Source organism: Thunnus maccoyii, chromosome 12 (assembly GCF_910596095.1).
Source record: "Thunnus maccoyii chromosome 12, fThuMac1.1, whole genome shotgun sequence".
Classification (NCBI taxonomy): Eukaryota; Metazoa; Chordata; class Actinopteri; order Scombriformes; family Scombridae; genus Thunnus; species Thunnus maccoyii.
In genome coordinates this window covers 16,622,348-16,766,526 of record NC_056544.1, presented here as the reverse complement: position 1 = coordinate 16,766,526, position 144,179 = coordinate 16,622,348, and the positions used below count along the sequence as shown (strand labels likewise).

The 144,179-nt window shown below is 39.3% G+C and overlaps 1 protein-coding gene across 1 annotated transcript; it reads left to right on the top strand.

Moving 5' to 3' along the window:
• The first annotated feature begins 40,863 nt into the window (after positions 1–40,863).
• Positions 40,864–101,448, top strand: cdh2 (cadherin 2, type 1, N-cadherin (neuronal)). Its single transcript, XM_042428706.1, has 16 exons — positions 40,864–41,238; positions 42,982–43,090; positions 78,680–78,900; positions 82,961–83,128; positions 84,353–84,508; positions 85,666–85,810; positions 86,194–86,366; positions 87,831–87,968; positions 88,433–88,618; positions 89,339–89,592; positions 90,402–90,544; positions 91,622–91,855; positions 92,813–93,046; positions 93,279–93,418; positions 97,678–97,842; positions 100,552–101,448. Exons 1-16 carry the CDS (start codon positions 41,179–41,181, stop codon positions 100,756–100,758), a joined length of 2,733 nt encoding a protein of 910 aa, XP_042284640.1. The 5' UTR covers positions 40,864–41,178; the 3' UTR covers positions 100,759–101,448.
• The last annotated feature ends 42,731 nt before the right edge of the window (positions 101,449–144,179 follow it).

The window sequence follows — 144,179 nt, the reverse complement described above, 5'->3', positions numbered from 1 at the left end:
ATTGCAATTGGCCAGGTGTGCCAAGGCGAGAAAGAAGCCAGAGTTTGAACTTCTGTCTCAAGCACTTCATTCTTTACATAACACCATGAATGCATTCCAGGAGTGACAGTTTGAGAACGTGTGCCGTCATCCCCGTATTTTAGCGATATCACGTCTTTCTCCATCTCTATGCCATTGAGTGCAGCTGTTTGGAACAACTACAAACACATTTGATTTCTAACGAGGTTGGACGACACATCATACGAACTACCCCTTTTCAAGCATAACCCAGCCCTTAGAGACAGATTGAAATTGGTGTAAGTATGTACAGTGGCTGTAAGTGAGTGGGAACCTGTGAAAGCGAACAAAATGTTTGTCTCACTCATAGTTCATACACATGTTTGTGTTACTTTATGAATATTCATAGACAGCAGGAGGCTTCCTAGCTAAACTGTTATTGATAACAAAACTAATAAAGTACACAAGTTGCTTCAGGTACATTACCGCCACTCTCTGGACTGGTAGGATTTGCATGTGGCCCAGGAAAACCAAGATGGATGCAGTCAGATTTGTAAACTGTCTAAATGAAAGGAGAAGCATGTGGCTAAGTGTAAACAAAAATGTATTAAAACCACACCTGTATAAATCAATTAATATTTCAATATTGGGGCCTAAATTCGCAGTGGTGAGTTATTTCAGGTATTTCTGGATTACATTAGACTATATTAGTGATGCTAATACAGACCAGTGACATGTTAGTATTGCTTTATAAAGCTTTAAAAATTTACCTTTTTACATTAATTCAATGACACAATGTTACAGACACCATCATAACCACGTTCGACCGTTTAATAGCATGTTACTGGTAAAACCTGCCATGACAGACTACGCCTTCTCAACTAATGTTAAACTGTTATCACTGATCTGTCTCAGAGCAGTATTAACTTTTCATCGAAAGAGACAAATAGCACTTCATGAATAAGTTTAATTAATGATGATGTCGCTTTTAATGACACAGTGACGACAGTGTTGTGGCAGCCTTATGCACGCCTCTTTAAGTCGAGTGTTACCCAACGGTTCACTGTTAAAAACCAGCTCAAGACTCCCACTTGAGTCAGAATTTTTACTGCCATTCTATGAAATCTGTCTTCATGCCGAGAGAGCTGGGTGCACTTCCTGCTGATATATTTGCATTTTCATACATCTTCTGACAAATTTTGGGGGATACAGGCCATTAGGAACCTGGGCTAAAGGTACTATACATGAATGCTAAATGAGCTGTTAAATAAAATCACCCTCCTCATATTTCCTATCTGGGGAGCTTGGCAAGCTCCGTCCTTCTGCTAGTAGTGACATATTGCTACAAATGTGAGTGAGTGGAACATATGTCTCACTTTTTGCAAAGTAGGGAAGGCATTGGTTGCTGTCTACATTGCTCATGCAGTATCTCTTAATGGTATATGTGTGTATATACCATATGTTTGTGGTAATAAAAACTATTTTATATCTAACCATATTTCTATTACAGACTACATTTTGTTCTCAAAATATGGCTGAAGTACTAGAGAATATCTCGCACTGCCTACTGTCCAATTTACTTTTACTATTTATGTTTTTAAGTAGATGCATGGAAGATATATTCATTTGCTCATGACTTTTTTAAAATAAAGATTTCTACTACTGCTTTTTGATGTCTTCCACAACATGAAACTCTATCAATATACTGTCACAAACATCCCAACAAAACACTGACAAGAACCTCCTTGTGTGATTTACATTTGCAATAACCATGAGACTGGCATTGTTTTCATTGTGTTCAGTGTTACTTACTAAACATCAATAATTGAAGGTTTATAAAAACGACCTTTGGCGTGATTGGACCTTCTCAATACAGATGTAATATTCAATGCCTTTTCTTCAGTGTTGTTCTTTGAAATGTTGCTCTCGAGTGGAAATTCAAACTAACTTGGCCTTGAACCTAATACTCATTCTCTCTGTCTTTTTCTCTCCGTCTCTTTCTCCCCTCTGTCTATGTCTACCCGTCTAACCACACATCAAAGCACAGGCTGTTAAAGCCCTGTGGTGAGTGCTCTAGAGGCCCAGCACATTCCGCATCCACAGAGGTGTCTGCATGTGAGGAAAGTTTATAGAATCACTAGGACTTTCAACAACTTAAACTCTTGTAAGAGTGGGATTATGATTTCTGATTCTCTTTTATATCTTTGAGCCTGACAGCGCTGTTGGACTAATACCAATCAAAACAACCAATTGTCGAGTTGACGTATAACCTCAGTCTCTAGGCGTTGTTGTGGCCTACTAAGGAGACTGAATTTGACTGAAATTCCACAGAATAAAGGTATTCAGACAAGGCTGCCAAGGAGTTCAGGTTAATGGTAGCCAGGTTTATGTCATTACATTTGTCAAGGAGGTTAATAAAATGTTTTCCTATCACTTCACAGCAGTGGCTTTTGTTGATGAACAACACACATTCACACATTCTGCACAGGTTGGTGCAGGGCTGTGTATCAAGAGGTCTGTAATGCACTAACATACAGATAAACTATTAAAATATTATTTTATATTTCCTGCCTCTCAACTTGCTGAGGGAAATGTCAAACCCATCTCTGCTCAAGGCAATGCAGAGAGAGCGGTTTGGGGGAAAGACCCTCAAGACAGCTGCATATCAAAATTGCATACAGATACAAGTAACTGGAAGGCTTCAGAACATGTACAATATTCAGGCAACTCTGACATGAATAAGCATCTAAGCATGTAAAAATTCTACCTCCATATACACTAGTGCAGGATATGTTATACTCTTCATTACAAGGATGTTGACCATTATTATACAGCGCATATTGCACAAATAACAGTGTAATACGTTAATGTTTCATGTACTTATTGTAATTATCTTGACACGTTGGGTATGAAAACATATATGGGTGAAACAAGAGAAACAAGAGAGGTATTAAAGCCCTTGTGTGTGTGCCTTGAGGCTTGCATAATTCCCATCTCTTTTAAAATATTCTATTAATTGTGTTTCATAACAATTATTCTGCCCACTACACACTTGCAAGAGAAAAGACAAGATATAATGTATTCTCCATTACATGCTTTTCTGTTTATTACACATTTGATACATTTAAAAACCTGACTGTATGGGAACATCATAGCACCTAGAGCCACATTTATGTGCCTGACGCTTCTACAGTGACTCTGTGGCAGTTTGGTGGCCACTCACTAAAATGTGATTTCTCATGCTGCTGACGTGTGCTCTGGATTTAAGCATTTATCAGATACTATAGTGAGTTATGCTGTGATACAACAGAGAGAACGTTCTATATCAAAATTGTACAAATTTTAGGAGTTTTGGTTATTGACATAATAAATAAGTAAACATGAGTATAAAATATAAATATTACAGCTGTGTTCTGAAAAGCTTGTTTTTGCTGACCTTCACATTTCAAGTGTTTTTTCTTAATGTGTGGAGAAAAACATCCGTCAGTTGACTGCATTTGCTTGTATTTTTAGACAAGCAAAAATATCCAAAAACGCTCTTAAAATCTTCAGAGTGCGTTTCAGACCTTGAAAAGCCTCTGGGAGTGGATTATATTTTTAGTAACATTAGATATGTTGTGTTTTTTCTTGGGGGAACTGACACAAGTTCAACGATCAATTATCTCTTGGATACCCAGATACGCTGTGGTTGGCTCATATATTTTTCATCTGGTTATCTTGGGCTCTTAATGCTGGGGTTGCTGCTCCTGTAGTGACCAGCAACAGGTTATGCAGTGTGTCTTTTGTGTTATGGAAGTGCAGTTTTGTTGCTTAATGGTGTAAGATAAGTTTCCTATTAAGGGACAATTAAAGTGAAACAAACTACTTAACAATATCTTGTTATCTTAATAAATCAATCTTTATGAATTATATTATTATTGTTTAATTAGGAATGATTATCTTTACAACTAAAATAAAAACACATTTATTCTTTTAGACTTCAAAATCCAGCTGTGTATCTTCTTAATATATCTGACTACTTTAGTTTCAACAGAGAAAAGTATCTTTTGTAAATTATTTGCAATTAGAGTGTGTTACAATTTAATTTCCCTTAATCACAATATAAGTAATTGTGTGTGTTTGTGTGTGTGTATATCAAAGTGAGAAAAACACTTACACCATCAACAGTTTCTTTATTCATCCTACAAATTAGTATTTAGGTCACATTATGCAACATACTCTCAATTTCCCTGCAGGGATTGTTAAAGTTGAATCTAATTCAGTCTAAGACCGCCAGGAGAAATGTTTATATAACGGCAACACTCTAATTCACCTTCCTTCATCAACATGTATAAACCTGATCTAGTAGTGTGTGGCAGTAAAACACACAGTACAGTATGTGGACTGTTAAAAGTCATCCATCACAAAACTGCATTCAAAATGTTCTGTTCCATTAATATCATTGGATGCAGCAAATAACTTAGTCAAACAAACAACAATGCAGAGAGAAAAAACAAGCAAGATGTTGTGCAGGGTTGCATAAAATACAGCACTGGGCAGATTGTTGAAAAAGACAGAATAGCATATAATCCCTGCTTTAATTAATGAATTTATTCATTAGTGCATTAATTTATTCACGACAATAAGACTTTCCATAAGCCAAAAGTATCACCTCTTAAGCTTTTTAGCTGAAAATCAGATCTTTTTTCTTTCTGATGTTCTCATGTCATGTCTCTAGATGAAGACAGGCGGATTCATTTATTTGCATAATTTATTTCCTGTATTAATTTGTTATTCATAAGATACAGCAAATTGGCAGGAGTGCTTCCTCTTCTGTCTTCTTCAGATATCAGCATTTACAACTCAAGTGCTGCAGATGTATTTCAGTTCTTGATTGAATGACAGCTTTTATTTTAATTTCTCGGAAACTGCCATGTCTGTCGCCACATTTGTCCACTCCTAACTGTGTTTTTACTGGTAGAAAATGATGTAAAATGTGTGTGTGTGTGTTTTTTAAGGAGCTCCCCTCAAGACCAATGACCGAGGGGCTACAGCACTGTAACCTCATTGTCATTAGATATGGGTTAACTAAGGTTGCTTACATGTTTATCTCTGATATTTTTCTCTCTTTGATTCCAAGGATTGGACTGTGGGAAATGATCCTTTTCACCAAAGTTAGATTTGACTGAAGATGGCTTAGTAGCAACAGAATTCACTCATTTAGAGTGTTCAGCCTCCATGACTAACTTATTGTGACACAGAGGGAAATGTGTTCAGCGGTGTTTACGTGACACAAATGATCTTTTCTCATTTACCTTTAAGAAAAGAAATCTTAATCTTTAGAGGAGAATTAATAGTAGCCTGATGGTCTGATTGAAGTAACCCATGATGAACAACCTTTTCACAGCACAATTAGAATGTAAGAAAATGTGCTTAAGAATGTATTGTAATTTACACACAAAATACAGTAAGTAAAATGGATGCTGTATGCTACATATTTGCATTCAAGTTTCAAATGTGTTATAACTAATAAAGGAGAACAAGTGTGAAACCATATCATCTAAGCTTAACCAGAATAATCTAAGCCTTCATGTGAGCTGTTGTGTGTCTGTTGGATTGGTGCTAAGTTTGTGTCAACCTCTTTATCCATTTCTTACAAGGCTATGAGAGCTCGGTTCAAGTGAGAAAAAAAATCTTCTATTTCTAACTGTTCTTTTTTTGCTCTTTTAATGCAGATAAACTACCAGAATAAAAAAAAAAGAAATGCAATGAAATCCAGGTACAGTAGGCAGGTGCCCATCTCTTCCCACAGTGATAATTCTTCACTTCATCCACATCAGAGCGCTGCCTCAGGGGACGTGGATGGGAAACACAGATAGAGCCTGTGTAGTTCTTTTAGAGATGGGTAGAAAGCTGGCACATCAATCATGGCTTGTTTTTTTTGTGCACCAATATAAAGCAGTAAATCACATTTGTTACCTTCCCATGAGAGACAGATTCCATGCTTGTATACTAACAATATTAAGGAAAAGATCACCAGTGTCTAAGTGGTGATTTTTCACAGTAAGTATTTGGAAATGTAATATTTTTCTCTAATTGCAGAGAGCAATTAGCAGTATTATAACAGTACAATGTAAATTCAATAACTCGTTAAATTATCTTGAAAGAGTGCAATTGTTATTCAGGGCTGTGGAGTAGTCTGTCTTGTCAGTCTGTGAAGCAAACGTTATCTTAAGCAGCTGCAGAGCAGAGCTGCCAGCAGTGTGATTAGGGGTCATCAGTCTGATATAAAGATATTATTAGATGTGACTTAACCCAACAACAGTTTTTCATTACTACCATAACTGTCCAACTTAGTTGTAATCAATAAACAGTACTTTTTAATTTGATACGTATATTACCATAATTATATTATTACAAACTACTGTAGCCTACTTGTCATGTGCAAACAATGTGTTGTTAGCAGTGGCATTAAAGAGTAAGGACCACACATGCATCTTTACATGCTGTTTAATATGCTCCAGCTGAGGAGCTAATTAGCTACCTAACCTGCAAACTTGACTTTAGCAGTACACTTCTTGCTGGTTTATTTGGTGGCTTGTTCAATGAGCTAAGGTGCAGGACAAGACGTGTGTTCATATTTGTGTTATGTAGCAGGCTGCTGTCTGGATGCTGGTCTGCTCTGCATATGATTGACAGATGACATTACTGCTTTATGCAAAGATTTGATTGGCTGTATGGAAACCAGTTCTCCATCTACGTAGAAGGAGAACTAATAGTATTCTGTTGAATTAATGCAAAAGTAGGGGGTGCCTTCATGAAACCAAATATATATATATATATATATATATATATATATATATATATATATATATATATATATATATATATATATATATATATATATGTATATGTATATATATATATATATTTCTCCTTTTGGTTTCTGTCTTGTGTTTTTTCAAAGGAAAACTTGCTTGCTAGTTTTCTCAATTTCTGCATTGGTGTTGAGAACCACAAGCCTTGTTTAACGATCAGGCAAGAGGCAGGCAATGGCTCAAAAGTACAGTGCATTTTACAAATGCCCCCTGCTAGAGTACAAGAAATAATGTGTTGTGCTTATAAACTGTGTATTGTGAATTCAAATTGATCATTACAGACAGCCCTAGCAACTGATGTTCTTGTTTCTGTATTATTGCTATCATGTAGAAACAAGATGACCTTGTGGTAGTGCTTGGTGCAATAGTATCTTGTTGATCACCATGTAGACACAAATAAAGAAAATAATTGCACTTTAACTTGCAAGTATTGTTCAGATAAATCACAATTACATATTCTTTCTTGTTCAGCCTTTATTATAACTTAGAACTTCACCCGTAACAGCTTGCAGTGTCTTTTATTTTCTCAAGTGAAACCTCCGTATTAAGGTTTAGAAGATAGATATCTATATTATATATTATATTACATACTATATAAAAGAACACTTGCACACTCATTTAGTAGGTAAAAGGTGAATCAGACAATAATGCACTAATTATGTGCTGCAAACACACACACTGCCAGTCAGACAATAAGTCATCCACTACACTGATCACAAAGAAAGAAAAATCTGTGCCACTGTGGTCGAAGAGTGAATAATGAATAAGAGTTGAGGATTCAACAAGCTCCTGTTCTTAGATTTCCATCCATGTCTCAATCAGAGCACTGGGCATTATCAGCACTGAATCAGGAATGATTGTTCCATATAGTCATCTCTAACTATTGGTAATCCAGACCCTGGTTTAATAACTAATCAGTCTAAATGAATTATGACCTCCTGTCAGCTCTATTAGAAATATAGACTTGACCATTACATTTTTAATTAACCTCAAGTACAGCATATTGGAGAGCTGTCCCATGTCACCATGTATAACTCTGGGTAATAGGAAGAAATGTCCCCACATATTTTACATACTGAACTTGAGACCAAATGGGAAAGTGAATGTTTTCAGCCAGATGAGAGCAGAGTTTGTACTACTTATCATGTGATTAAGGCAATCTCTTTATTCAACTCTAGTTTCCATGGAGACGTGGCTTGATTTGACGAGCACAATGTGTGCATGTGAGAACGTGTTTGTGTGTGTGCGTGTGTGTGTGTGTGTGTGAGCACACTTTGATTTGCACAGAAGTCTGTATTACAAAAGATATACAGCTGAAAGTAAAACCCAAGACCTTTTCTTAAATTAAAATGCACATCCTCAATGAAGACGTTAGGACATGGCAACCAGATGCATAAGAGACAAATCCATATATTTTTCATGTTGAAGGCAACGTGAAGCTTGTCTTGTTAAAGTATTTACCAAAACCATTGATTGAAATTAAACACAATTTAAATCAGATTGTATTGCCCAGGGCGATATATAGTGTCTGGAAAGTCAGATGTGATTTTAAGTAATAGAGGTTTTCAGTGCTTTTTTTTTTTTTTACAAACAAAAATAACAACTTGAAAAGCTGCAGGGTGTAGAATTTTACCTGAGGCAAGTCTTGTTTGTTGAATAATTCAGTCATCTATGATCAACAAGCAAAAGATTCTGTTGACAGATGTTTCTCATGCGTGATGTTAATATGATAGGGCTATATGTGCTAGTTCAAAAGTGTTTCTGAAATGTTGTCCACCACCATTTTCAAAAATGGGGAAACGAAATGTAAGAAAAATATTAATCCAATACAAAAACATAATAACCTCAAACAATTACCACAGAGTTGAATCAATCAATCAATACTGATAAAAAGCTGGTATAAATGTTGGTAGTGGCAAATTTGTTTTTTTCAAGTTGTTAAGTTATAGAGTTGGGAAAAAGAATCAATTCTCCTAAGAATTGCGATTCTTATGTCCTACAACTCTGAATCGATTCCGGTTCCCAATATGGATTTTTGTATGTTTGTCATTAAGAGAGTTATTTGTACTTCATCTTCAAAGAAGACGTGAAGTTGGGCACATTTTTTTAATTTAATAACTTAATTAATTTATTAGAGACAAAAGTGAAGCACTTTGTTAAAACTACAGAACTTTAGGATGAAGCAAAAACTCAGTTGACAGTTTGTTTCATCTCATGGGCTTGAACAGAGATGTGGATAACGATGGGTTTCATGCAGCAGTGAAGATACTCTCTACTGGCTGAGACAGAAAATTAGATACAACACAGCAAAGCCTGTTTTTTTCCCCTTTCTCCAAAACACATACCAGCTTCTGTTTTTCCAAAACATATTTAGTTGTGTTGGACAGGAAATTACACTTATAAATCACACTTGCATTTCATTATTCTCATAGAGAAAAGAGATGAAGACTGCACAACAATTCTCTGTGCTCTTTTCTGTTTGTCAGACAGTGACTTTAATAAAGACCAGTTCATTTAGTTACCAGTTACAGTATGTCTCATATTGTAACTTAACATTGTAACTGAATCCAGTGCCCTAAACAAAAATTAGTCTTGAATCAAGAATCTATTCTGAATCGCACACCAAGAATCTGATTTGAAACAAAACACAAGATTCCCCAAGATACCCTTCCATGTTAAGCTAGCATGTTATGTCTGACACATTGTGATAAAGACTCTCTCTCACACACATACACATACATGCGCCCACGTGCACTGGCTTGACCAAATAGACTGTGAGAGAAAGAGGGTTTGGGGACTGCCTGAGGAGATACTGAATTCGCTTGATCCTAATTGCACTGTCCTGCTGGGGAGAAAATGTACATCATTATAGCCATTAGTTATAATCATAGCCGATTAAGGCCGGAGCTTGCACGCACGTGGACAGCCCATATCAAGTAATGTGGGCTCAAACACTGGAGCTGGCTATGCAACCATCATCACATGTGACGAGCAGCAGTTCTTTGGCCCTTTTCACAGGGCAATGTGACCGCCTGCTTTAGTTTCTTTGCTCCCGGGTGGGATTGCATTGTAAGGTGTAGAAATGGTATTGTTTCATGGGACGACGTGATTTATGACGAGAGATGATTGGTAGATGGTTGCCATGTGTCACAGGTTAATGACCATGTATGATGGATAGTGACAAAGCTGGGTCAAATTTCCAGAGCTTAGAATGACTTTGAAGAGTAAGGCTTAACTTCTGTCCATACTGACAAATGTAGCTTCGGAATATGTTTTTGGTAGCTTTTCTTTATTTTGGTCAGGTGTTCTCGTCAAAATCACATGCCAGCTCTAGTTGCCACAAGAGATCCTCGACTAATTCTCTGAGCGCATCCCCACATGCACTTATTACACTCAGGGTATAAACACTGCAGCAGCAGAGCAGTAGAGGTCATCTGCAGTTCATTCTGCAATTAAGTCTATGCAATTAATTGCTGATTTCAGAAGAATATACTGTTCTGAAAAATGAGGCACACTGTGGAATTTGGAGGGCTATGGTTTGATTGGCTTTCATGGTAGCTTAGGCTGAAACGGTTCGTGCATAATGGCTAACACTGTCCATTAGTATGCCATTAGGTCCCCTTTTGCATATGGGGATGAGTATGCATTTGGAGGGAATATATAATCAAATAGGCCTTGTGTGTTTGAATTACTGTGGAATAAGAGGGATCTTATTGTATTATTTGTCCAGACTGTCCATTAGTTATCCTTGACTTTCATACAAATTAATTTAGCCTTCAGCACCCAGACAGAGACATAGCCACTCAGTATGCATTGCCTGATATAGTATGATTGTACAGTTTGTGTTCAAGCACATGTCAAAGGTGTAGATCAATTATAGCCTCCGGTGGTCAAGTGTTATAAGACTTTGGTGAACCTAGGTTTGATCTCTAGTGGCGCAAGGAAGACTGGAAAAGAGGAACTGACTGTCAGAGACAGGCAAGTGCTCCAAAAAAAGGACTTAGGCCTCTTTGTCTATTGGTAGGAAAGACTTTGAGACAGAGCCATCCCTTTACAAATTAGCTCAAGGTCTGGCCTTTTTTACCAGTGGAAGAAAGGACACTGTTGATTAATTTAGACAGAAAAGAGTTTGCGGCCTATGAGCCATTTTAGAAATGACATAGAACAAACTATCACAGAAAATACAGCAGCCTCAAAGACAAGAGAAATGAGATGACAGGCTAATTAGTTTGGTTCAAGCCTGGTTCAGGATAGAAAGTACTGATGCAGTGCTATGAACCAGACTATAATGATGAGAGAGCTGGAGTGTGATTGCCAGTGTGGCCCTGAGACCCAGAAGTTTTCGGAAAGGGTGGGCGGAAAGGCGGCCGAGCTCTCCCCCATGACTTGACAAGGTTTGTTTCACCATCTGATATTTGACATAATGAGCAGAAGTATGTGTGTGTGTGTGTGTGTTTCCATTTGTGCATGTGTGTGCAGGCTGGTACTTTCTTTCTAGTACAGGCAGAGATAGGGCAGGTGGTAATAAATGGGAAAAAGAAACTGAGCGCTCCGTCTGGTGCTAGGCACTACAACTTCCCCTGTCAACAATCCCTAATCACTAGAGACAGGCCCCATTAAAGGACACGGACTGAGATGTCCGGCCCTCACCAGAACCCCCTCTGAGTGCAAATCATTACTCTCCGTGTGTTAAATAAAGAGATGCCACCTCTCTCTTGTCAGTACAGGTCATTAGCCAGTATAAATATGTAATGCTGTGACATTAAGGATAAGAAATAAGGGGCAATGAAAAAGAAAACCTAAACTCGGGTAATGAGGACAAAAGAGAAATGTGGGGAGATTAAATGAAAATGATCAAATAACTTTATATGTTCCTGTTCAATAGAGAGAGAAGAGTCAAACCAAATTCAGTAATAACCTTTAGAAATAACCATCTTTCTAATAAATCTGTATTAAGGATCTGCAATGCATAATCAAATTCACAGAGGGTCAATCAGGATTCACAGTATGTAGTTAATTATTTAGATAATGGACCATGGTCAGTAATCAGTTATAACATTTATTGTATACTTTGTGGTTTTTCACTGGACATTTGTATGTAGTTGCTATTCATACATTGGTATACACCCCTATAGCTACTTTAAGTATGCATTATTCATTTAAATATTTTAGAAACTAAAATGGGGAGGACACTTTTTTAAAAAGATAAATATTTTAATGCCAGCAGGATCACCACAGTTGTCCTGGCATTCAGATGTAAGTATAAGTGACAGCTGACTGCCTCGATCATGTACTGGATGTCATGGTTAAAAAAACATGGATCGCAAAAAATTCATAAAGAAAAAAATGATGAAGTGTTTTCACCCTGTCTCCTCAAAATCTGCAGCAGCAAATGAGTTTTAAAAGAAATACAATGCTGCCTGGATCATGTTTTCTAATAACATGAGGAAACGTTGTTGATTAAAAAGTATATTTGGTTAAAGTAAGGAAATGGCTGTGGTCTTGGTTAAATATTAAAAAAGACAAAAGTGACATTAAGTTAGTGACATAACATGCTTACTTTATTAACATTTAAGAGAAACCACAACCTTTTCTTAACCTTTACCGAAATGCTTTAGTTGGCTAAACATAACCACATGCAGGAGTCAGAATGTGAACCACACAAGTCTCTGGTTTTAAAGTCACGTCCCTGCGACTCTCATGTGGTACATAAATGTAGCGGTTCCTTCGGTACTAAAAACATTGCCAGGGAACATAATCCATGGCGGCAATTACATTTCCGCGTACTGGGAAAAACAAATTAGTAGTACATAAACGTAATTTCTAGAGGACAGGGCTGTATATCTGAGTAAAGATAGAGCTTTAATATTTCCTGCACATCATATGTACATACAATAAACCATTCTGTCCTTTTTACATCAGAGAAAATTGCATTTTTTGTTATAGACATGTTGTTGCATGGTTCATATGCAGTCTAAAGAATAAACTTTCACTCAGCTCCACAGAAAAAATTACAGAACAATGGGAGGGAGATAGAAAGAAATGAAAACTTTAAAAAATGTTGTGATTGCTTTTACAAACTTCTGTTTAAACTGAGACTAAAAAGATCTAGTAATCATCCATTCAGGCTGTATCACACATACCCCTTACTGCTTCACAGCATACTGCTGATAGCATGCAATTGTAAAAAAGAAAGGCTGAGAGCAAAACAGAAATAACGTTTCTCTGGATTCTATGATATAATAATCAAGGAAAAATACAGTTCTGGCAAATGCTTCTCAGTGACATACTGTGTTGTACAATGTAAAATCATTCTTCCACTTCTGCAGAAAAAGAAAATGTAATCAATATAAGTTAGAAGTAAACATCATCACTGCTTTAAATTAAACAAGGTTATCCCAAACCCAAACATAAACAGTTCTTGCACGGTGCCTCACTATTAGAAACAATGTAACCACATTATCTCGAACATTCTCACAATGTAACGCCAAAGAGAAATGTAAAACTTATACATTTGACTGATTAAATCTGTATGAACAATGAAGTTTTGTATTTCAAAAAGGATCAAGATGGGTCTGATGTCTGTTGATGGCAGATGGAGTCAGTTTTTCCTCTCTCAGTCAAGTCTTCCATTTGATCTAGAGAGCTTTTATTTCAGGTTAATGCGCACTGTTGAATGTGAGAGCTTATTGGGTTGTGTGTAAGTGGATTCGGCTGCGACGATGACGAAACTTCAGCACCGGAGACCACTCAAACAACGCATTTTAGGCCCCTGAGAAAGCCAGCTCTGACCAACTGTCAACTTAAAAGCCATTAAAACAAACAGCGCGGTGAGAGATGCAGGGAGAATATTGACTTGTACTATCCGCAGGGGATGGCAGAGATGAAGGAAATAGAGCAATGTCAAAGAAATCTGAAGACGGGAGACACCGGTTGTTCCCACCAAATGAATTACTTTGGTGAGTTGTAAGACAAGACTTTTGGAGAAAAATAGTAATGATCGTTTCTACTCTGAGAGAAAAGTGCCAGCAACCTGGAAACCTTATATAGCTTGTGGTAAAAGAAACTCTTGTGCATTGTAGTCCAGAGGATTTAGTCTATTGTATTCGAGATGCCTTACTGTCCCACACCATATCTGCTCTAGTCACTCGGTCAATCCATCATATCCTTTAATGTTAGCTTTGAAGGATAAGCAATTTAGAAGGACAAAAAGGGCAGGCTGTGTTAATTCTGCGAAGCTCCAAACTTTTAATTAGGACAAGCCACGAAACAACAACAACATTAACAACAGAATACCAAACAATAAAAGGGTAATTATCGTGAAGCCATACTCTGGCTGCCAAGAACACCATAAAACCAATTACCAATGTCTGACAGCAGATGGTTTGGGGGTGGCAAGTAAAACCGGGAAGGTATATGTACGTCAGAGGCTGTGCTTGTGCATGTGTGCAAAAAGATTCCAAACAGAGTCTTACTTGTTCTTCTCTTGTGTCTTTATTGCAACAACAATGCATGGAAGTGACAGGAAAGTAGAATGACTGACAGCTTCTCGGAACTGGGCTGGCAGGATGTTCATCCAGCTCAAACACGAAACCCTATTCTATTATTCAGATAGGAGATGAGAGAAGAGACATTACAGAATCACAGACTGCCAACAGGATGGGATACTCATGAACTTTAGAGTAAACTTCGCAAACTGGTCTTGTCCACCGTATCTCTAATTGCTGTCAGATGCTGTGGAAAGTGACCGTCGCTGCCTGCAGCACAAGTTCAAGTGGAGGTAAAAAGTTCCTTAAAGGTCACTTAATCTGTCAATTAAAGAGAAGAACAAGCAAACATGGCTTAGTCAAACCAAACATCCTGGGAGTGATTTCCAGTTTACATAGAGCTGTTTAGTCTGATGTACACTATGTCAAACTTTTACACCCTGTTCTGTTGAGCCATGGATCTCAAATTCTTTTCTGACAGAGAAACATATTTGTGTATGTGAGAGTAGACAAATAGCACATTGGCAGGTCAGCAGCCATTTTAACTAAGCCGGTGTTTCACTTAGTGTAATGCTGTTGAGACTATATCAATCTTGCTTTTAAACATCTGTCTTTGTTGCTTATATGACCACGTGTGGCCTGCCTGTAGATTGGAATAGGGCTCTATTTATTGAATTTCAAGACTGATCACTCAGAGGCTGAACCTGGAACATGTTGAGGACACCACTTTATATTCCTGAAAGCATCGTGGCGGCATTCCAAAAGCACTGGAATAAATGTAATTAACAATTATGGTCTGCCCTGCTTGACATCTCATTATTTGAGCTTTCCTGATGTCCTTCGCCTTTCCTGCATGCATCTCTTTCTCCCTGCCACGGAAATGTTTTAGTCAGTCAAAACACACAATGACAGCTGGGGGGGAGGGGGGAGGGGGTTGAGACAGACAGGAGTCTAACGGAATGCTTGTGTTTAAGTACATTTTTGGCTTGGGCTTCAAAACCGGGGGTTGAAAGAACTTCTAGCAAACAAGTGGATTAGAAAATCCATTTGTGAGCCCCGACACTGTGCTGCCTGCTGATATTCTGACATAAAAAGAGTAGGTGGGTATGTTGTATGCACACATCAAACACACAGTCAAACATGCCTGTCTGCGGCAAACCATTAGGCCCAGGTGAAGTGGCTGATGGATGATATCTCTGTCTGCCTCGAATCGTTCACATCCAGCTTAGTCCAGAGCGTGACTGGATGAGGTCTTGTAGAACTTCACAAAGTCATAGAGTGAGCTGACTGTCTCAACTAGCTCACCTCTGAGCGTGGTGACAGCAACATATCTTTTCTTCCCATGGTACTGAAAATGCTTGAAGTTCTTGCTTAACATAATGATATGCTTGAATTTAACATATCAAACGCATTCAGGGAGCAAAAAAACAGATTCAAGCAATGTGCCATCTACATGTAAAGACGTATCTTTGCTCCTATTTTATTTATTTATCTTACTCATGTCTCTTCTCATTTAACAGTCAAAATATGATAAGATAAACTGGAGGACATGGTACAAAAAAAATAAAAAATAAAAAAATAATAATAAGGCAATTCAAAAGCTAGAAGGCTGTCTACCTGAGGTGTCTGCAGGCTAAGAAAAACCTTGCGACCCACTCAGTGATCCGACATTAAATTCAGGCTAACACTACTCACCGTTGTCAGCCATGTGCATCAAAGAAAAGTTATGCATGACTGATGAAACGCTTGCAAAATGACTTTTAAGCACACTACACCATACTTGACAGAAAGCTGTTGTAACATGGTCATACAGAAGTCACTTCAACACCGCAGACAAGCTCGCTCTTTGATTTTAGGGCAGTCCCACTTAAGAACTAAATTATTCATTCTGTTTTGGAAAAATGTGCGCCTGAAAGTGTGAGAAAGAAATAGGTATTCAAAAGAGGACACAAAACACTGTGTACATAATGATTAGAGGCCGTGAAGGACTGAGAAATTGCTCATTGCTCATAGCCCACCATGCTGCCAAGAGAGTGTGACTCCAAAAAATGGTAGCCAGTGGGAGCAATTGATCACTGATATAGCCAGCATCCCTGGTCTCTTTGGTCCTTTTGGTAAAACAGTTATGTGCTGCACAGCCAACATCCATAGTTGCTGCCAATAGTAGCGATTGTAAACAATACCCAAGTAATAATATCTATGGTCTTGACAACATAAGATACATTCATTGTCATTTTATTCATATTTTTATGTAAATATGCAATTCCACTACTACTACTACTACTACTACTACTACTACTAGTAGTTATAAATAATAATAGTATTCTTTAAGATCTCATAACTCCACAGTGACTGCAAGAGCAAGAAATGTATGGCTTTTGAAAAGACAGTAATTTTTAGCAATTCACCTTTGAATTATGAAATACAGGCGATGTTATTTCACTGTGGTACCATGCTGCAAAAACATTTACTTGCAATGCATCAGCTTTTCACCCTTCTGCTGTAACATATCAATGTTTACAGCTTGTCTGCTTGTAAGATGTGTGGCAAGTGTGGCCCAGATACGTAAGGAGAGTAGTATTTTCCCCTCACTGCTACAGAAATCCCTGCTAAGAGAGAAAAAGAAGCTACACTTAGGAGAGATCAATACCAGCACTGACCAAAGTAAAATGGATGACACGTCTGACCTGCTGAACTTGTTGGAACAAAAAGTCATCAGACCATTATCGGGGCATTCGTGCGAGATGCCCACAACAGCAGAGAGAACAAGGACAGACCTTCAAAAGTTGCTAGTTGAGGACACAGACTACACTTGGAACTAAAGAAATGTTGCTGGCAGCCAGCTAAGAACACTGACCTCTTAATATCGTTATATATTGTAATGTGATAGCAAGGATAATACATGTAATTTAATTAGAAGGCAATTGTATTGAAAAAGTGACAACAATTACGCTCATGTCAGAGGAGAATCACTGCAAGTTTTAAAAAATTCAGCTCTGGATTGAATAGTTTTATCAGTCGACTGTGTTTTATCGGTACTTTCATATTAAGCTAATGTATAGCACTGCTGCCTGTCTGAATAATTGTGTCTTAATTGATTTGATAGAGCCTGTTCATGTACCTTTTATTAAACATCCTCATTGTATTGATCAGTTGAAAATGCACAATTGCCTCGCTCCGACATAAGAGAGGGATCACTCAGGGGAAAAGTGTCCTATAATTAAGAACCTGCCCAAAACCATTAAACTGCTCAGTAGCTCAAGCCTCTGTAGTTTTGAGTGCATAGCCTCCAATAGTCCATTACTTTGATCTACAGGTCACAGAGGAACAAAACTCAATACGCAGGCTTAGATGGTGTTATGAGCTATATCAAGTTCGGTGTCGGTTGGAAATCCATGACTTTTCTACAGTATATCAGCTGTAATTTCTCAACACGATGGAGAAAGCAGATAAAAATAGCTTAAGACTGTCGCACTGCATCAATCCAGTAATACAGCTGAATGGCTCGATGGTGACAGAATAAATGAATAGGAAGCCCCAACTCCAAACAGCTCCATCCAAATCCCCATAAAAAGATAACTGCATTTCACCACATTTGAATTTCAGTGAGGTATTTGCTGATGGTGCGCCATACTTCAAACGATAAACCAAGGTTCTTGAACAGCAAGGACATATTGGCTGAACTCTCCGAGCCATATAAAAAATTTATCATCAATTTTTACCATGAGTGTACAGTGCGGAGCAAAAAATCTACAATCCTACAGTAAAAAAGAATAAAAATATCAACACACTGCTACAACAATAAGGTAACATTTTGTAATGTAAGATGCTGCTGTTTCTTCTACTTACCAAGATTTACTCCTTTTTCAATTCATGTAAATGTCAATTTAGCAGTAGGAGGTAAAGTATGTAATTTAGTAAATTGTAGTAATTTTAGTCCACCTTATATAGCTGCTTTCAATTGACAAATGTCATGACCTCTAATTCTTGTATTTGATCTATAATGTACAAGCCTTCTGTTCATTGTAAAGGTAATTTCATAGGAAATCAAGCCCAAAAATGCATAAACTGAAACACGTCTCAGCACTATGCATTTAATAGGGGTCCTGGAAATGTCTATCCTCCTTATTTAAAATATCTGGTGAAATTCTCTTGACATTAGAACTGCACGCCTCCTTGGACAGAACTGCTTACTGCCTGTCAATCACACATGCACAGTTCAGTTAACCTCCTATGCATTATGTCAGGGTAAGATGAAGTTTCCCTTTATATTTCACTGTAGTGAGTGATTTGCTTGATAGGTTTCCACTAGCATAACAAATGGAACCAGTGCCACCAGTGCTGCAATAAATAGCTTCTTTCCAAACACAGAGAATTACCTTGCAAAGAGCAGAACTCATGTGTCCATGATGTTCATTTGCCCTAGGTAACATATTTTGAGATGCTATAAAGTCATATTTGGGGCTCTTTGTACTTTGGGAGTCTGCATCTCCCAGACAAGACTACTCTCAGCTGATTGTGAAGGATTTGAGAGGAGCTGGTTTTAATGGCTATTACTGAAACACAGTCCAGCTCTAACTCTTGATGTATTCTGTCTAATAAGCAGTGGCGTGGTGTGTTTTTTCCATTAGGTGGGGCTTTGGCCCTAGTTAGCTCTGTGTATTTTGGTTGTGAGCATGTGTCATACGATGTAGCAGAGTGCCAGTTGCTAGCAGCTAGCAGCTAGGTTAACAGTTTCTAAAGTTTAAAAAAGTATCTTTTGGTGGCCAATTAGCAACTGCTTTCACTTTACATTTATCACCACAGTACCACAATGATCCGTGCATGTTTTGCCTGCCTTCAGGGGGGTAAATGTTATCTAATAAGGAAGCAGCAATTGGGCAGAAAATCGCCCAATCTGGTAACATTTCTTTGGCATAAGATTTTCTGCCCCAGATCTAGTTATTTTGAGCATGCAATGTCAACCAATCAGGGGCCACCAAGAAAAGCTGAATATATTAGACACATACCAACGTCAGGTGGAGAAAAGTACACCCTTCGGCACACAGACAAAGATTGTAGGCAATGCTTTTTCATTAGTCATTGCACGTTTCTGTATGATTATATGATGATTATGTATGATTTATGTGAGAGTAACAACTGAAATTTATACACACACACAACACAACAATAACAAAAACGCTTTTTCATTAAAATACTGTATTTATTTCATAATTGGAATTGCAGGAGTGGTGGTGCCCCAGCGTCCTTAATGAACCACCTGTCCCTGCTTATAAGCATCATCCGGCTACAGCCCCCTTTTCACTATTGCCGTGCTGTGTCAGGATTGTGCCTCTGGACACCAAAACTGCAAAAATTATTCGGCCCCAGCCAAATCTGTTTTCTGTCCAAACTGGGTTTCCGTTATCCAGTAATAACCATTTTTAACGGGAAAATCTATTGAAGTCCGACACATTTAAATCTCTTTGGTCATAATGTCCAGTGACAGCGCTCCGCAGTTATGGAGGCTTGAATTTCCCAACAGCCTGTGAAGTCCTCATCAGGGATTCCAGTGAATTTCAAGTTGGTAGCGGCACAGCGTGATTAAAATCTTATGAGCCAGATAGACCAACATTTATTTTTTTGTTTGTTTGCAAACAGTTTTTATTCTATTTTATTTTATCTGAGAATAAATAGGCCTAAGGCTGAAGGGAATTCTTTGTATTTGCTTGTTGCCCCAACAAATGTAGGCTAGCATAATATTTATTTATTTATTTTTAAAATAGCGTTATACGTGTGAGTCTATTGCCGGGCTTATTTTATTTAGAATATAATGTATAAACAAAAGTAGCCTACTTTTCAATAAAAAATTATTATAAATCTACATGCCTTGATGGTGTGATTCTTTATATAGCCTGCCTATCAATTGTTTTTAAGCTCAATAAACACAGATAATTTCTCCCATTTGTCTGGGACATTCAAATCTTCCAGGACACATCGACTGGCAACAATGGAAACCCTCTGCCCAAGGATGAACCAAGGATTGACTTTGTGGTTGTGCCCAGTTTCATAAACATATAGTCCAAGTGAGGTATTTTTTAATGAAATTCTCCTAAACCTCATATTTTGACATAATTTTGGTCAGTTTTTGTAAAGTATCTTATGGCCTGTCATGTCTCATATAATGGCTCGATGCTATGAGAACGATGAGAGTGAACTAAAACAGCTAAAACTTGTTATAAAGCTCTGTAAAGCCGAGGGGAGGTGCAGACACAGGTAATAATTTTCTGTAGGTTCATCTCTAAGACCGACACCTCTGACATTACACATTGTCATTTGATACATTATTACAAAAACGTTGATTATAGCTGCTTTATGTCTTCACTGTATAATTCCGTGTTTTAGCTTCAAATGTCAGTTGAGTTACACAAAAAGGATGATGAATATCCAAGACATGAAAAAGAAGGAGAAACCACAAAGCTTTACAAAAATATTTTGAGTGAAGGATTTTACCAACCTATTATTCAGGTTATCTCATATTTTGGTGAGAGGTACAGGCTTACCATAAAACATGGAAAGCCTTAGTCAAAATTTAACCTTGCTTCAAAAAAAGTGTTGCACATTTTCTTTCATAAGTAGTGGCATTGGTTGCAAGTGTTGCAGAAATGTCCTGAAAATCCTGAAATAATAACAATAATAACCAAAAAGCACTCAAAGAGCACAAATTTTCTCAAGGCTGCATAATCCTGTACAAAATGTATTTTAATAATAGAAAATTCACAAAATGTCATTGAAATCTGTTGACAAGTTTTTAAAATATCTCTCTCACAAACAAACAAATAGGACTGATAAAATGGCGTCCTTGGTGGGGGTAATAAGAAGAAAATAAGGAAAAAGTATTGGCGGAGTGCAGGGTCTCCACAGACCCACAAACTGAAACAAAGTGCCAGGGGGTCCATAGGTAATGATTGAGTAGGATAATTTAGGCTAATGCTATTTCAAGCGGGGGAATCCTGCACTGTCTTTAAAGCAGCTTTGAGTACTGTGGTTTACACTGGCCTGCTGTCTGATTAACCCCTTGATTTTAGTGTTTTTACAGCCAATTTACCGTGAAATTGCTCGATTTAACCAAACATTGTAAAATACAGTATTCAAAAGCTATTGCTGGCTGTGTTGTTGCATACCAAAGAGAATGCACATCATTCTTTTCAACCTCTTGGCTCTTTCTCTCTGTTCAAGAACGAAGTGACGCTCACAGCTGTACTTGTGTTTGAATATGAGAAAAGTGTCCAAGTTGATTATGCTCTAATGAATGTGATGCATATATTAGTTGAAGGACAGTACAGAGTAAAAAAATGTCCTACATGACAGTTGTCCACATATTTTACTGCACCATACAAATAAATCATTAAGCTACCAGAGACATACAGAATTGATTAATTAAATAAACATCTATAATATCTTATAATACCATAGCATATTCTCCAACAGCACTTTATCTAGCTGAGATATTTACATGCAACATTTCTACTGAAACTCTGAATCCTTTAATGTGTTCAAACTGGTTTTCCAACTTCCCACAGTAAGGATAAGCTCAAGTGATTTGTCTATGCAATTACTGTACTTAATTCTGCAACAGCAGTCTAAAAAACCTCCCTGGCCTCCTGCACAGTACCATTATAATATCTGATTTCAGTGGTCTTAACACACAGATACAATAAGTGGTAAATGATGCACAGTTAGTGTCCCTACAGAGAGAAACACCCTGACTGCAATGAATTTGCAAAAACCCTTGTGGGCTAATTATGTTATATTTCAGGGTAAATTCATCTAAATCTATCAGCAGAAAAACAATAGCATCTAAAGCACAATTTTCACTCTTGTGCCCCATTTTATCCCCGGGTGAAAAAAAGTAAAATGCCTACCATCCTTTTAGTGTTATAACAATTTTTTTTTTTTTTTTTTTTGCACAAAAACAAAGCAGTCCAGATTAATCCGCCTTTATCTGCCATCTGCTAAATGTTAAATACCTGCAAAATGCAGCTCCACCTTTTTGATGAGACAGAAACTTATTGTTCATTGTTTTGGAGAGGTTAGTGGGAACCTTTATTTCCTAGAAATGCATTTCTTGATTGAATGCATCTTCTTTTAGTAAATTTAATCACATCGTTTATTAGGTGAGTACACTTCCCATGTCAGTTGAACAACAATATCCTTTTCATGAAAGCTCCCTCTAGATTCCAACTGTCATTGCATATGACAACACCACCGGTATCCACATTTTAGTTTGAGGACATCGTTTTTTTTTTGTAACACCTTAATCAGGGCTGTTCAGTGACAGTTTGACACCAAAAGACGCTTTGTTTTTCTTATCAAAAAGTCCTTATCTACAATCACTCTATTGTTTTTTGTTTCCAATATCAGAATGGCTTTGATGATAATCATGCTCAACTAAATTTAGGCATCAAAATGTTTTGCTGCTCCCATTAACTGCAATAAGCTGGAGGTGTCTTGTATATATCTTGTATCCAAGGGTGGCCAGCATTCATTTTAGGTCTAATCCATTACGAGTACTGTGACATTTTATTAACCCCAGTCAACTCTTTGTGAAAACTGTATTTAAACATAATCTTTACCCTGAGAAATGAGAGGTCATGATCCCCATTGCAGCATAAAAATTAATACAAGGGATCAAATGCAAAACTCTACGGATTTGTTAATTAGTTTCTTCTAGTTGTTTTGTTGTCATTTGAGGGTAATGAGGATAATGTTCAGCGTGAGAACAGAAGTAAGGCATTTTCATGTAATCCTTAAATGGAAAATTCTTCAGAAAACACGACTGCCTGTATATTGGATTTTATGTTGTTTTTTTAAACCATTGCTGCTTTGATTATATAAATACAGTATTTTACATAGGGTTTTTGATGTTTACTATTTCATCTATTCTGAGGTGTAACGTTGGTTACATCATTTGAATAGTCCAATGTTGGTACTACATTATCTATCAGATTACTATAATCTGTAGCATGATTCTTATTCTGATTATTTTTATTATTGATTAATCTGTTGACTATTTTCTTATTTAATTAATCAGTTGTTTGGTCTATAAAATGTCATAAATTTGTGAAAAATGTCAATCACTGGTTCCCAAAGTGCAGAGTGAGTCCTCAAATGTCCTCTTTTGTCCAGACCAACAGTCCACAACCCAAAGATATTCAGTTTACTATCATAGAAAACCGAAGAAACCAGAAAAGCATTTTTTGAGAAGCTGGAATCAGAGAATTTGGAAATTTTCTCCTTTAAAAAAATGACTCAAAACGATTAATTGATTATCAAAATAGTTGGTGATTAATTGAATAGTTGGCAACAAATCAATAAATCGACTAATTGCTGCAGCAGAGTTCCAGGTGAGGTTCCAGTTTCTCATGATTATGTAAAATATTGTCTATAGATATTCCAGCGGTGGTTAATAAATACATTTGAATTGACATTAATCTTTTGTTAAGGTTATGGGTTATGGTCTGTAGAAATACACCACACAGGTACAGTATCAGGTGTAACGCATAAAACAACTGCATGAGCTGCAAGAAGACTGTTAAACAAGCAGAAATTATAACAGCGGTGCGTTCAAAGTCAATAAGACCAAACCAGCACTAACATTAGTGAATACACAATGAAATCGAGCAAGAGTACACAACAGAGAAGAGGACACTGTGCATACCTGACACACCTGTCACCACCATGGAGAAGCAACAATGTTGAGAAAACATACCAAATGCACAATAATTGAAGTGGAAAAACAAACTTTTACTCACCATTAGCATAAAATGAAGAGTGCGCTGGTCGGTGTTGAAATGTTCAGGATAAATATCCATCCAGTCATTAGTGCACTTGGCAGTTAAAGTCTCTCTTCAAGGCCAGCAAGGCTCTCCATAAGGCCACTATATCTGCTCCTTCTTGAGTGTGCATCAGTGTTTGGTGAAAATGTTCTTTAATGTAGAAAATATAGTGAGGGCAAAGAAAACAATATGTAGTATCTCCCTTAAACTGTTATAAAGTGTCTCTATCCTTATGCTTTCACAAATCTCTCAACGCTATCTGCCTTTGCATAAAGGTGTTGGTTAACGCTATGAATAAACTTAGTTTGGGTTTATTGGTCCCCAAATCATCCAATACCTGTGATGGCAGGCAGCAGTCCCAGTAAAGCAGCTGAGGTAGCCCGCAGGGATTGAGGATGCTAGGTTGGATCAACCGGAGGAACGAACTCTTGCAAGGTTAGGGTTAAAATCTTGTGAGAGTTTCACAAATTGTCCCTCCATTTGATTCAATCTAGCACCAAATATTGAGGAAGCTTGGTGCTAGATTGGAGCAGCCAGAGGGACAATTTGTAAAACTCTCGTGAGATTTGTACACTAACCTTAACTTTAACCTTAACCCTAACTACACTTGCGTCCCTCCGTCTGATCCAATCTAGCATTTATTGCAGAGGGGGCTAACGGGCTGCACTTAACCGACGCCACCTTGTGAGGTTTTAGCTTTGCGGGGAGAGGTGTCTGTCTCTGACCCTGGCTGAATGTCCTCACTTGTTGCACTTGCTTCAGCCTGAATTTACTCCTGCTGCCTGGTTTCTGTACACTGGGTGTACTCACTTTTGTTCGCAAGAAACCATTTTCTAATGTCAATTTTGATATTTGCTCGCTAGTTAATTTTGGCACATATTTCATGTGTTCCACTTCCTGTCACATTAATTACATGTATCATCCCAGCTGACAAATCTGCCAATCTGGAGTTCCGCCCCAAATAATTAATTGATAATTTTATGCATTGAAAATGTGCATTAAGTGTTTTTTTTTTTTGTTGTTTTTTTTTTTTTAATACATGATGCTTAGGTACCAATTTTTCACTCTAGTGATTAATTATTTTTGGGAGGCACAGACTTCATTTGGATGAGTCTTGGCACGTACACCTTGTTAAACATCTGCTTTTTGTCCTAATGGTTTGAACATTAGCTATCTAAAAAGAATGTAATTTCTGAATATTTTTCCAAAGAACATCACTTGTGTTAATCCATCATTTAAAGATAAACGAGTCTCCTTTACTCTTTTAATGCATTCTGAGCTGTATTACTGTACTTTGACTGCTTATTTATCTTGTTTGCACTCCCCTACTGTCATCACGCTGAGCTAAAACACATGTGACTGTTAGCAGGGGTTGTGCCAGGTCAGGGAGGATGCGTCACTGCTGGTCCAAGGCATTTTCAGTAAAGGCACTCAGGTCAAGGCCTGTAGAGATACTGTATCTCTGGGTGAAACTGAAGCACTGCCAACTCCACAGAGAAGTCTCACAGTCACTGAAGTAGTTTCGGGCGGAACTTGAGAGAAATCTCAACAAAGTTAGGCCAGTAAGGTGTTGAATGTGTCAAGTATTTATTCAACCTATCTGACTACTCAGTGTACTTACTGAGATGTTTGTTTTATTACATATACCCGAAAGCGCCACCATTTCAGGGAAACAAAGGGCAATGTGAGACTTTTATCAGCTATTGACATCTGGAACTTGTGAATGCAACTGCAGAACAGTAATGCGACAAAGGAATGTGCTTACGGTATCTCTATTTATATGCTTATCTTCCACTTCTAGTCTATTATAGCGTAAGCGGTCTTTTCAACTTTCCATTTGAACAAAAGAATGGAAAATATTGCTATGCAGTGTTTAATTTGTTTGATTGCTAATAGCCTGTGAAGTCTGAGCCTGGCTATTATTATTCCCAACTAGGAAATAATCACCTGGAAGTTTGCTGCGCAGTTAACAGTAATGCTCCATCTTAGGGCAGTCGTGTGGGCTAAAAGAGGCTGGGCATTGGGCAACCTACTTTCTCTGTTTGCAGCATGCAGAAAAAATTCTGCTGGTGAGTCATATCCAGCAGAGGTTAAAGTCATTCATAAACAAACATTTGTATTATTTCTCACTTTCAGTTTAAAAAAACAAACATATTGTAGGCGTCATGACTGTGTGAATTTTCATCAAATAAATAGATTAAGCAAATTGATTGTGTGCCTGTCAATTATGCTTTCATAATGTCTCAATCCAATGACCACAAATAATTGCGAAAATATGAAGAGATGCTATAATAGAGGTCCATTCGCAAATCATGGGTGATTATTGGAAGCAGTGATGTTAGCTGCAACTACAGTATGCAAATTGACCGGGTAATGTGTTATTGTGCCAGCATTAGAGATATCCCATTTAACAAAGCGGTAGGGAGGCGCAAAATAAAATTAAAAAAAAAAAAAACAACCACAAACTGTGAGTGTGCTCCCACTGGACAGGATCATCAACAGATCAACAGGATGTTGATAGCATGTGAGTCACATTTCTACTAACAAGGACACATTAATTTGCCTATAAAATGTATGTTCTTGCTGCAACCTGCAACCCTGAAAAACAATAATTGCATAAGTTAAGAGGAAGTGCATGGACTAGGCTGTGGGTCGATTCCAGAGATGTCGACAAATCAATACTGCTGACAACAAATTTTTCAGTTTGCCTCATACGTTCTGTCACTCTGTGCTCAGACTTTTGGCAGTGATGGCTATGGAAGATTTATCTTATGATGAAATGCTGGTTAATGGAGATTAGAGGCAGGATTCCTACAAAAATCTGTACGTTTAAAGACAGACTTTAAAGAAGTGCAACAGTGAGATCCTGCAGTTTACTAACATTTATATTATTGTACAGTTCTTAAATAAATAATTAACCCTCCATGACAATGGGAAACTGTTAATTAATGGTGCTGTATATGGACAATATTTAATACCAATAGACATTTACTAATAGTTTCTAGTTTAACAAACAGCTCTGTCTGCTACTGGAAGAAAGAAAATCAGTCTTCACTGGTAAATAACTTCCACCCAAATGCTCAACATCAATAGATCTGTCAACACAACAAATTACTTTTGATATCATTTTGGAGCTCTATGGCAATATGAAGACAGCGAGATGTTTCCATTCTGTTAGCAGGATTAATGATAATCATAAACATGAGTATGCCCCATGAAGGACACTGGTAGGAGAAGCCTGTTTAACATGTCAGTATACACATAGGAAATCTAATTAGCTGTTATAAGATAACACATTTTTTTCCTACTTTGCATGCAGGGAGATGTCACATTGTCCTTTCAAATCCTAAAGTGGGAATACAAATTAAATTAACATCATAATATTGCAAGGACAATTTTCAGCATCCTATTCATAGCATTTGTTGTTTTTACCCGGAGGCAGAGTTGAAGTCAATGCTTACAGCTGAACACATCTCTGATGATGCGTTTGAGAAGTTGAAGAGGCACAGTATTACATATTGAATAAAGTGGATTTTCACAATAGATTCAGCAAATTGACAGCCACATTTTTTGGACTACTTTGTCCAAACTCCCAATAAAGATGTCCAGCTTTTCAGATCAAAGCTTTGGCAGTAGCCAGATGAGGACTGGGAGGCACATAGTTGCTGCTCTGCCTGTCTGAGTGAGAGGCGTCATCTCATAATTGTAGTGCAACAGTAAACCATAGAAATAGCTTTCAGTGGATTAGGCATCAGAAATAACATGCCTTTGAAAAATATCATTTTAATCCTGTAAATAATAATACAGGTCGTAACAAGGTAATTAAGAGTATATAGAACAGCATTTCAGTGGAATAAAACTGAATAGCATAAAATGAACTAAAAATAAAATGTAATCAAATGCAATTTACTCAGCTCAGAAGATAAATTGCAGTATACTTAAGAAGTATTTCTAAATAATGCAATTTTAGATGTACGTTGGCTGTCAATTCCATAAAAGCTGGCACAAAATGGAATAGACCATATGGAGATTCCACAATTTAGGTGCAAAAAGTGTGAAAACATAGTCACCTTGCTTTCCTGGATCCAGAATTGATCAAAGAAATTGCTAAAAATAAAATGCAGGTAATGGGAAGTAGTAAATCTCAGCTGGGTCCCTTTCTCTATTCTACCACTACATTTTGTGATTCTAACATGATGCCTGGGGGAGACTGGATATTAGACCTGTTCCAAGTTTATACTGTGGATAGGGAGGTTCGGTAAGCCCAGGAGCAGTTCACTTTCATCTGATTGTTTCTGTGTGACATAAAGGCACTCTGAGTTAGTTTAAGAACATGTTTTTGGATTTTAAAAGCATTTGACAGTTTGTATCTATAAAAAACTAAAAAAAAAGGCACTTGCGAAATGGGAAATCATATATTTCATACTGAGCAGTGCAAAAAAAACCCCTGAGACTTTAAAATCACTCCGCTACACCAGGTTCTTCCTCTCTGTGCTTGAATAGTGTAAGCCATGTCAGGAGTGAACAGTCTCATCTGCTGATTGCCTCTCTCCACCTCACTGCCACCTTGTTTAGCCTGATCCGCCAATCTTCGGCAAGCTAATGCAAGATGACACTTTGTCACCAGAATCCTAAACTCTACCCACAATACAATTTGTCATCACATTCAGGAGCCCGTGACATTCATAAGAGCTTTTCTGTCAGTATCAATTTCAGTCTGATTGTAAAAGGGTCTGAGCCCTGGCATTCTCACCAACAGATGCTCAAGGAATGTCCCCGAGGTTCATTGCCATTGAGTAAGCCAAGAGTGCCCCTGGTCCAGACTAACAGCTGGTCATATCCATAACATAACATCTACATTTCCTATGTATGTTTAGGGTTTGTCCCTGATGTAAGACGTCATTTTGAAACAAATACCGTCAGTGTTTCTTTTGCATATGTTGAGAGTGGTGCTTATAGAATTAGGATCATTTATATACATCAGCACATGCAATATAATAGCACATTTATTCCTGCTACAAGTATTAATGGCCTATGGAGCTGAAACAGCAACCTCTAATCAAGGTGACGTCTGTCTAATTTGGCCCTAAAGGCAGAACAGAAATAAAGGTGTAATGATGCATTTATAAGACGTAATTTCTGGCCCTCAAGGAAACAAAGTAAATTAAGCACAAGGGCATTAACATTTCAGCTCTTGACCTTGCCACCATTATACTAACATTTACATTACTGTTCTCCTCATAGTATGAGAAATGTGAAGCGGGTTTTTAATTGAAGGTTGATGTAACCTTTTCACGTGTAAGGTTGGGCAATCAGCATTAATGCAAGGGGTGCAATGCTCAGTTAACCTACTCAGGTTACATCACATCTAATACATCTGCCATTTGCAATCTGCCTGCATTAGAAAAGCAAAGTAATGAACTGAGCATGGAACCTAAATAAAAGTTGACTACGAATCTGTATGTCGAAAGGTCAGCAGTCCGTCTTACTATACACCGGGCCTCACAAAATTAACCTTGTCAAGTTAGATTAGGTTAAAATACTTGTGGCAAATACAGCAACACAAATATAACCAACTCCTCAATGAAATTGATGGGACTTTAAAAGGTGAAGCCATAACCCTCTGTAACTTACTGCTTCCCACAGTCAGGCCTGGCAAAGTGGTTAATCTTTCTAATTTTAGATCAGTTTCCTACTTATTTATTACTTTTTTTATGTAGAAGGCAGACGGCAGCTCTGCCAACAGAAATACTTTGTCAGCAACTTGATTGCATTTACATGGTAGAGTGAAGCCAGAGCTGGAGCAAATTAGAGAGCTCAGCCGTGGGCTCTGCAGAAATAACAGGCACTTCAAGAAATGCCAAGTGAGGAGACTTCTCAAAATCAACACCTCAGGAAAGTAATTTTTTTTCATAACATGCCCTGAAATAATGTTTGTTTTATGCCACATCTTTTCACCATCTTCACTCTCAGTAGACCAAAAATGTCCAGATATCTACGCTTTCTCATTTGGAAGGTCTGACAGCAAAATGTTTCCCAGTGATGTTTTTAATGAGGAATTTCTGCTATGATGCATTTCCACTACCAAAAAATGTGCCCATTCTGAATTCTCAAGGTCAGCTCACTCACTTCATTGTTTATAGTTGGGCAGTTGTCCACAATAACACAAATACAACACCAAGTGATAGTCCCAGAAACTGCATTTTTGGGTGGATTTTCCTTTGACCATAAATAGTTCAGCTTAAAGCATTATTATTATTATTATTATTATTATTATTATTATTATTATTATTATTATTATTATTATTATTATTATTATTATTATTATTATTATTAGGACACATCCAGAAAAGACAAAGGAATATTAGCATTCCTTTAGAGTCATGTCTCTTGCCACCTGATGAACATATTGTCAAATATTCACTCTGCTTTTACCTCTGGTTTGGTCTCCACCAACTCAAGAGGGAAATATGTGGCACTTAGATACTAAATGCTCCACTATGTTCACCAACTAGTTGCTAACTTTGTCTGGAAGCCATTTGGTGCTGGACAGATAGTGTATGAGAGGTTTTTCATTGTAAATAGTTAGGAGATGAAAGTAACACTTTTCAGAATGTCATTTTAAAAGATAACATTACAGACAGAAACTAATTTTCATTGTGATCAGCAACTCATGTGTGTGATCTATCAATACCAGATGCTATTTTCTACAAATGTGGAACAACTTCAGTATAATTTGACTTTGTGTGGAGGTTTGTGCATTGTTACTTTCGACCCCATCAGTCAGGACGTGAGTAATACACAGGCGGGTCAAAAGTAACACAACAGTATGAACTTGAATTGTTTACATTATTCTTGTTTTTATCAAAAATGTCTGGCATGTCCTTGTTAATATGTAATTGCAAACATATTATGTCCTTTATCTTAATAAAAAATTATTAAATTTTATTTTTCAATTTCAAATTTTAATTTCATCAATCAATCAATGTTTTATGACGACAATAAGAACAGTATAACTTTTAAAGAAAATTTAACAGTATAACAGTGTAAAAATAACACATTTCGTTTGCTGTATTACCAACATAAATTCTCTTTTTTTATTCCTTGTCACAGTTGTGACAGATATAGTGCTCTGCACTCTCAGTACATGCCTCGTGGGACCAGTACAGACAAAAGAGACACTGCACTCACACTTCCCCAGGCAAGGATGAGCTGAATGTCTCCCCACACACATGACATTCCTCATCCTTGTCCTGGGAAACTGTAGGTACAGTGGTTTGATTAGAGTGGAGCCTGCTGTAACACATACAGAGTGACAGCATTAGTGATGGGACGAAAGAAACAACTGTTAAAGTCATCCCAACAATGACTCCTGACAGTTAAACCTGACTTGCTTCTGTATTGAAAAACTGACGAGGCAAACTTCAGGGTGTGTTGAAGTACTGAATAATATGTCAAATGATCATGACTATGATGAATGAAACAATAAACACAACTTGTCATTCAAAAAAATTTACCACTTGAGTGAAATTTACTTACAGCGGTTGAAAACAGCTTTTTGGGTCAAACTCCACGATATCATGATGTATCCACGTGATTTTTCGAGGTTCTGGTAAGTGTTGTGTGCTGTATGTGCTGATACAGTTAGATATATCAGACTTGTATGTTGTTTGTTTCATGTTTCATCCCATGTTACTTTCATACCGGCTTTCCCCAACTTGTTCAGGCTGGACACAAGGTTGATGAATGCAGTGAGAGTGAACCAAAATAGTTAAGTTGCAGGCCCAAACAATAAGCTGAAAGATGTTAAAACATTCCATAGAGCTGAGGGGAAACTACACAGCCGGGTTCATCACTACAAAAGACCTCTTTCACATTACACATAGGCATTTGATCCATACAAAAATACTCATTGGTGCAGCTTTAGTCAAATGATACCTTGCATGTGATGTATGCAAGATGTTATACTGAGTGCATATTCACAAATTTTCTTAAAAGCGGAATATGATGGTATGAGGAAATTTTGCCATTTAAATCATCCTGGAGTGAATTAAGTCACTTGACTTGCCTTGTGGTGCCTTGGTGCTCTTATGGATGAAAAGGTTATTGCTATAAACTCTTTGGTATTTGGCTATTTTTGTAATGTGCTCCAGAAATGAAAATCTGCCCATTTTGTCCACTAAAATGTAATAATATATCTCAAATCAAACAAATCCACGTCCAAAACACCAGTGGGCCATGAAAATATAAATCAAACAATAAAAGCCCAATTTAAATTTTGAGTTTGGATCATAGCACTGTGAACACAACAGTTGTGTGAGGCTGATTCATGTAATATCCCCCTCTCTCTGGCTCCAGAGTCCCGCTGACACAGCAGCTGTGAGCAATACGTACGTGCGTGGGTGTGTGTGTGTGTGTGTGTGTGTGTCTGTGTGTGTGTGTGTGTGGCTGCGTGTTTGTGTGCCTGTGCAGGTGGTAAGAGGGAGGGACAGCAATGCCTGTGAGCTGAATAACAAATCTAGCATACTGCACACCTGAGGAGCTGTCACTGTCATAATCAGCCGTTTATAATGCATGGCAGAAGGGGGACAAGAGTCGAGAGGAGGAAATGAGGACACAGTTGGTATCAAAGCTCCGTCTGTATTATATCCTTTTCTTCTTATCCTCTCTATTGCTGTACAGAGAATTGAAAAGGTGAGGGTTTTTTTTTTTTTTTAATTTTCACTCTCCGCTCGGATTTCCTTCAAGTTATTGCTTAGCTCATCCACTGAGTCACAGTTGTCACATATGGAAAGCTGGATAGCCAGCTCTACTTCCTGTCTCCCTTCATCCTGCCTCCTTCTTCACACCCCGTCTGGCCCAGCAGGTTTGTGTCCGGACACCTCCTCCAGAGAGCTCAAGGTGACACATGGTTGCTCAGGCACAGATGAGTGGCTGTGTCCCCGGGCTTTTTGATGACCGCCAGTTGGCCCCCTCACTTTTTCCCCTAAGAGTCCCTGAGCAGTGGGTACACACACACCCCCCCAGAACCTTTTGTTGTTTCAGTGAGACGCTAATCTATGGTTCTGCTGTGAGAGCCACAGGAGCGGCAGGTTGACTCACTTCCAGCTCACTGACACAATCATTCACTGCTTGTATTGGGAGTGCTGGATGCGTGTGTGTGTGTGTGCGTGTGTGTGTGTGTGTGTGTGTGTGTAGCAGGAACAGTGCCTGTTAGACGGCCCGGCTGATATTTTTCTGCAGGGTCAGCAGAGACTTGGCCAAGCCAGCATCATGAAGGAGTAAATCAATGAAACCCAATTAGACACCAAGAAAGGTGAGAGAGGAACTGAGCAGCTAAAAAAGCGCAGACTGAGACAAAAAAAAGTGATCCTCAAGACTGTTTTGTGAAAATACCTGAGAGTAAATTAAACATCTTTGCCAAACTGACATATGTGAGTGCTTTTTTATGTTTGACTGTGCTGAACCTGATATCAAAAAAGACAAATCAGATGACTCATGATATGTGGGTGTTTCTAAGGTATTGAACGGGGCATGCTTTGGAGAAGTGTGGACAGTGTGAGTCACATTTATGCATCATTCTGTTCAACTTTAACCAAATAAAGCTCTGCATCATATGAGGAACTTTTCAGTTTTCATTAAAATCAAAAAAACCTAAATGGGAAATACCTAAAATGTTGTAACTAGAAACTATTCTCTTCAGATTTTTTTTGCCTGTGTCAACTGACCCTTTGATATTCCAGTCTTGCTGAATTCCGCAGCGGGTGGAGGGTGTGTGGAGGGCGAGAGTAAAAGCAATATGTCTCATGATCACCTCCTGAGCGAGCCAAATGAGGCACCCTTCGCTCTGAGCAACCTGCCACTAACATCTGCTGCTTTGGCCGCAAATGCCCTTCTAAGTTGTATAAATCCTGTCTGCTCATTGGTTCAAACCATTGTTTGTGGAACAAGGATAAAAAAACTTCAAATAAAACATGCTTATTACAAATAATCCATCTTTTTTTTTTAATTCTACTGGATGGCAGGACCTTGCTTTACTACTAATTACCGAACGTGAAGACAAGTCAGCAGTGGAAAGTCTAACTCCGAGTGCAATGCAGACAGGATCACTACAAAAGGCAACAATGCACTGTAAATTACTGTGGTGTTTTATTTTTCAGCAGCTATCTGATTCAGATGAAAAATGATGAAATTATTTTCTGAATTAATGAAAGAAAAAAATGCATCTTAAGCACTTGATAACCTGCTGACTGCTAATGAGCTGTGGAGATAGCATTATGCACCAGATAATAATCCTGTTCACATTGACAGGAAAAAAATAGATACTAATACCCACAGGCTAAGTGTGTTGGAATAGGTACCATGGCAATAAAGATGAATTAGGATCATGTTTTAATCTCATTAAAACACAATATATTGTGTCAAATCAGTGATACTGTCTACTGTAAAAAGCATAATGTTCTTAATTTATGTGTTGTCTATTAGGAGCTTTTCATCTACAGTATTTAAATGTTGTATTGTAATTTCATATATTTCACATAAACTGGCTATATGCCACCACGACGAAGGGAACTTACAATAATAAGGCGTCTTAATACTCCCTGTTATGTTTATTATGGTGGCATATTAACTAGTTTGCTTTTTATCATATGTTTCATCATGATTTTAATCCTTTTAATGAACACACTGTAGCTCTTTATGCAATCTGACGAACTTAGAGAGCAAGCCAGCCCTTTGCCACCTTCTTAAGCCCACAGTAATTATTAACTCATTTTTGTAATCAGGCTTCTTTGCCATTTGCATGAAAGCAATCTAAAAAATGTGAAAACTAAACTCTCCCAGCTGAAAACATTAAGATAACAAAAAAAAAAAAAAAATCACGCACACATTTATTGAAGTAACGTCTAATCTCATTACCTCTGTGATTACAAAAAACAGTGTCTCACTCCCCCGACTGCCTCTAAAATTAAGGTCTTGATAAGAAAGCCCAGTGTGAGACAGAGGCAAGCACAGAGGTGGATCAGCTGCAGCAAAAGTCATCATATAAATCCATCCAGGCTCCTGTGCTCAGACAGGCTGTTGGTCCACTCCTAAATCAGGCAGACCAGGCTGTCACGACCAGAGACCTTGTCTCCTTGCAGATCAATAGTGATAAGGGGAAATAAATTTCAAGCTGGAAAAACCAAAGACACCAAAGACGCACTCTAAAGCTAGGCATGTTTACTGAATTTTTGAATGCTATAGTTGGGATATTTACACACAGGAAGCTGTGATGATGATTTGGTCAATTTTGTTCATGCTGAGGATAACAGCAAGGGGAGACTGAAACAAACTGTAATGCGTCACTTTGAAAATGATTGTCTCCCTGCATGAGATGAGCTTGTCATTAAGGCGAGGCTGTCTTCTTATGCACATTATTTTGTTGTTCTTGTTTTATGTAATATGGAATATGGTTTTGACTCAAAGCAAGTGATAAAAAACTAATTCTTAAATGTTTACTTGTGTCCTAGTAAGTGCAACTGACGTATGTGTGTGTTTGTGCAAGCAATTGACTCACTGACCTGTCATGTATAGAAGATAAAACTATCTATTAAACCAAAACCTTAGATAACAACATCACAGCCATTTATTATTTTCTCATTCTGTGCTGAAGAGTGGAAAAAAATATGCTCAGATGCTTTTCTCTCATGTCTTTCGTATCTTTAAAGTCATAGTAACTGATATGGTAAACCTTTTTAGTCATGCTAAAGGCGTGGCTTCATGGATGGCAATGTATGTCTGTTGGTCAGTTCACCACATTGGGCCAGACAGAAATATCTCAACAACTCTTGGATGGATTTTTATTATATTTTGTACACACACAATGCATCCTATGACTTTAGTGATTCCCTGACTTTTCCTCCAGAGCCACCATGAGGTTGACATTTTTGGTTTTAAGTAAAAGGTCTTGAAATATCAGGTGGATTGCTAAAAATATTGGTGTGGACATTCATACCTTCCTCGGGATGAATTGCAATCACTTTAGTGTCTCAAATTTTACATTTACCTTGGTTTTTGACCAAATACCTGCAAAACTAATGACATTCCCATCACCAACATTGTGCTTAGTGCTATTTAGCAAATGTTAGCATGCTAACACTCTAAACTAAAATGGTGGTGAACATTATACCGGCTAAACATCAGCGTAATAGCATTTTCATTGTGAGCATGTTAGCATGCTGACATTAGCATTTAGCTTAAAGCACAGCTGTGCCAAAATACAGCCTCACAGAACCACAGGAAGGGATAGACTCTCAGTCTTGTTAAGACAAAACAGCTTCAGTTCTTTTAGCGCACACTGCCATATAATTTCTCTTTTTTAGTATGTCGGTACATACTTTGTCCAGCTGAATAAACTGTAACATGCTGTTTTTGTTCTAACAAATTCAGAGATTTTTTAACAAAAAATAATTAATTGATAATAATAATCAATATTATTTATACACTCTGCCATTGAAATTATAAACAAATGAACAAGAAATAATTAACATGCAATATAACATAGTTTGATTGAAAGAAAATAAAGTGAGTAATAAATAATTGAGACAACTGCCTTTTTGCACATTGTGCCAATATAAATCAATAGCTGCACTTTTTGAATCACTAACTAAAGATGCTTTCTTCTCTCTTTCGGTTGCTCTGGAGTTCAACACAATTTGCCTTAATCAGGCAATCAATCATTATTAGATCTGTGTGCCACACTAGCACACAACAGGCAGATGTGGCCCCTAGCAAAATCTACAATCCCTAAATTGGGGCAGACACACACTTGTATGAGCGCTGTGACTCAGAGCTGCCAGAGCTCGCAAAGCAGCATTTTGCCTTTATTTGTCGACAAGGGGGTGGCACCAAGCTGCTTTACTGACATGTCTTTTCACAAAAAATTACAGAGAAAACACTCAGTGGAAATGTGTGTGCATGTCCCTGACGCTGTTTGTCACTTTGCATACAATACAATAAAAGCAGATCTTTTTTAAGAGTACAAATAGTGAAGAAATTGCGCTATATTTTTTCTCTTAAACACATGTCATGAATTATATTCGTGGAGCTTGACATGCTGTGACCTTGCTATAAAATACTTTTGAAAGCCAGAAACAGCTTCAAAAAGCCAAGACACACACACACACACAAAGTGCAGAATGCCACAATAATTTTACACGTACGTGCGAATGTTCCCCCTAATACATGCACAGCTCTATTTGGCTCCATTGTTCAAATGGCATAAAAGATTGAATGAGACGATTTGGCACGACAGGAGAATAATCAGAGCATTACTGTGGTCCTTAGAGATCCTTTATTGAATGCATAACAATGAAGCTTGATTGGAATTGATAATGGCTTTGAGGACTAGGTTGCTCCTTTCCACTCACTAATTTGTTCCAAAGCAACCTTTGACATGCATGGGATTGCCAATAGGTAATTAGCCAACTGCAGAGAGGGGTCAAAATATGTGTGTTTATACCAAAAGAGAATACATTCTCCCTTACTGACTGAAAGCTTAAGCATAGTGTCATCTCAAAACACTGCATCTGTGTCTCTGTCAATTTACATAAGCAGCCAGTACATTTAAAAAAAAGAGGATGTGTGTATGCGTGTTACAGAAGTTTATCTATATTTGGCTTCCAGTAGAAATGACTGAGCTCTGCATTACACCATGTGGGAGTGGAGGGTGAACCGTGTGATATTCCTGTATCAACACAAAGTCAGCATGAAGAAGTGCCGCGGACGTGAAAGTGCTGCTGACCTCGTCCATTTTTCTTCCAGTGCCATCAAGGCCACTGTGCTGCAATGCTCCACGCTGCATCCAATTGTGCAGAGTAAAAAGTGTGGAATCAGGGGCCCCTCCAGGCCACCAGCCCTCGGACACCTACACTTATGAGAGTCAACCGCAGTGTCAGCACCACGACCAACATGCATCATACAGCTGCCTCAAAGATGCCTGGGAAACAACGTTATCTGTCTACACACAGACAGCACAGGCCTGAGAATATATTAAACATAGACTGCACAGCGACCTTGATGGTATATTTCTCCTTTGATTGCACATTTTATACCATGCCAAATTCAGGTATTTGCTGCACACAGAGTTCCCGGGGTCCCAAATCAGTTTTATGAAACATGCAACATGATATTGTTTGATTGAATGCACCAAGACCAAATTGGATTCCCACTAACGCCTCCTCCCCTCCCTGCCTAGACAAGTACTGATGAAAGATAACCGCCTCTGCATTAATCAAAGAGATGGAGCATTTTGATCCCACTCTCAATTAGATTAGATTACATAAATTTAACAATTTGTACAAAACGTGATATCAATTATCAACAGGTCATTCAGTTTGATCTCTTGCCCAAATCTGCCACAGCAAAAAAAAAGAGGAACTGCACACTGAATATGACTGCCTTTGGAAAAAAATGTGACTTTGTCATGTTTATTAATAGTGTGAGTAAAACTGGCTGTGGGAACTACGGCCACAATAGTCTTCCTCTAATATGCTAAGTGAATTATCTTACTTTTGTTGCACTTTATTTCTGCTTTCAAATGCATTCATTCCCACCAAAGAAACACTAACTTCCTTAAAACATACATGATCAGGCATGTCAATCACTGACAAGAGTGTGAAGTGTCATGTGTCATTTATTACAAGAAGTGAACACTTTGAAAAACTATCCAGCTCTCAGTTCCTGTGCCTGTGAGTGTGTGTGCTGACTGTAAGTAGGACGTGATAGTGCTTACTGTTTGTTTAGGATTACAACACACTCTCAGGAGCGGATGGTTTGATTTGTGGGAGGAGAAGAGCAGGAATTACTCCCATCACATACTCCCATGTACCTCAAAATGCCAATAACTTGGAAAACAACAGATTACCCTAGAGTAGGTGAACCAAAAGTCAGACTTTGTTTATTATTTGGAGATGGAATAAGTATTTACTCCTCTACCAAACTGAAACATCTCTGTGTCACAGATGCAATCTATTCCATAGAGTCACCTCTTGATAGTTAATTAGGTGTCAGCAGCACAACCGAGGTAATTTAACCTTCATCAGGCTGTACCACATGAGAAGATAATGTAAGGGAATTATTCATTGCATATTTTAGCGGAACATGAAAAAAGCTTTACTTAGATAGAATGCAAAATTCAAAATTCCATAGTGATCGAGTCATTTGTGAAACAGTGAGCTTATTAGGCAGATATGGGGGAGACGGTGTGTGTGTGTGTGTGTGTGTGTGAGAGAGAGAGAGAGGGAAGGAAAAGCGAGGAATACACACACACACACACACACACAGATTTAGCACCAAAGCATTGACAATTAATAATCCTTAAGATCAAATGTGCAGTAAACAGCAATTATCTAGGGGCAATGTGATCAAAATCTACCACCTAATGATCAATAGATTCTGGGCTACTTTTTAAGCAGGTTGAGAAACAACCTTGAAACATGTGTCTCAGATGAGTTTGTCGCTAATAAGCCTAGGAATTTAAAAATATATAGACACACGTACCATCCAATGGCAAAAATATTCCACCACCAGTTAATAAGTTAACTTTAAAAATGTTACACTAAAAGAACGACCATCCTCTGTGATGGTAGGAAAAACTTCATACATAAAGATAAAGAAGGAAATAAGGCAGGCTGAGTCACTGGCTTCTTTTAAATCTGAGCTGAAAATGTACTTTTATCGCACTGCCTTCCCTGATTTCACCTGATTCTAGGTTTTATATTTAGATATTATATTATTATATTATAAGTTGTCAGATATTCACTTTACAGCACTATCTGTTCCAAGTGAGAGTCAAATATAAATATAATGTGCATGAGTGAGTGAAACTAGCCAGTAAGCAAATAAAAAGTGACCTCAAATTGACCTTGTTGTTGAACTACTGTAGGGTGTTGTAGCCTGAAATGGTAAGGTATTGTCTTTCAGGGTATGAGTGCAATAATTTGAACAGAAAGGTCAGCTTGGTGGTATCAAGAAGAGCCATATTATAATTGGTTGGTATTTTGAATAGTTCAAAGGATATGAAAGCCTTATCAGCAGTTTTGCATTTACCTTCCTTAAGGTTGGCAGTTCTAAAGAAAATTAACTACAGACATAATGTTTTTAAGTATCCTATCACAGCCACATTTTACTCAGCCTAACAAAGTGGTTCCCAAACCTTTTCACACCAAGGACCCCTAAACTGACACAAATTATACCACAGATCCCTGTTTGATTTTGTCCAGGGGTCCCCCATTTGATAAGATGTTTGTTTTTACATGTTTTATTACAGAAAGTGTATGAAACCCATGACCAAAATAGTCACACATTCTGCCATTGTGTTACTTATGGATGGAATTATAGTGAAAATAAATTGCTCCCCTTTTTGCTGGGGACCCCCTGGAACCCCCTAAAAGACCCCTGGGGGGTCCCCGGACCTCACTTTGAGAACAGATTCAAAATGTAGGCTTTAACAGAAAAAAAAGAATACATTTACAATAATGTAAGCTAAAGCCACCATACTCGCCAATGACTTCCACACGCTGTGAATGATCACAACTATTAGGCTGTATGTGAATATTATAATAGACCTTCACCCTGTCATTTGGGGTGGTGGTTAACACGGGAGACCCCGCTCCGTCCGTCCCAACAGTGAAATTGGCTTCGTGACCAGCAGGGAGAGACAGTGAGATGGGCGGTTTATAGTCTAGTGGCCGGGGCTCTTTTTGTTTTTGTGTTGGACTGGATGGGAGGGAGCAGCAGCCTCAGTACCAGGCACTGCTGTCTCTCACTACTGACTGGATAGACAGAGGAGGAGGCTGCTACATGCCGCCGCCACCACCGCTCCTGCTGCTGCTGCTCCTGCCTTTGTCGTAGAGGGACTTTTTTCACCGCGGCTACATTTTGAGCCAGAGGGATATTCTTTTTTTTCAATTTTTCTAATTTCTTCTTATTTTTTTACACGGATTCCGAAGTGGAAATAAGGCAGTCACGAGCGCACAAATGTACTCACTACACGAGGGCAGCGGTCTGCTTCTGCTGGCGGTCTTGGCAGGACTGCAGGTAATGTAGTCTCGGAGCGGTTTCTAGCGGAGTTACACCGGACAGTTTAGGTGCTTGTTTTTCAGAAGCGATACTGTTTGTTGAGTTACGAGCCCGGCGGAGCAGCTGGCCTCACAGCAAGCACTTCGCCTGGCGTGTAGTTTGTAAAACAATGCTGTGTACATAGCATAAAATTCACCATAAAGTAGGTCTAGCTCGCGCTGTAATTACCGGCTAACGGTCATCTTTATTGTATGCTCACGAGGTGATGTGTCATTTGAAAAACTACGAACCTTTAAATTAATTTGGCGTATTTGAGTTAAAATAATTCAAATTCGCAATGACGTAGCTTAATTCAAGAGTTCATATCTGCTGAATCTTTATTGTCTGGAAGTTGGGGCGACACAGGCCCACATTAACCTAGTTTTCGCTAGGTTATATTTAGTTTAGGTTTAATATTTATGTAGATTGCTGCAGCGTGTCCCTGTCCCCCCGGCGAGTTAATTGCCTCTCTGGTAAAAGCCGTTATGAGCAACAATGAAAAGTAGCCTCCTGTAAAATTTAATGGAAGTACATTATGTATAGCCTAGCTACACGCAACAGTGATGGGATAATGATTGCTAGAGAGTGTCGGTGTAATTGGGTGTTTTAGTGGGAATTTGTTTTCTTTACTATGTGGCCACTTTGACAAAATTGAGTCCCCTGGGCAACAGAGAAGAGCAGTCGTCACATAGCTAAACAATGCAGTTTTTTGGCAGTTGAAATAGTTGTTGCAAAGCACTGGCGTCTGTGTTTAACACCACAGTGTTACATCCAGAATTTCACATCCTGGTGCCGTTGTTGTAATGTGCTAGAAATCCAGCTCTGCTCCCCTCCTCCCCCCCTATCCCTCTGCAAGCATTTTCCGTTTAAATTCCTCTGATTAAGAATGGCAAGTGGCACGGATACCACAATGCTCTTTTTCAGCAGGACTCCTCTCGTTTTACATTCTTTAGAGAGTGCATGTAAAGAAATAGAAGCCAGGCCTTCTAGTCTAGGAGCTGAATCAATGCTGAGGTTGTGTGATGGAGTATATTTGGACACGCTTGGACACCAGAGACTTGTTTTTTAACCTTTTGTGATTTATTTCCTTCTTGCGAAATTCATACTTTTCAGAAACGCCAGTCCCAGCGATTCTCAGATATTTTATTTCCTTCCAAATTCCCCATAAACCCAGATATCTGACATATTTTGTGTTGGCAGCCTAAGCACAGAGTTTTCCTTTTTAAAATCCAGTAAAAAAAAGGGCTATTGATCACAGTTATAGGCTCTCAGTTTCTTGAGAATCAGCTGTTGTTATTTCTGGTTTATTCAGACAGTTGCACATACATGTTTATTCCCACAACAGTGGGTCGTTAGCATTTACTTTTCATTCCCTTGTTCTTGTACTTCAAAGTGGAGTGTTTGTCCAGAGTTGTGTGCTGATCAGAGGGGCCGACCGAGAGCATTGGCTATAACCCTACGCTGTGCCTGGGCCCCTCCAGGGGGACAAATGGAGCTTGTTCTTGCCTAGCCATGCTTTTTGGCTAATGCTTAACCCTTTTGGCCTCATTATCCTAATTGCGGTTCCTGCTATAAAAACAACAGATGCTTTTGTACAACTGTGGGGACTCCAGAACGTGACCAAGAGGTTTTGGGGGCAACAGAGTGCATTTTTGAAGGTTGATTTATGACTCATTTTTGCTCACCCCCCTCCTCTGTTGCTCTCTCACCCCTCCATCACAGATTGCAGCAGAGTGCAGGGGCACCCCACCATGCAGGCCAGGCTTCTCTGAAGATGTATACAAGGTTGTGGTGCCAGATATCACAGAGAAAGGACAGCCCCTTTTCAACGGTGAGTGGTGAAATTTTCCTAGTGCTGTTCCGTGCTGGATGCTTGTTATGTCTGTCTTTGATTGAGTGTGTGTGTGTGTGTGTGTGTGTGTGTGTCTCGGCATGAGCATCAATTGTGCGTGTTTGCCTCCATGTGTTACATTTCAGGGAGGATCAGAATGAGCCTGACATATTTAAACAATTAGCTTCGGTGTAGTTGTGTGGTACTGCAAGTCTTGTAGTTTGCCTTGTAAACCAGCTCAAATGTGGTTCAACTTTATATGGCTCCTATCCATTTTGCTTACATGCAGCTTTTTCTTTGAGAGGAGACGCACACGTATATGGATCGTAACTTAAATGCTAGATCATACTTTGTGGCCAGACAGTTTTTGCAATTTGCATTTTTTTGCATTTTCCTGAGACGGTTTTTAACTGCTGGCTTTGTTATTAAAAGTGGGAAAACTTTGTAGATTTCACTGGGGACACTTCTTGTTGCAGTGAATAAAAATCAATTACATACAGATTTGAATACTTTTGCAACATTAATCAAACAAATAACCTAGCTATTAAACATCCCATGCCTTGTGCTGGTGCTTTGAATTATTTTAATTATCATCTGCCATTATTTTGCATTTGTCTTGTCCTAATTAAACAGCACCTCAGTGCAGATTTAAACTGCATGCAGTGAATATTTTGTCTGTTACTTTAAACACTTTTACGCCTCAAGGTTCCTGCTTGAATCATATGGTAATGTGTCCAACTGCAGTGTTATACTGCTAAGCCCACTCAATGGCGGTAATAACAGTAATTTAAGTATCTTTCAAATTGTTTGTTACAGCAATAGTCCTTCTGTCACGAATTCAGCCCTAGTAAGTTTAGATTTTTCTCCTCAATATACATATAACCTGGTGCAAACAAGAAAGTGAAAAAATAATGATTTTTTTTCAGTAGTCCATTACATTGCAGAAGGCATGACCAATACTGCCTCTTTGGAGTTTAATATTGGAAAAATGAGGATGCAGCTACCGTGAAACGGTACGTAGTGTAGGTCTACAGACTGTAATAAAAACTGGAATATATCACCAGTGTGTCATTAGGCAGGTTAGAGCCTGGAGGTCATTTGGACCAGAAAACATTCTCACTTGTGTAGGATTTCACAGTGTATGCCTAAAACTTGCATGCTGCCGTCGGTGTGAGTCAGAGAGGTGGAGGGAGAGGTGGCAATGACGAGAGAGGAAAGGAGAGAGAGAAGAGAGTGCTTAGATGGGTGGGTACAGCTTTCACTGGGCTTTACCTTGTACACAAGTTTCCGTTTGATCCTGCAGGTGATGGATTTCCTTCTTTTGGTTTGTGGATGAGCCGTGACCGGGGGTAATCAGGTTCCCTTTTGTTTGCCCCCCTCCCCCCCCTCCGCACAACCCCCTCTCCTATTTTCTCTGCCTTCCCCCTCCCCCAGCGAGTTGTTGCTCTGTGGAGATTTCCTTGACAGAGAGGGGCACTCCTGTGTCATTGTAATGCAGCAGGGCTCACCAGCGTGGGATGATGTTAATGAAACTGCATTCTCTAATGAAAAGCTCCTGTGGCATGTTCTGAAAGACAAAGCCCCCACAGTGTGGAGAGTAGGGCCAAGTTTTTCAACTTTGCTTTCACCATGCTGGTTTGCAATATTGTTCTTGACCTGGAGCTGAGGGTTTTTTTCTTCTATAGCCGCATGTAGCAGGCTAATGCTTTATATTTCCTTGCATTTCATTAACTTTGTCAATTGTGACCTGAAAGGCCTTAAGTAATGAATGGAAAAGCATTGAGCAGTTGTTGTTTGGAGGCATTTTTATTAAACAACCCCGAGAGCTTCTGGCACGCTACAACAGAACGCATAGGCCTTGTTGTCTTAAAAATAACTTAGTCAGCTAATTCCACTGTGCATAAACAACTTCTTAAGTTTTCTGTTTTGGTGCTTTGCTTGTTTGAAATGGGATCTGCTTGAATATCAGTGTAATACTATCAGTATGCTTTGTTAGGTGTCAGTAACATGACTCTTTTGCACATATTGTATTGCTGTTGACCCCACGTATGCATGAGATGCAGCAGGGGTGTGCTGTTAGATATCTTTGTCGCATCTAATTGCAGTCTCTTCTTTGTTATTGATTAAGAGAATACACACCCTTAGGTCTGTAAAACCTTGAAATGACGGCAGTTCACATGTAAACAGCTGACATTGTATGCGCTAAATTGAAGACATCCTGTGGATTTGACGATGGCAATTGTGGCCAGCCAGTTAACATAGCTATTTGATTGTAAGATTTAATCACAATCCTGGGGGCGTCAGTTAACATAGCTATTTGATTGTAAGATTTAATCACATTCCTGGGGGCGTCTACTAGACTTTAACTGTTAGCTGGCCAAGTGATGCCCCATTGATTTTCAATAGAATTGTTAAAATGCATTTCTTCAAAGTTGCTTGGCAGAGCAGCAAAGAGAAAAGCCAGGAAGGACAATTATTCTTCTATGAGAACTCCTCTCCAATGATCCATTGAAGGGAGGTTGCCTTCATTGTTTGCAGATACAAAACCACATCAAGATTAGGAGGCTACTCACTGTCTATCCTCTGGGGCCCATATGACCTTGTTTTTTAAGGCTGGAATATTTGCTCTGGCCTGATAGTGAGTGGCGAGAAATGACGAGACGTAGTTATTTATTATCAGACCATCATGCAGCTTAAATCTTTAAACATTTGTGCAGTTTTTTTTCTCCTATCTTGTTTAGTTGCTTGATAAAGCGACTTGTTTTACTAAATTGCATTTAATTTCAGGTAGGCTGCGGGTGGTTTGCCTCTGGGTAATGGAATTCTAGTGGCTTTGGAGAGCTGACACACATTGTGCCGCTTTTTCCAGATGAGGCCTTTAAAGCAGGGTTGCGATGTGAGTCAGTCGGAGCATTATTCAGCAGAGGTTTCCCTCCCTAAAAACTGGGTTAATGAAAAGCCCAAAAGCCTAATTGAGCTTAATACACTCTTTTATGCTGCTGTTCTGCCATCCCTACCCCCAACCATCTATTCTGCTTTCATTTTTCTTTCCTCCACCCCTCAGCTCTGTGTTTTACTTCTTTTCTTGACAATTATGCAAGCTCTGGCGATGAAAGAGATGTATGTTTATAGTCTTCCTTAGCCGGGGTTCAAGTGCTTTGAATGTGAGCGTGTCAAGAGGGTCCAGTGAGCCAGCTCCACAGATGAGTTGGGGGGGAGGGATTTACAGTTGACCAGCTTAGTAATGTGATTGAAACAATTAGCGTCAACGTCAGCAGTGGGAACATGAACTGGAAAGCTCTCACGGGCTAAATATATGAGAATTTTCTGTTAATCTATCATTAGGTGTAATTACCTCTCTTTGCTGTGCTTACTTAAAGCAAACCATTTAAACAAACCGAAATTTCACCCTTTTGACAAGAAAAACATCATATATGCAAAATCCTCAATTTTGCACTGACTGAGCCCATTTTTATGTTGTTCTGGTTCTCTGCGCTCTGTTGAGATTCTGATGGCCCAGGGTACAGCTGGGGCCACTCAGATGTGTTTAAGGGGCCCCAGTGTTTGGTGAGATGTGACCCTGCTCGACCCTCTCTTGTAAACTGGGCCAAGTGCTCAGCAACATATTCAACCCTTTTCTCCTGCTCATAGGCTGGGGATCAGGTTAGTGGGGTTTCCTGGTAAGGTCTAGATGAATAGAAGACCAGGCAACAAGGTCCTGACCCTTCACCAGGGAGGCCCCAAATGCATGGCACCCCTACCTAATGTTGTTCTGACCTACGAAGTTGATTGTTTATCACTTAGAGACGCAGCGAGATTTAAAAACCTGGGGTTTGCAGGCAGTCTGGATAGCAAATTATAAATTATAAATCAGTGTTTGTCGTCCAACTGCATGATGGATAGTAAATAATTATTATGGCCCTTGTGGTATGGGCCAAGGACTATAAGGGCCTATCTCTGGAACACTGCTGAATGTAAATTTTATATAGGTTTTTTTTTTTTCAATCTATGATGGAGCTCTGTTGTTTATTAAAATATTCATTACAGGTTGATGACTTTGAGGAATAGCCTGGAAGAGTATTTTGTGAAGCCCACAGTGTCAGAAAAGGAGTCTGCTGTTGAGATCTTTGTGTTTGAGGTGCATGAGGTCCACATCGATGTCTGTTCCAATGCTGAATAATTCAATAGTCAAACATGACTTTCTTAACACTCAAATCCCTGTTCGAGATGAGATCCATAAGCACAGAGGAGCCATCATGCAGCAGATGAGTAACATGAAGAGCAACATGAGACACAATGAGGCTCTTCCTTTTTAATAGCATAGTGGCTGCTGCATGTTTGACATATTTTCTTTGTTATTATGGGACATCAAAAGCAACCCCATGACCGACTATCCTTCTCCTTCTGGGGTCCAACCTCAGCTCTTCTTCATTTGTGTAGACACAGGCGGCAGTTTTACTGTAAGTTTGTTTGTAACAGCAGTTCATTGCCCCAACCCCCTTCTTTTTTTTTGGTCTGGAAGTGGATCAATAAATTCAGGGTCTTTGTTTGCAGTGATCAATATGTTGTAATGAAGGCTGCGCTCCAATTCCCAGCTAAAGCATCACTGGTGGGTTGGGTTTGAATTTGTTTTATTCTTTATTGTTATCAGCCTGCATAAATTTATTTTCAGCTCCCTTCACTATGTCTTTTTTTTTTTTTTCCCTGGGAGCACCATGGCCTAGATAACCACCACATATTGTGACGGCAGATTGAATCTTGGCAGTATATGGTTTTGGAAAGTAACCTTTGATGCAGTTTGCTTACAATATAACAAGGAAGCAGAGAAGGAAGCTCTAGTCAAGTGCTAGTGGTAGGCCCACCACAGCTCCACAGATGATCACAGCTCCATTGCAGTCCTAAGGCAATATTGTAAAGATGAAATGATAATAATGTTAGCGTATTAAAGGCAGTGCAGCCATCTGTGGCTAATTTGTGGGTGTGCTTTCTGAGCCTGCTAGGTGGCATGACAGGATAGGACATATTTTATTTATTTCTGACCTTTTTATGCTCCAAATTCTCACTTAACCAAAGGTAGTCTGAAAATATTCCCTCCATATTTGGTGGCAGACTATGCCTTAATACTGATAAAGTATTTTGTAGAGGGCTGACATTGCCTTGATGGCTTTTCATCACCTCTGTTCATATCACTCTTATCAGCTACAGGCCCTGCCCTCTGCTATTGGCACCTAACAGTGTGCCTCTGACATTGGGCAGTAGTTAATGTGTCCCTCTAGCCCGTTTTACACAGCTTGTTCAAGGTGGGAATGTTGCACTTTTATTCCACCTCGCCGTTCTGTATAAAGGGTACAAACACGAAATGGGGGGGGGGGGCTTGTTGTAGTCACATTGCTGGATTTACATCTGTGTATAACGGGACAGCCAGCGTGGCGGGACTACACACACTGGACGCCGACACTGTTGTGTTACACGTCACGCCTCTGGTTCCGGAACGCCGGCATACTATCTAAAATCACACACGAGGGCGGCATTATGCCGGCTTTGTTTGGTTCCGTGTAAAAAAGCAAAGCCAGCATAATGATGAGTCTTCTTTACGTCAATATTGCAGGATCTCTGTATAACAGAGGCTTCTCTCATGCCTTTGAGAATGTGGGGGTTTGTCCTTGACATATAATTAGCTTGTTCAACCCAGTCAGTTCTTGGTGGTGGTCTAGAGGGGTAGGTGGCAGAAATAGTGACTTCTATGACTGGGGGGTTGGTAAAGGCTATTTGACCTAGATCACCTCGATCAACACAAGGTTGAACATTTGACTGAAAATCAGCAGTGAGAACAATGCTGTATTATCTGTCTGGTTAAACACAGATTGTCGTTTGTCTCTCACAAGGTTGCATATAACTACATTTGCCAAATCAAAATTTCATTGTTTATTATAATTTGATATACAGAGTTGAGAAGCAGGCCTTTCATTGAATTGCTCCTTTTGCACAGTCATGTGAAGGTTATGGGGGGGTAGGGCGGTTTATATGTTATTTGGTTTGAGATCACACCTGGGCCCCACCAGCCGTGACACCGTATTGCAAAGGTTTTAAAATTGATGCGTGCGCTTCCATCAAAAAGACTGTCAAAAGAGTAAAGATTTATTTATTCCACTAAAAACAATCCTTTTTTGCGGTCGGTCATGACATGAGAAGGAGCTGGAAATCATTCTTCACCGTGGGTTGTATTTTAATGTGAAGAACACCCAGGAAGTGCATGAGATGACCCCGCTATGTAATGAGGCCGTGTATAAATAGCTGTATTGACCTGACTTTCTGCATATATGCCTTCATATAACTAGGCTAGTGTTATTTTTCACCAGTGAAATACTAGAAAAATTGTGGAAAACAAAACGCCCGTTCGCACCTAGAAGACAATACATCAGCGCTATGGATTTAATTGTTTACTCTTCAAGGGACTGATTTGTGGATTTCACTGCCGCTTTTCTTCCAGCCTTTTTTTGGCTGGTAGAGCAAACAACTCCATATCTCTTTCACAGATCCTGTCTCTACAAAGAACGCTCTGTTCGCCGTGTTGCCCCAGCTGTTCATTGTGCAATACCCCCGTTCGATTTTGCCCTCAGTTTCTCTCTCTCTGCCGTACTTGTTTTTCTCATTATGTCAAGCTAGTTGAGAGTATACAGAGCCTTGTCCTCACGTTTTCCATTGGCAAGCATGTGAAGGGAAGCCACTCCCATTCCCCACTACTTTTTGTCTCGTTAAATCTTTTGTTCGTAAGGCAACACGTTTTAGCTTCAGCTTTGTCGCTTTGGGACAAGAGTGCTTTCACCGGCTGCCCAGATGTAGATTCAACAGCATTACCTGACTCATTTATCTATAAATGTCAGACAGCAGGCAGGCACAGTGTCTTTGTCTGCAGGGTCAAACAGGGAAGCTAATACTCAAATGAATATATTAATGAGAGAGTTTGCACAAATGTAGAAAATAGGAAAAAAAAAAGGACTAGCCCTGTGTTCAACCTTTTTCTGTATGCGGGTGACACACATAGCTCACATTTTCAAACCTCACGCTGTGTTCAAGAGGCTACATGAATTGGCTCACTATTATTTCTCTGACAACAAAAGAGAAATTTGAAGCAGGGACACATTAATTGACCCAGATACTGTAACCATGTTCACAAAGGCCAATATCCTGCCCGAGAAGAGGCGACTACCTCCTGCGGGCCACGCCAACTATTGTGTTCCGGCAGAGGCATCAATTTCAACGCACCAGCGCGTCTCTGGACACTAGCCTCTGATGACTCGCTAGGTTGTGTCTCGTGACATTCTCCATGCATCCTCCTTTTATCTACCACTCCCTTCCCTTCCCTTCCCCCGCCACACGTTTTAAGATGGAGGAGCTCCCCTGGCTCTAGTCTTTACAGTGATTGATGTGACTTAATTGAGTAATGCAAGGACAGTACTGAAGCATTTAGTCCTTTATTCTACAACTGAGTTTGTTTCTTAGGGTGACCTTGCTTGCTTCATGGCTTCAGTCATGAGTGTGATGTCCAATTTTAGTGGTGTTGGTAATATTTTTGATAGATGGCTGTTTGAGATTTTGTGAAGCTAGTGGGTTTTTTTTGGTAGTTCCTTACAGCAAGTGTTCTTTTTTTTTACACTAAATAGTGCTGTGTGTCTGAGCCTGTTGGAAGGCAGGATATGAATAAACCTGATTCACATTCACTATAGATCGATCATATCATCACAGGGACATGTGGGATGTTTTGTTTGTCTTACAAAATAAAGAACGTCGTTACTTTTATTTATAGCAAAAACATATTTTTGTTTAATCTTGATTGGATTGGTGATCGTGAACATTACCCTTCCCAAACTGTCGGCTCAGCATATGAGCATATGTAACCCACCATAATACTAGTCTCTAGTGATCTACTGTTACCAGGCCTTGCTGACACCAGTGTCTGCTATCACAACACGGATATTATGATTGACCTGCAGCAATTTCTAGTCTCCATTTGAGCGTACACTATGGCAGCGAGCAACATATCGCTCCGCAGCCCGAGTTGTCTGAGTTTATATTATCTCTGCCTCTGTCGATATTTACTGAGGCATTAAAGAGCGTGCAGCATGTCACCACTTTATTTCCTGTGGCACTGCCTGCTCAGCAGGACAGGGGCTGCAGGGGGGTAGATTCTTAGTGAAGGGTGTAACTGCTGCTACAAGCTGAACATCTGCTAATTTCAACAAACACGTTGAGTCTGACTTGCATAAAATAACTCGTGTGGTATGTGCCATTGAGGTGGCTAAGATAAAGGCATGTTATTTTCTGATTTCTGTCATTGTAAATTATGTTCTGTCTCAAGTTGTGAGCATTATAAATGAAATTGTGGAGTGTTTAGGGTCAGATAGATTCAAAACAAACAAATCAAAACAATTTTTGTACATTTATACTAGGTCTGCTCTAATTGCATCTTAGCTAAAATTTTATATAGCCTACATCTAGCAAAAGTTGAAACAACCCAACGGAGTCCTCCTTCACGCTGTATGTCCAATATTCTCTGTTTTGTTAAATCCCTAGTTTGTTCCATTATCTGTATAATAAAATATCTGTCTCTTTGCCTTGCTAGATGTTTAATTTTTCTCACTAGTCACTTGTTTTCTTTGGCTCTCAGCCATTTTGTGCTGGGCATGTGGAGTCTGCCTGTGTGAGGTTGTGATCTCAGAGCAGCTGCCCATTAGGGCTGCTCATTTAATTGCATTAAAATCAATACTTAAATTCATAATTGTATGCAATCTCATCCGTAGGTGACAATGATTTAGATTAGTAGGAGATAAGTCGTATAAGGCTAAACACAGCTAAAGTCTAACTAAATTGCAAATTTAAATCAAATGAGCCAGCAAAAAGGAAATCTGGCTGGTGTTGGTGAGGAAGAGAAATCAAATGTATCCAGCATCAGTTCTGACAAAAAAAATATGTTTGGACCAGAATAAAGGCCAAATTCTGTTTCATGGCACTTTTCTAGCCAACGGATGAGGACTATTGACTGTATATAAATATAAACTTCATGGCAACTCACCAAAAATGAAGCCAATATATCTTGATCAGTCCCTGGTGGCTGGCTGCAGTATAGGTTATAAGTCCTGCCCCCTCCATGTTAGTGGATGGGACATGAGTCAAACTAAAAAATCAAAGTACATGTTAAATACATTTTCCCACAGATGGATTCTGTCATTTTAGGTAGTTCTTCTCACGTTGATGTTTGTCTAAATGCTAATTTTTCTGATAAGTTTGTTTTTAATTAGTTATTTGACAATATAAAAAGGGGGTGTGATATCATAATTGACAGCTGTGACAGCTGCTCTCAAACCTCCGTCAAGTGGCAGGACGGCTGAGGGGGGCGTGTCCCACAGGCCATCATCTCGCTGCCCAACTCTACTGCGCAGACTCTGGCTCCAAATGATGTCACACAAGCAAGATGGCAGCTCCTGGAAAGGAGATGTTTTGGCTTCACTTTGTATTGTAGCAGGAAGTGGAGACATGTCATCCATCTTTATGCACAGTCAGTAATGATGACAGTCAAAAACATATAGCAAGCAAATCAAAGTTGCAACTCTGGAGGGTAACACCAAAAAAAAAAGAAAAAAAAAAAGATTAAGACTACCCAAAAATCCCTGCTGCCTCGAGGGTCTAGTCTCCTGGTGTTTGGAGGAGAAAAAGTAAACAAAACTTAATACTGATATCAAAAATACCGAACAAAAATAACATTTTATTCTGAAAATTGACAGAAATGTCAAAGTCCTGCCTATTGATTGATGTGTTTTATCTCAAACGCAGTGCGCACTCCGTTTGTAACCTAGGCAACGGTAACGTAAGTTTCCAGATGCTTTGCAGCAATCCCACCTACCTACATCTCAGTCCACCTTATTGCAATACACTCAATCTCCTACAGGTCCTCTGTCAACCCTTCACTCTTACACTAAGTGTTTTAAGCACTGTGACCTTTGTAGAAGATAAGCTTCCTCCAGCTGACTTGAAGAGTTTGGAATAACGGCCTCAACCATTAATTTATGGCATTGCTAACCATATGAGGGCTATGAGCCAAGGTTATTGACCTTTCACGCCTGTCACTAGTGATAGAGGGAGCCAGATCCAGAGGGAAAATGAATTGGGCTTATTAAGGAGCTGGGCTTTGAATCAAACCTAGGAGGCAACTTTATTCTTCGGTTTTCTTTTTTCATTGAAGTCATTACTTTTTTACACTGTTTGACCAATTGTCTTCTGCTAAAGTAGAAATTGAGAGCGCGTACAGCAGGAGTTACACTGAATCATAATACCCCCCTGAATGTGTCTATGAAAGATCAGGGTGCGATGCGTGAACTGCCTGAAGGATTAACACTTGGAGCACAAAACATATTACAGCAGCACATCTTGAACTGAGGTCATTATTATCAGATGAGGGATTTTGTGGATTCGGAATCACTAATCAAAGTTTTTTTTTTTTCTGCAAAGGCGATTTGAACTGCTAGACTGGCTTTGCAGTTTTATTTTAATCACAAATTATTTTTGTATTTGTGGGTCTATGCTTGTGATTTACTTGTACATTTGTAGCTGTAAGACAAAGGAGGAAAGCTGAACAGGCAGAAAACCATTTGAATAAAATGAAGCATGTAAAGAATGTTGTGCAGACTGCAGAGAAACAGAGCCATGGATAGAGAAGATTGAGCATGTTATTTCAGCCCTGTCCTCCTTCAGATCTCCCAGTCTGTAAAACCTGGTGGGAGGCAAGGGAAGCATGCATTTATATTGGATCAACATGCTATGATGTTATTTTTCCAGCTCCACTACTTGTGTTTATAATCATACCTGGTCCCTGATGGGGTTCAACTAAAACCATTTTTATTGACTCTGGAGAAGCTTATCTCTGCCTGATGCATTGTTTGTACATAGGACCACAATCACATCCCAGTGGAAATAAGCAATGGATAATAACAGAGAACTTGTGCCATGAATGTGTTTTTGTTATTAGAGGATATCCCTGCTGTGGTCCAACTTAAAGGACATTTTTAATATTGTACATTTGTTCCGTTCATACATATACCTCAGATATTACAAGTGGGCTTCACTATAACCTTAATTAGGGAGCGAGAGCAGAGATGGAATCACTGATGCTGCTTCAGCCGCCCCCTGTAGTATTAATTTAGAGGAGCTTGTTGAATTTTTCAAGTGTTTGTTTATTTGCAGCGAGATAGCCAGAGGATGAGGTAAAAGGACTAACGCATAAGGATTTTGGGTGCTCGAGTGTGCTATTTCTGAATGCAATGCATACTTTTGTGTTTAGGGAGGGGGGGGGGGGGAACTTATTTGCGTGTTCAGGTGGACTACTTATCAAATACAGTATGTACAAAATGGAAAAAATGTTATCTTTGCCTGTGGCTAGCAGGGGTACATATGAGTGGGAGGGCTATTTTGGACCTGAAAAGCTCCATATCGCAAAAGCTTATACCTCGAGCAGGGAAGTGGGTGCCAGCTGATGGAGAAAACACACACTTAGGGTATGTTCACACTGCAGCTAAATATGGTTGTTACTCTAAATTTGAAGTTCACATACAGTTCAGTTAAAGAGCATGATCACCATGTTCTGAGAAAGAAGTGAATTGATGAAGTGAAAGAAGTGACTGCTTGAAATATCAAGCCAAATTTCAGTGTGTAGGCTATATACATGGTTGATTTATGCAATGTGTAGCAAAAATCACATGGGACTACTAGAAGTCAGCATGATCATAGTTATAGTGTGTTTTTTTTTACACTCTTCTGCATCCTCTTTGAGGTGTGAGAAGCATATTTTTTTATGAAAAATGCCACCTTGGCTACTCATTGTGATAAAGATGTAACATCCTCACATTTTCAACAAAGAAGCCACCTTTACTCTGAAGTTGCTCCCATCATGGACCATTTTGTGGTCTGGGACCAAATGCTGCACTTTACACCAAGCAATTTCCTTGAAGGTACTAAATCTGTCGGGGGGCAAAGCACATGAAGTCACTGACGCTTTATCACTAGCTAATGGATAAAATCACACCTTTGGTTGTTTGAGCAATCGCCCCATGCTGAAAAAAAAAAAAAACTGTTCATAAAGCTGGTGGAGCCAACATTTCTGATCTGTACTAATGTTAGGGTCGGGTCGGTTTACCAAGGGCTCGAAATACAAACGAGACGGTGCTAGATGGAAGGAGTGCACCGAGGTAGTTACCACATTATTTCATTTATTATTTTGATGTTAAACTTTATAAAAAAGAAAAGTTGAATGGTTGTCGTGAGAAATAAAAACACAGTTTGTCACTCATTGTCCTGATTGTGGTGCCGTTACACTCTCATTCATGGGCTCATTATGTTCCACTCATTTAATGGTAAAATTCAGTATTACCAGTCCGGTATTTGGCTTAATATCAAACCGGCTTGAAAATTTTTACATTGGCCCAACCCTAACTAACTTTGCTGTGGTTACAGGTGTTAGTAATGGATAAAGACATTTATTCTGTTTACCTCTTTATACTCATCATATTCTGCTCTGATGTAGTATGTAATTTAAAATCCCTGTCAGTGGTTGATAGAGATGTCAAACCCCCACCGTCCATTAGTCATTAGGGTTTCACTCAATTAAGACAATTTTGTCTATTTTTATGGAAAATTAGAAATGAGTCTTTAGTAATCACTGGAATTTAGGGCAACCTTTTTAGAGACAATAATGTTGTAAAAACATTTTGACAAGTAATCAAGTTATAGATCAACATAAGAAATCCAATGACGAGTTGACAAAGAACTACTTCAGTCGAGAAAACAAAGTATGCTGTGGATGATTTGCCAAAAACATAAACCATCAGGTTTACATGGCATTATTGCTTTAGTATTTAGTGTTTGTTTAGAGTAGCCCCTACCCTTAACACGCACGCACACAGCTTGTCTTTTAAAGGGGATCTTATTGGATAAATAGCGGGGAAAAAAAACTGTGGTGAACCCGTTTGAATGTTTCCCCTCTGTCCCACCAAGAATGTGTTGTCTAGGAGAGCTGAGGTCAAAAGACACAAACAAGGCTTTGTTCTGCATTTACCAGGCTTATTCTGTGTGTAGAGTGACTGTACTGGACAACACTGGCACACATTGTTCTTTTATACATCTGTTGAAAGATTGACTAGTTTACCAGTAGAAAGTGAATTTTTATTCATGAGCTGTAATGCTGTATATTAATTTAGCTATTTATTTCCAGCTGCCAAGATAGTCACACATTCTTGTCTTCTTAATTGCAATATAAGTTATGCTATTCTATTTTCACAGACATAAAACATACATAAAACAGCCTAAGCAGAAAAGATTCATGACCCATAGTAGGTTACATATGATGTGTGGAAGAGATCTGTGGCTTTTCAGTAATAGATATTTGATGATACAAGATGGAATACAATAAAATCCACTTTTGTGTTTTTAAATTTTTAGGCTACAGACATACATGCAAGCATGCAATGTTGCCACATTTTTATGACTTCAGACTTGGATATTACTATTTATTCATAATGTTGAATCCAGGGGCCAGTACTAAAATATAACTGCATAAACGGATATCCTGAGTTATAACATGGACAAATCATCCCATTATGAAGATGATTCATTCACATTATCGTGCCATTTGCTATTATAATGAGTACAATCTCACAAGCAAACAGTATGGCTGTTGTTACTTTTTAATGGTAGACAAACTAACAACCAGAGTCCTCTCATGCTGAGCACCTTTATGAACAGGGCTATTGCAGACATTAAAGGGTGTGTGGGTGTGTGTGCAGCAGTAGGTGTTGGAGCCTGCTGACAGCTGGAACACTATTCTATGAAACTTGGCCACAGCCAATACAGTGTCTAGCCTCCCCTCAGCCTATCCTCTGATCCCCGGCCTTCATTTATTGGTCCGTCTGCAGTGCGCTTGGAAAATGCAATTGCACCACCATTGATTTGTGTCTGTTTGAAATAAGGAGGTCCAGACACTGGGCACATGCATAAGTAGGAGTTATTTTCTTTTTTCTTTTTTCATTCTTTTCCTCTCTCATTCTCTGTCCATTTCCGTCCCTCTCTCTCTCCCTCTCTCTCCCCTCCACTTCTCCCAAATCCATTCTCAGCGTGCCACACAGGCGAGACGATGGTTCCTTAGCCGCTTATCATGCCTTCCACCAGACCACCAAGGGGTCTAAGCATGTGTACACAGGCAGCTGTGCACCACTGTTAAACTCCATTCTGTGCGGGATAAGTGGGGATTGGCATGTTCTCTGCCCGTCAGAGTGGGTTTCATCTGCTCAAAAATGCGACAGCTGGGCAGAGCTTTTTCACTCCTCCCATATGAGAAAGACAGACAGAAATGAGACATAGAGAGACAGCATGAGAGGAGGGACGTGGAGAGCAGGGTTGCCACAGCTTCCTGACTGTGGCTTCGAGCAAAGCAAATGTTGGCACATGTGTTATGAGTTAGCACCGACATAACTGTTTTTAAGAGTGGCCTAACACATTAAAGATGTGTGGCTGGCTCCTCTACTTTCTTTCTTACTCTTTATGCTGTAAACGCTGAGCGGTAATGGGAGGAAGGGCATAAGAAGAGTAATTTATGTGCGGAGGAGAAGCCTGAGATGAGCCCTCCCTCCGGGATTAATGGGAGTCTCTGTCTCTGTTCACAGGAAATATGAAAGGCCCTTTGTTGGTAAAGGGCTCGCTGCTGCCAGCAAATAACTACCCCCTATCATATCGAAAATCCCCCAACCTCTAAATTCATTGCCTCCTCTGCTGCTCATCCTTCACCCCCTTTTTTTTCCCCCATAAGCCTGTGTGTTTTCTGTCAAAGTCACTCATTTATGATTCCACGCCGTGCCTGCTGTACAGAGGGCCCAGGAGACACTAGCTGGCGTTGTTAGTATTCACTGTCACTTGACTTCTAGAGTTCCGGCCATTGGGTGAGCAGACGGAAGAGTGTGAGAAATAGCGCTGTACAGGTGGTGATTCATACTTTCACCTGTGATGCCATGTTCACCCTTTTTTCCCTCTCATGTTTTGTGTCTCATGTGTTTAATTCCAACCGCTACGTTATCAGGCAGGGAATAGCTAGGTTGCTGTTGTTAATGTGTGACCAGTGGGCTGTGCTGGTGGTAATGGTTTATTTTTAGTGTCGGTGCCGGTGTGTGTTAGTCTGCATGGTGGCTAAGCACACCTCCTTAGGCTATGCTAAATAAAGAATGGCCTATCAGTGAAGGGAAATGACTGTTTGGCACTACAGTGGCAGCGTGTCTTTCATCAGGTCACACATTGGTCTCCTCACACCTGCGGCTCAGGACAGGAGGGTGAAAGGCTGTTGGCAGGTGTTAATTGCTAAAAAAGACTGCAGACAACAAGGCATGATACTATACTTTTGTAGTAGTGTAGTTCGCTCTCTCCTGAGCTGATATTTGGAACGGCTAAGAATAATTTTAGATTTATTTTTGCATCTACTGCTAAATGGAAGGAATGAAGTATGTCACAAAGGATTGTTCTGCCCTGTATCTGCCTTGCATTTGTTTTTTTTTTCCTCTTCACTCACGCACTTCAATGAAGTACACAGATTAACGTGTTTATACAAAAAAAAATATTCCTCTCTTCAGTTGCTCTTAGCTTACTAACACTTTGAAAAGAGGTTCATTCTTTTTTCTCACATGTCCAGCTATGTGTTTTTTTTTTTTTCATTTACTTGTACATTGCAAGGAAGAAAAACAATTTACTGGAGCATCTCTGTCACACCTAAACTAATCTTGACTGAATGTGTGTAGAAGTAGCAGTTGAATTGTTTTGTGAAAATACCAGGTTTTTGCCTAAAAATATATATATTTCTGCCTTAGATTAAAAAAAAAATGTTAGTTGTTTTGAGCTGTCTGTGATAGTTTCAACTGTGTTTGCCTTCCTTGCCTTAGGAGTTCCACAGTGAAAGCAGAGAATCTATTGGCTCCATATTGACTTCCTGAGGCTGTCTCCAATGGATTTGACATGGATGACACAGTTGTGTTTGTAACGAAAGGGGGAGGGGACTTAATAAAAGCAGGAGAACCCCAGCTGGAAAAAAAAAGAGTGAGGAAGAATGAAATAAAGAAGAAGGAACTAAAATGAAGAGGGCTCAACTTGGCAAAAGCCATGGGTTGTCAGGGGCAACTAAAATTTCTCGGTGTAACCTGCCTCTCTCTCACCCTCCCTTCAAGAAAGCTCAGATGCAGGCATATAGTAGGACTGAATACGAGCCTGACATTGAAAGGGTGAAACTAAATACCCACATTGGATGTCTGCCTTATAAATGATTTATAATTGAGTTTTCCCGGGCTCTGCTTGGAGTGTAGATGGAGTCCAACTTTAATGAGCGTCATAGTTTCATGTTATTCTATGCTTTAATTGTAATACTGAGGACGCCATTCATTTGTTTAATTTACTAGACTGGGAGCTGATGGCTGGGCTGGCATGGTAGGGGGGAGTTTAATGGCCATCCTCTGGAAAGGATAAGGCTTATTAGGTCTGATGGGCCTCCTGTCTCATATAACCTAATGTGGCCATGATAGACAGAGGATTCTGGGTTTGGATACATCGGAATTATAAATCGAAGCACATTCCCAGGCCCTGGACTTTGTAATTGGCCATTAAGGGCCATGTTTGTAGATGGAGGGGCCAGATGTCCCTAATGTGGCTGAGGGGTCCATCATGGGCTTTGAGGCAGCATGTAGTTTAAGTGAGGAGGAGCATGGGCTGGACATTGTCCCTCATTAAAGTGACCTGCTCTCTGCTAGCAGACCCATAAAAATCCCTTTAATGTTCTTACCAGAGAAGCTTCACAATTTGCCCACAATTCTACAGCTGTAAAAAAGGGAATTGAATTCCATAAGAATTCTCTGCTGTCATAGCTCACGGCACCAGCTGTCCGTCTGTATTTAAATCTAACCCCTGGGCGTCACTCCCTCTCAGTTTGGTGTGTTCCATATGCTACATTGATCTTAAAAGCTTGGCTCCCACTGGTCTACTTGAGCAGAAGATCTTAGCCTGATTGAGTGGGACATATGCAAGGACAACATCAAACATTTCAGTATTTGGTGTAAGATCACATGACCCCGGTGATGTTATCCTGATTGATTTATGATGCAAATGGGGGTTCTCATGTTTCCACTCGTCTCATTTCTCATCCTTATCCCCTCTTACTCAGTAAATATATGTGAATGTGCACTTGGTTCCGTGGAATTGTCTGTCATGAAATGATAATTTAATTAACTCCTGGCACAGGGATAGTGTGTCTGTGTCATACTGTGCATGCATGGCAGCACCCATCCCTCTCCGAACACTATCTCTTGTTTGTGTTTGGGCCGTAAAAGTATGTGCACAGCTGCCATGGGGGCACGTCTGGGGGTTTTCTGTAATGTCAATGACCTCCTAATGTGGATTCCAGTGAGGCAGAAAGGCAAATGTTTGTGCTTCCAGGTCTTCCTGGTATCCCTGGTCGCCACAACTGTCATGTTATCCCCTTCCTGCCCAAAACCTTCAAGCTCAGAATGCAACACAATATCTACTAGCATCCCAGCTGCAGATACTTTAAGATATCTGCTGTTATTTTGACAGAAGCCTGCATACTTAATCATTAGGCTTCCGGCACAATAGCCCTCTTTGAGGCTCAAGTCCCATCCGGAAAACAACAGGCGTAGTTTTCAAGGAATTAATCTGATTTAATGCCCTCATAATGCCACACTCTCCTATTAATGCTGAATGAACTTCATATGAACTACACATTTTTAGATAATGTATACTCCGAATGCTGTTCAGGGTAAAAGGTAGTAAACTCTGCTTAGCTATGCTTGGTTAGTGTGCAAAAATCCTCCCTCCCACCATGTCTTTAATTTCATTGTTTTCTCCTCTGTGGAATGTTAGAGCCTTGTTTGTATGCTGGTCATAATGAGTGCCAATGGAAATCTTATTTACACTAGCTGAGTTTAGGAGCGTTGGCCAGCACAGTGGAAAGTGTCCCCTCTTAGCCAGTCTGTAGGGACTGCACTGAGCTCTGTTTCTGACGGATGGGTCTTTTAATGTGACAACTGAAAGAAGCCCCACAGTTTTCACCACGGACCAGGATACAATAAAACAGCTACTAGTCGAGCTCTTCTTTTACCCCCTCCCCTTTCTCTTTGTTTCACAAGGTTTTTTTTTTTCTGCTTTATGCTGTTCCATCTCCTCTCTTTTGCAGCTCTCCTTTCTCTTGGTCAAAAACGGATATGCAATAGACTGCTTCAGGTTACAGTGCAGGCTGTAAGATTCTTTTCAAATGGTAAACTCAGTGAATAACGTGATGTAGCAGAGGTTTGGGTACGGGGATGGAGGAATAGGAACGGGGGAGGAGCCAATCTACCCTTTGCCGCTAGGCTAAAAGCATTCAGCTCCTGCCCATTGTGAGTGCTCACTCAAAGGGATTTGGGATGGGGATGATCTTTGACCCCTCTACGCCCACATAATGTAAATTAGTATACAAAAGAGAGGGATGATACAATTATTTTCCTACACCCACACTGGGTTTATTTTGAATAAGTGTGTGTTGTTATTTGTGAGAATAAAGTGGTTGAAGCCAACATCACATTTGTTTTAGTCATTATGTCTCAGCGTAATTTCAGTTGTGTTTCTATAATACTCCCATCTTAACATGCTGCCTATCTCTACTGCGTGTGCGTTTCCTGCTTAAAAAACAGTGTCCTGAGGCATCTAAACAGGGTAGAGAGAAATATAGGAAGACGGACCTGTTGTCATGTAACTGAGATTCCTCGGTGGTTGGGAAGGTAACCAAATCCCCCCCCGTCAGTCCCCCCCTCCCAAACGCTGTTATTGTCCCTGTGCACAAAGGATGGGGGGATGTGTAATATAAGATGGAGCAACACACTGAGGTTCATGGACAACGCCCTTTCCCAGTCTGTATCTGAGTGTATCAACTGACTATTTCTGGTCTAAGAAGTTTTACATTTGATTTTACTCCAAAGACACAATCTAGGAAAATAATGGATGCGTCATTAGTTTGAATGGGTTCAACGTGAGTTTTCTGGCCTGGGTTCATATAGGCTACTACTTGCTCACGAAGGTTTCATGTCAGTCCTACTTTAGTGAGAAAGGGTTCAACACAGGTTATTGTGCAACAATAGCCACTACAGTGTTACAGTATGGTTACTATAATAAGCTGCAAGTTATTATACCCTCACTACAGTATACAGCAGTGGCAGTTTCTATTCTTGTCAACCACAAAGGAAATAAATCCTAGTCACATCAGATTGATCACACTGCCTCCATGTCAAAACTCAACCACTTTAACTAATGTGGTGAGGTGCCAACCCTGTAAAGCACATAGACATATAAAAGGTGTTGCATGTTGTTCAGAAGTGATGTGTGGTGACTGAAATGGTGCAGTGGGTGTATGTGGGTTGAACTAGTGTTAAGTATCCGTTTCATACTCTGGGTTTGAGGGTCACAGGGACTGTAGTCTCCATTCAGTGACTCATGAGTTTTAAACATGGTTCCAAGAAAAGCAAGTAAAGCAAGTTTACTACTTTGGCCTGTTTGCTTCGACCGAAAACCTGTCTTCTCCTGCCTTTGAGTGTAGGGTTCATGAATATACCAGCACCCTGTTTGACACTTTTTTCGATAATTTCGGTAAGTGCGCAGCTGGACTTAATGGCTCTCAGTATTCAGAATTGTCTCTTTACACCTTTCTCCTGCTTTTATGTTGATTTTCCTCAGTACATTGATGTAGCCTACTTTAGAATGGAATTATGCTTTTGAGAAAAGGACGGCCTTCAAACTCAATAAACTAAGGATGCAGTGAAGGTTTAGTTTTGCATGATTGGAAGCTGTTTGATAATGTGTGACTAATGTCTGTACATGTGCAGGAGGTGGTGGTGGGTTGGTTTTTCTTTTTTTACTCTTAACAGCTTGTAGTCTAACACTGCAAGGTCTTATAATCACAACCATTTCCTGTGTTGATAAAAATGGGCTGTGATAGCTGTATTTAATTTAAACAGCTTTGATGTTTAGAATATTTCCTTACCTGAACAACATTTTTATTGGTGGAAAGAATGTGTCTCGAACCTTCGGTGCAACATAATAGGGTTAAATCCTTGATTTTAAATGTTACAGTGAGCCTCACTATCAAATGCTGTTCAAAATGTAATTTAAAACAGTTGCTGGATCACACTGAAACAGTTGACCCATTTTTTCCCCCCCTTTTAATTGTGCTTTTGAATTATGTGGCCACATAAACACTGTGTCAGCATTTCTGTATGTCAAGATGCATTTTATTATGTGTTTTCCAGCGTTTCTAATTAATCCAGCATTCGCATACATGGGACCTTTGCTTGTTTTTAAAACCTAGTATGAATCTCTTGTACTTGATTCAAACCATATGTTGAAGAGGCTTGAAAGGGTTCCACAGAATCAACAGACACAGCTGGCCGGCAGTCTGTGATCTCATAGCATGCCATGTATGCCATATTTTGCTGTACTCGTCAGCCTTGCCAAAGCCCTACCTCTGCAAACTAATTATTTGCCCTCAGATGCCAAATCACATGCTGATGAATAACCTTCAAAAGTGGTCAGTGTCATGCTTTCCTGAGAAAACAAAAGGAGCTGGTGGTTCAGTTCAGCGCTGACGTCACAGAGCTGGTACGCCTGTAAAAACGTCAACTGAATGTTATTTATGGATGCTGTGTGTGCCTGTTTTGGAGGCGCATCTATTCAACACTCACGTACAGTGTTTGCATGAGAATTACAGTCTGCCTCAGCAGTGAGGTGGCCATGGACAGCGAGTTACAGCCTAACTGGCCTCAGCACTGGTCATTAACAGTTCTAACACACTGTGATATTAAAGTTTGTTTTACTGTTCCCATCAACAACCATGCAGGGCTATAGACATGTTATTGAATTCATATAATGTGAGTTATTAGGCCGTACATCTTGAATGTCCGTGTGTATTGCCGAATCCATCTGATGTGGTCCTGGAGGAAATAGAGTAGCGGAGGAGATCATATTGGTTAATAAGCAGCTGTGTCCTACCCTGACCACTGAAGATATGAACAAAAAATAAAATGTTATTATTACTATAATTATTTTTGTTATTACCGCTCCTGGACTGCTGGTCTGAATCCCTACATCCATCTGAGCATGCTCACACACCTGGTGCCAAGACACTTTGTTCAAAACAATAAATAATAAGCTTACTTTTAGCACAGGGTTTTATCAGCCAATGAAAGTAATGAGATTAGGCTAGTTAAAAAAAAAACATAATTCCTGTGCCCACTCCAGTGAATCAGAGGCATGAGGATAAGTGGGGAGAAAAGCCGGAGATGAGAAGCAGTGTAAGTAATAAAACTAGCCACAGACCAAGCAATGCTGCCCTATCATTCCTGGTGGTTTGTTCATACTCTTAAAAAGTAGGTTCAATTCAAGTCTCAGAAATAGCTATTCTTATACCTGGAGGCCTCACAGATGAGTTTTAAAGAAAATAGGGCCCCACCTGGAACAATTTAATCCTCCAAGTAGGCTATTTCCAACAAAGAACTGCACCATACCCTGTCTGTGTCATGTGCCTGCTGGCCAGTTGTTGCCAACTACAAATTCCTCCACCTTTGGCATTTCCTCAGTAATGAAAAAGCAGATTCATATTAATCAAGGCCAAAGTCTAATTCTTCATTAAATTGGTTTTAGCTTTTGTTGTTAGTCAATAAACTGTAACAAAGGAAAATCTTCTAAACTATGTAAGAAAATCTTACTGCCACACAACATCTTGTTGTGGGATTAATTCTGAATAGCGTTAGGAATGAATTCTCAGTTTTCTAGTTATGTATATGTGAAGGAAGAAAGCAAGACAAACAGGGAGGCATATCAGGAACTGGGTGGTGGATTAGGGTGCAACAGTTTGGTTTGATGTTTAATCACTCCTTATGCGTAAGCTGTTCTAAGGGGGATAGAAAGGCTTTTCAGTAAGCTCTAATGGTAGTGGGATGTCTTCCTGGTGAGTCTTGCCTCTGTTGGCATAACACACTGTGAACTTGCATTTTTGTTTGCCTGAGAGTTTCCACTGAAGCAGAATGATAGGACAGCTCAGACCAAACACAGCACCTCACTTTCCTCCCTCTCATCTGTCTCCGTCGCTCTGTCTGGGTCGGTTAGGATGACACAGGTGGTGGCATCATGATTGCTGGCGTGTTTTAAGTTTGAAAAGCCCACTTCAGAAAGCGGATGCACTGTCAAGCCCGGCCAAAAATCTTGTATAATTGGACAACAATTACACTGCTTAATGTCAGAAGAGGCTGTTTTTCTGACATTTTAAAACAAAGCAGCAGACAAATGGAAACAGCAGGAAAACAGCACACATCATTCACCATACGTTTAAAAAAAAAAAAAAAGAAGAGTCACGATTGGAAAAACACTTCTGATTGTTTCCAAGAGACACATGCAGAGACCACACAATAACACCAGATCTGTCTACCGTGATTCACATGTTTGTGCCACCTGCTTGTCCGTGCCACCACTGTCGATGTTAGTGTGACCCTGACCATCACTGCTATCACTGCGAGGCGACAGACTATTCCCACGAGTCTTCACATTTTAAAAACCCAAGGTCTGGAAACATTTCCACAGGCGGCCTTTCCAAGCGGAGACAGATTTGTACATGGCCATGCTTGTGGTTTGGTGTTATAGCTGCAGACAAACTGAGGACAGATGTGTTTGGAGTCATTTTCACTCCCCCTTCCTCCTCCCCCATGATCCTCTATTCCCTTCCTCCCTCCTTCTAGTTCCCCCTAATCTGGGACTCATTGTGTCTGTAATAAAGCACAGCTGCACAGATCCTTCTCTGAACCCACTCAGTTCAGCTGATTACATGGGAGTAAGAGGGCTCCCCTCTCACAGAGTCCAGTCACACAGCCTCGCTCCCCACATGGTAATGCTCCACTATTCCCTTGACACAGATAATGCATGTGAGAGGAAACACTTCCTTGTGCTGGACAGATGCCAAGACTAATTGTTCACACCTGATGTTGCAGTTGCACTGGGCAACTGTTACAGTAGAGCAAATGTTATATCAATTTCCGTTCATGATTTCTAGCACAGACTTTGCTCAAATAAGTAAAAATATGTCCTCTCTCTATCTACATGAACTATTAAAATTCATATTTTAGCTTTTGCAGATTGCAGAGGTTCTTCTCACACATTTTTCAATCTACAAGCTTTTTGATATGGAAAACTTTTTGAATTATCAAATAGTTGGTGTAGTTTTAATGCTGCTCACACTGCATTATGTGAAGGTGAGACTCCAATGCAGTATGTCAATTTGGCAGGTTGGATTGTGTTAAATTGCTTCTGCTCAGAAATAAAAAAGAAGTCATGCATATGAAAGTGAGCAGCCCTAATAGAAAGATGTGTCTCTCTTACAAATTGATGCTGCATTCAGTGTCAAAGGCTCAACCTCTGCATTAAAGACAAAAACAGTGTACGGGGATCAATAAGAACTCTGAATTGTGCTCGAGATGTTTATATCAAACGACACACCAACTTTCCCTCCAACTCCGATAAACAACTCAAGTTTTCAGAGGCTACAAACTGGCAGCGTTCGAAAAAGCTTTTAAATGGATTTCTTTGTCTACTGCAAGTAGACAAGTTTGTGCTATCAGATTGAAAATATGATTCATTCAGCATACAGATATTAATTACTTTGCACAGATGGATGTTGGACTACCATCCTTCCATAGAATAAATTCCCTCCCCCCCCTTTTCTGTTCTGTGCCACTCAGATGATCTGTTCTGAGCTCAAACTATGTGTGGGGGGAGGGTCAAACAGGTCAAAGTAGATTAGTAGCAAGATGCTCTCGGCATCTCGGTTGTAGCTTGATAACTCCAGGAACCAACACAGTACAAAGGGATAAACTCGGCTGACATATTAAGACAGCAGTTGTAAATTCACACAAATGCATGCTTCCCTCTCTGTTTGCTTTCTTCGACTGGAGCAGCACATAACAAGCTGTCATGCATCTGAAAAGCTGTGTATGTGTTGGATTTTGAAAGCTTTTTAGGGGAACATTGGGCTTGTCTCTAATCTTCCTTCTGTATATTCATCTTTTTCTTTAAGCACGGGCTAATTGCGTTTCAAGCGGAATTTGACACGTATTGATTCAAACGTGCAATGGCAAATGCACACACCCTGTGTATTGGCAGCTGCCCTAATCCCTCTCTTTGAAGAAGCTTCTCTTTCCTTGCTGTCATTGTTTTGAGGATGGATTTTTTTTTTAAACATTTTTTTCTTCCCTCAACCTTTCACAGGAGGCAGGTTTCTTGAACCCTGTGACTCCACAGCCATGTGTTTTCTGTATGTTGGTTTGTTTTGCTCTTATGAAAGGTTTTTGGAGAAAGATTTCCCAGAATCTCGTGATGTGTGGCATAGGGCAAGTGAGTAAAATGAGGATAATGGTTGGTAGCTGTGACTGTAATGGTCTGCTCACCACAATGACTCATTTGCTTTGTTTAGCTTGAAAAAGAGGAATTTCAATGTCCTCATGGCCTTTTCCGTAAGAGGCTGATCTTTTCTTTCCTTAATATTTTTTGCCTTGAAATTTAAATATTTTTCGCTAAATCAATCCCTCAAGGATTTTTGGAAACTGATTACCATATGTACATTTTACAGAAGTTTGTGTAGAATATAGACGTATGCTGAATAAATGAGTATACATTTTTTGTTTGTGCACAAATGACTTAGTAAATCATTTTTTCTTTACTTGTAGAGAAGCAGAAACAGCCCCTATCTTACAGTATAATAGCCTTCTCCAGAGGCTGTCAGCCTCATCTTCCTTTGTCTGCTGCTTTGTTTCCCAGCCAAAGAAGATTCACATGCCTTCTCCTTGTTTCTCCCTGTGCCCCCGCTTCTCCAAAGGAAAAGGTAGAGAAGCAGGAATTCCATTAGCTTTGTTCTCAAAAACTCTGCATGAACTTGTGACTGTGCTATACATGACATAATGCCCCCAGAACTGGTCTCAGATCCCCGTGCATTTATTACAGCTTTTATTGTACATCTTATACTTTAGGTGAGTGCATCGCATTCGACTTTTTTTTTTTTTTTTTTGCAGGCAGTCTGTGTCGTATAAAAATCCCTCACGTTTTGAATCTGCCTCAAATTGCTGCACTTTTCTGTTTTGAGCATACAGTGGAATAAAAAGAAACTGTATATGTGTGTCAGTGTGTGTGTGCACACATCCAAGTGTGCATGTTAAAAAGAAAGAAAAAAAAAAGTGAACAGAAACGACATGTTTGTGTGTGTGGTTAGGTTTGTAATTGGATGCAGTGGACCGTTTCAGTCTTTACCTGAGCCAGTCATTTGCATGGGTTTGATTGACAACAGAGCTATGCAAAGCAGGCACAAGTAATATCCCTATAAAGGTAGAGAGAATGCAGAAACCATGCTGTTTGCATTAGTTATCACTTTCTTGTTAATTAGTATTGAGTCATTATTACTAAGAACATTTCATTTACATAAAGGCATAATAACCCTGTCCAGCCATGGTCCATCTACTCGACTGTTTTAGTTTATTTTGCCAGATAAGATCTCATCTCAGGTTGAACATAGGGGGAGGTTTCCATAAATTTGCTGATGTTATCAAACTTAATGTACTCCCAAGAATCATAAAGTCCACCCTAACAACCGCTAAACAGGAGAATCAGGGAGTATCACTCAATCACACACTAAAGACACTCAGACAATCCTAAAAGGAGGTAGAATCAAGCAGAAAAAGAACCTCAAAACACATTTTCATGCGATATGTACACACATGATTAATAGAAATAGAATTGGCTTCAAATTTTGCTTTGCTGTGACCTTCTACTTTCTTTTCTTTGTATAGTCTTATATACAGGATGTTGTTTTTACACCCATTGTAATAAACTGCCTTAACTTCCATTCACCTGTGAATGTGACTCACTAAACAGATAGTGGGAAGTAGTGCATGTAAATTGGTATATTATTCATATTATTCTTTTACATTGCCTTGAATATCACATGATGTCCTTGCTATTGTGTATGTTCTGGCTGGTCGTTTGTGTGGCTTATTCAGCACCATGCATTTAAATGAAAGTTTAAATGCGTTTAAATATAGTGAGGCAATCATGATGATTACATTTATCACTAGACACAAAGCACTCCCAACACATGAGGATCAGTACTAACCACGGGCTGCTGTATAGCAACGTGTGGAGCATATCACATATGGAGAGAAGGCACCTATCCCAGTCACGCATGATGGTTATTATTTACGGTGGCTGGATCTGCTTTCTTGCAGCATTAAACGAACTGCATGTCAAGCAATGACACAGGAGGTTGGACAATTTGTCAGAATTTAATCATGTCCTTATAGACATCCATGCTAATTTTATCAAAATTGATAATGTACAAATAGCTTCCCCGGTGGTCAATCTCTGGGGAAATGGCTTTGTCCTCTTGAACACACAACCTTTGTCCAGTGGAAATCAAAGTTTTAATGAACTGTGTGGTTTGTTGTCTCTGAGTAAAGGTCCTGTCTGTCTCTTCACTGTCTTGGAACATATCCAATGTATAATCTGCTTTATGCAAGAGATGAAAGATAAAATTGTATTTGCGATTATATTTAACATAAAATCCTTATTTCTTCAACTCAATTCATTACCATTTCTATTGTGAACACAAATCAGGCTTTTTCTAAAATGTAAGCCCTGGATAATGATTGTATTTGTGGAACAATGATTGGTACAGTTCTGGGCAGATAGATATATTTCTGGGTTTCCTCTCAGCAACAAATCAGACCAGGAACTACTATGCTAGTGTGATTAAATAAAAAGTCTTATAAGACCCTGTGAACATGCCAGTGGATGTTACCTCATCTCTGGTCACTGCCTCCTTCTTTGTCTCTTTGATTTTTTATGTTGGTATTTTGACAGAAATGATCAAGGGGTAGAACTAAATAGTTTTGAGCCTGTGCTTTTGAGATCAAAAGGACCTAATAATGTCACATTACAGGTTGCACTCAGGCAGTTTTAGTGCTCGGCCCTCGTGAACAGCCTCTTCAGAAAATATCAGGTCAGCTTGAAACCAGAGGCGTAGCGGCTCATAGTTATCAGCTGCTGTAGCTATTGGCTACATTCTTTACTTTTATGCTTGTCGTTTCTTTTGGACTCTATTTGAACTTGAACCACCAAAAATATTTAAAGAGATTAACATGTATACCATCAGCCATTTCAAAGAATCCAAGCAAACTGCTCACTATATAGGCTTATCCTTTTTCAACACTTGCATTTGAACTGTCTCCCAAGCTGACATTACATATAATAATACACACAAGTAATGGAACGGATGTCATTTTCATACTGAGCAAATCTGACAGTGCATAATACCAGAGCTCTTACTTTTAAGTAGCGTCTTTAATTACAGTAGATGCATAATAAATGAAAGTGATCAATATCTGATATTTCACTGTTATGCAGATGATACACAGTTATATCTCTCCATTAAACCCTCGGAATGCAACAAGCTGGCAACACTTCAAAGCTGCTTAGCTGATGTGAGAGACTGGATGTCAGAACATTTTTTGCAGTTAAACTCTGACAAAATGGAGATGCTTATCATCAGCCCTGAGCACCTCCGTAATCAAGTCTAGCCACTGCTCGGTCCCCTCGTCCCAAATATTAAGGGCACCACTAAGAACCTGGGGGTTATCTTCGACAGCGAGCTAAGCTTTGAACAAAACACAAAGAAATTGGTACAATCATGTTACTACCAACTCAAGAATATTTTCAAGATCAGAGCGATGTTATCTTTTAGCTATACAGAGAAAAATATTTGTGCTTTTTTCCTCAAACCTTGACTATTGCCTTGTTTACCTGCCTCAGTGCACAAGCTGTAGCTCTACTTCAGACTGTGCAGAACTCTGCAGCCAGACTTCTGAAGACCAGACACTCTTCTCACATCACCCCAGTTTTAGCCTCTTTGCACTGGTTACCGATTTCTTTTAGAATCCATTTTAAAATCTTTCTCATGACTTACAAAGCTTTACATGGCCAAGCGCCAGAGTACATCAGTGAACTCTTAACTCCTTACTGTACAAAAAGGCCTCTGAGATTTGCTGGGTTAGGCCTGCTAGCTGTTCCAGAGTCCAGGTTAAGGTCAAAGGGTGATTGAGCTTTTGCTGTACTGGCATCTCAGCTTTGAAACAGTTAGTTTTCGATCTGCTGACACTGTTTCAGCTTTTAAATCCTGTCTTAAGACATATTTTTACAGACTTGCCTTTTTGTCTGACAACTATTTTTATTTGTTTACATAATACATCTCTGTCTGTTGAGCTGATTTTAAGTTTGTTGTAATAGTTTAATTTGTTTTACATTTTGGATGATTTATTCGCAAATTTCTTTTATACAGTCTTTTAATTGTGTGCTTGTATTTTGCTGTTTCTTGTGTTTTTCTTTTTATATGTGATTGTTTCTTTTGTGCTGTCTATAAAAAGCACTTTGTGCTCCTGGTGTGAAAAGTGCTATACTAATTTATTTATTTCTTTATTTATTTATTAATGGTTATTTCTCACCCAATAAGAGCCTCAGAAATGGGTTAACTGTCTCTCCTGTTGGAAATGCCTCAGATGTAGTAGCACTGTAACAGCGACATGGCACAGCAGAGATGGATGCACGGTGCAGTGGAGCATTTCTTAAAATGTGTGTTACTGCAGTGTATGGTCACCAGAGAATGACCTCTGTTACACAGGAACAATAAAAAGTGATGCATGTGGACACCTGAAATGGCTTATTATTCACAGTCTGATTTTTAAAAGGCATCTCAGTGTCTCAACCTGCTTCTGCCCTCCAACCTCACACAGATTGCTTTGTTTTAACCCTACCTGCTTTTGTTCTTCATCTCTTTGTAGGCTGAACAAAGTGACCAATGCCAACAGCTATAAGGTGAATTAGGGTATGGAGAGCAATTAAAGACCTATGACCTTTTATGCCAGGGTCAATGAATAGCTGTAATGGACATGAAGTCAGCACCTCATTTCATATAATTTTGATTTACATCTGAGAGGTTCTGCCACCTGAGCTTTGTAGACTAGGCATTGAGATTAAAAGACAGGAGGCTATATTAGTATTACATGGTTACATTTACCTTTTAGTTTCATTCTTTTAAAAGTATCAATGTTCGTCATTTGAACCTGAAGGAGAAAGGATATGCATTTTCCTGAATACCCCACCCCTCCCCTGCAATCTATAAAGCTATCAGCTTTCATAATTGTATCTGTTTTATTTTTCAGCATATTAATGTGATGCTTTCTATAATGAGCTTCACCTGCATGCATTTTCAGCGTTCACATAGCTTTTCTGAAAGGCATCATAAAAAGTAAGAGCGTTTGACATCCCGGTAATGTGGTCAGTTTAATACCCCACTAAAGCCTCTGTATCAAGCCGCTCGTCTCAATAACTCACAGAACAAAATCCCAGTAGCTATGCGCTGATAACTGCAGAAGGATGTAGCTTAGCCTTATCAGCTCTTGTCTCCAGTGACACAGTAATCCACACAATGCTTGGCTGTCATTGTACTGGAAAACACAGAATCATTTCATTTACCCAACAAAGGCCTGAGAATAATTGTGATGTCCCCCTGTGCTTCTCCTTCACTACTAACCCATAGAGATTGCTAATTTTCAAAGGCCAAATATTATTTATTCAAAAGAGCTCAACTGCCACCACATATTTATTCTTTGCAGATAAACCTGTTTTGCCTCTGGAATAAGAGGCTCTCGTTAAATGTCAGTTTAGGAAGCTCACAGAGGCTGGTTGCTTTCAGCTACCTTTTTTGCACAGTCAGAACAGCAGGTATCTACCAAGCATGCAGTTGATGTGTAGGCATTAGACTACCAGTGGAGAGGGCTAATGGTAGTTTCGTTGTGGCTAATCAGTGTCGAGACAAAACACAGCCTTTGTACCCGACAGATACAGGGAGATGCTTTGGCACTTAAAAGGAAATGGAGGTGACTCTTGGTCTGGTGGGGAGTATTTTCACCTTGTAATTGTCTTAGTGAGTACAATAATTGTTAAACAGACTTGCTGTGCTCGAGGAGAACAAATGACCATGTGCTAATGTGATATAAATGCAAGTGTAAAAAGAAAATAAATGTGAAAGATGATTGAAAATTGTTTCCCTCTCCTAAGGGCTAGTTTGCTAGATCAAGGCAGCTTAAAAAAAACGTCTATGTTTGAGAAAAAGCAAGCTCTTACGGCCACTCAAACGTTCATGGTACACTTTGAGCTTACGTTTGTCAGTGTGTATACCAATGTGGGTGTCTGTGATAAGAGAAGGTGGTGTCAGTAGACTTATTGTGTGTCCCCTCATAATTCTCCAATTGAGGCAGCAGTTTTATGAAGGAAAATAGCTCCAACAATATGCACAAACTACACAAACCAAGTGCTGGGGGAATGGTCACTGCAATCAAGCTAGGAAAATGAGCCAGCTGCTTGTTAAATGTGGGTATGCTCTGATGCAATTCCTCTTTAGTTTTCTTAATTGCTAGACACTGAACAGACTACAAACACTGCATGTTTTTTTCATGCAAATCCCTTACATATTTTAGGCCCAGCTATAAATGCATGGAATGCTTTGCGCGTTTGAAGTGCAGTGCATTAGTAAAACGCCTTCAAGGGCTTAGTCTGGCAAAAGGCAGTATCATCATTCCCAGATCCAAGCTTCAGCTACAAACAGTTTACTTTCTCTGAAGAATACACTATTTTCTGAAAACAGAAATGTACCGAAAGTCTTATGTCTGCATCTCAGCTCCTTTTGAATAAATAGATATTTGGAAATGTTTTGATTCAGTCAAGCAGCAGAACATAGCATCACCTTGATTGCCACAATTGCCCCTCTACCAGTGCTGTGAAGGATCGATGATGTTTTCTCACAGATTTATTTGCTTGATCTTTGACGCAATTTATTGTAGTTTTATTCATTTAAATGTGCATAGTTTATATATTTGTACAAAAAATGGATCTGCATCTTTACTGCAAAATCATAGAGCAACAGAACAGTTCTTTTCCATTTGAAGATTTACTCACAAACAGTAGTTTTCACATTTGACAGATCTACATTCAAATACCCATAATTGGGAAGAATATGATGTAATAAGTTGTGCAATGATGGGGTTTTTTTGGGTTTCTTTTTAACTTAGCAGCCTTGAAGCTGTAGAATATGCATTCTCAAAAATAGCATTAGAAAAAAAATACAGTTAAAAAGGATAACATATGAATGTGCAATTATGCATAGCAAGCAGCCATCTTATTTTTAAAAAAAAACATTAGTGTATTTTGCTTTTAGCAGTTTTTGCAATAATTGGGCAATTAAAGAATATGCTGTGAAGGATATTTTTGTGGTTTGGCACAAAGTCTGTACGTTGTTAGAGAATGCTGACCTTAATTTAACATGTTCTCCCCAATTTTGGATGGGATTAGAATTTCATATCACAGCAGTTTGAATTGAGGTACCAAAGTGCGAGCTCCACTGGGGCTTAACAGGATCTTATAAACAGTGGTGCTGGCATGGATGTCTCACGCAGCACATTCAGTGGGAGCCTCTGCTTCATATTGCATTGTCTCATTGCCAGTGCGGGCCACTCTACTAAACCTGGTCACATTCATTTGTGAATAATGCATTTTGTCAGGGGTGTTGTACCGTTTGCCAGGGAGAGGCCACTGGGGTATTTGCCTGGGTCTGCATTTATCAGCAGCTACAGATGAAACACCTATGCTGAGTATTTCTCAACTGTCAGTAAACTCACTTCCCAGAAATGAATGATGGTATATTGGGATGATCTCACATGAGAGGTTTCAGTCTTGTCACATTTACAGCACATTAGAGGGACTTTCAGCCTGCTCACTTGCAGCCAGTGTATTTGGCAGGCAGGCATAAAAGCTGAGACTGTGGAACATTTTCTTTGCCTCCGTGAAGTCACGGACTCCGCATTCCATGTTCCAAATTAAATGTATCTCTCTCTCTCTCTCTGCCTCTCTCTATCTCTCTCTAACTATTTGTGTCTGTCTGAGTCAGAGTTATCACGTGATGGAGCAGACAATAGAGAGGCACTCTCGCACTTCGGAGAGGTTAGCCGGGGTTTTTGTGTTGCTTGTCAGTGAGGGGGGCATCTAAACTGTGAATAGGATCATTGAGTCGGAGGTAATTTTGGGCCCCGGTGCAGGGCATTAGTTGGACAGGCCTTTCTGCTGACAGGCCTGTTTCTCCCTCCCTCTCTCTCTCCCCCTCTTTTTTTTAACCCCCAACCCCCAGTCCCCCTGCTGCATCGGCATTTCTGTGCAAACCAAAGGCCTTTATCGTTGTGCCCATGACGACATGTCTGATAGGGCGTGGCAGCCAAGATTTCTTTTAGCCCTTTACCTTGGGGAGCCAATACATCTAGATATAGATAACTTGCAGCAGCCGGGTTTTAAGCGGGGACACACTACACATTTCTGCGGTTTTATAAGCCACCAGAGTGTGTCTGATAAATGAATAGACACATGTGGGACATTCCCATTCATTATCATTGGAAATGGTCATGCCTGCTGGGAGTTTGTGCAGTGATTGCAATGGGGGCTGACTGTTGAAGGGCCTCTCAGAGGTGTCCTGATGGCCAAATTTCAGACAATGTTAAAGAGCTAGAGCTCAGCTCAACAAGAGGCTTGGGCTAAAAAAATCTCACAGGGGGAACACTGCTGTCAAGTGAACCGCTAAACACATTCACAAAAATGTATAGTCAGAAGCGCCAGTAGGACAGAAAAAAAACACATTGGCTGCAGCCGCAAGGGGAAGGATGAGGATATCTGTGAAAACAAAAATTGGCAGAGTGCGAGACACTTGAACGCATTCAGGGATGGTTTAAATTAGTGAGTAAAGAAGTGAGTCAAGCAAGTGCTACCAATTAGCGCTACCAATTAGAGTGTGGGTTATCTTCTATTTTAATGTAAAGTTTGGTCAATAAAACATCAGAAATCTGTGAAAAACATCCATCACAATTTCCTAGAGCCAAAGTTGATGCCTTCAAATTGCTTGGTTTGTCAGACCAACAATCCAAACCCCCAAAATATTTAATTTACAAAAATCAAATCTTCATATTTGAGAAGCTGGAACCATCAGTGATTGGCATTTTTTGCTTGAACAGTGACTTTAACAACTAATCCATTATCGAAATAGTTGCATTTATTTTCTTTCAAAAGATTAAGCAACTAATCGTTTCAGCTCTGGTTACATTTTCTGAATAACATTGTACAATATTCTTAATCCAAGTATCTCACTAAGAATAGTGCGAGTTAGATTTTACTGACTTGAGAAGCTTCTTAAATCTACAGACTGTCTTCTGCTGTATTGTGAGTTATTTTGACAGAGCCTTACTCTGTATTCCACCTCTGTTTGAGTATCTTGCTGACTTGGGCTGGCTGGTGATTGCCTGAAGGCTTTGAGTTTACAGGCGGCTGGCTTTAAGGAAAAACCTTCAGAGAGAGAAGGTCATCTATCTGATGTCAGCTTTGCCAGGTTCAAACAGAAAAAAAACTAATTGGTCAAGGGTAATTGCACAAAAGCAGCCAGGAAAGAGATGGTCAATATCAAGTGAATTCCAGTATAGAAGAAAGACTTTGTCATCTTCTATCTTCATTATTGGAACTGCTGGCCCTCCTACAATGCATTTTCACCTTGTGTGCTGTTGAGCAAAATTTAGATGAATGGCAAGTCTTATGGTTTTTAAAAAAAAAAAAAACTCCAGCTTGCAGTGCAGATTTCTTGTTTTGTCAGTTTTTAAATCTTTTAGCGGGGTGGAATGGAATGCAGCATATGGTCCTTGCAGATGATTTGTTCCCCCTGTTTGGGTTTTGATAAAGTAGAGCAAGATTGCATTTTCATTCATCAGGATGAATACATTGTGATTACACTGCATGTCATTTTCTAAACTTTACGTAGGCAACCTCACATTTTGGATTCTCTCTTTTTCACTTGCATTCAACTTCTCTCAATCCAAAACATCTTAGTTTGTGTAGGATGCCTGCTCAGGTATTTGTATTTTCACTTTTCTTTCACCAAAGTCACTTTTCAATAGTGTTTTTTTTTAAAGGAACATTTACCCTCTCTTTTCCGCTGCAGTGTTGCTTTCTGGAATTCTGCCTTTTGTTGCTCACTGAGAGAACCTTGAACAGGTACATCTTTGTCAGTGTGGAGACCAAGGGCATCTACCTAAAAACATCTGCCTTGTCTGCTGTTACAAGCAGCAAAAAAGTAATAAGTTCTCCCCTGTTATTACTGAAAGATTTATTAGTGTTATGGTGTGGTGCACTTTGGGAGAATTGATTGCAAGTGTTTGGGTGATACTATTAAATTAGGCCTGCAGGTTAAACTTATGACTTCCTTTAGACCCCAAGCTGATCTACTGCATCCTCTCCTCAAACCCAGAGGAATCAGATGGGCTATGAGATACTCTGAAGACACCACTGGGTCCCCAAGGTAGCAGCACAAAGGAAGATTAGGTACCCTCCTTCAAGGCTTTTGTTAAGTAATTCCACATCTGCTTTAATAATTCAAAGCAGCACCAGCAGAGCCTCCACACAAACGATATATGGTAACGTTGTGATCTCTGTGGCCGGGAGGAATTTTTATCTTTCCCTTTATGCCTTTTTGTGTGCTATAAACATGAGGGGGGCCTGCCAGGGAAACATACACACAAAAAGATCACACAATGAAGCTCCTAGGTGTGTGTGTGTGTGTGTTCGTAGGAGGTACATAGGCTGTGTTATACTGTCACTCACTTGTAACATGAACCGGCGTTGTACCACTGCCACTGAGGCACCTGTGGGACTCGAGCCCCCATGAGCCACCTGTCTGCAGTGTCTTTATGCGTGCGTGAGTTTCTGTGTTTTCTGTGTGCACATGCTGATGAAATAAACATCACATGCACTCACTTGTGTCTCTTGAGGAGCTGAGGATCGGTAGTCATCCACGGAAGGCATCCCTGTATGTCATGGGGGACAAAGCTAGCATGCGATGGCCTTAGCTGGAAATAAAAGAAGACTCACAGTCTAGGAGAATTTAGCGTTTTTATACATACTTTCTAGTTCCTATTCTGTTTTCTTAATCCCATATACTTCAACTTTAGACAGACTAATTTACACATCAGATTTTAAATGAAATGTTTTTTGGGGTTTTCTTTAATAGCCCTTAAGGGGTACTCTTCTCTTTTTTCTTTAGTTTTCTCTCCTTCCAACTCTCTCCTCCACTGCACCTGTTTTGAGCAATACCTTTGGGGCACAGCTTGAAGTGAATAATGTATGAGCGAGAGAGAGAATCAGAAAACCTTTGTGGACCTTCTGTCTGTCTGTGTGTTTGTCTGGCTGTCTGTCTTCCACCTCCTTTGTCTCTATCTTTAGTTTTTTGGGGTTTTTTTAGGTTTCTTTTTCACTGTTGGGCTAATTTTTAACTTAAATCCATCTGTCTCTTGTCTCTTACAGTGAGGTTTTTCGACTGTGGCCGAGGTGGTCTGGTGCGCTTTGAATGCAGTAATCCATCTGACTTCCGGATAGAGGCCGACGGAGTAGTTTATGCTGCCAGGAGTCTTCAGCTCTCTGGGCTCCAAGTGTCACCGTTGCTGATTAAGGCCAGTGACGACACCACTCAGCAGCAATGGGTGACCCAAGTCCAGGTGACACCCTCTGCACCCTCCAGCCAGCAGGTGAATAAACCTCAATAACTTTTCTATAACATTTCTGACTTGTTTGTTGATTGTCTGACTAGTGTTACTGCAGTAGAAATGTGGAATGATCAATTCTGCCCTTGCATCAAATAACTTAAGCTTAACAGGCACACTGCACATTCACAGATGATTAGTTCCCTAAATTGTAGCAGGTGTTCCGAGAGACTGGATGGATGCTTGCTAATTAAAATTTAATGTGTCAATTTACTAGGAGCACAAACATATACTGAACATGGTCAGTGGGTAGCAAGAGCAGATGCAAAATAGCTCCTCATAAAGTTGATTTCAGTGAGCATATCTTGTGTGTCTCATGATTGTGAGGTTATTACCTTATCATCCAAAAGGGGACGCAACTCTTTCAATGTTTTGGAAGACAGGAAGCATCTGTCTGAGCTGTAGAGTGTCGTTTTAACCGTTCCGCTGGACGTGTTGTGCAGTCATCTGCGATTAGTTAGAATGACCATGTGCTCATATGTCAACATTGCCGTTGGCCCAGGATCAGAGGAGGTGCACAAAAAAGAACTGCACATGCCCGATCCGTCTGCCTTGTAACCAGGAAATGAAAGGAAGCTCTAAAGGCTGTGTTATTGTAGAGGTTTTAACTTCAGTGCCAGAGGATTATGTGATCCTGCTCAATTAGATAATATCTGTTGCCTTAAACTTACAGGAATGACGCTCTGCACAAATAGACACACATATGCTACTTTCAACTCTGTGTCCTACTCTCTATCCTGACCCGTTCTATAGGGTTATAATTTAGCATATATGTGCATATGTTAATAATCATTGCTGCAAGATCTTTGATCATTAGCCTTCTGTTGTCTTAATGAGCACCCCCAAATGTAATAATCGTGTTTGTTTTACAAAGACCAATGTGCTTTTCTTTTTAATCCCTGTAATATACTTAAACAAATGGCCGTAAGTGGACATTTCTAAATGTGCAGCACCACAGATAATCTCAGGAAAGGCAGGCATCGTACTTTATGTGGGTGCAGATTAAAACTAAATGCTGACAGTTATGTGTAGTTACTGTCAGTGCTGCGGGTGTTGGGTCTGCTGGGCCGAAATTAAACTTGTAGCCAGTAATGATTTCATGGCTTTTCAAAATGCCGTCGTTAGCCACTGACACTCATTTACCATAGAGACTCCTGCAGGTATGTGATTTTAATGATACCATTAGTCATTGTTGTTGGTTGGTCAAAGGCAAATGCATACTTTTCCCACACAGGTAAACAGACTTTCTGCTGTTTTTTTTTTAGATTTTAAATAGGAGCCATAATCTCACTATGACCCCTGTATACTGTACACGTATAAAAAATAATCAACTGTATCATCAGCAGCTACACTCTGATCTGTATCTGTTGAGAGCTGTTGGGTTTGCTCTGATTTGTCCGTAATGAAATCAGGGATTGACTTTCCCGTATCTTGCACATTTATGAGGTCATGGACGGCCATCACACATCTCTTAATCACATCAGTGATTACATTTTTTTATTAGTGCCATGAATGCGACAGCCTTGGGGAAACATTTTAATCAATGACAACCAAACAATATCCTCATTAACATGAGAGTGTCCTCACCCACTGTATCCACCTTCATTAGAACCTCAGCTCCACAACAGTCCATGAAGAGAAAACATTTCAGAATCTGAAAGAGGGATTTTTTTCTAAAAGGGCAAATACACACATAAGCAAAAACCTTCCCAGACACTCACAAACACTCAGGCCATCACTCAACCTAACACTCTCCTGGACTCGGGAAGTAGTCTCCTAGTCAGAAGATGGAAGGGGTTCGGAAACCGTGGACGGGTGCAGACCTCCAGCACACAAGAGATAGATGCGTATTGGGCTGAACAAACCCACCATGCCATTCATCATTCCAGACACAGGTTGCAAATAATTACTGCTCTCACTCGTGCCCATTTTAATAGGGTAATAGATATTTCTGAAGCATGCTCCTTCGCTATCTGTCCGCTTGCCTCTCTGCATTTCCAATGTGTGAAAGCAGTATAATCGGATTTCAAACATGATTAGTGGAAGCTCTCCAACAGCTCCCCAGATGTTAGAGGAGGGGGAGTGCGGGATATGAGTCACGTTATAAGGTGGCAAAGTGGTAATTAATTTCTGTGTTTGCATAGGGCACTTTTTAGTAGTTTGTAGGACCAAACAACATTCAAATAATTACAGGCAGCAGTAGGGAAGATTCTTCAAGGGACCTGACAGTTCCATTGAAATCCCAGCTATCATTCATTGACATAGAAGGATTTTACATATTGTTTTTCTGTTTTCCTTCCTACCTTGTTTTGTTCAAGGTTATTTTAACTTTTTCTGGCACTACTTCAGTCTCCTCAGTCTCTGGAGCAGCATAGGCAATTTGAGCCATCTGTGTGTTTAGTGTCTGGCTTGCAGGTACCATCCTCCTTTGTTTCAAATCTCATTCATTACAGCCGAGGGAGGATGGCAGATCCATTATGGAAGCTGGTATGTCTGTGTGGGTGCATTTTATCAGCACATAAGAAGAGGTGTGCCATTTAAAGCAAACCAGAGCTGGTGGTGTGCGGTTGCCGTTTCCACACCAAAGTGTTTCAAGGCATATTGTCACATGTTGTACTGTACATATTTTAAGCTACAAAGAAAGTCATAAAATAATTGATTGTTTGATTGAACACACATTTAGAATAGGTATTTGGAAGAGTGTATTAAGTGTTGTAGAAAATGGCAGCCTGTTTCCTTTTTTACACAAAAAGGGAAAGGTCATTGGTCAGCCTTCAATACCACTAGATAGTAAGGTGTCACTTCAGTTAGTGGATTAGCATGTGCTGCTGTTGATTATAGCTTAATGTTTACATGATTAAGGCTTTTATTTCTATGGGATAAACATAATAACAAGACTAGACATTCAGCCCTGTGTTTAAACAAGGCAGGGTGCCGCGTGGGTGGTGGTGTGTTGTTTAAGGTACAAGTCCAGGATGAGTAATAGATAAATCCGTTTGAAGGCTTATCGGGTGCCAGAACACTGGACAACTGTTGGTAATGCTCACATACTGGATTTTGCAACTCTGTAAAGTTATCACAGTGGCAATTATTTTATCTTTTGTCATGACTTTTGCGAGGTAAACAGTAGAAATAAGATGCTCATGTTACAAAGTAATTCATGTATGGCTTGCATGTATGTGATTGGCCAAAGCGACGCCTTGCTGTATGATGTCACGTTACGGCACATGTTGAGCCAGCCAACTTTTTTGCAGGTTGACCCTGCGTTTTTTGCCTAAGCCCTCAGTGTTAGCACCCCTGCTGTGCTGCCCGCCAGACTGGCTCCATTCAAATGAATGAGAGGGCTGTGTTTTTTCACGCAGGGCTAATGTCGGTCTGAGTACGGCCTAGTGGGGATATTTACAAGGGATTTGCAGCCCCTTTTTAGGCACTAAACAGCCTGATTGCGTTTGTCCTTATTTATTAAAAGGCTGCACCAAGGTTTTGTGCCAGTAAAATGGAAGAAAAGTGGCACAGCTGAAAAATGTGTGTTTAGTCTCATGCAACATATTTTAAGGTGCTCCTTTTCAGACCTGCAAAGCTGTATCTTTCCAGAATTGTAAAATTACGTCACTGGCTGCAAATCATATTAGCTGTTGCTAATTAATGTTAATTCTGTGAGTAACTTGATGGCAGGCCAAAATGAAATCTGGCTGTTGTAATCCAATATTTGTTGAGACATTTCACCCCAAACCACAAATTGTCATCCTCTTGGAGGTGCTTGAGGTAAAGGGGAAAGGGTCAGGGAACACCAAAGTCAGTAAGATTCATCCTCTGGGAAACATGAATGTCTCTATTTAATTTAATGGCAGTCCCTCCATAGTTAAATATAGGTATATACAATATATACAGTATATATACATATATGCAGTGCACAAGTGTTGGACCCAACGACCGACCAACATTACCATCCGTATGGCCATGCATGGCTAAGAATGTATGTACTCATGTCTACTGCATAGATGTGATCACCCAACTCTTTAACTAAATAATTTCCTTTTTCCAGGTCAAGGAAGTTGATGTCCCTCCAGTCATGTCGAAGGATTTGAAGGAAATAGTGTTTCCATCACGAAACATGGACAGCCAACTGAAACGGATGAAGAGAGACTGGGTCATCCCCCCAATCAATGTTCCAGAGAACTCACGAGGCCCATTCCCACAAGAGCTTGTCCGGGTAACATTGCACACCCAAAGCACATGCATGAATGCATGCACACATATGCGCACGCACACACACAAACAAAGCCTTCTCTCAACTTCAAAGAAAATGCCTTTTGCTTGATATGACAACCTTCTAGGTTCTCAATGCCCCGGGCTCCTAGTCAGAGGGTCACACACATGAGACTTGTGCCTTCAACAAAATGCTTCATATTTACAGCGCTTTGCTAAAGGCCAGGGCTCTTTTTTCCGCTGTATTATTTATCTTTTGTTTCAGGGGACAGTCAGTACCAATGTAACCTGGCATTATTTAGAAGGAGTGAGAAATCTGAAGTGCTCACCAGCGCAATTGTTCCTCAGTTACCTGTTGAGATATTACAACCCTTTTATCATGGCGGAAGGACACATTTGGCCCTAATCATTTGCGACAATTCTCTGGTCAGGGCTCATTGTGGGTGGCTGACAGAGGACAAACAATACTCTGGACAGTTAAGAAGTAGATCCTTTTTCAGCACATTAAGCTGACTTCCTTACCGAGTGTTAAGTCTTGTACATGTTATTTGTATGTACTATATTTAATCCAACCATATTAGAAGGGATGTGTCTGGGCTTTAGTGGATGATAACGGGATGAGGAAATACTCTGCTTGCTCAGCATGGATCCAGGGTGTAGGCACAGTGGGTCTCAGATTACACGGCAAACAGCATAGACAGCACATCCAAGACAGAACTTCAATACTACATAGACACACACTCTTTTATATGCACTCTTTTACTCACACAGCAACCTATTTTAAAAACAACACTGTGATTGTTACCGAAATGATAAGTCTTAGTCAGTCAATCTACAGAAAGTCACTAGCAATTATAATAAATAAGTGAATAACAAAGATTTGCTGGGCATAGTTTCTAAAATGTTGGATTTGCTTTTCTCTTTTTATAATTAGAACCTGAAAACTCTCAGATTTGACAGTTGATAAGAACAAGTGATCTGAAGACATCCCTATTGACTTTACAAACTTTTTTGACTATAAACATATCCATATATCCTTATATCCATATAAGCATATATGCCAGCTGATAAGAGATCCTTTAAGATAAGAGATCATTTATGTTTTAATGTAAAAATGTTTAAAAAAAATGTAACTATGATATCCGTATCAGCCTCAAAAATCCAGTGTCATTCACACTATATTTAGTACCGTTCTGAAGCTATCATTAACAAATCTTTACTCCCACAGATCCGATCGGACCATGACAAAAACCGGTCCCTAAGATACAGTGTGACAGGCCCCGGCGCTGACCAGCCCCCCACCGGCATCTTCATCATTGACCCAATCTCTGGAGAGCTATCTGTCAACACACCCCTGGACCGAGAGCACATTTCCAACTTCCATGTAAGTCAGACATAACAGTTAAAAAATAAAAGTTCTTTAATGATTTCCCTATGATTTGAAAGAAAGATTTTCCAGCCTGAAATGAAAAGTGTTTTCTCTGGTGCTGCTGTACATTCCTGCCAATTGGTACGTGCTCAGTGGTCATGTGTAGCTTAAGCAGTCTTCTCAGACTCAATAAAGACTGGGGCGTGATGAAGGTCTCCAGGGAATCTGACTTATCCGTCTGAGAATTTAGAGGATTTAACGTGATGTTTTTGAGTGAAGTGAGTGTGTGTGTTAGATACATTAAGGAAACCTCTGGCTCTTTCTAGAGTTACTTTATTCATTAGTCTTTGAATTATAGAGCTTACTGCTTAATACTAGTTTTTCATGTGTTTTAACACAAACTGGTAGACATCAATCAGGGTTGCACGTAAAGCTAAATGATAGACTTAAACATATCCCGTATCTAATAGGAACTAGACTTTATGGTAATACCTACTAGGTCTATAGTATGTATATGTACATTGTACATATGTACAGGTAAAATTTGAGTACATTCTGTATTGTTTTATATTTATTCTAGCGCATGAATCTGTGGGATCAAAATTTAGATGTATCCATGAATTGAAAACCTGTTTGAGGCACCAACCTTGCAGTTATGTGTCTGTAGGAAAAAAAAACACAGCAGATCAGAGCTGTTTTTGTAAAACAGAACTGAACTTGTACTGACCCAGTGTAGGCAACAGTACTGAATAAAATCAGGGAAAAAAGCGTATCTGTTTCAAGAGACAACCATAAAAATGCAGCTGAAATGCTTGTATTGTCGACTCTGTGGCAGGTATCTGACTAAATCTAAACATCTGTTTCTCTTTTGCCCTGCACATGGTAGAGCTAGTTGTGGGAAAGACTTGTTCTTTACCAAAAACAAAATTCCTCCCTTGGTCACGCTTGTCTGAAAAAAGATATTCTGAACTTTTTGGTCTGCTACATATAGTAAAAGACTTTTAGTGATTGTTAGTGGAGTTAATCATCACAGCAGTTTAACGGACGACATTGAGTGAATGGTTTGTGGTTTGTCCCAATATATTGTTTGCACAGTCAAGGATCATCCTTGTCCGTGTTGGGAATGCCAAATTTGCTTGCTACAGCCCAGATATGTTTATGTTTCCTTCCAGCTGAGAGCTCATGCAGTGGACCTGAACGGCAACCAGGTAGAAAACCCTATTGACATTGTGATCAATGTGATCGACATGAACGACAACAGACCCGAGTTCACCCATCAGGTCTGGAATGGCACTGTTCCAGAGGGTTCCAAGCCAGGTAATGTACCGTATAAAGCCAAGCGCAGCATCAAACTGTATGAGCAACCGATCGGCTGTAGTCTGAGCCCCCGACTTCACATGCTGCCATACTGTTAGCAGATCAAACAGCATTGATGACATTCCTGGGGTGGCCACTTTATTAACTTTGCCTCTGCTGTATTAAAGTGATCAGTAGTATTTGAAGATCACAAGGAAGAACACTGGACTCTATATTACAACACTGCAAATCTAGTAGTGTTTAATACAGCACAGTACTGTTGACTTCTAACGTCTTTTGATTGCCAGTGAGGGTTACTAAAGTTAAGTCAAAATAGAAATAACATAGAAAGATGAAATTAAAGTATTTATATAGTTATATGTTTCTGTCTTTCCATCCAATAGGAACATTTGTTATGACAGTAACAGCTGTTGACAAAGATGACCCCAAAACAGCTAATGGGATGCTGCGTTACAAGATCCTGTCTCAGAATCCCGAGACTCCAACCTCCAATATGTTCACCATCAACAATAAAACAGGAGGCATCATTACAGTGGCGGCAGGCCTGGACCGAGAGGTGACTGATGCTTTTTCTTTATTTATTTATTTTATTTATGACTTAGCTTTCTTTGTCTTTATTTCATAGACAGTAATGTTGTTGCAACTCCACTCTTTATTTCTAGACATATTATAAAATGATTGCATCGGTATTTAAGACTTTCATTTGCAAGGCCTTCCATTATATTAATACATTTTCATATTGCATTTAATGCCTTGCTGTAGATGTTTATCATTGTATTCATTTTCTATCTTTATATAAATGAGCTGTGCATTTTTAAAATATGAAGACAAAACACAGCCTGAGTATCTTTGCTAATATCCAGGCTGTCTTAGAACTAATGAGCCAAAGTGAATTTTGCTGATTACCAACTAAATGTGAAGTAAAAATGGACTTGGCCTTTTCACACTTATTTACTATTACAAGGAGGTAGCACGCATCACTGCGCAGCTAAATGTTTCCCTTCCCTCACTTTCTCTCTCTCTGTCTTTCTGTTTCTAAAGCAGAAACCTTTCCTTAAATTTTCTTTCTATCTCTCTCTTTCCTGTGCTGTAAATTTTAGCGCTCTTTCATTTAATTGAATCGCATGGCTGTGTGAGAAAATAAATAAAATAATATATGAAGCTCGAGCCAGTTGGTGCAATTCTAGTGAGGGCAATCTGGCTAGGTGGCTGCTCAATCACTTCCACCCTGGGGCCGCCGTTTTATGTCCGCCAGTTGCCACCATGAAAGTAATTTGCCCGATTCTCATTACCTAGCAACTGGTCCATCACCTGAGTGGCTTTTAATGTGAAAAGAGTCATTTGTTAGCTTCACGATGGTGTACATAGCAGAGGTGTAAGTTTCACACATGCACTCGCAAACGCACCTCCCCCATAGGGAATAAATCAGATTTATATAAAAAGCCACCATTAGTCATCATAATTAAGAAGCTAGCCAGATCAGATCTGTTTCATTTTAGTTAAACACATAAATACTGATGTAGAGTAAGTTACCATCTTATTAGGGACACCTATAAAATCTATATCATGCAACATGCATCTTAAATTAATGAAGCTTATAAAGTTCAGGTTTCTTTGACACTGGTGGAAAGGTGTTAATTCAACTTTATTATAATTTTGGAGGCTGTAGAGTATCGTAGTGTTGTAATTACCTGTATTATATTGAATGTTTTTTTTTAATCCTTTGTCCTCATTAACACACATGAGGGGGCAGAATGTTAGGAAACACTTCTTAATATAATGCAGATGAAAACAACATAACTATTAACTACAGTCTTAAAAAATACCAGAGTTAAAGTTATGATAGATAAAAAATTGATTATTTTTATTATTATTACTGGATTATTGTATTGGATTTCATTTGATTACACAGATGCACCTAATAAATATAATATCCACAGTCGAACACGGCTACATTATTGTTGTATTATTTTCAAAGATCTGTTGTTTTAATCTTTGTTTCTCTTCCCTGCCTCTCCAGAAAGTGCCTCAGTACACGTTGATCATCCAGGCCACTGACATGGAGGGCAACCCCATGTATGGCCTCTCCAACACAGCCACTGCTGTCATCAGAGTCATTGACATTAATGACAATCCGCCAGAGTTCACTGCTGAGACGGTAAGAAACAAACTCATATCCGATACATCCACACATTAAGCACCGCAAGGACCCTCATTTCACCCCAATGTAGATATATGCACTCAACCGTCAGTCCTGCTCACTTACCTGGTTCTGCTTGCCCAGCATTTCAGAAACCATACAGATACACAAGTAGTCAGCCATGCGTAAAGTGTTATATTCCCCTCCAAATGTTGACACATGCAACTACGGGGATGTCTGCCCGACTGAAAGAGGCACTTAATGTGCTCGTGAATCACTGAAATTTGTAATGCTACTGTTGTGCTATCAGGGGAGGACAGGGAATGAGATGACCATGACGACATGATAAGTTACCTTAGATGTCTATTTACCCAAGATTGGTCCTGCTGTGCTGTGTGAGGCAGGGATCAGTGTATTTTCTGCTGCCACAGCAGTATCACTAACAGCTAGCTGCTGTGTACGTTCATGGTTTATTCATGCAGTTTTTCGGCGAGGTGCCTGAAAACCGTGTGAATGTCATCGTGGCCAACCTGACGGTGACTGACAAGGACCAGCCCAACACGCCGGCCTGGAATGCTGTCTACAAAATCACCGGAGGCGACCCCACCGGCAGGTTCTCTGTGCCCACTGATCCAACCACTAACGAGGGCCTGGTAACAGTAGTCAAGGTGAGGCCTCCTCTTCAAACTCTACCCCTTATCTTGTACTATATGACGTTTGGGGATGGTTGGCTCTGCATTATAATGTGGTAGATACGATATTCAGTTATCTGTGTTGTATTTTTGTGTTTAGGTTTATGTTATTTCAGAAATTATTTGTTTTTGTTTTTTGTTTGATAGAATATGTCTTAAATGTTATGAATCATAGCTCACAATTAATGAACACAATAAACAACACAATTAACAATGCAACTGTCCTGTTGTGTAAAGAAGTTGAAGCATTTTGTGTGAAGCCTCTTCTGAAGTTTAATTTACTGATAATGACTAGTAAGATACTAAGAGCTGTGCTATCAGCCAAATTAATTTGAGTCCTGTATTCTCAGCTTGAATTATGTTTATATTTGCAATAAACATATTTCAAGCACAGAACATAATTTTTAAATTCAGAAGACATTTCAAATTAAATTGATTGGTTGCACAACTCTAACACCAGCTTGCTTTCTGTTGTTTCCTTCATCTGACCACAGAATAACATATTTTCTCTATCAGATCTCACTGTCTGTTGTGAGCTTTCACAATACCATTTTCAGGCAAGAGGAAGAAAATACTTTAACTCTTTAAATACCCTCTCACTAGTTTCACATAACCAACAAAGTAATGTGATTTCTTTCTGTTAAAATTTTTTTGAATTGTGATGTGTGACTATATATATCTTCTTTGTTTTTCCAGCCTATTGACTATGAAATCAGTAGGACGTATGTACTGACAGTGGAAGCGAGGAACGAGGTTCCCCTTGCCAGAGGCATCCACTCTCCTCGTCAGTCCACTGCCACAGTCTCCATCAGAGTGATAGACGTCAATGAGAGCCCCTACTTCGAGCCCAACCCCAAACTCATTAAACTGGAAGAGGGAGTGTTGCCTGAGTCAGCGCTGACTACCTTCACTGCACAGGATCCTGATCGTTTCATGCAGCAAACCATCAGGTAGATTTTACACTAAAAAAGAAGCAGAGCTGCCTGATTGAAACTTCACACATCTTCAAAGAAATCAAGTCCAGTCCACAAATGTGGAAAATTTGAAGAATTCCTCTGGCATTTAAAGTTAGTTTCATATCCTGCAATGTCTGTTCTCTCTTAAACATCTGTGCCAGATGTTTAAATCCCACATGTTTTATCAACACAGCAATGAGGATACTAGTAGGCTATGTGTGAAACTGGAGTGACATGATTGGTTGAGTTGACTGTTCACTCTGGCCATCAATCCTCCTCAAATAACACTACACTGTCAGCACGTCTCCTTCTCATTCTTGTTGAACAAGGCCAATTTTTTTCCCCTTTTCATCCTCAGATTCCTTGCCTTACTCAGCCTCACAGCTGTTTGGCAGTGGAAGAGTTTATCTGCCTGAAAACAGTCCATGTGAAATAAGCTAGTTTTGTAATTCCACAGTTTGTCCTACAAATTAATTTGAGCTACTGATGACAACAAGCCAGTTTGGTCTCCCCTGTGAGACTGTTCTCAAAAGTTTGAATAATTATGCAAAATGCATGACAGCTAAAATATTTATTCCATGTAAACAAACAAAAACAAAAGCATTTTTAGAAGAAAGAGATCCCAAACTGGAATTGGAGACTATATTCACCAAGGTTTAAAACAAGATTTCCTTCTGCAGAAGATAAGATTGAACCCTTTAAACTTTCTGACTATTTAAAAAAAAGAGATAATTGCTGACTTGAAATTAAGGATAATGTGAATAGTAAGGATTATGAATCACTCTTTTTTTGTCTTTCCTCAGATACTCCAAACTGTCAGATCCAGCCAACTGGCTAAGGATTGACTCTGTCACCGGTCAAATCACAACAATTGCCATTTTGGACCGAGAATCACCCTTTGTGAAGAACAGTTTGTACAATGCAACATTCCTGGCTACTGACAACGGTATGTAACCATTCAAGTGGCACTGCAGTTCCCAAAAATACCTTGTTGAGATCCTTTGATGCACCGGTTACATGGTCTAGGTGTTTTAGCCAGGCTGTTACACAAGCACTCTATTCTAGGCCATTATTGTTAGAGCATTCAGGAGGAGATAATGCTGCCTTTTCAAAAGGAAGCCTAGCGGATGTCTAATGTAGCCTACCTCTCAAAGGTCAATCTTCCACCTAGTATCACTTTGACCACCTCTGTGATGTTTTTCACCTGAAGCCAGTGCACAAACGCACCATATCTGCTGAGGGAAAACTATCTCAGTTACAGCCACAAAGACATCTTCCATGTTTGAAGGTCAAGCTTGTACCAGGCACTTGGCATGTCTGGAACACTGACCACCTTAGTTGAAGGTTAATGTGCTAGCAATCCCTAGAACCATCCAGCATGTGGATACATTCACCTCTTCCCTGCACTGGCGGGATTTACCTCTGTTCAGGTTTACCCTGTTCTACGGAGCATAGCTTAGGCCAATAGGCTTAAAAACTCTATCAATAAAGAGGTTTCTCAGCATTAATGGGTCAGGATTGGATGACTAGCTCCTTTGAGCGTGGCCTGAATGGTAAAAAAGCCTCTTAGCTGAGTGAATACATAGAGGAGCCTGAGAGGAACGACAGTGGGCTCTGTTTGTCTACTTTAGTATTCCCATCCCGTGTCCTTCGTCAGGAAGACATTCTTCAGACACACACACACACTCACACTCACACTCACACACTACCCAAATGTTCTGATATCTCCCTCTTTCTGTCTGCCTCCTCACTTGAGATTAGATTCTCAGATCAGTATGCAGTTTGGATGGGTCCTCTCCTACTAGAGTAAATAGCTGTTTAGAGTGTCTTATTATAGCATGAGACCCCAAGAATAAACTTCATACTTTACTTTTCTCTGTCGACTGCATAATGATTGCAGAATGAGAGATGGCATTTCAATAGTATATACTCCCATCCATATGTAATTTTTAATAATCCCTTTTCTCATAAATATGTATGTGCTGATTGTGTGTGTGTGTGTCTTTTTTAATGACCCATGCAGGTATACCTCCAGCAAGTGGTACAGGTACTCTCCAGATCTTCCTGCTGGATATCAATGACAATGCTCCTAGGGTGTTCCCCCAGGAGGCGGAGATATGCGAAAAGCCAGAGCCAAATGCCATCAACATCACTGCGATCGATGGAGACCTGAACCCCAACGCTGGACCGTTCGCCTTTGAGTTAGCCCACCGGCCCTCTGATGTTAGGAGAAACTGGACCATCACAAGAATCAGTGGTAAGACACAGAGTACATATCACATCAGTGACTCTAAACAGATTCATATTAGGCTGTTTATACACTGCATTCGAGCAGCGCAAATCTTTTTTTATGCATTCATTTTACTGGGCTATTTTTAATAGAATGAAATGCACCTAATCGTCATTTTGCCTGCTATGGCCCACATTTGTATTCATCACTGGAAAATAAAAGAAGAGCAGATTCATTTTTCAATCATTTTTCAATTAGTGGCACTTATTAATTAATTAGAAAACTGTAGAATATCTAACAATATGTACAACATTCATCAGTCTGTTATTTTGTAATTAAAGCTTGACACTGATGTGTGATTCTTCTGAGCAACACTTAGGAAATGTGTGTGAACAGCATGCTGCAGAGGGGGCAGGTACTCTAGAGCTGTGACCAGCAATACAATATTAGCCTTAATGTTAGCCTTAACACGCAGCCATTAATTGTTTATGCTAATTTGAAGCAAAGATATGAGTGGAAGAATTCATTTGTTGTGTGTTAGCTGTTAGATAGTGTGAGTTGAAACACAGTGAATATATCTTAATAGGATAATGGCATATGGATTATCGCAGCTGGGAATTTAGCCTAAGCAGCATTATCAAAAGGTATTCAGTAGATTTGTAAGCTCCAAATCTAAATCCTGGCCATGTTTTGGATTAGATATGCTGATGCAACTTCCAGGTAGGAATTTACGCTGCATGTTTGTGGTAATAAGAGTTTAATCGTAGTGTGAACATGGTCTATACAAGTGACTATTCAGAGTTTTGATTTAATCCCACCTGAATGACTTCTTTGCTTAAGAAATAGGGTGTTATTTTATTCTTATACTTACTTACATTCACTTAATCTCTGCACTTGCCACTCCAAATATATTTTGTATGAAACACAGAGCCATCGTGTATCACTCATTCACTCTTTCTGTCGTTTCTCCTCTTTGTCTTGCAGGTGACTACGCTCAGTTGAGCCTAAAGATCGGCTTTCTTGAAAGTGGTATCTATGAGCTCCCGATCATAATCACAGACTCGGGCAACCTGCCCATGTCCAACACCTCCTACCTGCGGATTAAAGTGTGCCAGTGCGACATCAACGGAGACTGCACTGACCAGCAACACATCATGGCCGCCGGTCTGGGCACAGGCGCCATCATTTCCATCCTCCTCTGCATCATCATCCTCCTCAGTGAGTGTCTCAGTGCCCCTCTCAAATAGCTCGTCACACTAACACACACGGGGATTATAAAGACAGCTAAATATTATCCGAGATACCACTAGATTACTGTAGGATTATCAAAAAGATAGCCTTGATCAGGCCCCCATCCAGGCTCTAAAACATCAGATCCGATTACATTTGTATGAAAATATGTAAGTTATTATGTTTTGTAATATGAGATCCCTCTCTGTCTGTCTGTCAGTTCTTGTGCTGCTGTTTGTGGTGTGGATGAAGCGCCGCGACAAAGAGCGTCAGGCCAAGCAGCTCCTCATTGATCCTGAGGACGATGTGAGAGACAACATTCTCAAGTATGATGAAGAAGGTGGAGGAGAGGAGGATCAGGTAAGAATGATGTGATACACAAGCTTTGTTTTGTTTTTTTGTTTTTACCAAAGTTAGAAGACTTTTGGTTATTTCAGTTGAAAGATTTGTGTCTGTGCTGTCTTCTCACTGTGTTGAAGTGGGCGTGGCTTGTTGAGAAAAGGTGATGTCACATACTTCCATGCACCAATCAGGATTTAGCAACATATGAATTTGAATCCTGGAATTAGGATCCTGCTTATTCCTTCTGATAGCAACACAAAAGATAGCCATAACATTACATTCACTTGCCATTGATAAGGTTACATTAGCTAATCTTTTGATAAATATCAGCATACTAGTCTGCATGTTTTTGCAGTTTGTCACAACTGTTTTGTTGCCTCTTCTTGTCTAATTGGGAGTGAATTGTAGATGGATTTAGCCCATAAATCTGTTTTTTTCATTAATGACAGAGAAATAGTGTATATTTAACAGATATTTTTGTGCAGCAGAGGATAATGGTTTACTAATCAGGAGCTATGGCTCTAGTGTGTGATTCCACAGATGCTTGCAGGTTGTTAAATAACACTCTGCATTGAAACAGTTATTAATTCATTTGTCCATTTGTCTGTCTTTCACATTATCATTTGTTTTTTATTCGTGGGCAGAAAATGTACTAGAAAAAGTCATCAACAATATATTTTTCTAATTGTGTTCTATTAAACACAGGAAATTACAGTATCTCAATAAGTGTAACTTCTGTATCTGAATCTGTAATGAAACTCAGCTATGATATCGGCACCAGTATCAAAAAATTCCAAACACCTAGCCATGCACACTCTACAGTTGTACAGCATATACAAGGGTGACATAAGGCAAGTGTTTGGTCTTTGTTAGTAGCAGTCTGTATAATTAAAGCATGTAGCAGCATGATGACAAACAGGACCACCTAGACACTTTCTGTAAGCGTACATATACTTACAAAGCCTTCCTTTTTAATGTTAGTCCTGCTCATTATGCTTCTCTAGAATACACCTCACAGTCTTTCATACTGGAGTAACACAGTTTCATTGAAAAGCAGAAATAGTACTTCTTTCTACGGAAGAGCAGAAAGGAGCTCGAAAAGAGAATCAAAACTTGGAATCAATAAGGGAAACACATTTTGATCCAATTGGTTCTGAAAATATTGGAAATGTTTTCTCAACTGGAACTGGTTCTAACTTCACAATCCAAACACACACAAATTCCACATAATAAAAAAGCAATGCCACAGGCATCAATAAAGTCACATCTCTGCATCCCCCTGCACTGATCAGGCATGCACAGACACAAATTCAATTGTCCTAATGACCCCTTGTTAGCAGAACGGAATCATTTCATAAAAAAGGCAGTAATATACCAAATGGGCTATTTTCTTGCTGCTGGCTGAAGTGCTCCGGTGGCTTAGGTATAGCAGAAATAAGCGGGAGACCCCGGTCTGACCCAGCACAGTGCCAAATTAGCCTTGGAGACTTGTAATTGGTAAGCTGATGTCATTTAGAGACAGGCATCTGCTGTGGCGCAATAATGAAGCTCTGTCTAAGGTAACAATATGACTGGAAAGCCATTACACATCTGCCAGTTATTAGGCAGGAGGGAGTGTACCCACTTGTGTATTCACATCCTCACTTTCACACACAAAATGCACAAACTTGTGGACCAGAACATGTTGAAAAGGAAACTGTTGCATGATATAACACCCCTCAAAGGCAAACGAGCGAGAGCAGCGATTTATTGAGGGAAAACAAGCTTCCATTTTGAGTGGCGCAGGGGAGGGCAGGGCGCCAGGAGAAAATGGTCTTGTCTGTGGAATCGAGGGAGTCAGTGTTGGGTAAAAAATGGACCTGACTTTCCCAGCGATGTGGTCTTATAATGCCCACCTCTGTTCTCCCTATCTCCCGCTGGGGAGGAAATTGAAGTGTCAGACCATTGGGCGCTCTCAGAGTATATGATTTTAGCTGCTGCTGCCATTGCCCTGGTTTGTATTGGTTTGTGAAACACTCATTTCATCAAAGGCAGACAGCTGATCGGGCTGTGCTCCCCAGACGTGGAAAAAATAATACAGAAATAATAGCAAATTGAGAAGTTGTTCTGCACATGTTTGCGTGAAAAAAGTAAAAGAGAGATGAGTCATCTGCTTCTTCAGATGACCTCCGAGTGATTTGATGCACATTAACCTTAGCAAGTGTGGCTTTGAAGAAACTGTTTTGATTTGTTTTTCAATCCTATACAGTCAGTGAAACAAAACGAATCAGACCTGTTTATGCAGATACTATAACTGCCTCACTTATTTGTCAGCTGAGATAAAGAGAAGTTGTGAGGTCTCTTAAAGGGTCATTTCAGTTTATAATATGTCAGGAGATGCAGTTTAAGCAATCATTTCCTACATTTACAATGATATTGTATTGTCCAGCGTTATTGCTGAGGATCACTGTGACATCGCTACCAGAGAGTCAAAAACAAGAAACATGAGCAGTCAGATATAAGACTACATACAATACCAGTCAACAGTTTAGACACACTTTCTCATTAAAGTCAACGGGAAGGTGTGTCCAAACTTTTGACTGGTACTGTACATAGACCAGTTTGTTGGTCTGTAAAGCATGATGCATCTTTTCAAAAGTGTTGTGTCTCTGTTTTAATTCCAAATAAGTTTGACACTGAGTTTCTTTAAAACCTGTATTATAATACAGCTATTGTTAGTAAAGTTGCCTTCCTAGATCTCACCAAATATACTAGTGTGTACAGTGTTACTGTTACCAGTAAGGATGATGGCCAAAACTACAAAAAAAATTAAGCCAAAATGTTCCTTTTAAGCTTCACTTTATATTTTCAGGGAGATTTTGGACTCCAACTGCTGCCTTGGCATGATTATAAATAATCTCACTTCTGCTTTAAATTGCTGCGCTGCGTCTCACAAACAATAAAGTGTGAAAGGCGTAGCAGTGTTCAGTCTCCCATGTTTGAATGTGGGTCATTAGTGCCAGGGGCAGCCATTTCACCCGGCCACTGTACGTGTAAGGAATCAATTCCCTGAAGGGCCCGGTATGCCATTAGACCTTCCTGCTTAGTTCAGCCATTATATGGCTCTGTTGCAATTCCTGTCACCAACTCCTGACCCCTCCGGTATATGACCTCAAAGAAGGTCAAACAGGAGTCAGACTGAAATGGACCAAAGATGATGGATGGCGTTACTGCGTGATGTGTGATGACCATTGTTCTTATCCAGCTAGCCTCAGGGTTACTGTCATGGCCCATGAAATCAAATTACACATGAATAATCAATGTGTTTGTTTTACATCTGAGATGAAACTTATTAGCGCGGAGTGAAGTTGGTGTTTGTCAAATGCACGATTGCTTTGTCATGTTCATATATCTGTGTTGTTTGCCCATCATCACAAGGTTTATATTTATTCTCATGTTTCTTTTTTTTTTTTCTTTCCTTTTTTTTACATTGGAGCGTCTGCAGCCCTTCTTTTTTTTTCCCTGGGAGTCAGCAAGCAAGTGTCTGTGTGTGTGTGTGTCGGTACATGTGCAACTGAGCAAAGACAATTTTGAAGGGGGATATTAGAGATGGATGGATTACCGAAAATCTTCTAAAGAGGGACAATCCATCATGCACGCTTATTAGGCACACACCCTGATTCTCAAATGGCATTTTCTCTATCATATCTGCTGTCACTGTGATACCATCCAGTTATTCAGCTCAGCTTTACTCTGCTCTTCACCACAGCTCTTTCTCTCCTACCTCTTTTTTTTTTTTTTTTTTCTCCCTGTCCTCACTCTTTCTCCTCCTCCTTCCCTGCCCATGACTTTGCACAAACTGCGAGCCATTCAGGTTGCCTTGGTAATGTTAATAGGATTAGCAATGGCTTATGCATATCCACCATCCCGTGTCTGGGCATTGATTAGAGCAAAACAGTCGCCTGCACATCCTTCCTGCAGCATACCGCACAAGTACAAACACTCTGCAGCGTATGATGTGGTCCTCAGTTTGGACCCCCTCAGTGCTGGCTCTTTTAATGTGTCAAATTGTCCCTGGGCTTGTGCTTCACAGACAAGAAGATTAAAGTTTCCCTCGTGTTCCCTCAACTCTCCTCGCCGCAGTCTAACTTTTAAAAAAATCTTCCCTCCACTCAGCTGAACTTCTCTTTCTCTGCGCAGCACAAGATGTGTTTACCTATTTGAATCACCACGCTCAAGTTGGGGTCTCATAGTGCTGCTCAGTAACTCCCATCTGTCTGTCTGTCTGTGTTCCTCAGGATTACGACCTGAGTCAGCTCCAGCAGCCAGACACGATAGAGCCTGATGCCATCAAGCCTGTGGGGATCCGCCGTCTAGACGAGAGACCCCTCCACCCCGAGCCACAGTACCCCATGAGATCAGCAGCACCCCACCCTGGAGATATCGGAGACTTCATCAGTGAGGTAAAAAGACACAGGCCAGCTACAGCATATGGAGTCATTGAAAACTGGGATTGTTTTACCACATGGTGAAATCAAATCCCACAAAAAGAGCTGAAACGAAAGGATCAGTGCCGTCGCAAAGCTTGAATTTAGTTTTCAAGTCCAATGATTTTCTTATAATAAACTTGTATCTAAATAAACATTTTGGTTCATATGACTATCATACAGTTGCATACCAGCTGGAATAGAGAAACACTCAAAACAGAATAAATTATTTGAATTGTTTTCATCTTTTCCCAGCAGAAAGTAGAAACTTTTCTCATCTCACATATATCTGTTCAGACATGTATAAAGCCAGAAAAGTACATGATGCTAACTCACTTAGATATAATTGTTTTTCTCCTCTCTTTCTGCCAAAGTAGAGCTACAGATGTGTCAGCATAGAAATGGGAGATGTGAGAAGCAATACATTGGCTTTCTATTGGCGTGCACTGTTCAGAGTGCCCTCGTTTGCCTGAGGCCATCATTGACTCCAGCATGAAGGGAGAATGTAAAATGAAAAGAGCAGTCATGTATTTTTCACAATCTCCAACAGACAAGAGTTTCACAGCATTACAAATGGAGTTCTCTCCTAGTTTTTGGATGGCGCCCATGTTTTTAGATTAGAACTTGATCTTTCAGCGCTGCTCCCTGAACCATCTATCTCTCAGATCCTTTTACCCTGGCACCACTCATTTTCACTCTCGCCGTGTGTCATGAATACACCTAATACACTTGTTGTAACAGTTGATATTGGGTGAAAAGTAATGTCTTGCACTGTTCAATAAAGAAAAGTCTTGACAGTGCACACCGTTCTTCAACACACTTGTTTTTACACGTTATTTTAACATTCTCAGACCTCAGAGCCGTTTCAAGTCCTGACCCAGAAACGCTCGCTGCAACCAGGCAATGTTGATCTGTTTTTAGTCTCAGATTTGACTGTTGCTAAAGCTCAGTCATGGTAGCTCCAGCGCTCACATGGAGCTGGAATCTGACCTAACTGATAAGGGCTTGCTGCCAGCGGAGCAGGGAGGCGGAGAGGAGGAGGAGGGGGGGGGGGGGGGGGGGTAGTGGGTCTGATCTCCATCCTGAAAAGTGCACATGCCCCGGGAGCTTGTGGCTCTTAATTAAATTAGAGGGACAAAAAAATTAGGCGTAGATTTAGCAGAAGGACTTTAACCCTACAGTCAGACAAACAAAGGTCTATTAGTCAACTCCTGGTCAGTTCCCACAGAGGGGGGGGGGGGTAACATTAAATACATTAGCACCAACTTGACGTGACCTCTGTTGGTCACAGGTGGACACAGTGCCTCAGAGGGAGACAAAGCTGAAGTGATTGCAGTCATTGTTTTGCATAGTGCCTCATTTCAGCCTCGCCAAGGTTGTCTGCTGTGAATAGAAATACCAGTCAGTTTGATTACACATTTCTTTTGTTATCTACAGGACAGAGTGACTCCGAAATGTGAGGACACTACACCATTTCACTGAGAGTCGTGATTGTCTGCAGCACAGTGGATGACTCAGTTATAATGAAATTACGGGGCTGAGTTGTGTGATTGACTAACCTTATGAAACCGCCAGTGGGGTTTTGGTTGTAGATGGAGGGGGCTATAACCAGCAGAGCGATTATGGTTGTAATTGTAATGAACGATCCATCTGTCATATTTCCCACCAAATTATCAGCACCACAGCCCTGAGCAAATACTTAACGAAAGCTAACAAGTGGAAAATAATCACTAAGTGCCCAGGCACTTTAATTCAATCCATCTTTTTATTTGAGAGCATTTCAGCGCCATAATGGCAGCGCAGAGGATACCATAAATCTTTGACAAGTTCCCAGTGAGCTGAGGTCTCGTTTCTCTGTGTTATGTTGCTCCACTTAATTCATTTATTATTTGTTAGGTGTCTTCAGTTGTGGCAATAAGAGAGGAGAAACCAGGCTTGGATCCAAAGTGGTTCATGGTCAAAGCACATCTCAACTCCTAGATTAGCAATCCATCAAGTCTCCAGAGTCCTGTTAGGGAATGAGGCTGAAAATCAATAACAATCCATAAGGACCTCTCATGATGCTATGAGGATTTCTGGGAATGTTGAGCGCAATCTTCAAAATAGAACCACTCCCACCTGCAGCACCATGAGCCGCCTAGATAACACATGCGTGGCACACACACATTATCGCCTCACCTCTGCCACAGATGAGCTCAGCGCATACTGCTACTGTTTAGGCGGGAGACAGATAAATATGAAATATGAAAGATACTGCTATCTGTAGATGATTATAGGAGTATCAGTGCCACAGTATCAAGGCTCTTGAAGAGAGAGGGAGGGTGGGGGCTGGCACAAGGGTCAGTGGGGGAAGGGGGGATGATTCCAGTCGTCTGAGGCTGCTGGTCATGCTCAATATTGGCTTTTGATCAAGCACTGGATAATCCTACAACCCAGAAACATCAGGAGAATCCCAACCAAAACACAGAGGAAACTCACATGAACACCAGAGCCTGATTAATCCGGACAAGAACCTGATTTCCTGAACAAGTGGAGGGAGAAGCACCAACTGGTTTTAGGATAGATTAGCCTGTTTGTGTGCAGCAGTAGGGGGGGAGGGGGAGCTGTGTTGATGCGGCTCACTCCTTGTTGCAAGCAGTGTTTTAATCTTTTCATCTAACCGTGGTTTTATTCCCTTCTGTACAGGGACTTAAGGCAGCAGACAACGACCCCACCGCTCCTCCCTACGACTCCCTGCTAGTGTTCGACTACGAGGGCAGCGGCTCCACAGCTGGCTCCCTAAGCTCCCTCAACTCCTCCAGCAGCGGGGGCGACCAGGACTACGATTACCTCAACGACTGGGGCCCTCGCTTTAGAAAACTGGCAGACATGTACGGTGGAAGTGATGAGTAGGACACACAGCCACTCCTTGAAGGATGAAAAGATGAAAAAAAAAATGAAGAAAAGGAAAGATTTCCTGTTGATGGACACGGACAGGTTCTGACATACTGATATTCCCTAAGAGAGTTACGGAACTGTGACAGAAAAGAAACAAAAATTACATTGATTCTGAATTTTTTTCAAAAACAACCAACCTAGGCTTATTGTTGTAGTCTACGCATACATATGCTTGTTGAAAGCTTAGGCATAGGCTGTGCTCCAGTTATGGAGAATATGGGAGGGAACACTGGTGGACTGTCACCACTTGGACTGTTGGTATTGAATGCGCTCAGTTACACTTGAATTTCACAGTACAGAAGCACTGGGATATAATGTGCCTTTTTGTACATTTTTTTGGATCTAAATGATTAGTTTTATGTTCAAGGCTTTAATGGTACTGACTTTTGGAGTGATTTCAAACAAAGTATGTTACACTCTGGTATGCTTCTACATGCTTTTTTTCTTTGGTTACACAATGCTCCTGTTTGTTGAAGATTATTTAAATAAACTACAAAGACGAAGAAATGAAGGATCATCTGTTAGCTTGGTTGGAAAGAAAAACAATTAAGAGCAGCACTGTACAGTACGCTAGACTTCTAGACTTTTTCACTAAAAAATTAAAATTATGCAGCTGGTTGCAAATAAAGGGAGTTATGAATCATACTTTTGTAGCAGATTTTTGTTTTCTTTTTTTTTCTGAAGTGATGTAGTATTTTACAAAAACAACAAAAAAAAACTGTTTTGGTCTAATCTATGTACACTTCATTTGCCTTAGTCATTCATCTGATATTTTCAAGTTTTACTTCACTGTAAAAAGATGTGTGTACATAATGTTTTTTTCTTTATCTTTTCTTTTGATGTAGTATATGAAGAAGTGCAAAAAGTTCCAAACTTGTAAATGTATAATTTGGACTACAAATTCAAATTTTTTTGCATGTTTTTATCTTTTCATGACAACAAAAATGACAAATGTTGTTTCCCAAATTTATTTACAAAGTGAAAAAAAAAAATAAAAATCTGGGTGACATTAAATGTGTAGAAGCTAAGAGAGTTTTTTGTATAAAACATGAAAAAAAACACATTGATAAAAATTAAAAAGTAGTGATCTTGTCAGCACAACTGTTGAATTTGTACCAAAAAGGGGGGTGGGGTGGGGTGGCATGACATGCTAGGCACTAATTACTGAATCAGCTTTAAGACTGGAAAAGGTTTTGGACTTAAGCCGTGTGGATAACCATATGTACTGGAAAACAAATTATACATCTCTGACCCCAACCATCGAAATAAAATGCTAATTTTGGAGCTAAAAACTGCCTCTTTATTTATTTGTTTTACTTAAGTTCAGCATTGTTGCAGAGGCTTAATTAGATAGCGAATTGTGCAATCTATCTCAAAGGACAAAAGCTTTAAACAAAAAGTAGTTCATTGTACAGTATTTTACCACAGGGGAGAATAAATCATTTACACCCTTACTTATTTGTTGGTTGCACACATTGTGTAAAGCAAAATGCTAATGGCCCATACCAGACCATAGATGATAAATTGTGTACCTCGCAGGCTAAGATGAAAACAATAAGCTAATTTCTATAACACTATCTATGTGTCCCTATACCAAGTCAAGGTCAGAAGCTCATGAAAAACACCAAATCCATCCAGTACCTGTGTGCTCGCAGGGGTTTGTACTGTAAAGTACTGTAGGTCAGATTGTGCTTGACCTCAAAATGAAGAACCCCTCCAAAAACTGCCTCTAGGGACACTGCGTGTATGTGGACCCTTGGGACTTGTGGAAGGATGAAGACAAGAATGATATGTGTGTGTGTGTGTGTGTACTGTATGTGCATAGCGGCGGTGGGATTGGTGCAGCTGTAACGATCTGTTCAGCTGTCACGTGCGTGCTGTCTTTGGATGATGAAAGTCACGGAACGTCAGCCATTTAGCCTTCACCTGCCCTTCCTTTCCTCTTTCCTCTATTACTGTGGGACTTGTAATTCACAGAGCCACCGCTTGCACCCAGTTGAATAGATGCAGACATGGCTTATTAATTCAACCAAATTAGCCAGTTTGGTTTTGTAGTCCTCACACAAAACCCAATGAATGTCCATTAGAGAATAATCACTGAACCGTACTTGCCTTTTGTTTTTCAGCTGGTGTAATCAGTGTAGCTGCTCTGTGTTAATCAGTTCCACATCCTGTACCCCTTAAGAACACCAGTAGTTTTCATACACAGGAGAAGTTATTCTCACAGAGCTGTTTTTAAATGACCTTGCCTGGTGTGTATCATTTATCTCAGAGTATGCATAGCTATGCACTTCATTTGCCAGAAGCAACATGAAATTTTACGGTGCGCAGTCGGATGAAATGTTAAACAACAAAATGTCTGACCTCGAGGTGTTGTTTCAACTGCAACCGAGTCAGATTTGTTTTGCCAAATCACTTCCTTTAACTTTGAGGTTTTCAAACCAGACGGCTGGTTTTAATGTATTTCCTTTTGTTTCTGCGTTCCTAACAGAAGGGTTACTCCACTTAAACCTTTGCCTAACTACTTTCTTTGCTTTGATCTTGAGCATGCACAGATGTGGTTAGTGACTCGACATCTCTGAAGGGCTTCATCAAATCCTTTTTATGGCTTTAGATGTTCCCAGAGTTAACAACTGTGCGGCCAAGCAGGACATTTTCAAAGGGAGATTTTACACCATTAAAAGATAGTCAGATAGATATTTTGCGGAATGTGCTTATTCACTTTCTTAGACAGGAAGATCAATACCACTCTCATATTTGTACATGAAATATAAGGCTACAGTGTCTTTTTTTTATTATTTTAACTTCGGTTAGATTAAACAAATGAGATACATGTTAGTTTTAGAGGTGTTATTAGATGGATTTTGTTATCTTCAGACTGAGCCCGGCTAGCAGTTCCCCCATGTCTCCAGTCTTTATGCTAGCTGTTAAGCTAACCAGCTCCTGGTTGTAGCCATATATATAACTGACAGCGAGAAAGTAGGATTGATCTTTTCATCTAACTCTCCACCAGAGAGCAAATAAGTGTGTTTCCCAAATTGCGGCAATATGTCAAAAGACGAATAGCGCAGCTGCAGCATAGTGCAACACTGTAACTTACACTGCCCCTTCCACAGCTTTAAAGGACCAGTATGTAAGATTTAGGGATCTATTGGCAGAAATGGAGTGTAGTATTCATAAGTATAATTTCATTAGTGTATAATCCCGTGAAAATAAGAATTGTTTTGTTTTTGTTAATTTAGGATGAGCCCTTTATATCTACATAGGGAGCAGGTCCTCTTCCACAGAGCCCATCATGTTGCATGTCGCCATGTTTCTATAGTAACCCAGAATGGACAAACCAAACACTGGTTCTAAAGAGGGCTTTTTGCATTTTTTGCGAGACATATATATGTAGATGCCGCATTGGCTGCTGGATCATACGTCAGTGTCGCCATATTTTCCACCATATTGAATCGGGCAAGACTTCCTGTAAACAAATACAAATAACCAGGGGGGCTGTGGTTTTTCTGGATAAAAAGCTCTATAATGTTTACATTTCTCAACCGATTTCAATGAGTCGTTTTTATATTCATCATCTACGTGGAGTACAAAAAAGGTTTTGTGTCCACTTAGAATCTCTAGGCTATAATTGCTGCTAGATACTCGAGAGAAGAATGTGTATCAATGTTAGGCTTACAGTACATTAACTGAATTACTTACGTGGTGGAAAATAATTCATTGTCATAAGGAATTGTAAAAACTCACATTAGTCAAGCATGGATTTGGCTTATTTTCCTTGGTTAACACTTGTGGAGACATCCCTATATAATATAATTTAGTGTACATGAAATGTACAAAAAGTTTTTTTTACAGCTTTAAAGGACCAGTATGTCTTTTTCTGTCTAAGTCCCCATCATTTTAGCTTTTCTTGTGCTCCAGGTCAGAATACAGCTCATGTTACATACAAGGAATTTGTCTTGGTGTTGTTGTGGTGCGTAGCAGTCAAAAATACACACAAGATTAAGAAATCTTGAATAATATAAAAGAAGAAAGAATTTACAATAGAAGAAAAATGTAAAATATAGTATAAAATATACAAATTATATATAAAAGTGGGGGAGCATTCTGGCTCCTGTTGATACTGATTCTTATGTTTTTCACTCTGATTTCATTTGAATTACACAACAGTTGATTATAATTGTATTTAAAGGTCCAACATGTTTGAGTAGGCTTAGACGTTGACTGTAATACCGGGCTTAGACGTTACCACCTTCTTACCATAACACCTGAAAGTGGGGGGACAAAAAGTCTTGCTGTCCCCCCTATTCTGGCGCCAGTGCCTCCCACTACTGTCATCTTGATGTTCAGATTACTCCAACAGGGTCATATCCACCAAGCTGTCAAGTCCCGTTTCATTTTTTAACCCTCAGCAGGGAGAGGAGGGTGGGGGTGGAGTGGGGAGAACTTGTATTCCAGCACTGCACTTCAATTTCACAACATGGATTATCCCCGAAGGAACGCTTGCAATCTAAGAGAGCACAGGACATAAAGGCAGCAGCTACACGGCTCCTTCACTCCACACCCAAAAAACATACAGTTCTTTATAGACATGTCGTGTTAGAGACTGCAGAACAATGCAAGGAAAATAGTATGCTTCAGTTTGAGAGATGATGGAGTATAGACCTATTATATGGGAAATTAAAGGACAATATATTTGGAGGATTATAATCACTGACATTGACTGACTGAACAGTAATTGGAATGACTATTGTGTGAGAAGCATATTTTCATCATTTATTTGCCATATGGTCCAGCAAGGATGGGTGAAATAATTGCTCAAAACAGTATCTCATTTGCACATTTTAGCCAGCTGACAAACGGATTAAAAATAGTAATGCAAGGGAATTTAAATATGCAGGAAATTATTTGCAAAGCTAATTAAGTTGGATGGGAATGACATCGGTTTTATCTGCCAGTTTATGTGAATGTCTTTGACATACAAAATGCACATAAAAAAAAAGCAAACACCTCAGGAATACAAAGCGATAAATAAATAATGAACGTGATATCATTTGTTGGCTAGCAGTGTGGGCTTTGTTGTCGTTCCTGGAGTGAAATCTGGCTCTCATATGCACACTGTATTCCATTGACTCCATATCTTTTCCCATTAGATACTGGAATATGTGCTGGGCTGATTATTGTTTTAGTTTTTATTCGAGATATTAACTCCAAATACAAGGAGGAACTCAACTTATAACCCCCCAAGTACTCCCGAGAGGTTCTCTTCGGAAAATGGCTGCAGATTGCTGTTCTTACGAGCAACCCAGGGCCCCTTTTATTGACTGTGAAACAATGCTTTCACTGACACCCCCTCGCCATCTCAGATTTACAAGACAGCCATCCTCGGCTTGGTATGTGTGGATGGCTGAGCAAGAGTGTCACAGCGTCACCCAGTCTCCATCGGGGGACTGTCAGTAAACATGCAGAATACAGACTAGAATTCAATGCAAACCAGCTTCTAAGTTATGCTGCTCCTGACCTTTGGTGGACTTTGGGAAGATGGATGCTACCCAGGCTATCGATAGAAATTTCTGGCCTGCAGCAGCAAGAGCATATTTCTTATGGTTTCCCAGCCCCTGCATGCTACCATCGAATGAATAAGTAAGCAGGCTGGATGACATAGAGCATGCACACAGGGCACATGCAGTCTTTAATGTATTTGTGTATAGGCCTAGTCACTTGCGTGGGATCAATCAATTTCATTTCTACTCTGTTGCCCTCTAAGTATAATATTAGATCAATTTGTTTGCATTTCTTCAGCTTCAGGGAGTGGAAGGCACATGTTCTTGAATCTCAGGTTTTGCACGGCGATCACACCGACTTCCACTCTTGATCTACAGCTCCTCGTGTTCTCACCGACTGCAAGCAGATATCTCTCGAATGGCTCACCCTCTGTTTCAGCAGATATTGTTCGGCCGCTGTTTGCGATACTGATTCATCAGGTCCCATTTATCAGGCCCCATCCTGCCATTATTAGGGCCTTTTCTCAGTCCACACACAGCCGTGACACTGTGGTCGCAGAATTGGGGGGGGAGGGAGGGAGAGGGTGTTGGGGGTGGGGGTTGGGGGGCGCATTGAGACGAAAATGATGAACGCTGTTTCTTTCATAAGATGCATATCGGCTGAGCATGAGATTCTCAGCTTGTATATGAACGTTCAATGTCACTTTCTGCTGCCTACGAGTGCGCGGAAGGCATTTCTCATCTCGCTGTGGTTCCTCTTGCATGAATGGTTGATGTGCTCCACAAAGGACATGTAATCATAAACCATGCACACACACTTACAGACACCCAGGCCATCTCTTTCTCTTTGTCTCTCTGATTCTCTCTCTCTCTCTCTCTCTCTCACACACACACACACACACACACACACACACACACACACACACACACACACACACATACACACACACACATACACAAGCACTTACCTTCTTTATCACGACTTGAAAAAACAATTACATTAAGCCAAAGCAAATGGCAACTTTGCACTCCAGAGAAATATTTTAGATTTTCTTTTTTTTTTTATTCTCATGTGAAATAAAATATGCAAAAAATAGAGGAAGGAGAAAGAATGGCAAAGAAGAACAAAAATAAAGACAGGAAACAAAGACTCCCTTAAGAGCCTTTAGATTTATTCATGCTTTTAAACACTTGACATTCCATCACCCTCTCGTCATTAAGGCTTTATGTCTCTTGGTCACATTCACACAATAAGTGGATAATTTCTTGCAATGAGAACAAACATGTTACTCTGGTCTTACACTATCTTGCGAGGGACTTCATGATCAGTGGCTAATAAATGTGTGGAAGGCTAGACTGCCTGAGATCAATGTGCTGCTGATTGTACAACGGGGTCATTATATTATTGTCTATATGGAGGAGAAAAGAGGCCACTGGGTAGGCCAGTCTTTCCTGTCTACTGACTCTATTGTAGTCACCCATTCGTATGGATAGCCAAAGGCTACAGTGACAAGCCATCAGCCAGGCAGGAACAAAACTCTGGAGCACAGTCAGTCTAAAGAAACATCAGCTTTCATTCACACTTTGTCAGAGAATGCTAGATGTGATGCGAGATTCAATTCAAGTATGTATTAATAAGCCTTTTATTTGCTTGACATCTGTAAAATGTCAGTTATTACATGAATTACAGCTCATTACTGTAACATAGCAATGAATTAGTGACTCAAAATCATTAGTCAACTGACATATGTGTCAAACCATCCACTGTGATTGGCTAAGTAGTGATAAACACAGAGATTATAAGCTCCCTTTAATCCTTTTACACTTTAAACTCAATTGACAAAATTCCTATGTTGTAATAAATAGCTCATACTGGTGTTTCTTCCTAATATGACGTTGCCCCAGCTACTCTCAAAAGGTGTAAAACAGATTTACATGGCAACTGGATCATGTTGAATGAGTTTTCACCCTACGCTTACTAATCTCTCTTCAGGCCGTCGTTTTTTTTTTTTTGTTTTTTTTTTCACAAATGCCTCCTTCTCCTGATTTGACCCTTTACCCTCAATTCTAAGTGGAGAGGAGCTTCAAAAGCAGGGCGGCTTATGCTGGGGATCGTGTTCGCTCTCTGTCACAGAAAGTTTTTACAAGCTGTGTCCTTTAGAAGTCCAAAGTCCAAGCACAGATTTTACTCAGAGGGGGATTTCGGAAGTGTCACATTGTGGGTCTTATTGCTAACCTGGCTCATTTGCATGTCTTCTGTGGATGGAAGAGATAAAAAACATACATCCAGTTATTGCTGCACTCGATGAAATCTTTAGAGGTTGATTAATGTTGGTATACAGTCCGCTTTCTATTTTATTAAGGCTATAGTAATGCCTTACTGACTCCTACACTGTAGGATGTATGAGGACAGAAATAAGACTGTGGCTGCTCCACAGTTTTGAATATTTCAAAACCGTTCTTGGTCTACGTAATATGTGTTTCTTTCTCCTTTGTTTTGTTTTCTGTTTGTCCCTGCAAGTATTTTTAGCTCTAAAAAAAGAAGAAGACTGACGGTAGCAGCACAAAGACAAATCCTCAACCAAAACCAGTGAGTGGACTGCCTCACTCGACTTGTTTATAACGCGGCAGAATTGCATTATGGGCAAACAAATACACAGACGGGCCAGATGCTGCCCAATCCCACAATGCTGAGATAGGTGTGCAGTGTGATGCTGTAGCTGAAATGATTGTAGCCCCAGAATAGTCATGATATGACAACATTTACCCAGTTTACTGTCAATATCAATACCTTCACACTCTGGTCGGTTATCTGTATTAATACATTGTATTAGCCTATTTGTTTTTTTTACAGAGTCTACATAGTGTATGTAAGAAAAAAACTGCAACTTTGCAAGCTCAGGTCAGGTTGCATTGTAAAGCCCTTAAACACAGGACTTTAAGATACAACGTTTAGGTTTGTTTTCTCCTGCAGTAAAGACTATTTCCTCTTTAAAGGAAAAGCAGTAGCAAAAGACAGATGAAGACAGCAGAGCCAAAGCTAAGAAGCCCATAAACTCTTCAGTTTATAAACAAGCAGAAATGAATGCTTGCCAAGATGGATAAATCATCTTCACGGCTTTAAAGCTCCAAACAGAACTTAGAACTACAAAACCACATTATTATTATCAGTATGTAGAACACACTGGTAGTGGTTCTGGTCAGATGTACAAACAATAACAAAGTGAATGGAGTTGGTTTAATGCAGATGAATGAACATATTCATTCAATTCTCTACCTCAGAAATCCAGTGTATTTGTGACATCATTCACATGATGTCATATGACCTTGTGAATCCTTTTACATCCAGAAATCCAAATTCAATTAGACGGCAAATGTTGCAACAATAACACAAATTAATTCTAATTAAGTGCAAAAAATATGACAGAAATGATGTTTGGTGTTAATAAAGCCAGGACATAATAATTTCAGCTCATTATCCCCATCTATTGACAACATTGCTGAGCCATGAATCATTGTAGATTCTGTAAATAAATGTGCATTTTTCATTGATTTCCCTAATTTTAATACGGAGTGCAAATTGCATCGATGCTGAAAATCTCTGCACATGTTGATGTGAGTCTGGATGAAGCTCCATGGCACAGTGCGATGCATTGTGGCTTCAGACACGCTTTACAACCTCAGCAAAACTACATCAATAACAAGGTATCCAAGGACTGAGACATCAATTGCATATGAAGCCAAGATCAATAATTAATTTAATATAACACACCACAGTTTGAGATGTGTTACTGCCCATTAGTGTCTTAAATAGGAACCATAGAGATGTCATTAAGACACATTAGTCATGAAATGACTATGCAAAGCCAATAATTCCTCGGTTAAAGTTGGCTGGGAACAAGTCATTAAACATTCATATGCAAAACAGCCTTTCACAAGAATTCTATCAACATTATTATATAGTAAAGGATCCAAATTTGTAATAGTAACACGAGTCAAACTGAATGAAAAGATTTGGAAGTGTGAGTCAGAAGTGGAGGATATTGCCACCCTGTCAAAGAACAGCACTGCACAATAATGTGGTAGCATGACCTTGTTATCCCAGCGTCTCGATGTGAGCTCCAACACCATTAATGGCATGATACTGTGATCAATCACACCTTATAATAAGAAAGAGGCGAAGCTTGTCCCAGTCCTTCACCCGATTCCCTCTTTTTTACCTGTCTCGGTTCTATTCTCCTTGTCTGCTTCCTGACACATACGGCTGCTTTTTATTGCTTCATTGTACTGCAGTGGGTTTTAGCAGAGAGTCGATATTTCTTAGCCCACATTTCTGAGACTGTCGTGGATCTTTTTTTTATGGAGATGCTGCTGTCATTTTGAGACCTGGAGCAACCTGTCACAGTGTAACTCTTCAGACCCAGCTTCCAATGGCAGGTCACTTAGATTTTGTACTAATGAGAGCTTGGAGGGAAAGAAGGACACTCAGCAAATTTTGAAGAAAAATTGTGAATATCAAGACAGAAAGTAATAGGGGTGTTCAAATATTTTATAAAACATCAAAATATCATTTTAACTTATCTGTCCAGTTGAGTATAACTGAAAACCACAATGTGAGAGATAAATTTAAATTATGGTTTCCTAACGTGGGTGCATTTTCTCTCCTGAATGTGTCAAATCTTTTGGAATGTGTATATAATGTATATTTAGTGTATTTTACACAAGCAGAGAAACCAAGAAAAAAGGATTACCTTGATAATCACATAATCTTTTTTGACAAAATCTACACCAGCTCTAAAATGAACCATTGTACAACACCACGGATAATCTTATCTTCAACTGAATGCACACAGTGAGATTCCTTTAAGTGCTCTGTAGGAATTCCATTTAATAAAACACATTGTATGCATGAATGATCTCAAAATCATTACCAAACAACATCCAACAGGTAGGCATGAATATTTCTCTTTAGTTATCTATTTGCTCGCTTGTTTGTTGGCATATCTATTTAACATTTTTGCAGCGCCTCTGCTTTTTGTCCTGGCACATAGAGAAGAAGGACCTGAGCAGAATGCTAATCCCTGCAGTTGATGAGCATGTCTGGAAGAGCGTTGAATAACACACGGGTGGATCACTGACCATCTATCATCATCGCTGGACTATTGGGTGCAACCTTATCAAGGATGACATTCATATTTACACATTGGAAATGACCTCGGATGAATATCTGATATGGCTCCATATACCTCAGTGATAATAAAGTGTTACTACTATGGATTACATCAGAGAAAGCATTTCCTTAAACCTTATGACACAATTTCACAAGGACGAAAGAAAAGAATGCATCATTAAAAATGCTTTTAGTTATGATTTGCATGTAAAAAAAAAAAAAAAAGAAACTGCTATTATGTAGATGCATACCATGTGTGCAGCAGAGAAATGCATTTTCCAAACAGTAAATGTTAGTTTAGGGTTAAAATGTCTCCATATGGTTTACAATTAACCATATGGAGACGCCCACTACCCGTGGCATGAGGGCTGAATCATAAAAGATCACTCAGATTGTTGATGCTAATGATGGTATTGCAGCAACAAAAGAAACATTTCAGCAAATCTTTCATAAATTATGACTAAACGATTAGAATTATCACTTCTTCTACAGTGTTTAATAACAATCATTTATTTATTGAACACTTTGGGGCTCCATAAGTAAATACCATGATTGGACATCAAGCACTGGACACAGTCTATTGGTCTAAATGGTGTAATTGATGTGAAAATATGACTGGCTGTATTCCATTGGTAACCCTGCAGTGTTTGGCAGGAAAGAGCCATTGTACTCTAAGCACTCGACTCGAATCTTCCTCTGAGGCTTGATCATCCACCATATGAAGGAGAGAGGAGGACTTGGGGCCCTTAAGCAGAGCCACTCTCACTCTTTTTGCCAACACCAACACTCTGCATCTCCCGGCACTAAGGGACAGGATTGAGGTGGACAGGTTTCTTTGTGTTTCAGACACTCTGATAGCTGCCAGGAATTGCAGAGATTGGTTGGCTAAGAAAAGGGAACCTTTGGAAGTGCGTGGGTAGGATGCAAGAGCAAAACCAATAGGAGCTCCTCTTACTTGAGAGGACACCCACAGACTCTAGTGGGAGATGTTCTGACTGAGCTGCCTACAAAGCTGGAGGTGGAGAGAAGAAGAAGAAGTGTGGGCTACTGGGCGTTAAAGAATGTGTTCATATCCTGCATAGCTTTGTCAAAATAACCCAATTTAGATGATGTTATATAGCACGAGGGAAATGGTCGTTCCCAGGCCCCTGCAGGCAAATTAGTGGACACTTGTACCTGCATGGCAATGCTTACAGGGGTACTACTCAGCATTCAGAGCGCAGGGGAACACATTAAACAAGCTAACAATTTGTGACTTTGGTACAAATGCCAGTTTTGACACATTGACACAGCTTTCTTCGGTGAAAGAGAGTGAAAAATAGTTCTGAAAAGCCTATTTTCCTTGAGCATTTGTTTGCTATATGAATATATTTCCAAATTCTCCTAATTATGAAGAGCCTTGGGGTATAAGACTGCAATATATTACATATCATGCTAAAAATGTCTTATAATTTTGATGATTAGTGATAATCATTGCACATTGTTCATCAAAATATGGACCAACAATCCTATAATGCTGTTAAACCCTTGTCTACATCCACTAGAATAGGAATAGTTTACATGGCTGGTGCAGAAACAAAACCTAAAGTTATATTTATGGTAGGATATGGTTGTGGAGAAGGTCCCCCCTACTTTATGGGGGCATTAATATTGCAGGTCTCTCTAAACTCATATGTTTTTTTTTTCTACAGGTGAGCAGAGAGGTGAGGAGGCACTGACCCACTTCAATAATGAGGAACAATGAGATCCATCCGAAAGCAAACGAGGGAAAGGGTTTGACCATCCCTTATGAGCAGTCTATATTTTATTCATATGGATATTAACACTGTGCTGGATTGAGGATAAAGACAATGATTAATATCAGTATCTTGACAAAGAAAGTGTCTCTAAAACAGTTGGCCAATTTGTGCTCTTCAGAAACACTTTTATGGAAAAGACAAAAAGCCGGGTGATTAGTTAGGGCTCATTGGTCTCGGAGCTTGGAAACAAATGAGTAATGCTTTATACACCCCGTCCCCTCGTAAGCCCCCGACCCCCCACCACACACACACGCACACACACCCCTCCATCCCACCCAAGAAGCAGTACCAGCGATTACAGCACCATTAGTTGAGCACAGGGGAGGTTCAGCTCCAGACTGCACCAGATTTATGATAGTGGGGGCCCACGCACCAATGACCCTCTTCAAGCTGGCCCTTTGTAAGGTTCCACCATAGATACAGTTAATGGATGCACACAATGAGCCTCAATGGCCCCGCAATGATGGATCTGGGGCATTGTGAAAAGCTCTACAGACAAACCAGGTATTTCAGATGCCTGTCACCCAAACTTAGAAGTGGGAGGAGTGGGAGTGGAGCTCACGCTGCAGTGTTGCAGTGTTGCTGGGAACATTTGGAGAAATATAATTGGGACACAGTGCAGTGCAGTATTGCTGAGCAGTATTTTAATTGTACATTGAGGGAACAGATTGGATTAGGATCTTGCCAAGGAAATGACCCAGAAGTGTCCGCTGAATACAGGCTTATATGCATATATGTAAAGAATACAGGATGATATATTCACACACACACACAAACACACACTAAGATACAGCACATAATTCTCAGTCGAATTTAAACTTAGTCAACAGGCTTCAGACATATTACTTAGAGTTGGCATTCACTGAAAAAAATGTCAAAAATCAATATGCAATTTCCTGATTTGTGATGTTGTGAATATTTATTGCACAATAATGAGCATGCATTCATGTTTTTCAATTACTGTTGTTGCTATTATTTTAGGTTTTCCACTTTGCCAAACCTCAGGTGAATTTTCAGGTCAATACTGAACCCTATCTGATTCCTTGTTCCCTGCACTGCTGTAACATGCAAATTTTCCCTCTAGGGATCAATAAAGTCTTATCTTATCTTATCTCTTAAACTCTCATCAGATTGCTTTTCCTTTACTTTTCTAATCTTAGCTTTAAAATGCCTTAGCACATCACAATTGAAAATAAAAGTCTATTTCAGTCCTATATGAACATTACTGATGTAAACACTTTTTTAGCACCACTGGAAAATATCAATAACTGAGATTTTGTTGTTGTCTATTGTGTTAATTGACCTGTCAATTCTGGAATAATAGTAAGATCCATTCTTTTGAAATTTACAGTATTTACATTTAACCACAAATGATGCCTTTAACAAAAATCATATCAGTCAAACATTAATTGATGTGAGGGAAAAAAGCAAATCTGGGGCTTGTGTAATATCAGAAAAGCCTCAAGCTGCTGTAGAGGAAGAGGAATGACATCACATGATTGAAATTGATTGAAACATTATTTACAGCTTTGCAGTCTCACAAAACACAATCCGACTAACATCCAAATCACATTCAGCGAACAGTGCCTCCATTTAATTCCACCTCCCCCCACCCCCCCATTACACATTTTTACTTGCCCTGTCCCCAGTTCAGCTCCTCATCCCAATGTGCGACCATTAGACCTAATCTGCTGAACTTTGCCTCCACTCAGTGTCTAATGACTGTGCTCGGTGGGTATGGGTGTCACACGTCTTTCTGGCTCAACGGGGATGCCGCTCCTACCGGCAATGCTCACTGCAGGGGAGAAATGTGGTAATTATCTACAAGTAGGCAGATTGTGAATGTGATACAGAATGGAGGTTGTTACCTTGTCAGTTTGATTGCAAGGTAGAGTGATGACCGGACCTTACATTCTGACAACTGTTTTGTTGTTATTGTTGCTGTCTGTTGTCACACCTCAGGTAATAGTACAATAACTTGCGAGATAAAGGCTACAGTCTAATTAGGATGCAGTTACAGACACAACTGCTTGCTGTAAAGTTATACAACAAGTCAGCGTATAGGCTTGACATTAGTATGGTAGTTATGATTAATGGATTGTAACTGCACTTCTATTCCATCCCATGAACTGCAGTGTCAGAGAAACTTTGTGTCGAGGTGATCGGTTTCACTACAGTGCCTTCCTCCCTCCCCTCTCCAGTCATTGTACACAGTGTTCTCTTCCACTCAGCAGCTTTGATCATGCTGAAATTGTTTGCTCAAGCCTGTCACTGCTCTTTTTTTTTCTCTTCTCCCAATCATTCTCAATGCCAACATGATGTTGTCCTGAACTCTGATGACATGGAGAAAAAGGGAATCAACAATGAGCCTCATTTGCCAGACAAGAGACACATAAATGTGTACTGAGGGAGTTGCTAATAATGTGCAATCAAAAATAATTAAACTGCCAGTTAGACTGTGGCTAATCTTTACAAACATTTGGCAAGAAGGTTTTGTGCTATGAATCTGTTTTGGCCTCATATTCTGATGCTTGTCTAGGCACCAAACAAATCTCAACCAGTATTGTAAACACTGAAAAATTGGATGTAATAAAAGTTTGCATCATGATATAACATTATTTATCATTTTTATTTCTGATCATTTAAAGCGTGAGCCTTTCCAGAGTCCAATTTTAGTCTCATTTCATCTTATCTGCACTATATTTATTACATTTAGGGGTGACAGGCGAAAGCAAACAAATACTCCAAGAGCAAGATTCACATTTTCCAAATTGTAACTGCTTTCATATGCCTGTGCAATGATAAGTGCATTTTTAATCAGGTTAAGTAAACATCAGCACCAATCATCTCCTTCCTGGAGGCATTCTCCAAACATTTTAGTCCAAGGCACTGGATCAAGAAACACTTTCTCTTTTGAGATTGCTCTTTGTCATCCAACAGAAATGCTGCTGCTGCCAAGGACCTTTCCTAATCCAAGTTCACGGTCACTCCCTCGTACAGTTTGAGAAAAAATACCAAAGCTGGGTGCAACAGACGGTGTGAAGGGAAGAGGAATGACAGACAGAAAGGTCATAGTGACTTCACTGCTAATCTCCATCCTTTCCAGTCAAGTATACACAGTGACAGACAAATGAGCTCCTCTAAAATACATTAACACCATAAATAAATCTGCCATTATGCATCCCATTTCAATACTCAGGCGCCACTGTAACCTCGTACAACAATATCTCTCCTTTGTATCCCACTGGGCGATCTCTCCATTAGCATTGTGATTTGGAGTCTGATGAGTCTATCACAGGTGACAGTGACAAGGAGGTCCCTCATTATACTTCATACACAACTGATATGAGCACAGCTGTGCACTTCAAAAGAATTCCTGGATGTCCATTTTGCTGCATTCAGTCACTTTATCATCCAGACACAATGACACCATGTGGCCGATGAATTACAACCCAATGTAGATACTATACAAGTGTGTCTCATGAATTATTCTTCACATATATTTAGCCTAAAGAGGAAAAATTGTTCCATTTAACAAAGAAAATATTCTGCTCTTATCTTCTGGACCAACGTGGCCCAAAAGATAAGAGCAGAATATTTATGTTTTTATGGTCTCTGGCAGACCATGAAAACATAAATATGATTTGGAATGGCATGATAATTTAACTCCAGGAGCTATATATACAGTAGGTTCATAAGCTACTCATCTGAACTCAAACATCTGAATGACCTAGATATTGATATTTTGTTACTATAACTGTGAGAAGAGCAACCTTGGTACTGTCATCTATATGTTTGTCATTTCATATTGAGCTGTATGTTTGATTGACATTAAAACTACAGGGCATATCATATCTAAAAGTAGGAAATCAGTCATATTTCTCCTAAAGAGTGTTCAGTTGTGTTTGTGTAATAAGAAGGACCTGGCACAGAGCGTATGGTTGCTCTGCCAGTCCTACTTTCACAATAGGAGGTGCCAGAGTAGTCAAACTGATTTTCTAACACACCATGTGTTCCAATTGTTCTCAATTTGCAGCTACTGAAACACAACAAGGAAAGCGAAAGGGAGGAAACAAAATGTGTGGACACATTATCCTGTTTGTCTGTCTTGGCTTCAGATTTGTTTAGCGAAGCAGCTTAAATTGCATGTAGGGAAAACGTGTCCTATAGTATGAATTGTTTGGTACCGAGGTATTCTGACAATCCATCCATCTCTGTCTATCCATTTGGCTGCAGCGTTGTGCTGACCTGATGCTTCTCCCTGCCACATGGAGACCCAGTAGAGATAAACAGTAATTCTCTTCCAGTTCACTGGACCCACACTTAAATTAAACAGCTAATGTTTAAAAGAACTCAGTGGAGTTGCTGCCCTGCAGGGATCCAGAGAAACTCACAGGTCCAACTTAACTTCTGTCAGGGCTACTGCTTTTTTTGTTTTTTTGTTGGATTGATTTTTGTACCAGTGAGACACGGCTGCTGCCCTTTCCCCCATATAACATGTACTCTATTTTCAAATGTGTGTATGTGAGACAGAGAGTGGTGTGTCTGGTGTGTGTGTATGTGTGTGTGTGTATGTTTTCTTTTTTTACATGAACATTTTTTCAAAAAGTTCAGATCAAAAGGTGATAAAATAGGATGTCTCTGCCAAAGTAAAGGAATAAAAATATTCTTATTTCAATTCTTGCTGAGAGTTAGATGAGAAGATCAATAACACTCATATTTATATGGTAAATATGAGCTTAGCTTAGCACAAAGAGTGGAAACAGGAGGAAAACAGCCAGCCTCTGTCCAAAGGTAACAAAATCCACCTACCAGCACATCTAAAGCTCACTACACAACATTTCTTGTTTATTTCTGTACAAAAACTGATGTGTAAAAATGGCAGGTTGACGTTCTTTGGAGGGTTATGTGCTGGACTATTTCTTGGCCAGGGGCAGTTAATTCCTGGAGTCTCTGCCTTGCAACTTCTTTCACACAATTAATTCATTCATTTGACTGATCATATGTCTAAATAATCAATCATACACAATATTGGCTCAACACCATTTTGGTTTTAGAGATGTGTGAGTTCTAGTTCATTGCTGCAGTGTGATAATGTGGGAATGTACACTAAGATCAGAGGATCACTGGCTGAGCACTATGAGCTGCTATACTGTCTCTCCGAACTGGTCGTGTGTGCACAGAATGAAATTTTACAGAAAATGAATGTGTATATAGCAAAGTATAGTCAGGTTGATGAGTGTATTGCTGTTCTGTGTGTTTGGGTGTAAATGTGTATGTGTGAGTTACCATATGTGCCTATATAGTGTGTAGGTGCTTTTGCGCAGACGTGTATGCATAATGATTCTCTGTCTTCCTCTCTCAGCGGAGATCAGCGGAGTGTCACAGGGGAAATAAACAGCAGCAGCTCAGCAGGATGGGCCTAATTAAACACAGCTCCTTAGCACTGCAGCCAGCACACTACTGCAACTTGGACCAGTCTAGACCTGACTGGCCCTGCCGTCACCATGATCACCGGCTGCCACTGCGAGTGAATGCCAGGGAGGAGGAGGAGTAGCTCATCCCTGCCCTGCACAGCAGCTATACAGTAAAGGACCGGGCAGCACTCGGTCAGCACAGCAATGGAGTAATCATGAAGACATGGACCAAAACCTTCGCTTTTTCTCTGCTACTGGAAAAGAATGATTTAAGACCTTATAAGTAATTATTAGGGATGATGAACCTCACACGTGGCTTTGCCAAGTCTTTTAAAGTTCAGAAAAGAGGATATAATTATTAAGCCAAATTAATAGAACCCTCATAATGTGCCATTTTTCATTCAACCCATTTAACCTATAAACGTGCCACCCATTGTTCAAATTCATGGTACTTTATTTTAGTTTCCAAAATACCAACAACGTCAGGCTGAATTTTAAAAAAAAATGTTTTGACATGGTGAAATCACCATATAGTTTCAATGGAGCGGATAAATAATATATATGTGATATTGTCAGAAAGGTTATTTTTCCAACATTAAAGCTGCTTAAGGGGAAAATTTCACTTTAAGGGCTTATATAAAAGTAGCTATAGCACAATGTAAAAATACTCAATTACACGTAAAAGTCTTGCATTCAAAACTAAATAACAGTGCAGAATTATACAGTAAAAAAAGTAAAAATATTTATTATACAGAATGATCCTTTTTAGAGTATTACATTATTCTATATTATATTACTGGGTTATTATTCCGATTCATCAATGTGTGAGCAGCATTTAAATATTGTGGTGAAGTGGAGCTACATTTTAACTACTTTATGTACTGCTAGCAGCATAATCTATCACAGGGCATCATATTAAACAAGCCATCATATAGGTTTTGTACGTAAATCCAAACCCACAGAATGAAGTTAAATTAAATTCCCTCTGAAATGTGGTGTAGTAGAGGTAAAAAGCAGCATTAAATAAAATCCAGCAAAGTACTTAAAAATTGTGCTTAAGCACAGTACTTGAGTTAATGCACTTACTTTCCACCACCTTAAAAGTCATGGATTTTTTTTATTTTTAATATCCAATACTTTAAAAAGTAAAAGGCTGTTACACCTGACAAAATTATTAGATAGTGTAAGTCCCACTTGCAGTGCAGCACAGAGTTAGTGCAATACGTCATGAAACTGGAAGAGATGTTTCATAGGCTACTTTCTCCCACCGGTCGATAAGCAGAGAAATGTTCAGCAAAAATGAAATATCAGAGCTGCCCTCGTGTGATTTACAATACTAGCCTGCAGTGAGAGCTGTTCCTGACTGTGTTTTCTAAGGTCTCACAGGAAATTACGACAAGCTTTTGTGAATGTTTGTGCGAAGGTGTGAATTGGATGGCTGAAAATGAGCCAAGTCTGAGCTTAGTCCTAATGCAGTATTTCTGCAGCAGAACTCTGAGCCCTGACTCAGGTTTCAGCTCCTCTCTGTTTCCTACAGAGTCTCTCCTTTATTGGATAGTACATAATACAGGATGACAGCAGAGATGTTGGTGAGACGGAATAACATGCGGCATAGCGTTTGAATCAGAGCGAAACCCACAACATACCCTGGCGTGTACTTTGGTCATTTGATCTACTTAGCACCGTATTCGCCTGCTCTAACCTTGTATATTTCATTTGACCTTTTGACTCTCATGGTGTCATTTAAAATAAGCAGCTCCATCTCTAGTGCTATTCTTAAACCACTTATACTGCCAGAGAGAAGGGGAGAGGGAGGAAGCTCATTCCCAGTGTGATGTTTATCTGACATTTTCCACTGGCCTGTGACTCAGTGGGCTGTGATTGCTAGCAGAACACATTGGGCTGGCAGGGGCTCTCCCAGTGTTGGCTATAGGGCACCACTTACTGGATGCTGCATTCCAGCATCCTCACTCACACACTAATGACAAAATATTCCACCAGGATTAGTGGGGTGTTTGGACGCCTCCATGGTCCCTATTTCCTACATCTGCATTGTGTGTGCATTTGTTTTGAGTGCATTCATGTGCATCTGTGCTTCTATTGTCCTGGCGAGCGCACTGTTAGTTCTGTAGTGTCTAAATCCAGCCAAAATGGTTGCTAGTCTCTTGATTAACAATTCACATCATCAAATGATTTCTCCTCCAAATAAAATACTCTCTCTGTGTATTTAGACAGTGATTAAGATACTGAAGAGATTATAGGAACCAGTAAATAACTAGGTGGCCATACAGTGAGTTGCATAGAGTACAGCTGTCTTCTGCATATACTAAGCTGCTCTTGTGTATGTGGGGAGATGCTGACAAGTCTGAGCCTTGCTGCAGAAACTTAAAAGTTACAGAATGATGATAATTATTCCAAGACTTTAGCTTTCATTCTAACTCCTCTGATCCTCTCACCGCTCGCCTGTTTAATGATGGATAGTGAGAAGCTGTACAGCTCCCCTGAGACAATTCTTAATCAAGCAAAATGTATAAAAATCTATTTTCCTCTTTTTTTCAGCTGCTGCTGGGCTGTGTTTATAAAAAAAAAAAAGGTATTTATTTCTGTGTTGTATAATGAACATATCACTCTCTGAAAATGGATTGCCGTGAGTGATATGTGCTTTTTACTTGGGATGTTTTCACATCTCAGACCTGAGCATCATCCTCTGATAGACGCTCTTTATATTGTACAAGGTAAAAGCTTCAGTAATGTTAAATGCTAAATAAAGATGTGCAGCCTGTAAGGACAAGAAGCAACCTTGAAGAAACTTTTACTCTAACTTGAAGCTATGTTGCAGTGTAATGGCCAGGTGTCCTGAAACAGCAGGCGTGCATAGAACTCCTACATATTTATATTTCACATTCATTCAGGTTTCACAGTGGATGAGTCATTAGCATACATATCATGTCACATCCACCTGCCAACTTATTTCAAGTTTTATACCACACTGCTTACTTTAACAACTCTTTCACCAAACACCAAAAAAGGTGAAATTTAATGATTCCAGATGTTGCACACTAATCTATTCAGTAATTGCATATGCTGTGTGGGTTTCAGAGCATCTTGATGACCATATTAAGATATTTCAGAGCAGGCAGCAGAGGAAAGGCAAAGTAAACATTATGGGAAGGATATTTCCTCGCCCCTGATTCAGAACAGCTTTTAAGCAGTTAGGGTCATTGCTTTACAAAAACCACAAGCCCTCTTATAATCATAGCCACATGTGTACCAGGGGCAGAGTCTGGTCACCAAAATCAGCAGTGTTAACAACCGAAAGCATTAGCCTTGACACCTTTTCCATCAGTTTGATCTAATTTTGTTTGTCTGCTTTCAGAGGAATGTTCACAGATAATTTTTCATTGCAATGAACTGAAGCAGTTTCCCCCCTTTCATTCCTGTGGCTCACCCTCTGTGGATAGAAATTACCTGACCACATCCGTACAGGGCTGCCTGCATGAACTCTCTTTCTGTGACTTTTCAGTGCAGTGTACGCCGTAATGAATAGACAAATGATATTCTATATAACGTCTCTTTAGTGCAAGGAGGATACCGAAGGGAATGATCAAATAGGTGTCACGGATGCAGCATGGTTAGATCAGAGGACAACTATGCAATAATCAATTGCAACAGTGGAGTTACTATTGAGGCTGCTTTATTTGATGAAACAGTGGTACATATTTTCACAAAACCACAGCAAAAGCTAAAAAATAGAAAAGCTAAAGTCCCATTCATGCTACAGTTTGAATAACTGCATTGAGAAATGCTGTTTAAATAAAAATTCTAATGATGAATTCAGGAATAACTTTATTTGTTTAGTAATTTTTCAATTAATAATTTGTATTTTTAAGTCTAGTTTGAGAACTTTACATTATTAAGCTCATTTACCATGAACAGAAATACTTTATATTATTTATTTAATAGAACTTTGGGTTTGTGAATTAGTATTTAAGTATAGCAACTAGACAAATTGAAGATATTGCACTTTTCTGGCACTTTGGTTTCAGCACTGACATGCATTGTTAATGACATGCTGCTCCTGTCTTCATTTGTGGAGAAGACACCTTAATGCTAAAATATCATTAATCTTTGTACCCATTATCAGTTTGTATTCAGAGGTGAATAACATCCACATGTAGTAGCAGATATTGCTTCAAATACATATATTTCTTTGTCTTTGAGAGACCATTTCAATACGAACTGTTTATTTCCTTAAACCAGAGGAAAATAATGGACAATTTGTGAGCTTGAAGATAAGGGCAAGACCTACTTTGTGAACACAGCCATGTTTACAAAGGCTCTTAGCACCTCTGTATTTGATTGCTGTCCATTTTTGAGCAGCCCAAACATCTGTTCAAATATTTGAATATTTACTATCTACAATTTTCTCTGTTGTTACTTGCTTCTCAGGCATAATAGCTTGTTCCTACATGGACATTTCATCTGACTGAAAGTACTGGACATTAGCTTAATGGTAATTTTTCTCCGTTATCTATTAATATAAACCAATCACCACACTTTCAGAATTTAAAACTAAATTAAACTCTGCTAAATGTGTATTTGAAGTTTTGTTTTGACCCAAATTTCAATTCCAACTTCTCACTTTTTGTTTAATATAGAATCTTTCTTCAGTATGACTTGATGTGCCAGGACCCTTCTTGCAATAACAAAATTAATCTCAGTTCTGTATTATCTCTTGACTGTTGTGTTCATCATCTTTGTAACAGGCTGCATTGGTCACTTGCTTTCCAGTATCCAGCTGTATAATAAGAGGGCAAGATTCAACTGTCACGCTTCATGACAGTTGCCTCAGTCTATGCTTTTAATCAATCAAGCTAATAATTTATAGCTAGCAAAAGCAAGCATGAGCCTAGAAGCATAAACAAGGGAAAAATGAATACATTTAGAAAAAACATTTAGATTTAATTATACTGTAGGTATGTGAGAAAATGTAAGAGTTTTTAATAAATCCTTTTCAAAAATGTTCAACCATGGAGGGTAAATTTCTTCTTCAGCCTTTTATTATATATCCATATCTGGTATATATGGTAGACATGTAAAATATTTATATTGTACTGTATATCCATTTTGTTCTTGTGGGACTAAAGCTCATAGTTACTCCTCAAAATGGCTCTTTTGTGCATTGTTTTGCATTTCCTTTAACTCCTCGCTGCTTTCATCTCTGCAATAGTTGCACTTCTGCCACTACTTTTCTTTCATGGTCAATTCCTGTTCATTCATTCATCTGCCAGCAACAGAACCAAGGCAAGTTTTATTTGTATAGCCCAATATCACAAATCACAAATATGCCTCAGGGGGCTTTACAGTCTGTACAGCAATACAATATCCTCTGTCCTTAGACCCTTGTTTTGAATAAGGAAAGACTCCCTAATAAAAAAAAACCTTTAATGGGATCCCTCTTACAGGACAGACGTGCAATAGATGTTGTGTGTACAGAACAGAACACAAATTACAGAATACAGCATTGAGCATGATAACAAAATTATAAAGGATTTATAATATATATGAAGAATGTGATGAAGAGGACGCCAAGCAGCTTCCAGGTGCCACCAGAACAGAATATCATACACAGCATGGACAAAGAAAATGTGCCTTAACAAACATATCCAGCTACGGACTTTAGTCTAATCTATTTTTATTGTATATGTTTCAGATGTGTTAATGTCATGTGGACTTTTAATATTTAATGTGATAGTTTAGTATATCATCTTTGTGGTGCATTTTAATACATAGCTAGCAATATTGATTAACACACACAGTCCCTGTAGAATGATATGATACGGTATATGATATGATATCTTATATAATATGCTATAAGATGTGTTCATTGTAAGCCCATTGCCTGCAGATTTCACAAAGTCAAGTGTCCATTGTTGTTGAGAGTTGCTTCATCTGAAGAGATTGCTCTCCCTTCCTCCCATGTTGCCTAATGGGGTTCACAGTGTTTTTATATTTTCATTTTCTGTTTTATTGATTTATTTATTTTGGAAGCCACGATGACAGACATTATCTGAAATGATCAAAAAAGCACAGGGAAGCCTTGCCTCCTGCAGTATTAATCATAGTGGCGAGGGAGGTTTTTTGGATTGCCTTTGTCCCCGGCTCTGCTGTAATCAAAGGGTCAGGCCTTCTGTTCACAGCCTGAGACGCAACATTTAATGAGGATGTTGTTTTCTGGCTCCCTCAGTCACACTGTCTTCTATGTCTGCAACTGGACATATAGTTGAGCTGATTACAGCATTTTATTTTCACGTTTTCTTTGATAATACGACCTTTCATTGTTAGAAAGCTGAGTCTAAATACCTAGACATTCCTGTAGTAAGTGGTGTTTCAATATAATTGTTAGTGTGGTTGTGCTGTTCTTTATGTTTATAATATCAAACCTCCTGTGGATACACTGATCACTTTAACAACAAAGCCAGTAATTTAGGATCATCTAGAACATGGTTTCTTGGTAGTGGTTTGTGTCTGGAATGTGGACAACATACACAGTCGCTAACTAACAGAATAGTAAGGCATGTTTGTGACTCATGGGAAATAAATATGCCTATAGTCACATCAAATCTGTCTTTTTTCCAAAAACTGGAACCATTCCATTTTTGGTTTTTATATCAGTTGAGAAATCTGCAAGGCAATTCAGGTTCAGACAGTTTACCCCTTATATACTGTTCATATCCTGACCCTTTGTATGGGGCAGGTCATTTTTGACCCAGCTCAATTATCCCTTTATAATTATTTCCTATACCAAATTTTGAACCACAAATGTATTTTTATTAATAAATGAAGATTAATCCTTCATTAATGTTTCAGAGAGCAGAGAGAGTGTTTTCTTTTGGTTTGACAATAATCGTTCAAAGAGAAAAAACACTCTCAATCACACTATCTTATGATGCCATGTTTAATTTAAAACAGGAGAACAAAACAGCCATAATTATTTCTATGAATTTTATTGAAAGTGATGGATGCAACAGCATTTTTAAATGGTAGGTTTCATTATAACCATCAATCAAAACTGCCCACAAACCACATGCCCTCCTTTTCTGTCAGTTGTACACAATCAACTCTGCATTGAGTGTATTAGTCAGAAAACAAAACAACAAACTGGTTTGCACATTTCAAACAAACAAAACCACAAAAACATTATTTTTACAGTCGTTTTTGTTGTGCAGAAGTTGCATCTCCCTCTCTTTTGTCCTCTTGTGCCAAGTGACTGTGGGCCTGCAGACTGATCGAGACAAGATCCGGACTACTGTGCTGCTGCAGCTGCTGTGGCTGGCATGTGGTGAAGGTGGCTTTGCCTTTGCATGAGAAAAGTCATAATGACTTTTCCTCCATTTTCTCTATGTTGTCCTCTTCTAATACTTTCTCTTCAACTCACTGTCTCCTTTTTCATCTTGGAATAATCAGTGAAATAGGGGATCAGGTACTTTTTATAGTCCTATGAAAGCTGCCCTCCACTACAGGGAGGAATGGGCAACCACTATGTTGGTTGTGTGGGAATTGATGGGTTTGATTTGTGACTTTGTATAGGCTTGTTTGCAGGCGCAAATGCCCACTTAGGTGGTAACCCTAGCAAATATAGCAATAGGGTGGGAACACAAGCAGTTCTTGTGACAGTGTCAAGGTCCCCCTTGAGAGCTGTCCTCACTGTCCCAATGACAACTACACAGACATGCCAGTTTATAGTTTCACTGTTTTAAGATTCCACATAACCACTCCTTACCTTGATTTGACTCCATCTAGTGACTATAAAATCCCCCTTGAATAAATATGGGTCAAATTTCACTTGGAACATCCTCTATGTGCAAATATTTATACCAGCTGCACAAAAATAACTTTTTTTGAAATATTTCCATTTTTATATATTCTGGGCCACTTTAGGAAAAGTCATAAAATTTCAGGCTTACAGATTGACATTCAGGGTGTTTTTATTGCTTTCAAATGTCAAAATGGAATTGAACAGTATGTAAGGGTTAAATTGCACTGCCACACTCATTCATGACTTACTCCACTCGCTGAAATATACATCCAAGGCACATTTTTTTCTTGCTGGGTGGTCTGCTTAGGCTTTCAGGATGTTGGGCTGCACTGCTTAATTGTCTGCTGTTACACATAAATACTTGCTGCTACCTCTTACTCCTCCATGTTGCTTTTCTATAAGAAAGCTCACCAGCTATGACTCCAATCATGTCACTTCAGGTGGCTTTGTAAAAGAAAGAAATGATTGTTTTCACACCAGAAGTTTTCCTCTGCATGGTGTGGCAATTAGAGATCAACGCAACTCCCCTATGGATCTCTAATAAGAAGCCAGGGATCACTGTTTCACATCACCATGCCCACTTCTCTTCACAAAACTATTTCCTGCTTGTGCTAACATGCACGTGCCATTGTCTTAGCTGCCAATATCAGTAACGTACCAACAGTGCTATCTTGGTGTCTGCTTGCTGCTAATTTCCACTTTAAAGGTATGCTGTGCTAGCTGCTACCTAAAAGGCATCTCAAGATAAGCCCCAAATAACTAACTGCCACCCAACCGTCTCTTTCCACCCTTCCAACAGTACATAACAAACATGCATTGTTTATGTACGGGCATGACTGTAGCTCTAATAACAGATTGCCTGCCATTCTCATAACAGAGAGGACACATCTTCTCTCCTGGGAGACTCCATTGCAACTATCCATCCACTTTCTATACCAGCTTATAGAGTCTCAAGGGGCTGGCAGGGTATATCCTGGATAGGTTGCCATACTGTCTAAAAATATAACATAGCATACAGCATTTGAAGCTTCCCTTTTACATTTACCAAGTCATAAAAAACTGGATTTAGCTTTTGGCTTTTTTTTTTTTTAAGTTGTGATGTCTTCCCAGTGTTTTTTGTTTTGCTTTGTTTTTTTTCTGCCTCTTTGCAGATCTGCTCAGTGATAGTAGTGGCTGCTCTTCATTGTGTGTTGACCTTGCCATGTCAGATTAAAACTGAGGCAATGGTAATTTCACACAAGATGTTGTTTGGATTGAGTAGGTAGCGGAAAAGATGGTTTGAGGACTAATCTTTCAGCACTAAGACACAATTCTCATCGAACGCTTGAAAACTAGAAAACATCCTATCAATAGGATTCCCTCAATCTTTTACAATCCCATGCTGAAACAAGCATCCTTGTCTTTTACTGTGAAGATTGAATGTGCACTATAAAGACTTAATAAAGTATCTGTGCTTGCTGTTAAATCCAAAGTTAATTTCTTTATATTTCTCAGTGTTCATAGAAATGCTGAACATTCTTGAAGGCATGGTCAAGTAAACAATTATTTTAGATTTATGTGAAGTTATTTTTTAATTTATTTTTGTTTTTCCCTCACATTGTTAAATGCACCATATGTTCCTTGAGTCCCAACGGGAATGAAGATGATGGATCTCAATGGAGTTGCATATCACCCTGGACAGGATGGAGGAGGAGATATTAGGCTAATGAGTATAATTATAATCGTAATGGCCTCTCCATTGTACAGTGTTATTAAAGGTTCAGTGTTCTATTAATTCTGACCTCTACCTCTCTCTCCTTCCTTATTCCCTCTCTCAACATCACCTCCTTCTGTTGCCTCTTGGTGTCTGTGCAGACTGGGCACACACATGCATGTTTGAGTAATGAACTTGTGGACACACAGTATGTGTAGGTGGTGGGAGGGTGGATGTGTAATCATTCCCAAGATGTACCCCTGGTGACCTGTCTTACTAATACGGCTATTAAGGAGAGTTATTGTGACCACATGGCAGCATAATGATTCGTGTGGAATGCAAATGTGCAAAAATGGAACAGAAGAGCATCTCAAGTTAAATATAATGAGCAGTAGGAAATGTTTATTACACATAGACACACAAAATAATGCAAAAAGTTGGGTCTAGAAACTTATTATCACCTGTGAGATTTGGAGAACTAACACCATGCACTTTGAAGGAATACAACTGACAACCGATGAAACATTACAGACTATTTAAAGCTCCTGTAAGTGATTTCTTTTTATTACACTGAATCAAATGACTTCCTGAAAGGTGAAAGGGTTGTAATGCTAATCAAGTTAAAAATCAACACCTGTAGATCTATAGTTTTTTTGAAGCTTTCAGCCCCTTTAAGCTAATATATATATAAAACATCTACTGAAGCAAACAAAAGAAATCCAGATATTTTTCTCAGGGATTCACAGTCCAAACCAAGGCTGAAATGTGAGTGAATATTCGGCTTTTATTTGACAGGTAGAAAGAAAAAAAAAAAGACTCTGATGGGATGCCCATATTGCTCTGTGTCTGCTGGATGTCTAAGCAGCCAATTTTCTCCTAATACTGCAGCCCTAAGCACTTGATAAGCTGATGGTATAAAAGGGCTCTGCTGCTATGAATTTGTTTTGGAGTCTTTCTTCTCTCTAGTGGTAAACACTTAATGCAGGTTTAAGAGACATTCATTAGCGCATGACAGCGCATGACAGACTATCCTGAGGGACATCTCATTTGTACTCTTAAATTTCATGTTTAATTCATCGTTAGACTGGAGGCATTTTGCAATAGGAATACTGTCAACAAAAAAACAGTTACGATAAACACACACAATTGGAAGCAAAATTGATCCGATTATGTTCCGGAGAGTACTGCAGAAATCAAAAGGGAGAAAAATGAAAACGCATCAAATGTTGGCTTTTATAAAGCGCAAAAATTTCATGTGTCAGAACACTTATGATTTATGAAGCCTTCACTGTATTGGTCCAGTATAGTTCATGACAGCTGGCAAAGCCATTAATCATGTGATGTGTATCTTGCACTTCCCATGGGGCTGATCTACTGTCATTGATCATTTTTATGTCAACAGCATTGGGCCCAAGACACAGCCTGGAGATATTAAACTTTAAATAAATATGATGGAGACATTTCCAAACATGGCGTCTAGTGGAATGACTATCATGACTTGTAGCTGGGCCATCCTGCAACTCCACAGGCCCTCTGAAAGTGAGTCACCTTACCTGTGAGTTTATTACATGAGTGGTCACTCTCAGTCAGTGAAGATAATCCCTTCTTGGATTAACCTGGATGTTCACTGATGTAGTAAATATAAAAAGGCATCAGTTTGTGCTTTCATCTTAATTAAAGATGGGGGCTCTGATTTCACAGAGATTAGATGGAGGTGACTCTTTGGAACACATCACATTTGTCATGACCTTCTTTTCAGATAACTTAGGTAAGACATAAAATACATATCTGATAAAAAAAAAGACATGCATAAAAACAACAATAATGATTCTTGCTGTTTGATGTGTTAATCTCTCTGTATGTGGGCTATAGAGGAACAATGTCATGCTTTGCAAACTGCACCACAGTGCCATTTGTCCAAATTAAATATTAAATCCTTTTATATAGTTTGTGACTGTGCAGCTTATGCATACAACAAAATACCAATTATAAAGATGCAACCACCTTCTTCATTTTAGCCTCACTAGACTTAATGCAAAAAGAGCAAAAAACTCATGCCATTAAACAACAGTTAATATGCCACATGTATAAATACATTGATCAAATAACATATACTGCAGAACAGAGCAGAGCATCACCAGCAGTGTTCACATAACAACACCACAGCAGGAGCAGCCCACAAACACGGTGAAACAAAGAGGGTGCCTGTAGTGCACACATAATGTTATGTTGCAGTGGTTGTTGATATTCTGGAGAGCAGGTTTGCAACTCACCAGTGGCTAAATAATGATGTAGTAATAATGTAGTAAATGCACCTATATGCATGACTTTCTGTGAGCTTCACACAACAAGGCACCAGGCATGTCCTCCACAATCTGCTCTATGTCCAACTTCAATTTTTGAAAAAAAAGAATCCAGTCTATTAATTTTTCAAATGTTGTGCTCCAAATAACACTCTGTCTTCCTCTTCTAACGAGCAATTTTACATTGCAAGCACCTGTTGGCTGCACAGTTGTACAGTAGGTGTGTTCAATTTGGGTCACTTAGCATGCTCATTGATAAGAGCATTAACGATGAATGAAAGTCCAACTGAAATGAATTTGCATGCGTGTGTGTGCTACAGCATACATCTCTGCTCTTTCAATCACTTGTCCTATGTTTCACTTTGAGAGAAAAATATAAACCAAAATTATGAAATGTATGTTTTATATTTTTTGGTTTCATGATGGTGCCACCTTTTTTTGCATTAATTTGATGGAATACTACAGAATGGTGCTCCGTTTTAGATGGAGGCAATATGTATATATATATATAGCCAATCAAATGTTTGCAGTAACATCAGCAGCCTATGGTAGGCTGAGCAGCCTGTGTGAACATCCTGTTATACAGCACAACAGCTCACATTAGCTTTCTAGCTAGTCTCCTTCTTTTCTAACTTACAAACATTAACATACATCTTGCCCTGCACCTTAACTTGTTGAATGAGCCACCGAATGAAACATTCAGCAGGGAAAAGTGCACCGCTAACGTCAGTTTGCAGGCTAGATTGCTAATCAGCTGCTCAGCTGCAGCACATTAAATAGCATGTAAATGTCACACTGGTCCATTTAGATGCTGTTGTGGTCCTTACTTTTTAATACCACTGCTAAAAAAACACTGTCTGCCCATAACTTGTAGGCTACAGGGCAAGTTTGCTTACTTTGTCTCTCATTCCCCTACCGGTGCTGGCAGAGCTCAGCCTACAAGCTGCTGTCAATCAAACAAAGACACCAACACATGAGCATTTCGGATATTTGTGAAAAGGCCTTTTTTACCTTGTTGACTGCAAAAAAGGGATGGCTAAATATGATTATAGTTGGACTGATGCAACCTTTTTTACCTGCTTAGGTATAGTAATACTAACCCTAACCATGAGCTATAATTAAATCACACATAACATCGCTGCATTTCTGTACATTTTACTTTGCAGAATCACAAACAGCCCCACAACAAACCACGTGATTGCAGAGCCTGACAATGATCAAACTGAACATTTTGAGAGCTGAAACTGTCACCACAGACTGCTGCAGAACAGCTCACCATCCTGTTGAAGTTCAAAGAATATCAATAACTCGTAGAAACATGGTAATCAAGTTTCACGCCATACACAGTATAGACTGCAACCAATTTTCAGAGGAGATTGTGAATAAAGCCTGCAGCGCTCAATGGCAATAGTGTTTTAATCACTCTGTCACAGACTTGAGGCTAGCTTTAAGAGCACACTAAGACATGATGAATGATGGCTTAGGCTCAGCACAACTGGTGTAGTCTGCAGTATTGCTATGATGATGCGATGGAAAATGCTGATTAGTGGCATCTGGGGGGATGATTAATTGATGCAAACACATTTCAATTTAACGGCTCTTTGATCAATTATTAATGAACAGATCCCCCCTCCACTCTCCCCCCTTCTTTTATTATGTACAACTTCAATTAACAGGCTCTCTGCTTTGACCTATCGCCGCCCTCTCCTGCAATTCTGAAACACTGGAACTCTGCTAGCAAGTGTGTGTCTCTGTGAGTGAAAACTTGTGGATTGCTGATTCATATGTGGGAGAATAATCCACTTTCACATGTGTGAATCTCATTCAGAGGCTTAAGAATGAACAAGAGTAGCTGTAAATTGAGACTTCAGGACATATACATGCTTAGGCGGAAGGCCTTTGGGTGCTGTTCAATTTTGGCCCTGTGATCTTTCTATGAGCAGACAGTTTCTCCTTCAAATTAATGAAATGTAACAAAGAGCTTGATTCCTCATTTCAGGACAGTCATTCTCACATTCTTGTGGAAGCCGTAAATTGGAGCATAGATTTCTCTGAGGACCCCTAGGTGAGAGTGCTCATGAATGTGCTGCTGGTAAGTTGGAAATTGTTCCCCTCAAGGCATCACTGCCTTCATTCTTGTAATCTTGCTTGTCTTGCAGTCTGGTGATGGGAAAAAAAGCAAATCAAAAATACACTTTTGAGGATTGAGGATTGTCCAGGGGCCTTACTGTTGCTTCCAGTACAGTAAGGTTTTTTTTATTGGGTTTGCTGATTGCCAAGTAGTAATGGGTAATATTTGACACTCATCCAAAATTGGGGAAAAACCTGCGATGGCAGTAACAATTTGATGACTATGTTTGCACTTACTCCAACATGGAGGTCAAATTGCATTAGAAAATGGAATATTTAAGAGGATTTAATCAATTCAGTTCATGCAGAAGCAAGGATTATTACAGTTCAGATCAATTGTTTGTGCATCACAAATTAATTATGATGGAGTTTATAACAAGGGCGTCTGCAATACTAATCTGGCCCTTTTAATTCAAGGTTTCTACAGTTTCACTCAGAACTTGTGTGTTTCTGGAGAATTGTGTTGTTAATGAGTTTGGCTCTTTTCGAGTATGGTTTTAAGCTCAAAAATGGTGTGTAGCTCATAATACTTTGAAACCCATTTTGGTAAAAGGGCAAATGATGCCTTCCATAACATTTTATTGCAGTCATCTCTCCCTTTATTGGTATGTTTACTCAGAGGGAAATGCTCTCTACCCCCTCACTCTCCCCACTATAAATAATTCATTAAGGAGCCGGGGATAACAAGGGTATAAAGAAAAATATATGTATTGCTAGTTATCTGGGAGTGAAGCCAAAGGATATGTCAGACACAGTTATGGGGAAAGGGAAGAATAATTCCTCCCATGTACTGCTATGGCCCCACTTGTCCCTTTGGCTCTGTTCTCAGCTCCTCTAGCCAGTGTGGATGGGTGCATTAAGACACACAGGTGGACTGATAGGGGTTGAAAGTGACCCCCTGCTCTCAACACTGGCGCAGAGCTACAGAGCATCAGGCTAAGCCACTTTGACTCTCCCAGCTCTCTTAATTGCTCAGTGAACCTGGCTGCAGCATTGAGCTGCCTGACTTACTGGTCCCCTGAGAGTGTATTACGAGTGCTCTGTCCAACTAATCGCCTCCTTTGTCCCCCATCATCCCCACCCAGTTTGTCCACACGTAGTGACAGGCCAGCCATGATGATACAAGCACCATCACCTCTTCCTCCTGTTCCCCAGGTCCCCGATCACTATCTCATTTCCTCAATATACTATCACATACAAATACAGCAGAGTGCAACTGATGAAAGGAAATTGCATTCTCTGTCTTCCAAAATAATAAAACTATTCAGCGTGGATTTCTTTTGCAAATAAACACTTAAATTAGTGCTACATTTTAACGCCCACAGACATTTTTTGGCATTCATTTTACATTCTTCCCTCTCTGTAAACGCTACCGTCAACATTCAAGGACACAATGTAATTTGATTTATAAAGACTGCTGTTGGTGAAAGAAAGTACTCTTGTAAAATATAAATAGGTTTCTCACTAAACAGTGCAATACTTTTTTTTTCTGTAAATGTACACAACCTTTGGAAAAGAGATACACAGCGGTGAAAGCATTCTTCTGAATGCAGAGGATGGGACAAATTGGAGTGAATGGTTATAACTTTATGTGGTGAAAGCCAACATGTCTCAGCGGCATCATAAATGGTTTAATCTCATTTCCTGACCCAGATCAAAATGTACAAGGTTGGAAGTGTGTGTTTCCTTTTACAAAAAGCATATATCATAGTATTTGTCTGTGGCACAGGCCAACAATTATTGCAATAAACCCAGCAGACTCCAACTATGACAGAAAAATTTAGAGCAAAAAAATAAATTAATACTGTATGTAAATTATTTTATGTGAGTCATTCAAGGGGAAGATTCACTGCCAGGTTCTTCAAACAAAACTAGGGGCGACTTTTTTGAAGTTCTGCTGATTGTTCGGCTGATTTTGTGCACTGACAGTTTGAGGTTTTACACCCATAATATTGTGAAGTAGAAATGTTATATCTATAGACTAAAACTGTACCACATTCTCTATAAAGTCAGTGTCCTTTTCAGCAGACTTTTTATTAGGTGACTCCAATTTGTTGCTTTATGATGGGCGTAAGAGATTTGGAACTAAGCCTTGTGTTAATGTTTTGTGAAAGACTTTTTACAAACTTTGAAAAAAGCTATCCAATAATATACAGTAATATCTATATTTGGCTTTGGTCATTTTAAATGCTGAACCCTACTTCTGCTAAAAATATATACTGTGAGAGGACAAAAACCAGACCTATCAGAGTATTTCTCTCTTACCCATATTGTCGTTTTCTGTGCATTAGTCATAAACAGGCTCCCTATAAAACTTTTTTTCATAAAATAGTGACTCATTATAAAGGCTGAATATTTAAATACATTCATCATTTTCAAAGTTTCATTTTGCAGGCACAACTGAGGTAATGGTACCATTTAGACTAAAGCTGAAGAGATCACAATAACAAATGAACAAGAGCACATTGCACACAATTGTATGCCTAGCACAATAAATAAAATGTAACCAGTGGAGATCTAGAGCAAGAGACTAAATAATGAATAAAGTCCGGTTTTGTCTATTGCAGTTGAAAACATAACTCAAGTGCTTTGCTGGAATCAGGCTGCTGTGAGCTGCTAATCCATAGTGATGACGTACAGATAAGATGTATGGATGGTTGGAAGATTATAGATAACAGATGCAGTATATGGATGGATGTTGCTCTGTGGAAATGACTGTGCTGTGGTTTCATTCAAGAACATCTGCCCTTTTGCATGAGCTATGAATCAGTATTTGGGACATGACCTTTAAAAACAATGAGATATTTACCCAAAGGAAGGTGTTGGCATATTATCAGTGGTGAAGCGATGAAAATATCTCCATTCAGATTGGTTGAAACCTTTATGATGAAGATAATGACTGTCTCAATACCCCTGTAAATGGTTAAATCTTATCATTGTATTGCAAAGCCACCATCAAACTTCTCATCTGTCCCTCATTGATCATCCCTCCGTACATCAACTCTCGCTCATTTCTCATCACAACCACGTATGATTAAAAAGGACCCCTCCCCCAACACACACTCAGGCACCCATCACAAATACCGCATTGATTGCATAGAAACGTGCAGAAATGTTGCTTTAATTGAACATTATGTCAATGAGTGACAATGCTGTTAAAGAGGACATTGTACCGTAATTACTGGCAGCTTTTATTGTACGATGTATGGTTGCCTTTTCTGATTCTGGTCTTTGTTGAGCTAAGAGAATTGCTGATAATGTCTGCCAATGCAAAGTGCTCTTTGTGCTTTTGAATGCGAGTGTGCTTAGTATCAGCAGTGTTAATGAAGACTCTTTCCTGCGCATTGCCACACATCAGTAATACATGGTTATGAGGGATTTGCCTCCCCCATCCCTGCGTGGCTTTCATTCTGTCTCTTTGTATTTCTTTCTTTCATCTTTTCCTCCCATCCCCTCTTTTCCTCTCTCCTCCTCCTCCTCTCTCTCCCACCCTATCTTCCCCTTCTTCCTCTTTTGGTCTCCCTCCCTCCTCTGGCATCAAAGAGGTGCATAACCTGAAATGAATGCATGTGTTAATCACCATCTCCTAAGAATTAAATGATCTCCAACCACTGACAATTCATGTGCAAAAGAGCACTCTCAGTATTCATAAGCACTGCGCTGAGCATTTACATGGATAACAGTGTCAAAACATTAAGTAGGAGGTTCAGAGAAAATGGCTCTTGAAGGAGATCAAAACCTTTCAGTGTTCTGTGTGAATTGGTTTCCCCATATGTCTCAGTCTGCACTCTAGTAATGCATTTTGTAACCTAGATATGCTCCTAAAAATGTACTGTTTATATCCAATTTTTTAAGTTTGTCTTCCTTTCTTCTTCTTTCCCTTATCCATCCAATTATTTTATGTGTCAGTCAACATTTGTAGGCATCAACAACAAGCAATTAAGACTATAAGCAACATTTTCAGGAAAATGATATATAGTTTGGTAGGTATTGGTTTACAAAGATGAAAATCAAAGTATGTAATACAGCCCCAAAATCCCACAATCCCAAAATTTGATCACATTGTTCGAGGTTTTCATCTGTCTTTGAAGATTGATTTTCAATGCAGTTTAAGTATATTGAGTTTTGTCATTGATTATGCCTACTTCTTCCTATGGCTGCAGTTGACATTTATTTTCATTATCGATCCTTCTGCAGATCATTTTCACTATTAATCTTAGTCTGAAATTCAAGAACATTGTGACAACATTCTATGGTTATTTTGCAGAACCCAATATAAAGTAACATCTTCAAAGTACATGTTTAGTCTGACCAACTGTCCAAAAAGCAAATAATATAAAAATATTTAATTTGCAATGACATAAAACTGAGAAAAACAGAAAATCTTCACATTAAGAAGCTGCAACCAGAGAAGTTCAGCGTTTTGGCTCTAAAAATGCCTCAAACATTTAATTGATTACAATTTTCTGTCAATCGACATAGCAATTAATCACCTATTCACTTCTGCTTGACTTCATTCGAAGAATATGTTCAATTTTAAAGGTTTTAAATATGTCTTAATTTCCTTGTGATGGAAACTTCATCAAAATGATTTTGTCTGACAGCAGTGCTGCCCATGCAGGCCCAAATTGATCAGTCAGTTCTAAGGACCGAACTTGTGAAACATTTTCAGTGAGTATCAAACTATCCTCAAGACCAAACAGCAAGTCCAGTTGCCTTAGACTTCCTACTTTCAGATGTCTTGTGATCTGGATGACAGAGAATCCTCACTGACAGCCTTGCTGTTTGAGGATATGAGAGGATGAGTAGATAAAATCCCTGGAGTTGTTTCAGCCCGTCTTTTATTTTAAGGATCATAGGCCAAAGCTATGAATCAGTAAATACCAATTCTGAAGCAGATAACCAGTATAAAAAATAGGTGATGTGGGTGTTTTTGTTACTAGGTTTACACTGTTGGAAAGACACTTATCATTTAGTAGTAGCAGCAGTGGGTAAATGAGAAGGAAGGGTTTTTCTGATTTATGTAAATGGGGTTGTAGAAACAGTAGATGTAACTGTGCATAACAGCATAAAGTTTGCACGGTATGCTTTCAAATATGAAAAGGCATTTTGAACCCAAGGCACCCCAAAATAATGTCTGTTGCAGATGAGTATTCACAAATAATTGAAAACATTATGCCAGTTCATGATATAACATTAAGCCATCCTCTCTACATGGCTGAAGTGGTTTCATTTAGTCAAGGCAGGCATTTTTATAATTTTGTTTTTAAAAGGAGCAACAGCATCAAGAGATCTCAAGCAAGTGTAGATGAAGCAATCAACAAACTCTTCAGAACTGAGCGGAAGCACTGATGTAGTGTTGGAAGAGAAAAAAAGGGCTAAAAAAAAAAAGCTTGTGAACATTTGCTGGCATTTTCAGAGTTAAAACTATAGTAGACAGATGCACAAAAGCTAGGAGAGGCTGGGCAACAGGACATTAAAAACAATTACCATATGGTCAGCTTTGGTGAGTCCAAACATCATTACTGTCAAAGATCTTTTAACGATGATGATGATATATGGTCACTAATACACTTAGTGGCAAAATTAAAAGATGATAAGATACATAAATCTAATGGAAAGTCATAGGAACAGTTAATAAATACAGATGTTGAAAGTTTGAAACCAAATTTTTTGTCATACTGTAATGAAATTCTGAGAGGTTATATATTATCTTATCTTTTTTTTTGGGGGGGGGGGGGTTCCAGTACACACAAAAAAGGGTTTTGTCATTATTCAATTAGTCAAATTTCTCAAACAAGTTGAGTTAAAATGAGCAAGTGGAAGGGATACCATTTGAAATCAAATTACATAATATATAAATCGATATTACCGCAAATCCATCACCATGAACAGAACAGCCTGGATGATAAAGGTATGAGTAAGAGTGGCTTCAATCATTGTGACAAAGCTTTCGTCACTCAGCCACAATTCAATTATCTGAGATCCACAGTGAATTTGGAGGTAATTAAGTCTTGATGAAAGATCAGAGATTTATTTGGCAGTGACTTGTGTTTAATAATCAGCGTTAGCATTAGCAGCACCAGTATTGACTATTGGGTTAAAAAAAATTGTATGAAGTATGATGAGTAGTTGTAAAAAAGACAAAAAAGGAAAGAGTGCAACTTCATGTAGAGATAAGATAAATGTAGGTGGGTGTTAAAGAACCAAAGAGCTTCTGTTAATTAGAGAATAAGAATAAGAAAAAACAGAGAAGAACAATACACTTGAATGCCATTGAAAACAAAGAGTATTTGATGGTTTAGCAGTCATCATTTTAAGTCCAGCATTCACTTTCACTTTCAAGACAGAAAGTGCTAATCTTTGTGTTTTGAAAGATTTATTGTCTTACTTTTCCTTTCTGGCATTTAGAGACGCACAAGAAATGATTTATAAATGCATTCCGTTGTCAAATGGTCACAAAATCAACATTGTGAGTTTAGTATGAGACATACACTGCAAGTAGGCATAACAGCTGGCTGTTAAACATTGTTCATATGTTTCTATACTAACTACTCCTGTATCATAATACACTTGTTCACCTCTCTGTATATCTCACCTTTGTTTAGTCAAAATACCACATTCTTCCATCAGACTTGCGATCATTATTGGATTTTTTTTTCTTTTAAGCAATATTTTGGGATATTTTGTACACCTGTCTCAGGAAAACAATGCAGAAATAAAATGCAGACACCCTAACAACAAAGATTGTTGGTCATTCAAAACCTGGACATAAAACAGGATTCTTAAAAAATGCCAGTTGCATCTAGCAGCTGTTTGGTCAGATGAATGTGAATGTGAAGGAATTTTCATATATGTCATATATGAAAATGCTCCTTAGACAAGCAGACAGTGAGGGACAGACAGCTGTCCTCCTCCCGGTCGAGCTAACCTGGCTATATGATTGTTGCCATAGAAACAGCAATAAAGTAAACATCTTATAGTGATGTTGTGACCAGGGACAAGGTTGCCTGGGTGCTGCCTGAATAACTGAGAATGGTTGAACTCTTTTCCTTCAGATTTGCTGTGTTATTTCATTGGGTCTACACCAGCACTTTGCATTGTAATTGCTATCTCCTTGGTCAATCAAGGTTGTGTTTGTCAATAAATCTTTTTGCATGACATTGCTTCATTTTTATTCAATATTGTGCTACTGGTATCGACGAGAAGAATCTACACAGACAGTCTTGTGTGGTGTCTATGTGGTGTATTGCACCAGCAAATAGAGCCAATTTTCAAAACTCTCCTTGGTGGTGCATTCAAGAACTCTTTGACACTCAAGTGGTTGTTGACTGTCGGAAAGCTTTGCACTGATGAGCTATATCGTCAGAAAATCGAACTTAAAAGGCTGAACAAGCAAACTGTTGTGAAAGGGTGATGTGAATTTAATTTTTTTTAATTGAAAGGTACAGTAGTTATTTCTCTTTGTCTCTTATATAAAACATTATTCTGATGTGAGTGTTTACTTTTGCAAGATTTACCTTTTAACCTTATTTTAAAAATTTGGCGCATCCACCAAGGTTCCACAACATTAAAACAGATAATGGGTTCTTGAAGCTCACACAGTGTCAGGCTCCTGTGGCGGTGTGTCTCTTTATTTCCCAGAGTGCAGTTTGTAAAGGAAATTGGTTTATACTTATGAGCCATTGATCCACAGAGAACAGTACAGTTTGTCATTCAGTGGGTCTCTTGGACAGAGGATGGAGAGATAGGGGAGAGTCCAGGGAGATATAGATCCAGATAAGTTACTTCCGCCATCACTATCAGCGTAGTCTAGGAGGACATACTGTTGGAGAGGATATGAATGTCTCACTGCTAAAAAGATTTACCAGCAATGCTAAATATATTGATTTAGAATCTTAAAGGTCAGGATCACAAGGGCAACCTAACAGGGCTTTTTTTTAGTTTAATCACTTGTATTTGTCTAGATTTTAGATATTAAATGTTTAGGTCATTTTTTCAAATGCATGTAGTAGAATAAGAGTCCATATGCATTAAGAAAATGCCTCTGATTTAAATTTTATGAAAAGTGTTTGAAGCTCACTCGTTGATGATGAAGCCATTTAAAAGTCAGACGTTTCTCTGTACACTGGTTTTATTGTATACCAGCCAAGAAAGGCCACATTTTATTGAAACCATGATTGTTTGGAACATACCGAGTTTACAGATGGACAGTGGAGAAGTGTACAATGCTGCAGGGGTGGTTTGAGATGTTTCTGTGACCTTTCCATTGCAGAAACCCAGAAGCTATTGTAACTGATATAAAAGGCATGAATTCAAGCTCACACAAAGGAGGAAACAACTAACTTTTTACAGCTGCCTTTTGAGCTTGACAGGAAAGTGAATATTTGACAGTAAAAAAAGAAGAGATTTGTGGGATATCACTTTAAAACAAAGAGAAATGTCACCATCCTGAAATAGGTTTATTTGTATATAGTCCTTAATAAAATAGTTTCAGGGGCATCAAATTGACAAAAAATGACACCAGATGTTTGTTCTTCATACAGTATACAGTATAGTAAACCTCTCTTTAACAATACTCTGGACAAAGATTAAATGTATATGCTGTATATAACTAAATCAATACAAAAAATGCATCACTAGTGTATATCAATGATTAAAAATGTAGCATGAATGTGAGTGTCTTTTCATGCTTACAGAAGACACAGCTAGAAAGTTACATCCACCTCATTCATTCACCCACATTTTCTGTGATATACATATATTAGATTTTTGTGCTTTGATGCTGATGAATTAACTCGATAAATGCCTTATTTGCAGACAGGCAGTGCAGCATTCTGAGGGAGAAGATTGCAGAGCTCATGATGCCCATGCCCGACTATCTGCATTTACAATATGTCATTACATACTCAAGCTTCAGAGGAGCAATTCATGCTAATGGAAGTAATTACACAGAAATTATAACCTGTCTGAGTGAAAGACTACAAATAAGCAGGCATGTGACTGAAATAGGTGCTTCTCATACAATCAACACATCTATCTGTGTACGACATACTTAACCACTGTGGTCTCTGTGTCAATGTTCTTAACTGCAGAGTTGAGAGGAAGGGAAAAGACTGACATTTCCATAATCTTACATGAACACTGAATTTGACCTTGTGTTACTTAATACCCAGCACAGCTCAACGCTTGAAAGAACTCTTATCTCCATTTTGATGAAGTTCAGAGGGGGGGAAAGTGGATTCATCCCTTTCCCCCATGGAAATACCGAAGGTTAAAATCTACTCACTCGATATTTTATGTATGATAGTGATTTTGATGTCACTGATAATAAAGCTATCCTTTTTGTAGTATTACTTAGCTCAGTCCGTGTTGTATAAGGGAGCCAGAATTTGTTCCATGGATGCATTCCTCGATTCAAATTCTCTGCTAGGGAGCTTAATTTCATCATGGAGGAGGAGTGCCATGCCATTTATAGGAGCTATGCCAGTGACAAACAAGTCCTTCAAAACAAATGACAAAATATTTTCTTTGACAATTACCCTAAAAAACAACCCACTTGAGTGTCTTCCAAAATGCATATCAACAATTCAGGTGACCATTTTCTGATTAAAAAACACAAGCAGTTATAATCAATATTTTTATAATAAGAATGTATCAAATGACAATGTGTAATGTGGGAGGGTTCTCTCTTGTAGTGATGTTTCTACAGAGAATTGATTTGGTTCACTCTCACTGCTCTCATAGTGTTGTTTTAAAGGATCAGTGTGTACGATTTAGTGGCATCTAGTGGTGATGTTTCAGATTGCAACCAACTGAATACCTCTCCTCCTCCCCTTCCAAGCGTGTAGGAGAACATACAGTGGCCATGAAACTTGCGAAAAATGCAAAAGGCCCTCTCTAGAGCCGGTGCTTGGTTTGTTCGTTCTGGGCTACTGTAGAAACATGACAGTGCAACATGGCGCCCTCTGTGGACGAGTACCTGCTCCCTATGTAGATATGAAGGGCTCATTCTAAGGTACAAAAACACAACAATTTTGTTTTTCAGGTAATTTATCACTAAGTAAAACATGCTTATGAATATTATATTCCATTTCTGCCAAGTCCATTCCGCTAGATGACATTAAATTCTACACATTGGACCTTTAAGAGACAGTTATTTTCAGCGAAAAAGCCCTCAAAAACCCCTGTACACTACCTGCTCAGCAGCAAACGGCTAACAGACACAGTGAGCAACTAGCTGGTGAACATAGTTGAGCATTTAGTAGCTATAGGGCCAGATATTTCCCTCAGGAATTGGTCAAGACCAAAAATAGAGCTAGAAGAGATTGAGTATTGGACTTACATTTGTCAGGTGGCCAAAAACACAGCTCCAAATGGATGACAACATTGCTCCATAACTGTTGGATGTGTAAATAAGCAACTGTTTAATAGCAAGTTCGCTAACAAATTGAAGATATGTGTCAATGTTGTGTTCACAACTTGTTTCCGCTGCACCCAAATGGTCCAAAAAATGTGTTATCGCAGATTTAATGTTCGGTTAAGTGAGCACAAAAACTACTTGATTAAAAGATAGAGAAAGGTGTGGTCATGATTAAAAGAAAATAGTGTTGACTGTTGGTATAAAATAGAAAGGAGGTGGCTTTGATACATTGGCTGACAAGTAAGAAAGTGCTGTACAGAAATTCCAAATATACAGCGTGCTTGAGGTCATTTAGTAATAGTGTCACCATTAGTTTATATTATAATCGTTTGTCCACCAGAGAGCACAAACAAGTTTACTTGCCAAATGCAAATGCAAATGTCCTGCACAGTACATACTGGGTCACAATTCTTACAAAAAGAAAAGGATCCTTACAGTACACTCAGATATGTTGCAGCTTTAGACTGGTTTTTATCATGGAGGTTTTATATATATATATATATATATATATATATATATATATATACATACATACATACATATATATATATATATATATATATATATATATATATATATATATATATATATAGTTATTATGACATTTTATGTTTTGAACAATTAACTAGTATTTTTCTATTAATGTGACCTGGGTACTTAAAAATATTTGTATCCAATTACATGAATAAGCTTTAGAATAATCACAGGAGTTCTCTTATAATAGTTAAATATTGCAGCCCTCCTGCAGTTTATGTTTCACTAAGCTGTAGCAGCAGCATGTCAAAAAAGACAAAAGCTTGCAACACATTCATGTGTGTATAAATTCACGAACTGAACAGTAGAAGTCTTTGAGTATAAAAAGTAAACAAATATGCAAAAATAACTGTCATTATAAACCGCACTGTGCAGAAATTATGCCAGTGACACACATATTTACAGTACTCCTTTCAGTCCTTTGAATATTTGATAGATTATTCTTTTAGGTCATGAGGGGTTTTGGTATTTATAATGAGCACAAAAGCCATTCATCCATGTGGGATTTTCCCAAGCATGGAAGCCATTATAATAAAGAGAAATATTTTTCATACAATTATATATCATGGCTAATTGGAGCTAAG

Bases quoted from the DNA above. Each gene is read 5' to 3' on its own strand.
- cdh2 (XM_042428706.1), top strand. From the start codon at position 41,179: ATGTACTCACTACACGAGGGCAGCGGTCTGCTTCTGCTGGCGGTCTTG. The intron at 93,419-97,677 runs GTAAGAATGATG...TGTGTTCCTCAG, and splicing joins GTGGAGGAGAGGAGGATCAG to GATTACGACCTGAGTCAGCT. The intron at 97,843-100,551 runs GTAAAAAGACAC...CCTTCTGTACAG, and splicing joins TCGGAGACTTCATCAGTGAG to GGACTTAAGGCAGCAGACAA.